This window comes from Scyliorhinus canicula, chromosome 31 (assembly GCF_902713615.1).
Source record: "Scyliorhinus canicula chromosome 31, sScyCan1.1, whole genome shotgun sequence".
NCBI lineage: Eukaryota > Metazoa > Chordata > Chondrichthyes > Carcharhiniformes > Scyliorhinidae > Scyliorhinus > Scyliorhinus canicula.
In genome coordinates this window covers 4,382,552-4,507,900 of record NC_052176.1, presented here as the reverse complement: position 1 = coordinate 4,507,900, position 125,349 = coordinate 4,382,552, and the positions used below count along the sequence as shown (strand labels likewise).

At 51.4% G+C, this 125,349-nt stretch overlaps 2 protein-coding genes across 2 annotated transcripts; both read right to left on the bottom strand.

Annotated features, from left to right (window-relative positions):
* Positions 1–4,005: 4,005 nt before the first annotated feature.
* Positions 4,006–15,698, bottom strand: polr2g (RNA polymerase II subunit G). The gene is made up of 6 exons (XM_038787331.1): positions 15,500–15,698; positions 13,024–13,133; positions 10,509–10,668; positions 8,996–9,046; positions 7,498–7,563; positions 4,006–4,116 (listed from the first exon to the last, which is right to left on the bottom strand). The coding sequence occupies exons 1-6, from the start codon at positions 15,509–15,511 to the stop codon at positions 4,006–4,008; spliced, it is 510 nt and encodes a 169-aa protein (XP_038643259.1). The 5' UTR covers positions 15,512–15,698.
* An 11,408-nt stretch (positions 15,699–27,106) lies between these two features.
* Positions 27,107–111,118, bottom strand: LOC119958807 (neuroblast differentiation-associated protein AHNAK-like). Its single transcript, XM_038787309.1, is given in 8 exon segments — positions 27,107–40,615; positions 40,617–43,807; positions 43,810–49,438; positions 49,440–49,994; positions 55,499–55,689; positions 56,600–56,753; positions 61,565–61,673; positions 110,975–111,118. Coding segments are annotated over 6 exon segments (21,750 nt in total). The 5' UTR covers positions 61,565–61,673; positions 110,975–111,118; the 3' UTR covers positions 27,107–28,585.
* Between the last annotated feature and the right edge of the window lie 14,231 nt (positions 111,119–125,349).

Here is a 125,349-nt window from a genome sequence, read left to right as displayed (position 1 = left end):
TGCGTGCGTTGTCTATGTGTTGTGTGTGCGTGCGTGTTGTCTATGTTGTGTGTGTGTGCGTTGTGTGTGCGTGCGTTGTCTATGTGTTGTGCGTGCGTTGTCTATGTGTTGTGTGTGCGTTGTCTATGTGCTGTGTGTGCGTGCGTTGTCTATGTGTTGTGTGTGCGTTGTCTATGTGTTGTGTGTGCGTTCGTTGTCTATGTGTTGTGTGTGCGTGCGTTGTCTATGTGTTGTGTGTACGTGCGTTGTCTATGTGTTGTGTGTACGTGCGTTGTCTATGTGTTGTGTGTGCGTGCGTTGTCTATGTGTTGTGTGTGCGTTCGTTGTCTATGTGTTGTGTGTGCGTGCGTTGTCTATGTGTTGTGTGTACATGCGTTGTCTATGTGTTGTGTGTGCGTGCGTTTGTCTATGTGCTGTGTGTGCGTTGTCTATGTGTTGTGTGTGCGTGCGTTGTCTGTGTTGTGTGTGCGTGCGTTGTCTATGTGTTGTGAGTGCGTGCGTTGTCTATGTGTTGTGTGTGCGTGCGTGTTGTCTATGTGTTGTGTGTGCGTGCGTTGTCTATGTGTTGTGTGTGCGTTCGTTGTCTCTGTGTTGTGTGTGCATTGTCTATGTGTTGTGTGTGCATTGTCTATGTGTTGTGTGTGCATTGTCTATGTGTTGTGTGCGCGTGCGTTTGTCTATGTGTTGTGTGTGCGTGCGTGTTGTCTATGTGTTGTGTGTGCGTGCGTTGTCTATGTGTTGTGTGTGCGTTCGTTGTCTATGTGTTGTGCGTGCGTGCGTTGTCTATGTGTTGTGTGTGCGTGCGTTGTCTATGTGTTGTGTGTGCGTGCGTTGTCTATGTGTTGTGTGTGCATTGTCTATGTGTTGTGTGTGCGTGCGTTGTCTATGTGTTGTGTGCGTGCGTTGTCTATGTGTTGTGTGTGCGTGTGTTGTCTATGTGTTGTGTGTGCATTGCTATGTGTTGTGTGTGCGTGCGTTGTCTATGTGTTGTGTGCGTGCGTTGTCTATGTGTTGTGTGTGCGTGCGTTGTCTATGTGTTGTGTGTGCGTGCGTTGTCTATGTGTTGTGTGTACATGCGTTGTCTATGTGTTGTGTGTGCGTGCGTTTGTCTATGTGCTGTGTGTGCGTTGTCTATGTGTTGTGTGTGCGTGCGTTGTCTGTGTTGTGTGTGCGTGCGTTGTCTATGTGTTGTGAGTGTGTGCATTGTCTATGTGTTGTGTGCGCGTGCGTTTGTCTATGTGTTGTGTGTGCGTGCGTGTTGTCTATGTGTTGTGTGTGCGTGCGTTGTCTATGTGTTGTGTGTGCGTTCGTTGTCTCTGTGTTGTGTGTGCATTGTCTATGTGTTGTGTGTGCATTGTCTATGTGTTGTGTGCGCGTGCGTTTGTCTATGTGTTGTGTGTGCGTGCGTGTTGTCTATGTGTTGTGTGTGCGTGCGTGTTGTCTATGTGTTGTGTGTGCGTGCGTTGTCTATGTGTTGTGTGTGCGTTCGTTGTCTCTGTGTTGTGTGTGCATTGTCTCTGTGTTGTGTGTGCATTGTCTATGTGTTGTGTGTGCATTGTCTATGTGTTGTGCGTGCGTGCGTTGTCTATGTGTTGTGTGTGCGTGCGTTGTCTATGTGTTGTGTGTGCGTGTGTTGTCTATGTGTTGTGTGTGCATTGTCTATGTGTTGTGTGTGCGTGCGTTGTCTATGTGTTGTGTGCGTGCGTTGTCTATGTGTTGTGTGTGCGTGTGTTGTCTATGTGTTGTGTGTGCATTGCTATGTGTTGTGTGTGCGTGCGTTGTCTATGTGTTGTGTGCGTGCGTTGTCTATGTGTTGTGTGTGCGTGCGTTGTCTATGTGTTGTGTGTGCGTGCGTTGTCTATGTGTTGTGTGTACATGCGTTGTCTATGTGCTGTGTGTGCGTTGTCTATGTGTTGTGTGTGCGTGCGTTGTCTGTGTTGTGTGTGCGTGCGTTGTCTATGTGTTGTGAGTGTGTGCATTGTCTATGTGTTGTGTGCGCGTGCGTTTGTCTATGTGTTGTGTGTGCGTGCGTGTTGTCTATGTGTTGTGTGTGCGTGCGTTGTCTATGTGTTGTGTGTGCGTTCGTTGTCTCTGTGTTGTGTGTGCATTGTCTATGTGTTGTGTGTGCATTGTCTATGTGTTGTGTGCGCGTGCGTTTGTCTATGTGTTGTGTGTGCGTGCGTGTTGTCTATGTGTTGTGTGTGCGTGCGTTGTCTATGTGTTGTGTGTGCGTTCGTTGTCTATGTGTTGTGCGTGCGTGCGTTGTCTATGTGTTGTGCGTGCGTGCGTTGTCTATGTGTTGTGTGTGCGTGCGTTGTCTATGTGTTGTGTGTGCGTGTGTTGTCTATGTGTTGTGTGTGCATTGTCTATGTGTTGTGTGTGCGTGCGTTGTCTATGTGTTGTGTGCGTGCGTTGTCTATGTGTTGTGTGTGCGTGTGTTGTCTATGTGTTGTGTGTGCATTGCTATGTGTTGTGTGTGCGTGCGTTGTCTATGTGTTGTGTGCGTGCGTTGTCTATGTGTTGTGTGTGCGTGCGTTGTCTATGTGTTGTGTGTGCGTGTGTTGTCTGTGTTGTGTGTGCGTGTGTTATCTATGTGTTGTGTGTGCATTGTCTATGTGTTGTGTGTGCGTGCGTTGTCTATGTGTTGTGTGCGTGCGTTGTCTATGTGTTGTGTGTGCGTGCGTTGTCTATGTGTTGTGTGTGCGTATGTTGTCTATGTGTTGTGTGTGCGTGTGTTGTCTATGTGTTGTGTGTGCGTTGTCTATGTGTTGTGTGTATGTGCATTGTCTATGTGCTGTGTGTGCGTGCGTTGTCTATGTGTTGTGTGCGTTGTCTATGTGTTGTGTGTGTGTGCGTTTGTCTATGTGTTGTGTGTGCGTTGTCTATGTGTTGTGTGTGCGTGCGTTTGTCTATGTGTTGTGTGTGCGTTGTCTATGTGTTGTGTGCGTTCGTTGTCTGTGTTGTGTGTGCGTTGTCTATGTGTTGTGTGCGTTGTCTATGTGTTGTGTGCGTTCGTTGTCTGTGCGTTGTCTATGTGTTGTGTGTGCGTGTTGTCTATGTGTTGTGTGTGCGTGCGTTGTCTATGTGTTGTGTGTGCGTGCGTTGTCTATGTGTTGTGTGTGCGTTGTCTATGTGCTGTGTGTGCGTTGTCTATGTGTTGTGTGTGCATGCATTGTATGTGTTGTGAGTGCGTGCGTTGTCTATGTGTTGTGAGTGCGTGCGTTGTCTATGTGTTGTGTGTGCGTGCGTTGTCTATGTGTTGTGTGTGCGTGCGTTGTCTATGTGTTGTGTGTGCGTGCGTTGTCTATGTGCTGTGTGTGCGTGCGTTGTCTATGTGTTGTGTGTGCGTGCGTTGTCTATGTGTTGTGTGTGCGTGCATGTTGTCTATGTCTTGTGTGTGCGTTGTCTATGTGTTGTGTGCGCGTGCGTTTGTCTATGAGTTGTGCGTGCGTGCGTTGTCTATGTGTTGTGTGTGCGTGCATGTTGTCTATGTGTTGTGTGTGCGTGCGTTGTCTATGTCTTGTGTGTGCGTTGTCTATGTGTTGTGTGTGCATCCGTTTGTCTATGTGTTGTGTGCGCGCGCGTTGTCTATGTGTTGTGTGTGCGTGCGTTGTCTATGTCTTGTGTGTGCATTGTCTATGTGTTGTGTGTGCGTGCGTTGTCTATGTGTTGTGTGTGCGTGCGTTTGTCTATGTGTTGTGTGTGCGTGCGTTGTCTATGTGTTGTGTGTGCGTGCGTTGTCTATGTCTTGTGTGTGCATTGTCTATGTGTTGTGTGTGCGTGCGTTGTCTATGTGTTGTGTGTGCATGCATGTTGTGTGTGTGTCGGTGTGCACGCACACGGGCATCTCGGTGCATCGATAGAGTCATTGATGGAATGAAAATAATTTCCAAACCCCCTCGGGGCTGACCAGGAATAAAATACTCCGGGAATATCCCTCAATGACCCCCCGGCGGCTGCTCGATACGCAGTCCAGGCTCTCGTCACCGGGTACGCGGGCAGCCATTATACAATAATTCGCGAAACATCGGGCTGTGTACTCACAATGTCGTTTTTATCCACCCTGGTCCCTACGACCTTCAGTCGAATTTCATCGTCTTGTTGGATAACAATGTCCTGGAGACAGAACCACAGGAGTTGGGAAGACCCACGGTTACGGTCAGGGTTTGGCAGCTGTGCCGAACACCGGCAGCGCTTCGAACACAATGAGGTGACCCACAGGGCACGGCACCGAGGCACAGTAGGAGACATCAGGTCACATAGCCACACGCTGGGCCACAAGAGTCGGGTTTTTAAGGAGCGTCCTAAAATATCGGAGCAGGATGGAGAGGTTTGGGAAGAGATTTCCAGGGACTGGGCGCCTAGTCAGCTGAAGGCACGGCTGTCAATGGTGGCTTAATTATAACTGGAGATGCACAGGAGGCCGGAATTGGAGGGAATGCAGAGTTCCCGGAGGGTTGTGGGAGACTGGAGATTACAGAGATAGGGAGGGTTGTAGGGCGGGAGGAGGTTACAGAGATAGGGAGGGTTGTAGGGGCCTGGAGGAGGTTACAGAGATAGGGAGGGGTGTAGGGGCTGGAGGAGGTTACAGAGATAGGGAGGGTTGTAGGGCGGGAGGAGGTTACAGAGATAGGGAGGGTTGTAGGGGCCTGGAGGAGGTTACAGAGATAGGGAGGGTTGTAGGGGCTGGAGGAGGTTACAGAGATAGGGAGGGATGTAGGGACTGGAGGAGGTTACAGAGACAGGGTGGGTTGGAGGAGGTTACAGAGATAGGGAGGGGGTGTAGGGGCTGGAGGAGGTTACAGAGATAGGGAAGGTTGTCGGGGCTGGAGGAGGTTACAGAGATAGGGAGTGATGTAGGGGCTGGTGGAGGTTACAGAGATGGGAGGGTTGTCGGGGCTGGAGGAGGTTAGAGATAGGGAGGATTGTCGGGGCTGGAGGAGGTTACAGAAATAGGGAGGGTTGTTGGGACTGGAGGAGGTTACAGAGATAGGGAGGGTTGTCGGGGCTGGAGAAGGTTACAGAGATAGGGAGGGTTGTAGGGGCTGGAGGAGGTTACAGGGATAGGGAGGGTTGTAGGGACTGGAGGAGGTTACAGAGATAGGGAGGGTTGTAGGGGCTGGAGGAGGTTACAGAGATAGGGAGGGTTGTAGGGGCTGGAGGAGGTTACAGAGATATGGAGGGCTGGAGGAGATTACAGAGATAGGGAGGGTTATGGGGCTGGAGGAGGTTACATAGATAGGGAGGAGGTTACAGAGATAGGGAGGGTTGTAGGGACTGGACGAGGTTACAGAGATAGGGAGGGTTGTAGGGACTGGAGGAGGTTACAGAGATAGAGAGGGTTGTCGAGGTTGGAGGTGAATACACAGATAGGGAGGGTTTTAGGGGCTGGAGGAGGTTACAGAGATAGGGAGGGTTCTAGGGGCTGGAGGAGGTTACAGAGATAGGGAGGGCTGGAGGAGATTACAGAGATAGGGAGGGTTGTCGAGGCTGGAGGTGAATACACAGATAGGGAGGGTTGTAGGGACTGGGAAGCCTACGGAAAGATTTGAAGGCATGGATGTGAATTTTAAAATCATGATGTTGCTTGACTGGGAGGCAAGTAGATCAGTGAACACGGAGCAGGACGTGCTGCGAATGATGACCTCCAGTTTACGGAGTGTAGAATATGGGCAAGCAGCCGGGAGAGGGTTGGAATAGTCGAATTTAGAATTAAAGACAGGGACGAGGATTCTCGCTCCCCCCTCGGATGATGAGCTAACTGTGGATAAGATGTTACATGCTCTGAACCCACCACGGGAGCCTGGGATCTACCAGGAGTCCCCACATCAGGGTGGCAGGCCACAAGACCGCAGTAGAGAGTCTTCAAAGGGGCCTCAATTGGTCTGCGCCTCTCTAGGGTTTAGTACAGCAGCTCAGATCATTATCAAGTGTGAATGGTTTCTGGAGGAGGAACAGGTTATAGATGACTGGCAAGGTCCCGGAGGTATACATATGTTAATATATCGTCGGGTGAGTTGGGGGGGGGGGGGGGGGGGGAGAGAGAAAGGGCAGACGGCCGACAACACAGAAGGCATAATCAAAGCACAACAAAGGCATAAACCCGAGGATCCAGGAGAAACAGTGACCACCTCGCAGCCTCGGACAGCGGACAGGCCAGTTTCCAGCCACCAAACAGGCCTTGGAGTCGAGGCAGTGCAGAAAACCTTCGTCACAGTAGTTTTAAAATATCTCCCCCGGACCAGGAAAACGCCGGTTCCCAGATTTGAGTACCATCCCTGTAACGGGAGTTTCAGGGAACAGGGAAGCGTTCAGGTAACCTCGATATGTTTGGTAACAAGGGATACATTCAATAGAAACGGTGCGTTTAGTAATTCATACATCCTAACCGTGTGAGAGTGGATTTGTCTTGTTTGCGTATATTTGTCTTTTCTTCAATAAATAGTATTTAATAATTGTTGCACGACGACTGGGCAATTTGTTCTCACTCGCCTAACGTCCGCATGGACTTGTTTAGTGGCGAATCGGGTGACTGGTCACCGAGGAGGTGGGAACCCAGGATAATTTCTCCCTTTCCTTGCTGGAGGCCTCCTGCAGGGTCTCTAATGGACTTTGGGCGGGGGAGGGGGAATAAACTTCAACCTGCAATCACATATTTTTGTTTTTAAATTTAGTGTACCCAATTAATTTCTTTTTTCCAATTAAAGGGCAATTTAGCGTGGCCAATCCACCTACCCTGCACATCTTTGGGTTGTGGGGGTGAGACCCATGCAGACACGGGGAGAATGTGCAAACTCCACACGGACAGTGACCCAGAGCCGGGATCGAACCCGGGACCTCGGCGCCGTGAGGCAGCAGGGGCTAACCCACTGCGCCACCCTGCCGCCCTACCATGCCACCTTGTTGATTCACCTGAGCAAGGAGCTGCGCTCCGAAAGCTCGTGTTTGAAACAAGCCTGTTGGACTTTAACCTGGCGTTGTAAGACTTCTTACTGTGCTCACCCCAGTCCAACGCCGGCATCTCCACACCTTGTTGATTGGTTAAGTATCTTGAGCACCTATAAAGAGGGGACTGCCTTTCGTGACCGGTGGGCACCGCGGGGAATGGCCCGCATCATCAATGATCTCCTGGAAATGATATTCTGGATTAGTTAGTTAAGTTTCCTTTTGACGTTTTTTTGTTCCAGTGCCTTACCCCTTCTCAATTTTGTGTCAATTTATTGATATTGTTGAAGATCGTTAAAAGAGAATGAAGAGGGCGCTAATTGGTTGATTAGTTTATATTGGCCATCCGGTGCAGAAGGGGAGGATAATTACTTGGTTGCTCAAAAGCGTACGGGAGCGAACGAGCTGAGAGACTGGGTTAGCGCACAGAGGGCAGACGGAGGTAATGTTGCATTCTGTAACCAAACCAGTTCCCATCCAGATTCACGGTTCACAAGCTGGCTGGGCAGCCATTTCTCAACGGGAAGCACAACTCATCCGGCGCAAACGTACCTCATCGCTGGTCTTGTAACAGGGAGGGTTTGAATTGGGATCAAACTCCATTTCTGACGGAATTGACTGTAAGGAGAGAGAAGAGGGCGACAGATTTAGCGGCAGACGCGGCAATTGTACTCTTTCCCCCCCCCCCCCCCCCCCCCCAGTGGCCCGACCCGCGAGGAATCGCAGTCCGCAGGAGCGAGCAGCCGCCTGCAAGCTTCAGCTTCGTCGTGAGGCCCCAGCGGGCTATCAGACTGCGGACGCCGTCACAACGCCCGTCTGGCACAGGGCCACATGGGATTTTCGTAGCGGATGTCCCCAACAAACCTACCCTTTCCCTGGCAGACATGAGCGAGGGAAGGGGGCTCATGCCCGCATGTCTGCAGTGACTCCTGCCCACCCCAGTATCTTCCTGCCGTTATTATCGAGGTGCACGTGTCAAGAACTTACAGCCAGTCGATCCCAGGAGCTCCGAGCCGAACTCAAACGGTCACCCGACCCTGCGGGGGAAGACTATGCACTCTCTACTGATGTTTAAATATCGCCCACCCTCCCTGACAATCGTCCCTCAGTCAACATTGCTGCCGACCAGTGGCCGCTGCCTCTGAAAATAAATGAACTCCCAAAGATGCAGGCATTGCTGGAGAGCTCAGCATTTAGAATAGAATCACTACAGTGCAGAAGGCGGCCATACGGTCCATCTACCCTCTGAAAGGGCACCCAGCCGAGGGTCAGGCCCCCGTCCTATCCCCGTTACCCCCCACCTAACCTAACATTTTGGACACCAAGGGGAAATTGATTACGGCCAATCCACCTACCGCTTGAAGGGGTTTTGCTACACCAGAGACCACTTTGGAGGGTAGTTAAAGAGTGGGTAACATGCGGGGAACCGCGGTCACACAGGGGGGGGGGGGATTTCTTTCCTTGAGCGAAGGACTCAGTGAACAGTTTGAGGACAATTAGACAGCCTTACATTAAGTATCCCCTCTCTCCCAACCAACTTTTTAATGTTTCAGGGTTCCCCCCGCCCTAAGAAAATGAACTGAATTTGCATTGTCAAACTGCGAAGAAGGGATTCTAATCCCGGCTCTCTGGATTTCTGCATCAGCCATCGCTGGATAAGAGGAACGATCCTTTCAAATTGTCAAATTGGGCAGCACGGTAGCATGGTGGATAGCACAATCGCTTCACAGCTCCAGGGTCCCAGGTTCGATTCCCGGCTTGGGCCACTGTCTGTGTGGAGTCTGCACATCCTCCCCGTGTGTGCGTGGGTTTCCTCCGGGTGCTCCGGTTTCCTCCCACAGTCCAAAGATGTGCGGGTTAGGGTGGGTTGGCCGTGATAAATTGCCCTTAGTGTCCAAAATTGCCCTTAGTGATGGGTGGGGTTACTGGGTTACGGGGATAGGGTGGAGGTGTTGACCTTGGGTAGGGCGCTCTTTCCAAGAGCCGGTGCAGACTCGATGGGCCGAATGGCCTCCTTCTGCACTGTAAATTCTATGAAAAAAAAACTCACGTGTCTGGAGATGAAGCAGGACATGGGCCCGATTTCTGTGAAAAGTCCGACCTGTGGTACGAGAATAAGAACCCAGTCAGACTGACAGGAACCCTGGACAGCGACCGAGTTGCTGAATAAAGAGACAGTTACAGAGCGAGGGACCTGCTGTCGGAGGATGTCAGCTAACCAGGGCTCGATACGGTTAGTGAGTAATCCTTCCACTGCTCGACGGTGGACACTCCACAGTTCATTCAACTGAATCTCTGAAAGATTCTGCCAGGACCGACAAAGGAATAACTGTATTTAGAAAGAAGGATTATTCCCTCTGTAAACGTGGAAGGGGAAGGGAAGAATTGGGGATATACACAAGTGGATGGGGGAGCAAGGAGGTGAGCAGATGGGGACGATCAGGGAGAAATGGGGAGTCGGGAGGGGAGATCAATTGGGGAGTATGAGTATGGAGTGAGGCACTGCGAAGGGTAAAGGGAACCTCCTCTTGTGCGAGGATGAGCCGGATACAGTTTAAGGTGGTGCGCAGGGTGCATATGACCCGGGTGAGAATGAGTGGATTCTTTCAGGGGGTAGCAGATGAGTGTGAGAGGTGTGGGCGGGGGGGCCAGCGAATAACGCGCACATGTTTTGTGGTTGTGAAAAATTGGGAAGATTCTGGGCGGGAGTGTTCGCGGTCTTAGCCAGGATAGTGGAGGAGGGAGTGGACCCGGACCCTTTGGTGGGGCGATATTTGGGGTTTCAGAGAAGCCGGAGCTCACGGAGAGGAGGAAGGCCGATGTCGTGGCCTCCGCTGGAGTGGCGGTCGGCATCGCCACCGGGGTGTAAGCCACAGCCTCAGGATGACCCAGGATCAGGATGGGACCGCTCAAGGACAGCTCCTCCGGCAATGCAGCAGCTCCTCGGCACTGCAGAGGATGCTGCTGAGCTTGGTCCCTGGCGTGGGGTTGGAACCCGCCACTTTCTGACCGAGGGGCAGAATTGCCGGCAACGCCGAGCTCAGATTTTAACGGTGAAACCGCAAAAAAAAAGGCCCCGTGCCAACTCGAGGGCAAGAAAAGACCGCCAAAGTGACTTGGCCAAATACGTCCTCCCACTCCAGCCATTAATCAACCTCCTCCTGCCCCTCCGGCCAATCAATTAACCCCCTCCCCCGGTCAATTAACCTCGCCCTCCCGGGTCAATTATCCTCTCCCCCACCCCCCACCCCATTATTTCCCCCCATTAACCTCCACCACCGACCAATTAACCCACTCCTCCCCCCCAGCCAATTAACCGCCCCCCGGATAATTCACCTCCCCCATCCCCCCCCCCCATCCCCCCCCCCCCTCCCCATCCTCCCCCCCCCCCCCCCCCCCCCCCCCCCCCCCTCCCCATCCTCCCCCCCCCCTCCCCCATCCGGTCATTTAGCTTTCCAGAAGTGTAAGAGCAAACAGAAGAGGGAGAAAAAGCTTCACTGAAAGGCTTGATCTGACTCCACGCTGGGATTCTGGGGAGTGAGTCTCCCCGGACGTCCAGTTACCTTGTTGACCTGAGTGACCACAGCGTCGACCACCTCCCCTTTGAAGGGCCGGAAGACTATGGCCTTGTACTTGACGGGGTAGAGTACAAATCCCCGGCCTGGCTGGATCACCCCGGCTCCGATGTTGTCTATGGTGGTGACAGCGATGACAAACCCGTACCTGTGGAGAGACCACATTGAACAGCAAGGCTGCAGTTTACAGCGGCAGACACTCCAGAGCAGCACACAGGCCCGTATGAGACACAGGGCAGTGGGGTGGGGGGTGCACCGGGTCAGAGTATGGAGCTCCCCGGCGTTTTCGGGATAAAATGCGCGGGTCTGCCTCGATGCTTGGCGGCCAGCAAATCGATTTAAGTGCCGCCCCAACCCAAAAAAAGGTGGCCGGAAATGGTTTCAAGATGGCCGACGGAGGTTGCGGATCAGGCTTTGCCCCCCCCCCCCCAACCAACCAAAGTATCGAGGCACCGGTCACGCCCGACAAATCTGCAACGGGGGAGGGGGGGGGCAGAGAAAACTCTACAAGGTCACTCTAAAAGCCCCCGTAAATAAACACAACATCCCCACTGATACGGAGGAAATCGCTTGCCCCAGAACGCACAATGTGGATTAGAGTAATCCGCGCAGTGGTTAGCACTGCTGCCTCACGGCGCCAGGGACCCGGGTTCGATTCCGGCCTCGGGTGACTGTCTGTGCGGGCGGAGTCTGCACGTTCTCCCCCCGTGTCTGAGTGGGTTTCCTCCGGGCGCTCCGGTTTCCTCCCGCAGTCCAAAGATGTGCCGGTTAGGCGGGGTAACGGGGATAGGGCGGGGGTAGGCCCAGGCCGGGTGCTCTTTCGGAGGGCCGGTGCAGACCCGACGGGCCAAGTGGCCTGTAGGAATTCTGCGAGGGCGCCAGCCGCCTCGAGCGGCACCGGGTGGAGCATGTGGCGGCCAAGCGCAGGCAGCGGAAAGAACGCGCAGAATCCAGAGCGTCTCACCCACCCGCCACTTCAATCCCCATCTGTGGCAGACTGCCGCTCCAGGATTGGTTATACTCCCCCCCCCCCCCCCCCCCCCCCCGCCCCCGCCATCCTCGACCCGCAGGCACTGTCAAAGATGAAGGAGGAGTAATCCAGAGGCCCAAGCTAATGTTGTGGGGACATAGGTTCAAATCCCACCACTATTCGGGCGTTGGAATTTAAATTCAATTAATAAAATCTGGAATGATTAAGCCAGGTTCATTCATGGTGACCGAGAAACTATCATCGATTGTCGTGTAAAAAAAAAAAACATCTTGTTCACTCATGTCCCCTTTTGGCAAAGGGGGAAATCTGCCGTCCGTACCCCGGTCTGGCCTACACGTAACTCCAAATCCCCCCCCAACACACACACACACAGCAATGTGGTCGACTTTTAATCCCCCCCCCCGCTGAAATGGGCCGAGCGGGACACTCAGTCCGAGGGGATGGACTACAAATGCTTGTCCAGCGACGCCCATCTCCCACGAAAATCGGCGGGCGGCGCGTGGCGCAGTGGTTAGCACTACTGCCTACGGCGCTGAGTACCCAGGGTTTGAATCCCGGCTCTGGGTCACTGTCCGTGTGGAGTTTGCACATTCTCCCCGTGGGTTTCACCCCCCACAACCCAAAGATGTGCCGGGTAGGTGGATCGGTCGCGCTAAATTGCCCCTCAATTGGAAAAAAAATAAGAATAATTGGGCACACTAAATTTAAAAACTCCCGTAAAATCTTTTTCTTTTGAAGTCTAAAGTTCTGCCGCCCTGTATCCGGAAAGAATATATTTTGAGAACCGGTTCGCAAGTTCCACATTCTCCCCACTCTCTGGGGATAGAACATAGAGCATAGAACAGTACAGCACAGAACAGGCCCTTCAGCCCTCAATGTTGTGCCGAGCCATGATCACCCTACTCAAACCCACGTATCCACCCTATACCCGTAACCCAACAACACCCCCTTAACCTTACTTTCATTAGGACACTACGGGCAATTTATCATGGCCAATCCACCTAACCCGCACATCTTTGGACTGTGGGAGGAAACCGGAGCACCCGGAGGAAACCCACGCACACAGGGGGAGGACGTGCAGACTCCACACAGACAGTGACCCAGCCGGGAATCGAACCTGGGACCCTGGAGCTGTGAAGCATTTATGCTAACCACCATGCTACCCCCAAATAGGGCTGGGGACTGTGCTATTTCGAAGCCCTCCAGTCTGTGCTCTTCCCCAAGAGAGGAGACAATCTCTCGGTATCCACGCTCACGAAAAACCTTTCAGGATCTTAAAGATCTCCACCTCCTCAGCCCTGAGTCAGCCAGAGGTGGGAGTCCTACCCAGAGCCGATGCTCGGGCAACAAAATGGACAATAGATTTCTGCCGTGCCTGCAATAGGCTCCAAGAATGGCGAGGGTGCGTGTGGGGTGTGATCGCTGTGGACAGCGCAACCGGATAAAAGACGGCACATTTTTGTACACCGGAAGCGTACAGACTCGAGGTTCATGACTGCGTACGTCACTCACTTCCCAGTGCAGGTTCCCTCGACCTCAGTGAACAGCTTCTGCTTGACGGTGTTGAGCAGATTCGGACCAAAATACCGAGGGTGCAGCAGGATCTCGTGCTCCAAAGAAATCTGAAAAGATGAGAGGGGCACCCAAATATTTAAAAGTGTCACGGGTACACATGACCGGAATTTCACAGGATTCAACCGTTCCGAGTTCCCCAAAGCCTATCGATTGCGGTCGTGAATATACTTGGGGTAGTGGAGGAGACGGTCTGCGAGGGGGTAGGGGACAGGGGAGATTAATTGGCTAAGGGATGACGGAGCCAGGTCAAAAAGGAGGTGGCGCTACGTGGGGCGGCACAGTCACACGATGGTTAGCACTGTTGCTTCACAGCGCCAGGGACCCGGGTTCGATTCCCGGCGTGGGTCACTGTCTGTGCGGAGTCTGCACATTCTCCCCGTGTCATAAGAGCAGAATTAGGCCACTCGGCCCATCGAGTCTGCTCCTCCATTCAATCATGGTTGATATTTCCTCCGGTTTCCTCCCACGAAGTCCCGAAAGACGTGCTGTTAGGTGAATCGGACATTCTGAATTCTCCGTGTACCCGAACAGGCGACAAGGGGATTTTCACAGTAACGTCATTGCGCCGTTCATACATCAGAGAACTTACAGTGCAGAAGGAGGCCATTCGGCCCATCGAGTCTGCACCAGCCCTTGTAAGTGCACCCCACTTAAGCTTACACCTCCACCCTAACCCCGCAACCCAACTTAACCTTTTTTGAATGCCAAGGGCAATTTAGCACGGCCAATCCACCTAACCTGCACATCTTTGGACATTAAAGGGGCAATTTAGCACGGCCAATCAACCTAACCTGCACATCTTTGGACATTAAGGGGCAATTTAGCATGGCCAATCCACCCAACCTGCACATCTTTGGACACTAAGGGACAATTTAGCACGGCTAATCCACCTAACCTGCACATCTTTGGACACGAAGGGCAATTTAGCACGGCCAATCCACCTAACCTGCACATCTTTGGGCTGTGGGAGGAAACCGGAGCATCCGGAGGAAACCCACGCAGACACGGGGAGAGCGTGCAGACTCCGCATAGACAGCGACCCAAGCCAGGAATCGAACCCGGGACCCTGGAGCTGTGAAGCAACTGTGCTAACCACTGTGCTGCCCTGTTAATGCAAGCCTACTTGTGACACTAATAAAGATTATTATTATTAGGACAGCACGGTAGCATTGTGGATAGCACAATCGCTTCACAGCTCCAGGGACCCAGGTTCGATTCCAGCTTGGGTCACTGTCTGTGCGGAGTCTGCACATCCTCCCCGTGTGTGCGTGGGTTTCCTCCGAGCGCTCCGGTTTCCTCCCACAGTCACAAAGATGTGCAGGTTAGGTGGATTGGCCGCGATAAATTGCCCTTAGTGTCCAAAATTGCCCTTAGTGTTGGGTGGGGTTACTGGGTTATGGGGATAGGGTCGGGTGCTCTTTCCAAAAGCCGGTGCAGACTCGATGGGCTGAATGGCCTCCTTCTGCACTGTAAATCCTATGAAAAAACAAATGGGAGATGGGTCTAGATAAGGCAGATGGAATATAATGCAGGAAAATGTGAAATCGTGCACCTTGGTAAGAAGAATAAAGAAGCTGAATATTATTTAAATGGAGGGAGATGGCAGAAAGCACCGAGGGATTTAGGGGTCGCCGTGCGTAAATCACCAAAGCGGCACGCGGCGGATTGACGTTTCAGGCCGACGATCCATCACCAGGAATTTTGAAACCTCTACGCTGGACGTAAAAGTTCCACGGCCGCCATTCAGGCCCCCATCCTGGAGCCAACGCCCGGATAGGTCGGGACGGCTGCCCGTCAGATGAAACCTCCGCCTGGATAGGTTGAGCCGGCTGCCAGTCAACTGACACCACTGCCCACGGCCACCCGGATAGGTCCAGACAGTTGCCAATCAAGTATTATCACCGCCCAGATTGGCCAAGACCAGTGTCAATCAAGTATTATCACTGCCCACCACCGCCTGGATTGGTCGAGACCGCTGCCAATCAGGTAGCATCACAGCCCAACATCACCCGGATTGGTCGAGATACCTGCCAATCAAGTATTATCACCGCCCACCGCCACCCAGATTGGGCGAGACCAGTGCCAATCAAGTATCACCGCCACACGGTTTGGCTGAGACCAGTTGCAATCAAGTATTATCGCCGCCCAGATTGGACGAGACCGCTTCCAATCAGGTCGCACCACCGTCCAACGCCGCCCTGATTGGTTGAAATGCCTATCAGTCAACTGACATCGCCGCCCACCAGCTGCCCGGATTGGTCGGGATGGCTGCCCATCAAACGACATGGCTGCCCAGCAGCGCCGGGATTGGTCGGGACAGCTGTCAGTCAGCCGACGTCACCGCCCACCTCGCGGTCGGCCGCGCGTAAAACAAAAGACGACTTTCTTTTAAAAACGTCGAACAAAAGCTTACGTGATAGAACATGGCGGCGGCGACGCGATCTCAGTCTCCTCCGTTCGGTCGGGGCGGGGTAACCAGAAGCAGTGCAGCCGTCCGGGAAAAGCGCGAGTGCGGGAGCCCAGCCGGTAACCAAACGTCGGGCCGCCCAAGAGGCCTGGGGCGGATGGGCGACGTCATGGCGTCCGATGGTGACGTCATCGCGTCCGATGGGCGACAGCATACCGCCCCACGCGCGTCCCCTCCAGCCCCGCCCCCGCGCACGTCGCCCCGCCCCCTCCCAGCACGTGATGCGGCTGCCCCGCCCTCCCCGCCAACGGCCGTCCGCCTGACGGCCGCGGCCGCCATTTTGTTCCCTCAGCCAAAAGTTCGACGCCCGCCAGGGAGGAGAGCTCTTCTCCCCCCCCCCTCCTCTCTTTCCCCCCCCCCTGCATAAAAGAGCCCCCTCTTGGCTTACCTGTGGTGGTCTGATGCCATCAGGCTGGTTATGGGGCGGTTATGAGTCGGCCACGTTGGCGGTGTGGGGCGCGAGCGGGGTTGACGTCGCACAGGCCGGGGCCAGGACGGAGGATTTCGCCCCCCCCCCCCAACACCTCGCACTTACTCTCCCAAAAGCACCGGCGACGCCACGATCGAGCAAGACGGGTGTCGCAGGAACGCCGGAATCAGCGGGGAATTCGACATCCCCCCCCCCCACGAGGGCAGAGCGACGTCGACTGCACACGCGTGGCTGTAAAAGCTCCCTTGGCCCGCAAGCGGCCCGCCACCTGAGCCGCGAAGTCCTCCGTCCGCCCGCCGTGCAAGCCGGCCTGACTTCATCGAACGACAAACCGACCATGAGCCGGCCGCTGCATCATTCCGGATCTCATTCGACGAATTTAAATTCCGCCGGCCGCCGGGCCGGGATTCGAGCCCGATTCCGCCCCCTCAAGATTTTTTAAATTTTGTTTTTATAAATTTAGTGTACCCCATTCATTTTTTCCAATTAAGGGGCAATTTAGCGTGGCCAATCCTCCTAGCCCGGACATCTTGTGGGGGCGAAACCCACGCAAACACGGGGTGGATGTGCAAACTCCACACAGACAGTGACCCAGGGCCGAGATTCGAACCTGCGACCTCGGCGCCGTGAGGCAACAGGGCTAACCCACTGCACCACCGTGCTGCCCCCCCCCCTCCTGATTTTTAAAAGAATTGAATTTATGTTCCGCTCATGTGGGGTTTGGACTCGGGTCCCTCAGGGTATTGGGCGAGGCCCCGAAATTACTCGTTCGGTGGAATTACCGTCTCCCCCTGTCGAGTGAGATAAGATCCTTGGCCGGCGAAGGAGTCAGAAGTTATAGAACAGTACAGCACAGAACAGGCCCTTCGGCCCTCGATGTTGTGCCGAGCTTTGTCCGAAACCAAGATCAAGTTATCCCACTCCCTGTCATTTTGGCGTGCTCATTGTGCCTATCCAATAACCGCTTGAAAGTTCCTGAAGTGTCCGACTCCACTATCACAGCAGGCAGTCCATTCCACACCCTAACCACTCTCTGAGTAAAGAGCCTACCTCGGACATCCCTCCTATATCTCCCACCCTGAACCTGAAAGTTATGCCCCCTTGTAACAGCTACATCCACCCGAGGAAATAGTCTCTGAACGTCCACTCTATCTACCCCCCTCATCATCTTATAAACCTCCATTAAGTCGCCTCTCATCCTCCTTCACTCCAATTAGAAAAGCCCTCGCTCCTCCAACCTTTCCTCATAAGACCTACCCTCCAATCCAGGCAGCATCCTGGTAAATCTCCTTTGCACCCTTTCCAATGCTTCCACATCCTTCCTATAATGAGGTGACCAGAACTGCACACAATACTCCAAATGTGGTCTCACCAGGGTCCTGTACAGTTGCAGCATAACCCCACGGCTCTTAAACTCAAGCCCCCCTGTTAATAAAACGCTAACACACTATAGGCCTTCTTCACAGCTCTATCCGCTTGAGTGGCAACCTTCAGAGATCTGTGGACATGAACCCCAAGATCTCTCTGTTCCTCCACATTCATCAGAACCCTGCCGTTGACCCTGTAATCCGCATTCAAATTTGTCCCACCAGATCGGCCATGATCCTATCGGATGGCGGGGCAAGTCGAGTGGTGCTCCCTAATTCGTGGGGTGGACGAGCGAAACACAATGAACGTTTGAGTCCAATATAACTCGAGGTCAGAAGACGATCTGGAAAGTTCCTCTCTGATAATCAAAACCAGTCCAGGAGACCGTGTGGAGCAGGCTCTTGATAATCCAGTATTTCACCAACCTTTTAATGAGACGGAATCCGTAAGAATCACTGCCATCCATGAGTTGGAGGGTGCATCCAGGGTGTTAGGGAGGGAATTCTAGGATGACCCAGCAGCGACAAACATCCAAATCAGGATGGTGTGGGGCTTAGAAAGGGACATTGAAATGATAATGATGTTACCAGCGCCCCCACCCCCTCCCCGGTTAACCCACTGCCCTTCTTGTGGGTTTGGATGGTCCTGTCAAAGAAGTCCAGACGAGTTTCAGCAGTGCATCCTGTAAATAGCACACAGCGGCCTTGATGCATTGGTGGTGGGAGGAGTGAATGTTTAAGGTGGTGGATGGGCTGCTGATGGAGCGGAGCCCCCGCACGGGGGCATCATTTCAGAGGCCAGGGCTCTCCGGCATGCACAGCGAGACCTTGAGGCCGCAGTTGCAGGCAATACCTTGACCAAAGGTGGCCCTTTTACAATCAAATGCTGATTTTTGTGGCTTTCTCTTTGATACTGCAGTGATGGAGACTCTCGGGGAGATGGTGCCTGGATTTGTCCCTACCTGCATTATTGCTTATCAGGAGGAGAATGTAAAGGAGGCGCCTGGCCCACCAGAGGAACGAGTCGAACCTCCAAGACCAAGGGGCAGGAGGTCCTCCTCCAGGCATAGAGGATGATCCTCAGGGAGCTGTCATTTGTAGGCGCCAAGCTAGACCCCAGATACATAGACGTTGGATGCGTTATCTACAGATGAGCAAATACCAGAGTTGCCAATGCTTGTGCATGTCAAGGGATTTGGTCACTTACATTTGCTGGATTTGGTGCCAAGGGGAATGGGAGAAGGCCCATTGCCGGTGTCAAAGCACTGGAATTTGCTGGGATTTCTGGGTTTCCAGATGTGCAGAATGCCATCGGCTACACCCACGTGGCTATACACGCTCCCTGGTAACAAGCAGTCCAGCAACTCAAAACGCAGTGGCTCTTCCGGTCCACTGCAGCGCTGCGCCTGGATGGGCTGTTAGAGCTGTCGGCAAATCAGATGAGGACTTCCTTCAAAGTGTGGCTGGATGCCCTGCCCGCTGCCAACCATTTGACTCTGTAATGCAGACTGTCAAGACACCCGTGAGCTAGGCAGCAGCGGTTAAAGCAAGCCCAAATGTTCCAGAATGGCAGTCCTGTTTTTAAACAAAAACGACTTTTAACTGTTTACAGAATTCAGCAGCGTCAGTGTTTTTTTTCCAGAATCGATGCATCACTTTAGTGTCGTATTGGCAGTACTGAAGGATATCGAGTGGCTCTGAAGGGAGTCACAAGACACTTCTGATCTCTGAGCTTGGCCCACCCGGTGACACTGCGTCTCCACAGTCCTGGCTTCCTTTCCCAATTAACACCCCAACCAAAATTCGTCCATTGCACCCCCAACCTACATTCAACTCCAGACAGTTCTTCACCCCCCCCCCCCCCCTCCCCCCCCCCCCTCCCCCCGGCAGCATCCCTTCAGTGCAGAAGGAGGCCATTCGGCCCATTGAGCCTGACAGAGCGCTCCACCACAAGCTCACTCCCCACAACCTAACCTGCACATCTTTGGACACTAAGGGGAAATTTAGCAGAGCAAATCCACCTCACCCGCACATCTTTGGACCGTGGGAGGTAACCGCAGCCCCCGGAGGAAACCCACGCAGACATGGTGGGGGTGGGGGGGGAATGTTGCAAACCCCGCACTGATGTCACGGGGATTAGCTACCTGCCTCGTGACTCTCTCTTCCCTCCGCCTTTTGGATGCTGTGTTTCAGTGGAATCATCTCGAAACAACATGGATGAGTCAGAGTCACTTGACCCCGTGCTTCAAATTGAATCAGCCTTCGTAATTGAGTTAAGCACTGTGTTTCCGTACCTCGTGCCGCATCACTGTTCAATGTTGCATCGAATGGGACTAATTTAACATGTCAGATATAATTCTTTTAAACATTGCAGTTTCCCCAGGCAGACCAGGGAGGCTCCAAGACTGAGCTCGGATTTTTTTGCTGAGTTAGGCCGCCTCACCGGGACCAACAACCGACTGGACTCTCCGTGTCACCGGCTGGAAACGTGGAAGCATGTGGATATCAGGCAAGGATGGTGATGCCAACAGCAGTTGAATATCCTTAATTATCACGCATAGCCTCGGTATCCATGAGCGTCATTATCCCAGCACTGTCCTCCTTAGATTTACAAATTGTGCCAGGGCACTGGAAGGTAACAAATGAATCTTTGTTCCAAGATAAGGTTATGCCAATTAACAATAGACGAGTTAGTCTAATACTGTATTAGTCGAGGGGAAATTCTTAGGCTTCATCGTTCAAGATCGAATTAGAGAATGTTTGAAATGTGAGGGATAACTTAGGATACATTTATTGGGAGCATTTGAAGAAGTGGTCACGTGGGTCGATGCTGTGGATATAGAATGTGTGGACCTTCAGAAGGCATTTGTTACGTTGCCTCACAGGGGGGTTTCTGGGGATGTCCATTCGGCTGGAGCCGTGTCCACTGGTGGCCATTTCTGGCGAGCTGGACTTGCCCGTGCTGCGGGCGGGGGGGGGGGCGAAGGCGGAAGTCTCGGCCTTCGCTTCGCTAATAGCCCGGAGGCGAAGTCTTGCCTGGGTGAAGGCTCCGACCTAGTTCGGGGGGAGCCTGATGGAGTTTCTGTATCTTTTTTTTTAAATTTAGAGTACCCAATTATTTTTTCCAATTAAGGGGCAATTTAGTGTGGCCAATCCACATACCCTGCACATCTTTTGGGTTGTGGGGGTGAAACCCACGCAGGCACGGGGAGAATGTGCAAACTCCACACGGACAGTGACCCAGGGCCGGGATTCGAACCCGGGTCCTCAGCGCCGTAGGCAGCAATGCTAACCACTGTGCCACCGTGCTGCCCCGAGTTTCTGTATCTTGAGGAGATCAAGGATGCCATGAGGGGCTCCGTGGGCGGATTTTACTCACGGTGGCAGCTGTTCATTGCCTCATTGCTTTTCACACGGTGTTGGTTACCGTCAGCTGTTGGGTTGTGGGGGGGGGGGGGGGGTTGGTCAGTCTATTAGGGTCTTCTAAGTTGGGTGGGAGCCTTGTGGGGGTGATAGTTTTGGTATAAAACTGGGTTGTGTTGTGTTGGGGTTGCTTTTGTAATGTTGAAAACTTTGTTCACAGAATAATACAGTGTAGAAGAGGCCGTTCGGCCCATCGAGGTGCATGGAAAACACCCCGCCTGCCTATCTAATCCCATTTGCCAGCAACTGGCCCATAGCCTTGTTTGAATAGAAATATTTTAAAAACTAAATATAAACGGTAATATAATCAACACTTGGGAGAAGCACTGAGGGTGCAGAATGCACTCTGGGTGGGGGGGACTTCAATGTCCATCAGCAAGAGTGTCTCAGTAACACCACCACAAACCAAGCTGGCCGGCCCCTAAAGGACAATAGCTGCTAGAGTGGGACTGCGGCAGGTGGTGAGGGAACCAACAAGAGGGAAAAACATAGGTGGCCTAATCCTCACCAACCTCCCTGCCGCAGGTGCCCACAGACCTTGTGGAGACAAAATCCCACCTCCACACGAAATAACTCGCCATTGCGCTGTGCGGCACTACCACCGTGCTAAGTGGGATAGACTTTGAAAAGATCTGGCAACTCAAGACAGAGGATCCATGAGGTGCTGTGGGCCATCAGCAGCAGCAGAAATTGTGCTTAACCACAATCTATAACCTCGAGGCCTGGTGTGACCCCACTGTACCATCATGGCAATGCCAGCTGGAAGGGGCATGCCAGGGTATGGGGGGGGCAGGGACGCCCTGACATTGAGTTGGGGCTTGAGGAGGGTTCAGGGGTCACGTCGGGGGCTTGCGAGATCAGGACACCATTTTAAAATGGCGACCGACGAGTGGGGCTCCTCATTGCAGGAAGCGGAGCTAAGTGTGGCCTTGGCCATGCGTTCCACCCTGAGGCCCCGTATCTAACCGGAGCCACGTTAGATAGTGTGTTTCTCAGTACTGTGAGTGTCAGGACGCACGTGTCTAAACATGCTTGCTATGGGACATGGTTCCCTTTGGTTCGATTGTGCCACACGATTTAATGCCATTCTCCTGCCTTTCCCCCCTACCCCTGCAAATTGTTTCTATTCAAGTACTCATCTGATGCCCTCTTCAAAGCCTCGATTGAAGCTTCCTCCACCACACCTCCAGACAGTGCATTCCAGATCCAAACCACTCACTGTGAGAAAAGGTTTTTTTAATCACATCAATTTTTGCAAATGATCTTAAATCTATATCCCTCTGGATCCTTTTTACGAGCGGGAAGGGTTTCTCCCTGTCTACTCTGTCCAGCCCCCTCATGATTTTGAACAGATCGAATCTCCTCATAGCTTTCACTCCGAGGGGAACAGTCCCAACCCTCCCCAATCTATCCTCACAGCTGAAGTTTCTCATCCCTGGCACCATTCTTGTAAACCTCTTCTGCGCTCTCTCCAATGCATTCACATCCTCCCTGTAGTGTGGCACCTGGAACGGCGCACAATTGTCCAGCTGCCTTGTATAAGTTAACACAGAGGCCATGGAGAGCGGAGTGGGACTAATTCTGGAGTGCTCCGGTGAATAGATGCCACTGACATGATGTAATGGGGCCACGTGGTCCCTCTACTGTAAATTGCACTGGCCTTTAAGTCAACGGGAACTCAGATTTCTGTAACCCATTCGTATAGCATGTTGAGAAAATGGGTACCTCATGTGTGAAAGGGAAGCCAGTACCTGCCTTGTTGATTTAGCCTAAAACTTTCGAGTGTGTTGTGTTGCTGGAGCATGCAGTGATGACTGGAAGATTGCAGGAGCATGTGCCAACCAGATGAGATTCCTCTCTGCAGACGTGGCCATAAAGAATCTCCCTCGTCTATAGAACTGCTGCCTTACTTTTAGATGTGCTCTCTTGTGGTCGCTATCGTTTTTCTTTTGTCATGTAACCTTGAATCAGCCTCCGTGAACATTTAGCATGGAAATCTTGTGTGTAGTTCCCTGTAACGGGGTCGTTCCAAGTTATGGCCAACACATGGTGAAATGCAGAGGTTTTGCCGGCTCTTAACTTTCATGACCTTTTTTCTTAAAACTTAAGAGCACCCAATTCTTTTTTTTTTTCCCCAATCAAGGGGCAATTTAGCGTGGCCAATCCGCCTAACCCTGCACAACCTTTTGGGTTGTGGGGGTGAGACCCACGCAGACACGGGGGGGGGGGGGGGGGGGGGAGTGTGCAAACTCCACACGGACAGTGACCCGGGGGCCGGGATTGAATCCGGATCCTCAGCGCCGTGGGGCGGCAACGCTGACCCCCTGTGCCACCCGTTCCGCCCCTTACTTTGTTGACCTCCTGCCTGTAATAATAAAAGTAATTATATTCATCAGTACCACCGGTTGGTTGGTTTGAAGGTGAATTTCTGCGGGTGTCATCGCACCCTGCTGTCCCAAAACGCGTGCGTCGCGTACACTTTGGGAGCCCAGCCATGGTGCCGCCCCCCTCCTGCCAACTTCACTATCAACCTTTTGAGTTCCCTCGATGGGTCAGTGGGTAAACGTGTTTCCTGGTGGGGATGTGGTTCTGAGCCAAGGAAACCAGGGAAGATCTTAGATTCATGCTAAGGAAGCAGATCTTGATTTGGCTTCCATGAGATCAAAAGAAAAACCATCCCAGTGTTCCTTGCTCCTTATTCAGTGATCGTTTTTGGTCATTGTGTGGACGGTGTATGAGGGCCATTTGATTTGGCCAAGGAGCCCTTCCCAAAGGCCCTCAGTGCTGTCCAGAATCACTTGTCAAGCAGTGTCATTTGGCAAGTCATGAAAGGGCAGCTGGCCCCTTCCAAGAAAATGCTCCGCTCCACTTTTTTTATTCATTCATGGCATTGCTGGCTGGGCCAGCATTCATTGCCCATCGCTACCCGCCCTTGAGAAGGTGGTGGAAATGGGCCTCTGTAGTCTTGTCCTCCCTCAAATGGATAAAACTCCTTTCGAGGTTTATTACTTCCAGTGCACCTGAAGGCCTGTATTTTCGTACTTCTTTTTGCGACTTCTGAACCATGCATCAGTCCAAACCCCATTCCTAATACAGGGGGGTTTGAGGGGGGGGTTCAAGATTTGCAAACATTGATGCAGTGCGGCGGGAAAAGTGTAGGTGCGGAGGCGAGCTGGTTAGAAGGCCCACTTTTATTCTCAGAGACTGCAACCCAGCTTCCAATATTGTTCTAAATTCTCCCCCTCCCCCCATCATACTCCCCATGCCCCCTCTTAGCCCCCCACCTCTCATGTCCCCCATACTCCCTGTGTCTCCAATGCCCCTTCAATATCCCTTTTAAAAAAAAATTTAGATACCCAATTAATTTTTTTGAATCAAAGGACAATTTAGTGTGGTCAATCCACCTACCCTGCACATCTTTGGGTTGTGGGGGCAAAACCCACGCAAACTCAGGGAGAATGTGCAAACTCAACGCAGACAGTGACCCAGAGCCAGGATCGAACCTGGGACCTTGGCGCCATGAGGCTGCAGGGCTAACCCACTGCGCCACCGTGCTTCCCTCAATATCCCTTTCATATTGCATCTGCATCCTCCTTCGCCATTCACCCAGTATTCACAATGGGCAGACCTCAAGATGTCTTTGAAATACACATGAAAAAAAACTCAATTATTTTAACAGAGGACAGCATGATGGCACACTGCTGCCTCACAGCGTCAGGGACTCCGGTTCAATTCCGGCCTCGGGTGACTGTGTAGAGTTAGCATGTTTTTCCACTGTCTGCGTGGGTTTCCGCCGGGTGTTCCAGTTTCCACCCATAGTCCAAAGATGTGCAGGTTAGGTGGATTGGCCGTGATAAGTTTCCCCTTAGTGTCCAAAGATGTGCAGGTTAGGTGGATTGGCCGTGCTAAATTGTCCCTTAGTGTGCAAAGATGTGCAGGTTAGGTGGATTGGCCGTGCTACATTGTCCCTTAGTGTCCAAAGATGTGCAGGTTAGGTGGATTGGCCATGCTAAATTGCCCCTTAGTGTCCAATGATGTGCAGGTTAGGTGGATTGGCCGTGCTAAATTGACCCTTAGTGTCCAAAGATGTGCAGGTTAGGTGGGGTTATGGGGTTACAAGGATAGGACGAGGGAGTGGGCCTAAGTAGGATGCTCTTTCAGAGGATCGGTGCAATCTCGATGGGCCGAATGGCCTCCTTCTGCACTGTTCTGATCGAGCTGATATTCAACCACACTTCGCCCTTTAAAAAAACTCATTCATATAAGCCAAAGAAAATCCTCCAGTGGTCACTCATTTTTATACCACATCAAAGACAGAGAATTGTTTAAACAGTCAACTGTGAGCACAGCCGCTGAGGTAAATGGTTCTGAAGCTTTAGAAGCTCAGACAAGTGTTCATAATGGACTTATCTGTAATAATAAACCTGGAAATACTGGGGAGTCAATTGAAACTGAAAACCTAATGGTTTTCTAAGCTACTCCAGATGCCCTGTCAATCAAAGCAGTCCAGCAGCAGGTAATTGCTTTTTATTCCCAAAGTGAATGGAGTTTAGAAGGATGAGGGGGGAATCTCATTGAAACTTACAGAACACTAATCGAGTGAACACGGAGAGGATGTTTCCACTGGTAGGAGAAATTAGAACCCGAGGACACAGCCTCAGACTGAAGGGGAAATCCTTTAAAACAGAGATGAGGAGGAATTTCTTCAGCCAGAGGGTGTTGAATCTGTGGACCCTTTGCCGCAGAAGGCTGCGGAGTCCAAGTCCCACAAGTGTCTTTAAGACAGAGATGGATAGGTTCTTGATCAATAAGGGGATCAGGGGTTATGGGGAGAAGGCAGGAGAATGGGGATGAGAAAAATATCAGCCGTGATTGAACGGCGGAGCACACTCAATGGGCTGAATGGCCTAATTCTGCTATGTCTTATGAACACTATTGAAGCTTTTCTTTTCACTTTGAAAGGACTCTGCATTTATATTACTTAAGATTATTACACTAGACACACCAAGCAGCGGTTTTATTAGTTTTAAATGCATTGGAGCATTTTTTGAAACGGTAAAAGTTCTCTCATGCATCTCAACACTTACACAAAACTGTTTTTTCAGGACAGAGCCCTAATGATAAATCACAACATTGAACAATATCTCAAATTGTCAAAAGTGTTTACCTCCTGCCTATCAGAATGTCTCTGCAGGCTTCTTCCAGTCATCAAGAACTCCCCAAAGAGGCTGGTTTCTCGAGGGCTTGCAAAACTCGCATCAGCGCGCAGAAAATAGCAGGGGCGGGAGAAAAATTCTAATTTCCTATCGGGCTCACAATGGCAACCCTCGCCTCGGACGGGACATGTGGGGTTACGCCCCAAGGCTTTCCCGGCCCGCCGAAAGGCCACACGAGAGATTTATTTTTTTTGCTGTCAAATTGAAAGATTTCAGAATTTGCAAACCCTTTCCTGTCTCCCAGCGGAATCAAGCCTGAAAGTTGAAATGGTGCGAATGAGGGTGGGGACTAGTTTGGTAGCCCTTTTTCCCGTGGGGTGAAACATTTAGGCGGGAACGGTTGGGTCGTACTTCTTGTGTCCACTCCATGTGATAGAGATGACATTCGCTGCTTGAACTTGTTATGTACAGCGGAAATTACCCTGCGGGACCTTTATCCAAAAAGATAAACATCCCGCAGTTCCAACTTTTTGCGACCTCCACGGGGAAGGCGTCCATCCCTCTTATGTGAATGGCCACCTAGAGGTTTTGGATATGATTAATTACAGGGGCCATACCGGATGGCAGAAGTTTGACAATGCCCTGCTTCTGGTAGCAGGTTCCAGAAATCTCAGGGGCCTAGGTGTTGGAAGGCTGATTGCCCACAGAGGGACCACTGACAGACCCAATGCTCCCCTCGTTCAAACTTCCACCAGAACTCACGGACTCGTGTCCTGGGCCAAGCGTAAATTACCCCAGTCCCATTTCCTATCGCACAAATCAAAGGTTCAGCTTTCCACGGTAGTACACTGGTTAGCACTGCTGCTTCGCAGCGCCAGGGACCCCGGGTTCGATTACCGGGATTGGGTCGCTGTCTGTGCAGAGTCTGCATGTTCTCCCCCGTGTCAGCGTGGGTTTCCTCCGGGTTCCTCCCACAAGACGTGCTTGTTGGGTGAATTGGACGTTCTGAATTCTCCCTCCCGTGTACCCGAACAGGCGCAGGAGTGTGGCGACGAGGGGATTTTCACAGTAACTTCATTGCAGCGTTAATGTAAGCCTACTTGTGACACTAATAAAGATTAATATTATTATTTGGATAAGAAAATACGGAGAATATAGAGACAAGACCAGTCTTTGATTCAGGGTAATGAACAATTTATTTGATTTTTACAAGGTACACACTTGCCTTACATTCCCATTGTCTACTGTTTGCAGTCAAAGTGCAGACAGAATTATAAAGAAAAGTTCTATTAACAACACTTTTGAGTGGAACAAAAAAAAATAGTAAGGAAAACCAAGCAAAGTCACAATTTTCTTTTGTAATTTGTAAAAAAATAAAGGAAAGTGTTTGCTATGTTACTGGGAGTATTGGTGCTACCTGTGGATTTGAGACAAGGCGGGACGTTGCCGCAGCGCTCTCGTATTCGGCCTGGGCAATGCTCGTAAACCGAACACCGCAGGCTCCTTCGTTGGGCCGCCCGTACTTGCGGGCGGCAGACCTATGTTCTAAGACCAGCCAATCAATCCTGAAATCTCTGCACGAGGCGCTGCGTTTATTGACCAAGCCGGACTGCCGGGAAGGAAGGGGAACGGCGGGGAGAAAGCCGGAGGGGGGGGGGGGGGGGGGGGGGAACGCAAGATGGGAGTATTCGAAGTGCAACAAATTTGGATGTTGTAATTTTTAAGTGTTTCATACATTTTAACACTCGCGCTCCACTCCAAACGACGTAGTTGAGCATCGAGCGATTCCCCCGGGGACTTGACTTTTTCGTGGCTTTGGCAGAAAGGAGACGGGGGTAATAGATTACAGCAGCAGCACCACGAGAGAAGGAGTGGGTGGGGAGGGGGGCGGGGTGTATGACAGTAGAGAGGAAGGTGGCATTAACATTCACAGTGGAAACACGCCCTGACTAGATCCAGAGACAACAGTAACACTTTTCACAGAGCAGAAGAATTTAAGCTATCTACAATAGATTTATTTATTTTATTTGGTCTCTTAATTTACCGGGGAAAGGAAATTGGCCAAACCCCTTTGCTGGCTATAAGGCTCCAAACCGCTGGACGAATTGAGCCTGTTCTGGCCATTGCCAGATTGCATAGTTAGAATGGCATCTATCTATTTGTCTAACAGACAGCTTAAATTCTTCCTCTCCAACTGGCTTTGCGTCGGTCTTGCTCAAATCATTAATCAGTAAAACCTCTCATAGATTAGCTGCAATTCCATTGAATAAAATAAGCTGGAGAGCGCACCAGTGATTACATGTTTTAACACCACCATTTTACCAGTATATGAAAATAACAAACCATTAGATAGAAAATATAACAAAATAGTTTTTTTTCTCCTGCTAGTAGGCTATTGCTTTCAGCTCGTAGTAATAGAACTTTAGTTTTATTGTATTAGCTGGTACAGAAGTGTTCTGAACTATCTGCAGGTCAGATCTGGCTATGGTTCAATCCTTGCATTGTAAAAAAAAACAATGGCTCAACAGTTTTAAATACTCCATCCTATTTTTGACCTGCCAACGTGATAGGCTTTAGACCTTCATGCCGTGGCTTTTATCAGCTACAAGTAATGCAGTTAATTTCTATTTACAAGGACTCGTCTCTATTTACAGAATTATTCTTTGTTTTTGTTGATGTTCAGTTCCACCTTGGGAAGGCGGAATCCCGCTCTCGACCCACTCTCGTTGCTAGACGAGGAAGACAGGCGGGACTTTTTGGAAACGAGAGACATTCCGCTGCCCTCTCCTGCTGCCTCGCCCTCACCCAGGGTCACCTCGTAGGAGCCCTTAGACTTGGCCCCGAAGCCCCCGAACGTTCCAAATTTCAGCTTCGACTTTTTGCCCTTGGCCCCCGCCGCCCCTTCCCCAAGTTCGATCCTGCCCTTCGGGGAGGTCGGCGAAAGTTCATGCTCGTCGCTCAGAGACGACGACCTATGGCGCTCTGACTTCTTGCCCCTGAATAACGAGAAATCCAGCGTGCCCGACTTCCCTTTCGGGGAGGCGCTTACATCCAGGCCACGACCTTTCCCAGATGCTGCCACCTCTGCACCCTCCATCTCAATGTCACTGAATCCCAGGCTACCCTTTGAGCCCTTCACATCAATCTTTGGTCCAGACACACTGAATTCACCCTCTGCCCCTTCAACATTACTCTTCCCTTTCGACTTGGAAAAATTAAATTTGGGAATTTTAATTTTGCCCTTCTTCACCTTGACCCCTGAACTTTCCACCTCACCTTCTGGCAGGTTGACACTTGCTTGCGGCCCTTTAATACCGACACTCGCACCTTGTGTGCTTGAAGCATTTAGCTGACCTGAAGCACTGGCTCCCGTTGTCATTTCTGGCCCTTCTAAACGCGGCCCCTTTATTTGAAATTGAGAATGTTTGAATTTAGGTATTAACATTTTATCAAATGGAATATCGAGGTCTGCGATTGTTGCTTTAATATCTGCACTGGCGTCAGGAGCTTTGACGCCAAGCTCTGGACCCCTCGCGTCACCTTTGAAACCGGAGATACCAACACCTCCTTTTATCGTAGGGCCTTTTGCATCAAACTTCACATCTGGTGCACCGAAGTTCATATCTCCCTTCATGTCTCCCTCAAACCTTGGTTCAGAAAATCCTAAGTTAGCTTTTGGCACATTGAAATCAACGCTGGGACCCTTTCCTTTTAAACCACCAAAGTTGATGTCTGGCATATCCATTTTCATATCTGGACCTTTAACGTCTACTTTCGGGCATTTTATGTCAGCGTCTATCTTTGGGCCAGAAAGATCAGCAGCCAGATTTCCTTCCAGTTTAGGTCCCTTTGCACTAAGGTTGAAATCAGGTGCAGAGACCCCTCCTATCTTCTGTCCTGCAAGCTTTATCTGAGGCATCTTTAGCTTACCCCCTCCACCTTTAATGTCAATATCTGCGGCACCAACATCTATATTAGGACCCTTGACATTCACATCTGGTCCTCTAAAGTCTCCTTTGATATCTGGGCCGGAAAAATTGACATCACCTTTTAGTTGTGGATTCCTCAAATCTATGTCCAATTTAGGTGCCGAGATGCCAACTGATGGCATTGCATTCTTGGGGCCTTTGAATTTACCACCTGCGTTTATGTCCATGTCAGGAGCCTCAAGATTTGCATCAAAACCCACTGTCTTAAGATCACCTCCTATCTTTGCAGTCTGCATGCCGAGATTCAGATCAGAACCTTGCAGTTTAGAACCAGAAACATTCATTTCAGGCATCTTAAAATCCAACTTTGGTCCCTTCACATCTACTTGAGGTGCTTTGATGTCACCCCTTAGATCAAAGTCAGGTGAACTGACTTTGGGTCCTGAGACTTTCAATGACGGCATCTCAAAACCTGACCCTTTAACTTTAGCATCGTGTCCGTCAATGTTTACGCCGGGCGCACCAATTTTGATATCTGCTGACGGTACGTTAAAGTCAGCATCTAGCTTTGGTCCAGAAAGATCTGCCTTTGGAAGGCTGACATTAACATCCATATCTGGCCCTGTTGTTTTGTGATCTATCCCAAAGCTCGGTAATTTCAGTTTGGGCATTTTGAACTTCCCTCCTACACCTGCGCCTGACGTATCTAGGTTTACACTTGGCCCTTTGATATCACATTCCATTGTTGGGTCAGATACACTAATGTCACCTTTAAGACTTGGTCCTTGCAAATGTAGATCTGGAGCAGAGACCTTGGGTTGAAGATCAATACTGGGTGCATTAATGTGAACTCCGGGCCCTTTAATTCCACCCTCTAATTTGGGTGCGCCCAGTTCGACGTCCACATCTGAACCTTTGAATTTCGGTCCCGAAATATTGAACTTTGGCTTCTTCATTTTCATTTTGAATTTGTCTTCTGGTTTATCAATGTCCACATTAGGAGCATCAACGTCAAAATCTATTTCTGGTCTCTTTATGTCGACCGTCGGTCCTGTTACATCTCCCGATAGGTCACCTTTCAGGTTTGTGCCCTTTAGATTAACATCTAAATTTGGTCCAGATGTTTTTGGCGACTTGATGTTCACTGAAGGCAATTTTAATTTTGTCCCTTTGGCTTTGAAACCAGGTCCTTCCAAGTCAACGTCCGTGTTGACATCTAGGCCTGGTGCTTTGATATCAACATGTGGACCTTTTATGCCTGCAGTTGAAACATCGATATCAGGCGCTTGTAGATCTCCTTCAATCTTTGGACCATGTATATCGCCTTTGATTTTTGGCGATGCCAAGTCAAATTCAACATCTGGAAACGACAGCTTCATTTTTCCAAATCGTGGTTTCTTTACCTTTGCTGGCTTGACGTTTAATTGTCCATCAGATGATCCAAGGCTTACATTTAGATCTGGGGGCTTGATATCTGCATCTGGCTTGGCTAAATCAAGGTCACCCTTTGGAGTGGTCACCCTCACATCTCCTGCAGGTTTCTTTGATTTGATATTAAATTTAGGCATTTTAAACTTGCCCTTTTTCCCTTTGGTGCTAATGTTCAGGTCCGGTGAATCAACATTCAAATCTACGTCAGCACCAGATATGTCCAGAGACGGAGCATTTATGTCTCCTTGTGGTCCTTTACTTCCAAATCCAAATTTTGGTTTCTTAATTTTGGGCATTTTCAGATGCGCCCCGTGACCATCTGCGTCCATTTCGGGCCCACGGACATCGATACCTAAACTTGGAGATTTAACACCGGCAGAACCTTCCAGTTTGGGGCCTTTCATGTCAAAACTCATGTCTGGGGAAGATATATTGGGAGCTGAAATGTCCAAAGAAGGCAATGAAAACTTGTGCCCACTCCCTTTTGCGTCAGGGCCTTCAATCTTCATGTCAGGTCCCTCAATGTCTACTTTGGGGCCTTTAATATCAAAATCCGGGCCTTTTACGTCACCCTCCACATTAATGTCAGCAGCGATACCACCACTTGTCAGGTCAGGACCTTTAAGCCCAAGATCAAAATTCGGAGGTTTCATTTTTGGTAATGAGATATTGAAGCCTGGCATTTGAAATCCTGGGCCTTTAACTTTACCATCAGCATCCACATCTACATCGGGAACCTCAACTCCACCTTTTATCTTTTGTCCAGATAGATTGACATCTGTATCAGGAAGGGTGGCACTAATGTCCAGATCAGGTCCTTCTAATTTAGATCCACCCATTTTGAAAGTGGGTACTTTAATTTTTGGCATGCGGAACTGTCCATGCGTACCCTCCAAGTCAACATCTGGAGTTTGCAGACCAATCTGTGGACCTTTAATTTCTCCCTCTATATTTGGCGAAGAGACACCAATGTTCTGATCACCCTTAATTTTGGGGCCCTGGAAATTCAAATCAAAGTCAGGAGCTTTAATATGTGGAAAACCTATTGAAGGCATGGAAACCTTAGGACCACTTCCTTCAACACCAGGTCCCTCAATATCTACTTTGGGCCCTTTAATGTTCAAATTTTGGCCTTTGATGTCATGCCCCATATGAATACCAGGAACATCAACATCCCCTGTCAGTTTTGGACCTTTCAGCTCCAGATCAAAATCAGGTTTGGTAATCTTTGGACCAGTGAAACTGATTCCAGGTTTTTTAAATTTCGGGCGATTTAGATCACCCTCCAGACTAACATCAGGGACATTAACATCCCCCGACACTTTTGGACCTTTGAACTCCAATCCAAAATCAGCCTTTGGTATTGTCGGTCCAGCGATATTGATTTTTGGCATTTTAAATTTACGGCCACTAATCTTACCAGAACCGCTGTCAACATCTAGATCTACATCAGGTACATCAACATCACCTTCTATCTGTGGTCCAGTTAGTTTGACATCTCCCTCAGGAAAATTGGCATCAATGTCTAGATCTGGTCCTTCTAATGTACCTCCCCCCATTCCGAAGCTGGGCATTTTGAATTTGGGCAGATGAAACTTCCCACTGGGGCCTTTAATGTCAGCTTCAGGAACATCAACATCTACTTTGGGGCCTTTGATTTCACCCTCTATGTTTGCAGAAGGAAGACCAATTTCATGGTCACCTTTGAAATTTGGGCCTTTAAGATTCAAATCAAACTCTGGACCATGTATGCTGGGCATTTTTACAGAAGGCATTGCAAACTTTAGGCCGCTTCCTTTAACATCAGGTCCCTGAATATCAACTTTGGGACCTTTAATATTCACATTTGGGCCTTTGAGATCACCCTCCAGATTAAGATCAGGAATGTCAACATCTCCGCTCACTTTTGGACCTTTAAGATGGACATCCAATTCAGGTTTTTTGATCTTGGGTCCTGAAATGTTGAACTGCGGCATTTTAAATTTAGAGCCTTTGGTCTTACCAGAACCTCCAACATCTAGATCTACATCGGGGACATCAACACCGCCTTCTATCTGTGGTCCAGTTAGTTTGACATCTCCCTCAGGAAGATTGGCATCAATATTTAGATCTGGCCCTTCTAATTTACCTCCACCCATTCCAAATCTGGGCATACTGAATTTGGGAAAATGAAACTTCCCACTGGGGCCTTTAATGTCAGCGTCAGGAACTCGAACATCTACCTTGGGGCCTTTCATCTCACCCTGTATATTTGCAGAAGGCAGACCAACATCATGGCCACCTTTCACTTCGGGGCCTTTAAGATGCAAATCAAAGTCAGGAGTCTTTATTTTTGGCACACTTATGGAAGGCATTGAAACCTTGAACCCGCTTCCTTTGGCATTGGGTCCCTGGATATTCACATCTGGGCCTTTGAGATCACCCTCCAAATCAATGTCAGGGACAGCAACATCACCGCTCATTTTTGGACCTTTGAACTCTACGTCAAATTCAGGTTTTTTGATTTTGGGTCCTGAAATATTAAATTGTGGCATTGTAAATCTTGGACCCTTGATTTTGCCTCCTTCAATATCTAGATCTACATCAGGTACATCAACACCGCCTTCTATCTGTGGTCCAGTTAGTTTGACATCGCCCTCAGGAAGATTGGCATCAATGTCTAGATCTGGTCCTTCTAATTTACCTCCACCCATTCCGAATCTGGGCATTTTGAATTTGGGCAGTCGAAATTTCCCACTGGGGCCTTTAATGTCAGCTTCAGGAACATCAACATCTATCTTGGGGCCTTTGATTTCACCCTCTATATTGGTAGAAGGAAAACCAATTTCATGGTCACCTTTGAATTTTGGGCCTTTAAGATCCAAATCAAACTTTGGAATATTTACACTGGGCATTTTTACAGAAGGCGTTGCAAACTTCAGGCCACTGCCTTTGACATCAGGTCCCTGAATATCAACTTTGGGACCTTTAATATTCACATTTGGGCCTTTGAGATCACCCTCCAGATTAAGATCAGGAATGTCAACATCTCCGCTCATTTTTGGACCTTTCAGATGGACATCCAATTCAGGTTTTTTCATCCTGGGTCCTGAAATGTTGAAGTGCGGCATTTTAAAATTAGGACCTTTGATCTTTCCAGAACCTCCAACATCTAGATCTACATCGGGAACATCAACACCGCCTTCTATCTGTGGTCCAGTTAGTTTGACATCTCCCTCAGGAAGATTGGCATCAATGTCTAGATCTGGTCCTTCTAATTTACCTCCACCCATTCCAAATCTGGGCATACTGAATTTGGGCAGATGGAACTTCCCACTGGGGCCTTTAATGTCAGCCTCAGGAACATCAACATCTAGCTTGGGGCCTTTGATTTCACCCTCTATGTTTGCAGAAGGCAGACCAATTTCATGGTCACCTTTGAATTTTGGGCCTTTAAGATCCAAATCAAACTCTGGAACATGTATGCTGGGCATTTTTAGAGACGGCATTGCAAACTTCAGGCCGCTTCCTTTGACATCAGGTCCCTCGATATCAACTTTGGGACCTTTAATATTCACATTTGGGCCTTTGAGATCACCCTCCAGATTAACATCTGGGACGTCAACATCTCCGCTCATTTTTGGACCTTTCAGATGGACATCCAATTCAGGTTTTTTGATCCTGGGTCCTGAAATGTTGAAGTGCGGCATTTTAAAATTAGGACCTTTGATCTTACCAGATCCTCCGACATCTAGATCTACATCGGGAACATCAACACCGCCTTCTATCTGTGGTCCAGTTAGTTTGACATCTCCCTGAGGAAGACTGGCATCAATGTCTAGATCTGGTCCTTCTAATTTACCTCCACCCATTCCAAATCTGGGCATACTGAATTTGGGCAGATGGAACTTCCCACTGGGGCCTTTAATGTCAGCCTCAGGAATATCAACATCTACCTTGGGGCCTTTGATCTCACCCTCTATATTTGCAGAAGGAAAACCAATTTCATGTTCAGTTTTCAATTTTGGGCCTTTAAGATTCAAATCAAACTCTGGACCATGTAGGCTGGGCATTTTTAGAGACGGCATTGCAAACTTCAGGCCGCTTCCTTTGACATCAGGTCCCTCAATATCAACTTTGGGACCTTTAATATTCACATTTGGGCCTTTGAGATCACCCTCCAGATTAACATCTGGGATGTCAACATCTCCGCTCATTTTTGGACCTTTCAGATGGACATCCAATTCAGGTTTTTTGATCCTGGGTCCTGAAATGTTGAAGTGCGGCATTTTAAAATTAGGACCTTTGATCTTACCAGATCCTCCGACATCTAGATCTACATCGGGAACATCAACACCGCCTTCTATCTGTGGTCCAGTTAGTTTGACATCTCCCTCAGGAAGATTGGCGTCAATGTCTAGATCTGGTCCTTCTAATTTACCTCCACCCATTCCAAATCTGGGCATACTGAATTTGGGCAGATGGAACTTCCCACTGGGGCCTTTAATGTCAGCCTCAGGAATATCAACATCTAGCTTGGGTCCTTTGATTTCACCCTCTATGTTTGCAGAAGGAAAACCAATTTCATGTTCAGCTTTCAATTTTGGGCCTTTAAGATTCAAATCAAACTCTGGACCATGAATGCTGGGCATTTTTAGAGACGGCATTGCAAACTTCAGGCCGCTTCCTTTGACATCAGGTCCCTCAATATCAACTTTGGGACCTTTAATATTCACATTTGGGCCTTTGAGATCACCCTCCAGATTAACATCTGGGACGTCAACATCTCCGCTCATTTTTGGACCTTTCAGATGGACATCCAATTCAGGTTTTTTCATCCTGGGTCCTGAAATGTTGAACTGCGGCATTTTAAAATTAGGACCTTTGATCTTTCCAGAACCTCCGACATCTAGATCTACATCGGGAACATCAACACCGCCTTCTATCTGTGGTCCAGTTAGTTTGACATCTCCCTGAGGAAGACTGGCATCAATGTCTAGATCTGGTCCTTCTAATGTACCTCCACCCATTCCAAACCTAGGCATACTGAATTTGGGCAGATGGAACTTCCCACTGGGGCCTTTAATGTCAGCCTCAGGAATATCAACATCTAGCTTGGGGCCTTTGATCTCACCCTCTATATTTGCAGAAGGCAGACCAATTTCATGGTCACCTTTGAATTTTGGGCCTTTAAGATCCAAATCAAACTCTGGAACATGTATGCTGGGCATTTTTAGAGACGGCATTGCAAACTTCAGGCCGCTTCCTTTGACATCAGGTCCCTCGATATCAACTTTGGGACCTTTAATATTCACATTTGGGCCTTTGAGATCACCCTCTAGATTAACATCTGGGACGTCAACATCTCCGCTCATTTTTGGACCTTTCAGATGGACATCCAATTCAGGTTTTTTGATCCTGGGTCCTGAAATGTTGAAGTGCGGCATTTTAAAATTAGGACCTTTGATCTTACCAGATCCTCCAACGTCTAGATCTACATCGGGAACATCAACACCGCCTTCTATCTGTGGTCCAGTTAGTTTGACATCTCCCTGAGGAAGACTGGCATCAATGTCTAGATCTGGTCCTTCTAATTTACCTCCACCCATTCCAAATCTGGGCATACTGAATTTGGGCAGATGGAACTTCCCACTGGGGCCTTTAATGTCAGCCTCAGGAATATCAACATCTAGCTTGGGTCCTTTGATTTCCCCCTCTATATTTGCAGAAGGAAAATCAATTTCATGTTCAGCTTTCAATTTTGGGCCTTTAAGATTCAAATCAAACTCTGGACCATGTAGGCTGGGCATTTTTACAGACGGCATTGAAAACTTCAGGCCGCTTCCTTTGACATCAGGTCCCTCAATATCAACTTTGGGACCTTTAATATTCACATTTGGGCCTTTGAGATCACCCTCCAGATTAACATCTGGGACGTCAACATCTCCGCTCATTTTTGGACCTTTCAGATGGACATCCAATTCAGGCATTTTCATCCTGGGGCCGGAAATGTTGAAGTGCGGCATTTTAAAATTAGGGCCTTTGATCTTACCAGATCCTCCGACATCTAGATCTACATCGGGTAAATCAACACCGCCTTCTATCTGTGGTCCAGTTAGTTTGACATCTCCCTCAGGAAGATTGGCATCAATGTCTAGACCTGGTCCTTCTAATGTACCTCCCCCCATTCCAAATTTGGGCATACTGAATTTGGGGAGTCGAAACTTCCCACTGGGGCCTTTAATGTCAGCCTCAGGAACATCAACATCTATTTTGGGGCCTTTGATTTCACCCTCTATGTTTGCAGAAGGCAGACCAATTTCATGGTCACCTTTGAATTTTGGGCCTTTCAGATTCAAATCAAACTCTGGACCATGTATGCTGGGCATTTTTACAGAAGGCATTGCAAACTTTAGGCCGCTTCCTTTGACATCAGGTCCCTCGATATCAACTTTGGGACCTTTAATATTCACATCTGGGCCTTTGAGATCACCCTCCAGATTAACATCTGGGACATCAACATCTCCCCTCATTTTTGGACCTTTCAGATGGACATCCAATTCAGGTTTTCTCATCCTGGGTCCCGAAATGTTGAAGTGCGGCATTTTAAAATTTGGGCCTTTGATCTTACCAGATCCACCAACATCTAGATCTACATCGGGAACATCAACACCGCCTTCTATCTGTGGTCCAGTTAGTTTGACATCTCCCTCAGGAAGATTGGCATCAATGTCTAGATCTGGTCCTTCTAATTTACCTTTTCCCATTCCAAATCTGGGCATTTTGAACTTTGGAAAACGAAACTTCCCACTAGGGCCTTTAATGTCTGCCTCAGGAACATCAACATCTACCTTGGGGCCTTTGATCTCACCCTGTATATTTGCAGAAGGCAGACCAACATCATGGGCACCTTTCACTTCGGGGCCTTTAAGATGCAAATCAAAGTCAGGAGTTTTTATTTTTGGCACACTTATGGAAGGCATTGAAATCTTGAACCCGCTTCCTTTGGCATTGGGTCCCTGGATATTCACATCTGGGCCTTTGAGGTCACCCTCCAGATCAATGTCAGGGACAGCAACATCTCCGCTCATTTTTGGACCTTTGAAATCTACATCAAATTCAGGTTTTTTGATCGTGGGTCCAGAAATATTAAATTGTGGCATTTTAAATTTTGGACCCCTGACTTTACCTCCTTCAATATCTAGATCTACATCGGGTACATCAACTCCGCCTTCTATCTGTGGACCAGTTAGTTTGACATCTCCCTCAGGAAGATTGGCATCAATGTCTAGACCTGGTCCTTGTAATGTACCTCCCCCCATTCCGAAGCTGGGCATTTTGAATTTGGGCAGTCGAAACTTCCCACTGGGGCCTTTAATGTCAGCCTCAGGAACATCAACATCTACTTTGGGGCCTTTGATTTCACCCTCTATATTTGCAGAAGGCAGACCAATTTCATGGTCACCTTTCAATTTTGGGCCTTTAAAATTCAAATCAAACTCTGGAATCTTTACACTGGGCATTTTTACAGATGGCATTGCAAACTTCAGGCCACTGCCGTTGACATCAGGTCCCTCGATATCAACTTTGGGACCTTTAATATTCACATTTGGGCCTTTGAGATCACCCTCCAGATTAAGATCAGGAATGTCAACATCTCCGCTCATTTTTGGACCTTTCAGATGGACATCCAATTCAGGTTTTTTCATCCTGGGTCCTGAAATGTTGAAGTGCGGCATTTTAAAATTAGGACCTTTGATCTTTCCAGAACCTCCAACATCTAGATCTACATCGGGAACATCAACACCGCCTTCTATCTGTGGTCCAGTTAGTTTGACATCTCCCTCAGGAAGATTGGCATCAATGTCTAGATCTGGTCCTTCTAATTTACCTCCACCCATTCCAAATCTAGGCATACTGAATTTGGGCAGATGAAACTTCCCACTGGGGCCTTTAATGTCTGCCTCAGGAATATCAACATCAAGTTTGGGGCCTTTGAGATCACCCTCCAGGTTAACATCTGGGACATCAACATCTCCGCTGACCTTTGGACCTTTGAGATGCACATCCAAGTCAGGTTTTTTCATCCTGGGGCCTGAAATGTTGAAGTGCGGCATTTTAAAATTAGGGCCTTTGATCTTACCAGACCCTCCAACATCTAGATCTACATCGGGAATGTCAACACCGCCTTCTATCTGTGGTCCAGTTATTTTGACATCTCCCTCAGGAAGATTGGCATCAATGTCTAGATCTGGTCCTTCTAATTTACCTCCACCCATTCCAAATCTAGGCATACTGAATTTGGGCAGATGAAACTTCCCACTGGGGCCTTTAATGTCAGCCTCAGGAACATCAACATCTAGCTTGGGTCCTTTGATTTCACCCTCTATGTTTGCAGAAGGCAGACCAATTTCATGGTCACCTTTCAATTTTGGGCCTTTAAGATCCAAATCAAACTCTGGAATCTTTACACTGGGCATTTTTACAGATGGCATTGCAAACTTCAGGCCGCTTCCTTTGACATCAGGTCCCTGAATATCAACTTTGGGACCTTTAATATTCATATCTGGGCCTTTGAGATCACTCTCCAAATCAATGTCAGGGACAGCAACATCTCCGCTCATTTTTGGACCTTTCAACTCTACATCAAATTCAGGTTTTTTGATTCTGGGTCCTGAAATGTTGAAGTGCGGCATTTTAAAATTAGGACCTTTGATCTTTCCAGAACCTCCAACATCTAGATCTACATCGGGAACATCAACACCGCCTTCTATCTGTGGTCCAGTTAGTTTGACATCTCCCTCAGGAAGATTGGCATCAATGTCTAGATCTGGTCCTTCTAATTTACCTCCACCCATTCCAAATCTGGGCATACTGAATTTGGGCAGATGGAACTTCCCACTGGGGCCTTTAATGTCTGCCTCAGGAACATCAACATCTAGCTTGGGTCCTTTGATCTCACCCTCTATGTTTGCAGAAGGCAGACCAATTTCATGGTCACCTTTGAATTTTGGGCCTTTAAGATCCAAATCAAACTCTGGAACATGTATGCTGGGCATTTTTAGAGACGGCATTGCAAACTTCAGGCCGCTTCCTTTGACATCAGGTCCCTCGATATCAACTTTGGGACCTTTAATATTCACATTTGGGCCTTTGAGATCACCCTCCAGATTAACATCTGGGACGTCAACATCTCCGCTCATTTTTGGACCTTTCAGATGGACATCCAATTCAGGTTTTTTGATACTGGGTCCTGAAATGTTGAAGTGCGGCATTTTAAAATTAGGACCTTTGATCTTACCAGATCCTCCGACATCTAGATCTACATCAGGAACATCAACACCCGCCTTCTATCTGTGGTCCAGTTAGTTTGACATCTCCCTGAGGAAGACTGGCATCAATGTCTAGATCTGGTCCTTCTAATTTACCTCCACCCATTCCGAATTTGGGCATTTTGAATTTGGGAAGTCGAAACTTCCCACTGGGGCTTTTAATGTCAGCCTCAGGAACATCAACATCTATCTTGGGGCCTTTGATTTCACCCTCTATATTTGCAGAAGGAAAACCAATTTCATGGTCACCTTTCAATTTTGGGCCTTTCAGATTCAAATCAAACTCTGGACCATGTATGCTGGGCATTTTTACAGAAGGCATTTCAAACTTCAGGCCGCTTCCTTTGACATCAGGTCCCTTAATATCAACTTTGGGACCTTTAATATTCACGTCTGGGCCTTCGAGATTACCCTCCAAGTTAACATCTGGGACATCAACATCTCCGCTGACTTTTGGACCTTTGAGATGGACATCCAATTCAGGCATTTTCATCCTGGGGCCTGAAATGTTGAAGTGCGGCATTTTAAAATTAGGGCCTTTGATCTTACCCGATCCTCCAACATCTAGATCTACATCGGGAATGTCAACACCGCCTTCTAGCTGTGGTCCAGTTAGTTTGACATCTCCCTCAGGAAGATTGGCATCAATGTCTAGATCTGGTCCTTCTAATTTACCTCCACCCATTCCAAACCTAGGCATACTGAATTTGGGCAGATGAAACTTCCCACTGGGGCCTTTAATGTCTGCCTCAGAAACATCAACATCTACCTTGGGGCCTTTGATTTCACCCTCTATGTTTGCAGAAGGCAGACCAATTTCATGGTCACCTTTCAATTTTGGGCCTTTAAAATTCAAATCAAACTCTGGAATCTTTACACTGGGCATTTTTACAGACGGCATTGCAAACTTCAGGCCACTGCCTTTGACATCAGGTCCTTCGATATCAACTTTGGGACCTTTAATATTCACATCTGGGCCTTTGAGATCACCCTCCAGATCAATGTCAGGGACAGCAACATCTCCGCTCATTTTTGGACCTTTCAACTCCACATCAAATTCAGGTTTTTTGATTCTGGGTCCTGAAATGTTGAACTGCGGCATTTTAAAATTAGGGCCTTTGATCTTACCAGAACCTCCAACATCTAGATCTACATCGGGAACATCAACACCGCCTTCTATCTGTGGTCCAGTTAGTTTGACATCTCCCTGAGGAAGACTGGCATTAATGTCTAGATCTGGTCCTTCTAATTTACCTCCACCCATTCCGAATTTGGGCATTTTGAATTTGGGAAGCCGAAACTTCCCACTGGGGCCTTTAATGTCAGCCTCAGGAACATCAACATCTATCTTGGGGCCTTTGATTTCACCCTCTATATTTGCAGAAGGAAATCCAATTTCATGGTCACCTTTCAATTTTGGGCCTTTCAGATTCAAATCAAACTCTGGACCATGTATGCTGGGCATTTTTACAGAAGGCATTTCAAACTTCAGGCCGCTTCCTTTGACATCAGGTCCCTTAATATCAACTTTGGGACCTTTAATATTCACGTCTGGGCCTTCGAGATTACCCTCCAAGTTAACATCTGGGACATCAACATCTCCGCTCACTTTTGGACCTTTGAGATGGACATCCAATTCAGGCATTTTCATCCTGGGGCCTGAAATGTTGAAGTGCGGCATTTTAAAATTAGGACCTTTGATCTTACCCGATCCTCCAACATCTAGATCTACATCGGGAATGTCAACACCGCCTTCTATCTGTGGTCCAGTTAGTTTGACATCTCCCTCAGGAAGATTGGCATCAATGTCTAGATCTGGTCCTTCTAATTTACCTCCACCCATTCCAAACCTAGGCATACTGAATTTGGGCAGATGAAACTTCCCACTGGGGCCTTTAATGTCTGCCTCAGAAACATCAACATCTACCTTGGGGCCTTTGATTTCACCCTCTATGTTTGCAGACGGCAGACCAATTTCATGGTCACCTTTCAATTTTGGGCCTTTAAAATTCAAATCAAACTCTGGAATCTTTACACTGGGCATTTTTACAGACGGCATTGCAAACTTCAGGCCACTGCCTTTGACATCAGGTCCCTCGATATCAACTTTGGGACCTTTAATATTCACATCTGGGCCTTTGAGATCACCCTCCAGATCAATGTCAGGGACAGCAACATCTCCGCTCATTTTTGGACCTTTCAACTCCACATCAAATTCAGGTTTTTTGATTCTGGGTCCTGAAATGTTGAACTGCGGCATTTTAAAATTAGGGCCTTTGATCTTACCAGAACCTCCAACATCTAGATCTACATCGGGAACATCAACACCGCCTTCTATCTGTGGTCCAGTTAGTTTGACATCTCCCTCAGGAAGATTGGCATCAATGTCTAGATCTGGCCCTTCTAATTTACCTCCACCCATTCCAAATCTAGGCATACTGAATTTGGGCAGATGAAACTTCCCACTGGGGCCTTTAATGTCAGCCTCAGGAACATCAACATCTACCTTGGGGCCTTTGATTTCACCCTCTATGTTTGCAGAAGGCAGACCAATTTCATGGTCACCTTTCAATTTTGGGCCTTTAAGATCCAAATCAAACTCTGGACCATGTATGCTGGGCATTTTTACAGACGGCATTGCAAACTTCAGGCCACTGCCTTTGACATCAGGTCCCTTAATATCAACTTTGGGACCTTTAATATTCACATTTGGGCCTTTGAGATCACCCTCCAGATTAACATCTGGGATGTCAACATCTCCGCTCACTTTTGGACCTTTGAGATGGACATCCAATTCAGGCATTTTCATCCTGGGTCCTGAAATGTTGAACTGCGGCATTTTAAAATTAGGGCCTTTGACCTTACCAGATCCTCCAACATCTAGATCTACATCGGGAATGTCAACACCGCCTTCTATCTGTGGTCCAGTTAGTTTGACATCTCCCTCAGGAAGACTGGCATCAATGTCTAGATCTGGTCCTTCTAATTTACCTCCACCCATTCCAAATCTGGGCATTTTAAATTTGGGCAGATGAAACTTCCCACTGGGGCCTTTAATGTCAGCCTCAGGAACATCAACATCTACCTTGGGGCCTTTGATTTCACCCTCTATGTTTGCAGAAGGAAAACCAATTTCATGGTCACCTTTCAATTTTGGGCCTTTAAAATTCAAATCAAAATCTGGAATATTTACACTGGGCATTTTACAGACGGCATTGCAAACTTCAGGCCACTGCCTTTGACATCAGGTCCCTCGATATCAACTTTGGGACCTTTAATATTCACATCTGGGCCTTTGAGATCACCCTCCAGATTAACATCTGGTACGTCAACATCTCCCCTCACTTTTGGACCTTTGAGATGGACATCCAATTCAGGTTTTCTCATCCTGGGTCCTGAAATGTTGAATTGCGGCATTTTCAAATTAGGGCCTTTGATCTTACCCGATCCTCCAATATCTAGATCTACATCGGATACGTCAACAGCGCCTTCTATCTGTGGTCCAGTTAGTTTGACATCTCCCTCAGGAAGATTGGCATCAATGTCTAGATCTGGTCCTTCTAATTTACCTCCACCTATTCCAAATCTGGGCATACTGAATTTGGGCAGGTGGAACTTCCCACTGGGGCCTTTAATGTCAGCCTCAGGAACATCAACATCTACCTTGGGGCCTTTGATTTCACCCTGTATATTTGCAGAAGGAAAACCAATTTCATGTTCAGCTTTCAATTTTGGGCCTTTTAAATTCAAATCAAACTCTGGACCATGTATGCTGGGCATTTTTACAGAAGGTATTGCAAACTTCAGGCCGCTTCCTTTGACATCAGGTCCCTCAATATCAACTTTGGGACCTTTAATATTCACATCTGGGCCCTTGAGATCACCCTCCAGGTTAATATCTGGAACGTCAACATCTCCGCTCATTTTTGGACCTTTGAGATGGACATCCAATTCAGGTTTTTTGATCCTGGGTCCTGAAATGTTGAGGTGCGGCATTTTAAAATTAGGACCTTTGATCTTACCAGATCCTCCAATATCTAGATCTACATCGGGAACATCAACAGCGCCTTCTATCTGTGGTCCAGTTAGTTTGACATCTCCCTGAGGAAGACTGGCATCAATGTCTAGATCTGGTCCTTCTAATTTACCTCCACCCATTCCAAATCTGGGCATACTGAATTTGGGGAGTCGAAACTTCCCACTAGGGCCTTTAATGTCAGCCTCAGGAACTTGAACATCTACTTTGGGGCCTTTGATTTCACCCTCTATATTTGCAGAAGGAAAACCAATTTCATGGTCACCTTTCAATTTTGGGCCTTTAATATTCGAATCAAACTCTGGACCATGTATGCTGGGCATTTTTACAGACGGCATTACAAACTTCAGGCCGCTTCCTTTGACATCAGGTCCCTTGATATCAACTTTGGGACCTTTAATATTCATGTCTGGGCCTTTGAGATCACCCTCCAGATTAACGTCAGGAACGTCAACATCTCCGCTCACTTTTGGACCTTTGAGATGCACATCCAAGTCAGGTGTTTTGATCTTGGGTCCTGAAATGTTTAATTGTGGCATTTGAAATTTAGGGCCTTTGATCTTACCAGAACCTCCAATATCTAGATCTACATCGGGGACATCAACACCGCCTTCTATCTGTGGTCCAGTTAGTTTGACATCTCCCTCAGGAAGATTGGCATCAATGTCTAGATCTGGTCCTTCTAATTTACCTCCACCCATTCCAAATCTGGGCATACTGAATTTGGGCAGATGAAACTTCCCACTGGGGCCTTTAATGTCAGCCTCAGGAACTTGAACATCTACCTTGGGGCCTTTGATCTCACCCTGTATATTTGCAGAAGGCAGACCAATATCATGGCCACCTTTCACTTCGGGACCTTTAAGATGCAAATCAAAGTCAGGGGTTTTTATTTTTGGCACACTTATGGAAGGCATTGAAATCTTGAACCCGCCTCCTTTGGCATTGGGTCCCTGGATATTCACATCTGGGCCTTTGAGATCACCCTCCAGATCAATGTCAGGGACAGCAACATCACCGCTCATTTTTGGACCTTTGAACTCTACGTCAAATTCAGGTTTTTTGATCTTGGTTCCTGAAATATTAAATTGTGGCAGTTTAGATTTAGGACCCTTGATTTTGCCTCCTTCAATGTCTAGATCTACATCGGGTACATCAACAGCGCCTTCTATCTGTGGTCCAGTTAGTTTGACATCTCCCTCAGGAAGATTGGCATCAATGTCTAAACCTGGTCCTTGTAATGTACCTCCCCCCATTCCGAAGCTGGGCACTTTGAATTTGGGCAGTCGAAACTTCCCACTGGGGCCTTTAATGTCAGCCTCAGGAACATCAACATCTACCTTGGGGCCTTTGATCTCACCCTGTATATTTGCAGAAGGCAGACCAACATCATGGCCACCTTTCACTTCGGGGCCTTTAAGATGCAAATCAAAGTCAGGAGTCTTTATTTTTGGTATTCCTATGGAAGGCATTGAAACCTTGAACCCGCTTCCTTTGGCATTGGGTCCCTGGATATTCACATCTGGGCCTTTGAGATCACCCTCCAGATCAATGTCAGGGACAGCAACATCACCGCTCATTTTTGGACCTTTGAAATCTACGTCAAATTCAGGTTTTTTGATTCTGGGTCCTGAAATCTTAAATTGTGGCATTTTAAATTTTGGATCCTTAATTTTGCCTCCTTCAATATCTAAATCTACATCAGGAACATCAACAGCGCCTTCTATCTGTGGTCCAGTTAGTTTGACATCTCCCTCAGGAAGATTAGCATCAATGTCTAGATCTGGTCCTTCTAATGTACCTCCCCCAATTCCGAAGCTGGGCATTTTGAATTTGGGCAGTCGAAACTTCCCACTGGGGCCTTTAATGTCAGCTTCAGGAACATCAACATCTACTTTGGGGCCTTTGATTTCACCCTCTATATTTGCAGAAGGCAGACCAATTTCATGGTCACCTTTCAATTTTGGGCCTTTAATATTCGAATCAAACTCTGGACCATGTATGCTGGGCATTTTTACAGACGGCATTACAAACTTCAGGCCGCTTCCTTTGACATCAGGTCCCTTGATATCAACTTTGGGGCGTTTAATATTCATGTCTGGGCCTTTGAGATCACCCTCCAGGTTAACGTCAGGAACGTCAACATCTCCGCTCACTTTTGGACCTTTGAGATGGACATCCAAGTCAGGTGTTTTGATCGTGGGTCCTGAAATGTTTAATTGTGGCATTTGAAATTTAGGATCTTTGATCTTACCAGAACCTCCAATATCTAGATCTACATCGGGGACATCAACAACGCCTTCTATCTGTGGTCCAGTTAGTTTGACATCTCCCTCCGGAAGATTGGCATCAATGTCTAGATCTGGTCCTTCTAATTTACCTCCACCCATTCCAAATCTGGGCATACTGAATTTGGGCAGATGAAACTTCCCACTGGGGCCTTTAATGTCAGCGTCAGGAACATCAACATCTACCTTGGGGCCCTTGATCTCACCCTGTATATTTGCAGAAGGCAGACCAACATCATGACCACCTTTCACTTCCGGGCCCTTAAGATGCAAATCAAAGTCTGGAGTCTTTATTTTTGGCACACTTATGGAAGGCATTGAAATCTTGAACCCGCTTCCTTTGGCATTGGGTCCCTGGATATTCACATCTGGGCCTTTGAGATCACCCTCCAGATCAATGTCAGGGACAGCAACATCACCGCTCATTTTTGGACCTTTGAAATCTACATCAAATTCAGGTTTTTTGATTGTGGGTCCTGAAATATTAAATTGTGGCAGTTTAGATTTAGGACCCTTGATTTTGCCTCCTTCAATGTCTAGATCTACATCGGGTACATCAACACCACCTTCTATCTGTGGTCCAGTTAGTTTGACATCTCCCTCAGGAAGATTAGCATCAATGTCTAGACCTGGTCCTTCTAATGTACCTCCCCCCATTCCGAAGCTGGGCACTTTGAATTTGGGCAGTCGAAACTTCCCACTGGGGCCTTTAATGTCAGCCTCAGGAACATCAACATCTACCTTGGGGCCTTTGATTTCACCCTCTAAATTTGCAGAAGGAAAACCAATTTCATGGTCACCTTTCAATTTTGGGCCTTTCAGATTTGAATCAAACTCTGGACCATGTATGCTGGGCATTTTTACAGACGGCATTACAAACTTCAGGCCGCTTCCTTTGACATCAGGTCCCTTGATATCAACTTTGGGACCTTTAATATTCATGTCTGGGCCTTTGAGAGCACCCTCCAGATTAACGTCAGGAACGTCAACATCTCCGCTCACTTTTGGACCTTTGAGATGGACATCCAAGTCAGGTGTTTTGATCTTGGGTCCTGAAATGTTTAATTGTGGCATTTGAAATTTAGGGTCTTTGATCTTACCAGAACCTCCAATATCTAGATCTACATCAGGTACACGAACACCGCCTTCTATCTGTGGTCCAGTTACTTTGACATCTCCCTCAGGAAGATTGGCATCAATGTCTAGACCTGGTCCTTCTAATTTACCTCCACCCATTCCAAATCTGGGCATACTGAATTTGGGCAGATGGAACTTCCCACTGGGGCCTTTAATGTCTGCCTCAGGAACATCAACATCTACCTTGGGGCCTTTGATTTCACCCTCTATACTTGCAGAAGGAAGACCAATTTCATGGTCACCTTTCAATTTCGAATGTAACTCTGGAACTTGTATGCTGGGCAGCTTCATAGAAGGCATTGCAAACTTCAGGCCGCTTCCTGTGACATCTGGTCCCTCAAAATCAACTTTGGGACCTTTAATATTCATATCTGGGCCTTTGAGGTCACCCTCCAGGTTAAGATCAGGAACGTGAACATCTCTGATCACTGTTGGACCTTTGAGATGCACACTGTCTGGATCTTTCCCTTCTAATGTACCTCCACCCATTCCGAAGCTGTGCATTTTGAATTTGGGAGTTTGGATCATTCCACTGGGACCTTTAATATCAGCCTCAGGAACATCAACATTAACCTTGGACCCTTTGATGTTTCCCTCTACATTTGAAAAAGGACGATCACTACCATGGTCAGGTTTCACGTCTTGGCCTCTAAGATTCAAATCAACGCTTGGAACATTTACGTTGGGCATAGTTATGGAAGGCATTGAAAATTTCATTGTGCTTCCTTTGGCACCAGGTACTTCAGGGAGTTTGGGTCGTTTAACATTCACACTAAGGCCTTGAAGATCACCCCCTAGGTTGACATCAGGGACGGCCACATCTCGAGTAAAGTTGGGACCTTTGAGATCTAAATCAAATTCAGAGCTTCTGATTGCGGGACCCGAGATATTGAATTTTGGACCTTTGATGCCACTGTGCAGATTGATGTCAGGTGCGTCAATATCATGTTCCACTGTTGGACATTTCTGCTGCCGATCAATATCAGGTGTTGCTATCCTGGGTGTGGATATATGGAATCCTTGCGTTTTGACTTCAGGACCTTTTATTTCGCTGACGAACCCTCCTGCCGCAGGGATTTGAACGCCGCCGACTACTTTTGGTCCAGACAGCTTAATGTCTGCCTCAGGAAATTTAGTACTGATGCCCAGATCTGCTCCATCGACTATTGTGCACTTTTTCGTCACTTTGGCATTGGGAATTTCCTTTGCATCTGAAGCTGAAACATTGAAGTTTGCTGCCTTCATTTTGACATTTAGTCTCCCATCTTGTGCGTTGAATCCTGAACCATCAAGGTGCATTTTCGACGTTTGAACATCAATCTTTGGACCTTTGAAATCACCACGATATCCAGATATATTAAGATCAGCGTCAGTCTTAGGGGAAGAGATGACTGTTTTTTGCTCCACTTGTACTGATATCAACAACTTGACCTTTGACAGTTGTCTTTGGGACCGTGATATCGATGTCCGAAGTTTGCACTGCTCTTCCCCCTCCTGCTATCTTCATCTGCGGCATGTGGAAAGTAGCCTGGCCATGCTCTGTGTCTGGCCCGGCTACATCTACAACTTTCGTCTTCACAATGTGCATTGTGTGCGTCGTGCGCTTGCCTTCTCCCATTCGAAATTTCAGCCCTTCCGCGCCGGGGAGATTAAGATCTACATCCATCTCCGGCGTTTCCAGTTGTGGCCCTGACCGCTCAATGGTGACTTGCTCATACCTTGGAACTTTTATTTTAAATTCTGGATTCTGGATGTCCATGTCTGTCACGCCCGTCGGACCATGAGTATGAATTGTACGCGTAATAACCTTTCTGGTGATATGTACATTGGAAAACCTGTCACCTTGATCTGACGCTTCCGCACCATCCTCTGACTTCAGACGGGGCTTGATTTTGGTTCTGAAAATCCTCTGGTAGTCTTCGTCATCTCCACTCTAGAAGAGTTATCAAAATTCTGGTTGTCACATCCAGCTTTTTAAAAAATATATTTTTATTCTCTTTTTTTCACATTTTCTCCCAAATTTACACCCAACAAAAAGCAATAATCAGGAACGAATGTAATCAATCCCCATATCAATAACAACAATCCCATCCTCCCACCAAACCCCCAAACCTTAGCCCGCATGTTAACATAAAGAAATGACGAATCAGGAATCACCCATAGTCACCATTAACACATACAGTCCCTCTCCCCCCAACCCTCCCAGCCCCCCCCCCCCCCCCCCCCCCCCCGATGTGATCCAATTCTCGAAAATTCATAATGAATAACACTCATGAATTGCAGAACCCCTCCATCCTTCCCCTCAGTTCAAATAGTTCAAATTTGACCTTTTCAAGCGTCAAGAATTCCAGCAGGTCCCCCCGCCACGCCAGGGCACAGGGTGGAGAGGTTGATCTCCACCTGAACAGGATCCGCCTTCGGGCGATCAACGAGGCGAAGGCTACAACATCTGCCTCCGCGCCCGTTTCCAACCCCGGCTGGTCCGACACCCCGAGTATGGCCTCCCGAGGGCCCGGGTCCAGTTTCACGCGCACCACTTTAGAGATTACCCGAAAAACCTCCTTCCAGTAATCCTCCAGCGTCACATCCAGCTTTGTGCTTATTTTGTTTTTATTTAAGACAAATTGTCAGACCTCCGTCTAGAACAGTAAAGTCCCAGTTTCAGGCCTGTGCTGAGCTAGCCAATCTCAGCTGGTGTGGCAGTATGAGAGCTGGGAAGGGAATAAACTATAAACTAGTATACCTACTCTGAACCTGGTGCTGTGAGGATCAAGCTGATCTCTGATGCCCACCCTCACCCACGGTTGGAACACCTACCAATACAGACACTCTCGCTTCACCCACCTCCTCCAGTATGTCCCATCCCACCCTCTCTGGCTCTAGTGTCTGGGTGGGTTCTCTCTACTCACCTTCCCTTCTTCACCCCTCGACCCTAAAGCCCCTCAGAGCTAATTTTGCCGTACGCCCCTCCACCTTGCCCAGCCCACATTTGAAAGTTTTTAAAACTGATGAGAAGAGGGTGTAGATTGCTGGCAAGTGGAACCTGGTTGAGGCAATTGTGCTAAGAATTACACTAACAACCAAGTTACGATTATCAGTCCGTCCTGGGCGGCACGGTGGCACAGTGGTTAGCACTGCTGCCTCACAGCGCCAGGGAGCCGGGTTCGAATCCCGGCTTGGGTCACTGTCTGTGCGGAGTCTGCACGTTCTTCCCATGACTGCGTGGGTTTCATCCGGGTGCTCCGGTTTCCTCCCACGAGTCCCAAAAGATGCGCTTGTTCAGTGAATTGGACATTCTGAATTCTCCCTCCGTGTACCCGGACAGGCGGCGGAATGTGGCGACGAGGGGATTTTCACAGTAACTTCATTGCAGTGTCAATAAGTCCATAACGCATAGGAGCAGAATTAGGCCACTCGGCCCATCGGGTCTACTCCATTCAATCACAGCTGATATTTTTCTCATCCCCATTCTCCTGCCTTCTCCCCATAACCCCTGATCCCCTTACTGATCAAGAACCTATCTATCTCTGTCGTAAAGACACTCAGTGATTTGGCCTCCACAGCCTTCTGCGGCAGAGTTACACAGATTCACCACCCTCTGGCTGAAGAAATTCCTCCTCATCTCTGTTTTAAAGGATCGCCCTATGTCAGCCGATTATTATTATTCGAAGGGTGGCACAGTGGTGCAGTGGTTAGCACTGCTGGCTCATGGCGCCGAGGACCCGGGTTCAATCCTGGCCCCGGTCATTGTCCGTGTGGGGTTTGCAGATTCTCCCCGTGTCTGCGTGGGTCTCACCCCACAACCGAAAAGATGTGCAGGGTAGGTGGATCGGCCACGCTAAATTGCCCCTTAATTGGAAAAGAAAATAATTGGATACTCTAATTCAGAATGTCCAAGTTATTATTCGGCCCATCGAGTCTGAACCACGCCCCCCCGCCCTATCCCCGGATCCCCACCTAACCTGCACATCCTTGGGTACTAAGGGACAATTTAGCATGGCCAATCCACCTAACCTGCACATTTTTGGACACTGAGGGACAATTTAGCACGGCCAATCCACCTAACCTGCACATCCTTGGGTACTAAGGGACAATTTAGCATGGCCAATCCACCTAACCTGCACATCCTTGGGTACTAAGGGACAATTTAGCATGGCCAATCCACCTAACCTGCACATCTTTGGACACTGAGGGACAATTTAGCACGGCCAATCCACCTAACCTGCACATCTTTGGACACTGAGGGACAATTTAGCACGGCCAATCCACCTAACCTGCACATCTTTGGGTACGAAGGGACAATTTAGCACGGCCAATCCACCTAACCTGCACATCTTTGGACTTTGGGAGAAAACCGGAGCACCCGGAGGAATATAATATAATAATAATCTTTATTGTCACTTGAAGGCTTACATTTTATTTTAATACCTTTAGAGTACCCAATTCATTTTTTCCAATTAAGGGGCAATTTAGTGTGGCCAATCCATCTACCCTGCACATCTTTTGCGTTGTGGGGCGAAACCCAATCAAATACAGGGAGAATGTGCAAACTCCACACAAGACAGTGACCCAGAGCCAGGATCGAACCTGGGACCTCGGCGCCCTGAGCCAAGTAAGCTTACATTAACACTGCAATGAAGTTACTGTGAAAAGTCCCTAGTTGCTACACTCCGGTGCCTGTTTGGGTACACTGAGAGAGAATTCAGAATGTCCAGTTCACCTAACAAGCACGTCTTTCAGGACTCGTGGGAGGAAGCCGGAGCGCCCGGAGGAAACCCACGCAGACACGAGGGAGAACGTGCAGTCGCCGCACAGAGTGACCCAAGGCCGGGAATCGAACCTGGGACCTTGGTGCTGTGGTGAAGCATCAGTGCTAACCACTGTGCCACCGTGCTGCCCAAACCCACGCAAACACGGGGAGAATGGGCAAACTCCACACAGACAGTCACCCGAGGCTGGAATCGAACCCGGGTCCCTGGCGCGGTGAGGCAGTGGCTCTAACTGCCGTGCCGCCCATGTAAAGAGTGCTAACTGCTTACCCATGATGGTGCAGTAGCTTCACTAGAAGAACACGCAATTTCAGTGTGATAATTTTGTATCACCAATTTCCATTTTAAATGTGGATATTGAAATGGGTAATAAAAAAAAGAGGGAGCGCAGCAAAGGTTCGCCAGACTGGTTCTTGGGATGGGCAGGATTGTCCTATGAGGCGAGATTGGGTCGACTAGGCCCCTATTCACTGGAATTTTGAAGAATGAAGGGGGCTCGAATTGAAACAAATAAAATTCTGACAAGGCTGGACCGAATGGACAGAGGGATAATATTTCCCTTTGGCTGGAGGGGTCTAGAACAAAGGGTCACCGTCTCAGGATACGGGGGTCGGCCTTTTAGGAGACTGAGATGAGGAGAAATTTCTTCACTCGGGGAAGGAGTCGGCCATTTTGGGGACTGAGATGAGGAGAAATTTCACTTGGGGAAGGAGTCGGCCATTTTGGGGACTGAGATGAGAAGAAATTTCTTCACTCAGGGAAGGAGTCGGCCATTTTGGGGACTGAGATGAGAAGTTTCTTCACTCAGGGAAGGAGTCGGCCATTTTGGGGACTGAGATGAGAAGAAATTTCTTCACTCGGGGAAGGCGTCGGCCATTTTGGGGCCCGAGATCGAGATGAGGAGAGGTTGCTTCACTCGGGGAAGGCGTCGGCCATTTTGGGGCCCGAGATCGAGATGAGGAGAGGTTGCTTCACTGGGAAGGAGCCGGCCATTTTGGTGACTGAGATGAGGAGAAATTTCTTCACCTGGGGAAGGAGTCGGCCATTTTGGGGGCTGAGACGAGAAATGTCTTCACCCAGAGGGTGGTGAACCTGTGGGATTCTCTACCACAGAGGATCGTGGAGGCCAAGTTACTGGATATATTTAAGAAGGGAATAGATAGATTTCTGGACTCTAAAGGTGTTAAGAGGTATGGGGAGAGCGCGGGAGTGTGGAGTTGAGATAGACGATCAGCCATGATCATGGGGAATGGTGGAGCAGGCTTGAAGGGCCGAGTGGCCTACTCCTATTTTTTATGTAAAAGGTGTTGTGAGTGGTGCACGGATGTTAGCGAAGCGGCAAAAGCAAAGCAAAACAAGTCGGGAATTTTTTTTAAATATAAATTTAGAGTACCCAATTATTTTTTCCAATTAAGGGGCAATTTAGCGCGGCCAATCCACCTACCCTGCACATCTTTGGGTTGTGGGGGTGAAACCCACGCAGACACGGGAGAATGTGCAAACTTCACACGGACAGTGACCCAGAGCCAGGATCGAACCTGGGACCTCGGCGCCGTGAGGCAGCAATGCTATCCACTGCGCCACCATGCTGTCCACAAGTCGGGAATGTTGTTGTCACAAGGAGCGATGTAAAAAAAGATGTGTTACAATGAATACCGTTGACTTACAACTCCATCACCTGTGGCAGCATCATTGTAAGGCGAAAGCGGAGATGCAACCACCCTTGTGAGCATCGAGACCCACCAGAAGAGATGCATTTCACCAGTGCCTCTAGAGGGCAGCATTTGTAGCAGAGGAAGGAGAAAGTCCTGGCCTCTCCCCTGTTACTGGAGACCACAGCGATTTTTACGAAGAGGATTTTTCACGCCATAGACTGCATCCTTCCATTTATTTTATTTTGTGTGCCCTGCAATTTCTCTCTCCTCTCCTCCATCCCCCCCCCCCCCCCCCCCCCCCCGCCCCTTCTCCCGGAGGTGTTGTCCACCTGGCAGCACACTAAAAGAGGCCCATCATTATGTTCGGCCGACCGTGGGCGAACAACACTATCCAACTGGTGGGCAGCAACCCAGCAGAGCCCGGACCCCTCCACGCGCTCCCCACCTTACTCATTTCGTTCGGGAGAGTCGGAAACCCATGGACAACGTTTCCTTCGTTGATCCAAGGCACTGAGGCCAACCAGGGCGCCCCTCGCACTGTCCAAAAAGCAGAGCTACCTGTTCAGCACAGGCCCACTCTGTAAGCCTACGAGATGTGTGACCTTTATTTAACAGTTCCACCCCACTCTCTCACCAGCTATATCAAGCAGCATGAAAATAAAGCTGCCAAATGCTGCTTTCAAAATCTAGGGCTGGATTCCCCCCACCCCCCAACAAAACCCAGCGGGCTTTCCGGCACTGGCGGCAGCTCGTCCCTGGCCGGTCACGCCGAAGGCAATGGAGTTTTCCATGGCCCGACAGCCGCACGCCGATGGGGAACCCGCTGACAGTGACACCAGGCCTCCACGCTGTGCCATGCGATGTAAACCCACAAAACCAGGAGCTTGCCGACATTCCAAACCTGCTCCCTTGACGTAGCCGCGCCGCATAAAAGTAGCGTCATCCCACAACTCTGAATTGCAAAAAAAAAAAAATCATCTTAATATGACTTTACTTAAGGCGGCCACACGCACCAGCACAGCCTCTGGACTCGTAGCCTCCATCCATTCCGGGTTCCAGGAATAACTCCCCCCGGGAGAAAGCTTTTCTCCCTTCCGGTGTAGCTTGAGTCCGACGGTGTGTCGATCCACGGTCTGCAGTATTTTCTGCGCTTCTTCATACCCCATCTCATCAAAGTAGATCGTTGCACTCACAATCTGGTCACCTTGGAGGCGGGGTGGTGGAGAGGGTCGGAAAAAAAGAGAGGGCATCAGAGCCAGAAACTGCAAAGGATCATCTTTGTGAGAGCGGCATTTAGTGCGATCCTGCGATTGCACAAGAATGATTCCTTGTGGTGAGGTGGTATTTTTACTCGTCCCTGCCCCGTTAGCTGCCAGGGAGAATGGCGATGCAGGAAGAATATCTGGCCAGAATCAGGGAACGCGACTCGCTGGCGAGAAACTTAATTTAAATACTTTTCTAAAATAAATTAAGAGTACCCAATTATTTTGTTTTCCCCAATTAAAGAGGGAATTTAGCGTGGCCAACCCACCTACCCTGCGCATCTTTGTGTTGTGGGAGTGAGACCCATGCAGACAATGTGTGCAAACTCCAAATGGACAGTGACACAGTGCCGGGATCGAACCCGGGTCCTCGGCACCGTGAGGCAGCAGTGCTAACCACTGTGCCGCCTTAATAATTAAATTTACTGATACAGATTACATAGAGGTTGATGTGTAAAGTAATCGTATAACAATACATACCTTTGTCCTGGGGCCTGAAACTGACTAACAAGCGTTCCCTGACAGTACTACAATTGTACTCCAAGTGACCTCAGCGTGCATTTACTCATCGATAATTAGAGTTTGAGGAAGAGTGGGAGAGATGTTACAAACCAAATTGCTTTCCCTGATAGTACTGCAATTACACTCTGACTGACCTCAGCGCACATTAACTGAACAATAATTAGACTTGGCAGCTTTGAAGCGACATAACTGCTGTAGTGAAATAACACAGTCTAAAATGTAGCCTAAACAGTTCTGTCGCTGTTTAAGAATTAGACCATTAGTTCAGTGTTCTACCCCAGCCTTGAACGAGGGCAAGGAAAATCATCAATTAGAAAGCAGCACCAATACCTTCCTTCATCACTCCACTCTTTCCTGCTGGAGAATTCTGCACCACATCCTTGATGAAGATCCCCTCGTCGTCACCACTAATACTGAATCCATGTGCAGCCGCTCCCGTCCAGTTTGGGAGCAGCACATCGAGATCATCCTCCTTTTTAGCCATCTGCCAAAATCAAAGAAAAAGCAAAGTATTGGCCAAGCTGCGGGAAAAGGGCTAACTGGAAGGTCAGAGGTGTATCATAGGGCGGCACGATGGACACAGTGGGTTAGCACGGCTGCCTCACAGCGCCAGGGACCTCGGTTCGATTCCGACCTTGGGTGACTGGCTGTGTGGAGTTTGCATCTTCTCCCCCGTGTCTGCGTTGGTTTCCTCCGGGTGCTCCGGTTTCCTCGCACAATCCACAGATCATATCATAGCATCCTTACAGTGCAGAAGACGGCCATTCGGCCCATCAATTCTGCACCAGCCCTCTGAAAGAGCACTCCACCCAAGCGCACTTCCCCGCCCTATCCCTATAACCCCTTAACCCAGTGTTCTTCAAAGTCGGGGGCAGGACCCACAGGTGGGTCACGGGCGGGTGTCGGGTGGGTCGCGGAGCCGTTGTCCGCAGCACTCCTGATCGCGCTAATCCCCGCGCTGCAGCCGACTTCAGAACGGCGGCTGCAAGCGGGCGCGAACATGTTAAAAAAAAAATTGCCCGCATTGCGCATGCGCGCACGATGATCGGCGCGCATGCGCAGTGCGGCCTCTATTTTTTTAAACAGTTGCAGCTTTTTGTTTTACAAGTTCTGTCGTGGTTTTTATTCATTTTTTCATTTATTTTATTCATTTAATTTCTATTTTTATTCATTCTATTTTTTCTTATAAGTTCGGGGAGGTTTAATTCATTTTTTCATTTATTTTTTTAGTTTTTTTTACAAGTTCGGGGGGGGGTTTTATTTGATAAAATTTTACAGGAAACAAATTCTGAACTTTGGACAGATGGGAGACTCCATATTTCCGACACGGGAAGGCTTCACCTTCATCCAACAGGTTCCATTGGAGGAGCGTGTACGAGGGCCAAAGGGACACAAAACCATTTCCTCCATTTTTGTCAGCAGCAAACAAGGTAAGAGAAAATGGTGGGTCGCGAAGGTCGGCCGGGTTGGGTTGCAAAGGTCGGTCGGGTTGGGTCCCGAAGGTTGGCCGGTTGGTAAAAATGGGTCCCCGGAAAAAAAGTTTGAAGAACATTGCCTTAACTAATCTGCACATCTTTGGACACTAAGGGGCAATTTAGCACGGCCAATCCACCTAACCTGCACATCCATGAACACTAAGAGACAATTTATCACGGCCTATCCACCTAACCTGCACATCTTTGGACACTAAGGGATAATTTAGCACGGCCAATTCACCTAACCTGCACATCTTTGGACACTAAGGGGCAATTTAGCTGGGCCAATCCACCTAACCTGCACATCTATGGACACTAAGGGACAATTTATCACGGCCTATCCACCTAACCTGCACATCTTTGGACACTAAGGGGCAATTTAGCACGGCCAATCCACCTAACCTGCACATCTTTGGACACCAAGGGGCAATTTAGCATGGCCAATCCACCTAACCTGCACATCTTTGGACACTAAGGGGCAATTTAGCATGGCCAATCCACCTAACCTGCACATCTTTGGACACTAAGGGGCAATTTAGCACGCCCAATCCACCTAACCTGCACATCTTTGGACACTAAGGGGCAATTTAGCACGGCCAATCCACCTAACCTGCACATCTTTGGACACTAAGGGGCAATTTAGCACGGCCAATCCACCTAACCTGCACATCTTTGGACTGTGGGAGAAAACTGGAGCACCTGGAGATGTGCAGGTTAAATTAATTGCCCTTTAGTGTCCAAAACGGTGAGGTGGGGTGACAGGGATAGGGCGGGGGAGTGGGCCTAGGTAGGGTGCTCTTTTGGAGGATCGGTGCTGACTCGATGGGCCTCCTTCCGGGTGATCATCAGGGTGCCTGAATCCTTAACAACAATATTACCACTAGATCATAGATCATAGTGTACATAGGTTAAGTCAAGGAAGTCATGATTTATAAACTATAGTGTTGTAACCCCCACAAGGACCAGTGGGAAACCATTATTGATCTCCCCATGGGGCTCGCAGAGTAGGAGCTTCCCAGGTATGATGGACTTGTCATATGGGGAGCGGTTGAGGACACTGGGTCTGTACTCGATGCGAGTTTAGAAGGATGAGGGGGGAGTCCCCGGCACGGTGGGCAAATGCGCTGTCCGGTGTGTTACCAAGTCACATAGACCAGCAAAAACTCGGATTCCAACTCCCTGAGCTACGTTAGCCATCAGGGTGCATCCAAAATGGCCTTTTGTTTAGCCTTCGCGCTGTTGAACTAGATGGAGGAGGGGCTGGAGGGTCCACACCTGATTGCCGCGCAAGCTGAAGCTGCACAATTGTTGACGTTGGACAGGGGGACAGATATTGGGCTTCGGGGCGATGCCTTCCACAGTTGAAAAAGCCTGCCACCGCCCAGTCCCGATGCTCAAACGAGGAGACTGACAACTTGGGCAGAGTGCCAGCCGATTGTTCAACAACACCGAAGCAACACTCGGCAACTTGAACACGGATAAATTAAAGCACGATGAGTCTGCAATGTAAATATGGACATGGGAATTTGTAAAGGCGGGAAAATTCCAGCCAATACAAAGTGCGCATTTGTCGATGGGAATTGCAGGTATTAGATTATCATAGTGCAGAAGGAGGCCATTCGGCCCATCGAGTCTGCACTGGCCCTTGGAAAGAGCACCCTACCTAAGCCCACACCTCCACCCTATCCCAGTAACCCCACCTAATCTTTTTAGACACATAGACATAGAACATACAGTGCAGGAGGCCATTCGGCCCATCGGGTCTGCACCGACCCATTTAAGCCCTCACCTCCACCCTATCCCTGTAACCCAATAACCCCTCCTAACCTTTTTGGTTACTAAGGGCAATTTAGCATGGCCAATCCACCTAACCTGCACGTCTTTGGACTGTGGGAGGAAACTGGAGCACCCGGAGGAAACCCGCGCAGACGTGGGGAGAACGTGCAGACTCCGCACAGGCAGTGACACAGTGAGGAATCAAACCTGGGACCCTGGCGCTGTGAAGCCACAGTGCTACCCACTTGTGCTACCGTGCTGCCCTTCGTTATACGAGCGATCATAGAATTTACAGTGCAGAAGGAGGACATTCGGCCCAGTGAGTCTGCACCGACTCTTGGTGACGTAGTGGCATTGTCAGTGGGCTAGCAAAACAGACTGATGCACTCTGGGGACCTGGGCTGGAATTCCGCCATGGCAGGTGGCGAAATCTGAATTCAGTAAAAATCTGGAATTGAAAAAAGGTTCAATGATGACCCCGTGAAACCGCCATCGATTATCGTTAAACGAAAGCCCCCATCTGGTTCGCTAATGTCCTTTAAGGGCAGGAAATCTGCCGTCTTTGCCTGGTCTGTGAGTCCGGACCCTCCTGCCAACAGCAACATGGCTGACCCTTAACCATCCCCTCAAGGGGCAATTCGGGATGGGCCATAATTGGTGGCACATCCTGCGACGCCCATGAACGAATAAAGGAAAAAGAGGCCGAAAGATTTAAAACGGAAGCGGTGCAACGACACCACCGTCGGAAGGGCGTGATTACAGCGTGACAGGTTACAACAGGACGTTCCAGTGGCAAAGTTACGCAGAGGAATGCGAAGAAGGTGAAGGTGACAACAGGGAAGGCCTTGTAGACGACACGTAAACCCTGGCATCGGGCAGAATCTCTTACCTGCCCCCAGTGCCGCGTGTTTTGCCGCAGCCTGCCATTGGCCAGCGGCAGGACCTTCCGGTGTATTCCGTTGATCGCAACTGGGGATCTCCGGGGAAAATCCCACCCATTAACTTTTAATATATGATAACGGTACCATTCTCTCATTTTGAGGTGGGTTTGTTATACCTTTTAATGCTACTTTTTGCACCAGCAATTCCCCAGCAACAAAAAATACTCTTTAATCGGCTTCAGGATGCTTCTGAACTCTAACCGTCTTGGAAATGACCAATTCAAAATTAGTAGACTTGGGTTTCGTAAAAGGGCAGATCATCCGTAGCAGAATAGAACTACTTCACACGGAGTGACGCTCCTGTTCAAATTCAGCTGGGGATCATATGACTTGACTGCAACCAGTGCCATGGGAGCTCTGGTATTTATGAAATAAGCGGCGACTATCAATTGCAATGTGTTCACAAACTGTGCCTCCGGAGTTTGAGGCGTGAAATGATCAGAAAGGACTGTCAAGGGAGTGTTCCTTGAGGAAAGGTTTTTGTCTTATCAAATGGCTTCAGTGATGTCATTTGTGTGGGTGGAGCTGGGCTGTGGCTCTGAGATTTTTTTACTTTCGCTTTGAGTTTGAGCTGATTTAAACTGCAAAGGTTGAAAGAAGTGCCTTTCTCTATCTTCATTTTAAAAACAGTTCCGGACTGCTTGGTAGCTTAAAAGAGATAATTGCTCTCTGCAAGGAATTCAAATCTGCTGTTTGAAATGGGGAACAGAGTATCAGTAACATGACTTATGCCAGTAAGAGTGCCGTGTGCTGGGCCACGCCTTTGAAAAGGGGTTTCTGGTTTTACTTGGATCTTGTTATTGAATTGGAACAGTTAAGGGGGAATTCATTAAGCGTTATACATAGATTACTGTAGCTGTGTGGGGTCTCTAAGTTTGTAAGTGATAACAATTCTTGCTGTGTGTGTTTATACAAATGTTAACTAAATTCTTAGAGTAAAGGTTTTTTTTGATTAAAAGCGCCGAAGAATAACACCTGAAAGGCGTTATTGTGCCTACCTTGTGCCCATCGTAGTCAAATTCAATACAGAGTTATAGGTCAGGTGAACACCATAATATACTTTGGAAATATTCCAACCCTTGCCCATAACAGGACATACATACCTTTGTGCAGTCTCTCCGGCTCTGGAAGTATGAAACTAAATCGCTGCCGTTTCTTTGGCTGGTACAAGGTCTGTTGCTTCACTTTTGTGCTTGCTCCGGGCTCACAACACTGGAAGAGAGGAGCAACAGCAACAGTCAGAAGGTTTAATTGAAGCCCCCACACATACACAAACCATGCGCAAATCTGAATGATGGATTGCCATAAAAACGCAACTGGTTTAAGGAAAGGGAAAGACTGCCCCGCTTACCCCGTCTAAGACCTAGGTGATTGCTACACGTGACTCCATCCCACGTGCTCCGCGTTGTCTCTATCCTCTCTGGAATGGCCCAAGCAAGCCACTTGAGAAGACCCATCACAAATGACTCGGGACAGATCCTGAGTATCAAAAGAGGGTTTTACACTGTACGTACCTTGGAACGGTCTATCCGAAATGGTACTTAACTCTCTGACTTGCAAGAGCAAGGCCCCAACTGAGCTGTCCCAGCACCACAAGGCAGCAAGCACCAACAGTGCAGGATCTCAGCTCTTGATTTTTGTCAGATTAATGTCAACCGACTACAGTTGGCCTCGATAGGCCGGGTCAAGGAAAGGCGAACTGAACTAACTTGTCGTACTCCTGGAATGTGAGCGTCAGGTGAGAGCGGGGTCAGACTAGGCTGCAATAATGGCCACTGTGGTTTATTGGTGGTACAACACCAATTCAAACTGTTTGGGGAGACACGATGGCACAGTGGTTAGCACCGCTGCCTCACAGCACCAGGGACGCGGGTTCGATTCCGGCCTCGGGTGACTGTCTGTCTGGAGTCTCCACGTTCTCCCTGTGTCTGTGTGGGTTTCCTCCGTGTGCTCCGGATTACTCCCGCGGCCCAAAGATTTGCGGGTTAGGTGGATTGACCGTGATAAATTGTCCCTTAGTGTCCAAACTTGTGCGGGTTAGGTGCATTGGCCACGCTAAATTGTCCCTTAGTGTCCAAAGATGTGGAGGTTAGGTGGATTGGCCGTGCTAAATTGTTACCTTATTGTCCAAAGATGTGCAGGTTAGGTGGATTAGCCGTGCTAAATTGCCCCTTAGTGTCCAAAGATGTGCCGGTTAGGTGGATTAGCCGTGCTAAATTGCCCCTTAGTGTCCAAAGATGTGCAGGTTAGGTGGATTGGCCGTGCTAAATTGTCCCTTAGTGTCCAAAGATGTGGAGGTTAGGTGGATTGGCCGTGCTAAATTGTCCCTTAGTGTCCAAAGATGTACAGGTTAGGTGCATTGGCCGTGCTAAATTGTCCCTTATTGGCCAAAGATGTGCAGGTTAGGTGGATTGGCCGTGCTAAATTGTCCCGCAGTGTCCAAAAATGTGCAGGTTAGGCGGGGGAGTGGGCCTAGGAAGGGTGCTCTTTCAGAGGGTTGGTGCAGATTTAATGGACCGAATGGCCTCCTTCCGCACAGTAGGAACTCTGAGGAATGCACCGCCTGAGAGTGTGGTCAAGGAAGACTTAATCGTGGCTCGCAAAACAGAAAGGGTTGGATAATTATCTGAAGAGAACAGAAATATTGCAGGGCTGCCGGGAAAATGGCAGGGCGCAGGACTTGCTGAGTTACAGTGCCAGAAAGTGGCATTGTCACTTTAGGCAAACCAGCATCCTTCTGTACGGCAACCCTGTCTGTGATAGTCGCTTCCATGGGCTTCCTCATGATGAAACGCCAGTCAAGGCGGGGCACGGTACGAAGACTGAGGAAGTATTCCTCAGCAGGTATCAGCACCTTCAGAAGAAGGAAATACTTGCTATAGACATTGGGAGTTTCCCTGGACTCCTCCAGCCACTCTCGTGAGAGATTTGCGAAACCCTTGCAGGATCCTCAGCCCCAGGATGCCTGGAATGGCTGGCCTCGTTTTCCCCCACGTTCAAACATCCTTCACTTTCATGAGTACAAAAGTTCAAAAAGAATCGAGCAGAACAATCTGCCTTGGAAACAGAATTTTTTTTTTTCTTTTGCGCCGGTTATATTCTGTGTTTTGACAGCTGCGAAGGAAGTGCAGCGTTCAAAGGGTCAAATCCAGTCCTATCCAGCGATTATCCAAGGATGCCTCCTCCCCGATACACGGCGTGCTGGGATCAATCTCGCACTGGCTGCCAACACGAAGCCAACAACTGCACTTCGAATGTGACAAAGCTCTGTTTTAATCTGATTGCATCCTCTCTGGCTATCACCAACAAAAACCCCCAAAAATCAATCTTTCAACAGCTCGTGAGTTTGCAACGCCCCCGACAAAGTCACTGGGTTGAGGCCTGGAGCTGCCTTTTTCCTGCCTCTCTCACTCCTATCTTCCAGCCTGGGGGGGGGGGGGTCTTTCCTTGGTGAAAGAACCCACATGCTCAGTACCAAAGAATTTCTTGCTCATTTAGTTAACTCCACCAGGATCTACAATAGTAAGCGTGTGTCCCTTGTTTGTTTGCAAACAGTCTGTGTCGTGTGAGGAAACTACAAGCGAACCGAAAGAATCTTTAAAAAAAGGCTTTGGTCCCTCATGGACAGCACGGTAGCACAATGGTTGGCACAGTTGCTTCACAGCCCCAGGATCCCAGGTTCAAGTCACGGCTTGGATCGCTGTCTGTGCGGAGTCTGCATGTTCTCCCCCCGTGTCTGCGTGGGTTTCCTCCGAGTGCTCCGGTTTCCCCCCCCCACAGTCCAAAGATGTGCAGGTTAGGTGGATTGGCCGTGCTGAATTGCCCCTTAGTGTCCAAAAAATGGAGTGGGGTTACTGGGTTATGGGTGTGGGCTTGGATAGGGCGCTCTTTCCAAGGGCCGGTGCAGACACGATGGGCCGTATGGCCTCCTGCGCTGTAGGCTTTGAAAGCAGACCAGCAGCGCGGGTTCAATTCCCGTACCCGAACAGGCGCCGGAATGTGGCGACTAGGGGGCTTTTCACAGTAACTTCTTTGAAGCCGACTCGTGACAATAAAGCGATTTCTTGTCAATTCACTGCCCAGATGGAACTCATTCATCTAAACCCAAGTGTTCCTAGCCATCAGCTTGGCTTGGCTTAGATTCCTCCCATCAGCCAAACAACTTGCCCACTATCTTGGTCCACATGAAGGATTGGGTTTGAGGTATCGGAGGGCTTCATGTGAAAGTGTATCTCGCCACGACATCGGAAGAGAAATCATAAAAAGCCTTGAAACTGTTTGAGAATTTTTCATTTCAAGAACCAAATTCCAGCCTGCACCAAAGTACATAAAAACGGTTTAGACGGGCGGCAGGGTGGCGCAGTGGTTAGCACTGCTGCCTCATAGAACATAGAACAGTACAGCACAGAACAGGCCCTTCGGCCCTCGTTGTGCCGAACAATGATCACCCTACTTAAACCCACGTAACCCGTATACCCATAACCCAACAATCCCCCCATTAGCCTTACACTACGGGCAATTTAGCATGGCCAATCCACCTAACCCGCACATCTTTGGACTGTGGGAGGAAACCGGAGCACCCGGAGGAAACCCACGCACACACGGGGAGGACGTGCAGACTCCACACAGACAGTGACCCAGCCGGGAATCGAACCTGGGACCCTGGAGCTGTGAAGCATTGATGCTAACCACCATGCTACCGTGAGGCCCCATGGCGCCGAGGACCCGGGTTCGATCCCGGCTCCGGGTCACTGTCCGGTGTGGAGTTTGCACATTCTCCCGCGTCTGCGTGGGTCTCACCCCCACAACCCAAAGATTTGTTTAGTTAATTGAAGAGTACCCAATTACGTTTTGCAAATCAAGGGTCAATTGAGCCTGGCCAATCCACCTACCCTGCCCACAACCCAAATATATGCAGGGTAGTTGGATTGGCCAGGCTAAATCGGCCCTTAATTGAAAACATTTTTTAAAAATGGTTTCGTCCCTGAGATGCCCAAAATCCTGCATCCAACGATTTGGGGAATTGTACAAGATTGATTTTTATTCATTCCGAATGGGAGAGATCATAATATTTTTTATTGTCACAAGTAGGCTTACATTAACACTGCAATGACGTTACTGTGAAAATCCCCTCGTCGCCACATTCTGGCGCCTGTTCGAGGGAGAATTCAGAATGTCCAATTCACCTAACAAGCACGTCTTTCGGGACTTGTGGGAGGAAACCTGGGCACCCGGAGGAAACCCACGCAGACACGGGGGGAGAACGTGCAGACTCTGCACAGACAGTGACCCAAGCCCGGGAATCGAACCAGGGACACTGCAGCTGTGAAGCAACCATCACCTGAGTCAGTATATCTTCCTGCTCGTCTTGTCAGTGGTGACTCAGTGGTAGCACTCTCATCTCTCAAACAGAGAACCGTGCGCTCAAACGCCATAGAGGAGACTTGAGCCTGCAAACTAATCTGATGATTCCACGCAAGACTGAGGGAATGCTGCATTGTCGGAGTGACTGTCTTTCAGAAGAGGCATCGCTCAGGTGAAAGAAAAAGATCCCCCACTGACAAATAAATATCACTTATTGTAACAAGTAGGCTTCAATGAAGTTACTGTGAAAAGCCCCCAGTCGCCACATTCCGGCGCCTGTTCGGGGAGGCCGGTACGGGAATTGAACCCACGCTGCTGCCTTGTTCTGCATTACAAGCCAGCTGTTTAGCTCACTGTGCTAAACCAGCCTCTATCCCTGTCAGGGTATTCAAACAGCAGGAAGTTTCCGTTGGTGTCTAGACCAATATTCCTCCCTCAATAAATGGCACCAAAAGCAGATTTAATGGGTCATTCATCTCAATTGTTGCTAATGGGATTGGGCTGTGTTGTATTTATCTGCCATGTTTGACGACAGAAGACTTCTGAAGATTGGTTGCGAAGCACTTTGAGATGCCGAGAAAGGCGTGAATAAATGCTGGGTTAATACAAGCTCTTTATTCTACCATCTTTGCTTGTCCAGCTTTGTCAGCAACCCACCTGCTACAGTAGGATTTCCATAGGATGGCAAAACCACCCCAAACCACATTCCTACAGGGCGACACAATCCTGAGAGGGCTTTAGTCATACATCAGTAACAATGAACTACAGTATCTCAATTGAGCATTAAAGCTGTAGCAGCTGTTATGTGTTTAGTTCCTTCCCCAACAAGGACACGACAGGCTGCCCCTCCCTCGTGACTGACGGGTACAAAAACCATAGAATCGTAGAATTCACAGTGCAGAAGGAGGCCATTCGGCCCATCGAGTCAGCAGCAGACCTTGGAAAGAGCGCCCTACCTAAGCCCACACCTCCACCCTATCCCAGCAACCACACCCAACCGTTTTTTTGGACACTACGGGACAATTTAGCACGGCCAATCCACCTAACCTGCACATCTTTGGACACTCAAGGGGCAATTTAGCACGGCCAATCCACCTAACCTGCACATCTTTGGACACTAAGGAGCAATTTAGCACGGCCAATCCACCTAACCTGCACATCTTTGTACTGTGGGAGGAAACCAGAGCACCCGGAGGAAACCCACGCAGACACGGGGAGAACGTGCAGACTCCGCACAGACAGTGACCCAAGCCGGGAATCGAACCTGGAGCTGTGAAGCAACTGTGCTAGCCACTGTGCTGCTGTGCACCCCCCCCCCCCGACACAGACTATCCCACAATCATACCCTGTGTAGGATGGGGGCTGGGGTGTGCAGTCTTCTCTTACATTTGAGAGGGAGGCACGACACAGACTATCCCACAATCATACGCTGTGTAGGATGGGGTGTGCTGTCTTCTCTTACATTTGGGTGCGAGAGAGGGAGGGTGGGGGAATCAGCTAGAGGGATAGAGGGAAGGCGGTGTCATAGTGGCACTGTCACTGGATTAGTAATCCGGAGACTCAGCCAAATGATCAGCGGACGTGGGTTCGAATCCCACTGTGGCGGCTGGCGGAACTTAACTTCAATGAATCTGGAAGTTTTTTTTAAAAACCTGTCCAAACCATTGTGGAATTTCACCCTTCCTGGCTCACTTGTATCCTTTAAGGAAGGAAATCTGCCATCTTTACCCAGTCTGGACTCCCAGACCCCACAGCTATGTGATTGATGCTCAACCACAAGAGATCAGTCAACAAGGAGTGAAACCAGATGGACCACCCAACATTAACGTCGACACCAGACGACAATGGCACCCCCAACCCTCCGCACCCTGCAACGTTCTCCTCGCTGGCACATGGGGGGGGGCATGTGCCCAAGTCGGGAGAGCTGTCTCACAGACGAGCAACCGCCTGGCACGGTCACCCTTACCGAATCACACTTCACATACAATGTGTCGGGCACCACCATCACCTTCCTTGGATATGTCCTATCCTTCCGGTGTGGTGCGGGGGGGTGTGGAGAGGGCAATCCGCCAAAGGTGACAGCATAGCGGTGTACAATCCGGACCTCATGAAGTCTGATGGCATCATGTCAAACATGCGCAAGGAGGGCAGCACGGAGGCGCAGTGGGTTAGCCCTGTAGCCTCACGGCGCCGAGGTCCCAGGTTCGATCCCGGCTCTGGGTCACTGTCTGTGTGGAGTTTGCACATTCTCCCCGTGTTTGTGTGGGTTTCGCCCCCACAACCCAAAGATATGCAGGGTACATGGACTGAGCGTACTAAATTGCCCCTTAATTGCAAAAAAAATTAATTGGGTACTCTAAATTTTAAAAAGACATGCGCAAGGATACATCCTGCTGATTTACCCTCGCACCTCCACCCCCACCCCCTCAGCCAATGAATCACTCCTCCATGTTGGCCGCCAGCTGGAAGAAGCACTAATGGTGGCAAGAGGGGGGCAGCACTGTGGCGCAGTGGGTTAGCACTGCTGCCTCACGGCGCCGAGGTCCCAGGTTCGATCCCGGCCCCGGGTCACTGTCCGTGTGGAGTTTGCACATTCTCTCCGTGTCTGCGTGGGTTTCGCCCCCACAACCCAAAATATGTGCAGGGGAGGTGGATTGGCCACGCTAAAATTGCCCCTTAATTGGGAAAAATGAATTGGGTACTCTAAATTTATTTTTAAAAAGGCTAACAGTGGCAAGGACACAGCGGGTGTGCTGGGAGGGGGACTTTAATGTTCGTCACCGAGAGTGGCTTGGTAGCGCTACCACTGACCGAGTTGGCTGAATCCTAAAGGGACTTAGCTGTGAAGCCAGCTTTGCAGAAGGTGGTGAGGAAACCCATGAGAGGGAAAAACCTACTTGACCGCGGCCTCGCCAATCCGCTCATTGCAGATGCATGTGCCCACGATACTATTGGCAGCAGTGGAACACCGCGCAGCCATTGTGGAGACAAAGTCCCACCTTCACATTGAGGATACCCTCCTTCTGTCGTCTGACACGACACACCGTGCTAAATGGGATGGATTTCCAAGAGATTCCGCAAGTCAAAACTGGGTATCCATGAGGCACAATTGGCAACAGCAGAGCTATATAAAACCACAATCTATAAACCTCATGGCCCGGCCTCTTCCCCCACTCCACCATTGCCATCAAGCCAGGGGATCAACCCCGGTTCAATGCAGAGTGCAGGCGGGCATGCAAGGGCAGCACCAAGCATACCTAAAAATAAGGCGCCAGCCTGGTGAAGCTACACCACAGGACCGTTTGCATGGCAGACAGCAGAAGGAGCAATTGATAGACAGAGCCAAGAGATCCCACAACCAACAGATCGGATCTAAACTGCAGATCTGCCACATCCAGCCATGAACAATAAAGGAGGAGTCAAGCATGTCAGTGCGAAAGACAAGGCTGAAGCATTTGCAACCATTTTTATCCAGAAGTGCCGTGGCCAATCTACCTACCCTGCACATCTTTAGGTTGTGTGGGGGGTGAAACCCACGCAGACACGGGGGAGAATGTGCAAACTCCACACGGACAGTGACCCAGGGCCGGGATTCGAATCCAGGTCCTCAGCTCTGTAGTCCCAGTGCTAACCACTGCGCCACGTGCCGTCTCTGGAAAACCTCCCAGATATGTCCTGTCTACAAAAAAAAACAGGAAAAAAAATCCAGCCCAGCCAATTGCCCCATCAGTCCACATTCGGATGATTAGCAAAGTGACAGAAGGTGTCTCCGACAGCACTATCAAGCGGCCCGTACTCAGCCATACCTGTTCACTGACCGTGAGTTTGGATTCCGCCAGGGTCCTTTAGGCTAAATCGCCGGCTCTGAAAGTAGGCCAGCAGCACGGTTCCATTCCCGTAACAGCCTCCCCGAACAGGCGCCGGAATGTGGCAACTAGGGGCTTTTCACAGTAACTTCATTTGAAGCCTACTCGTGACAAGCGATTTTCATTTTTTCATTTCAACCTTGGTCTATACCCGGTCAAAAGAGCAGAAGCCAAGAGGTGAGGTGAGAATGACTGCCCCTGATAACCAAGGCAGCATTTGACCGAGTGTGGCTTCAGGTACCCCTGGCAAAAACTGGAGTCAATGGGAATCGAGGAGGGGGGGGGGGGTGAATTCTCCAATGGTTGGAGTCATACCCACCGCCAAGGAAGATGGTTGTGGTTGTCGGAGGTCAATCGTCTCTACCCGGGACATCACTACAGAAGTTCCTCAGGGTGGCATCTTAGCTGTAAGCTACATCATCAATGATCTTCCCTCCACTATAAGGTCAAGATGTTCACTGATGACCGCACAATGTTCAGCACCATAATACACCTCAGATACTGAAGCAATCAATTTCCATATGCAGCAAGACCTGGGCATTATTTAGTGTAGCTAGTTACATTCACGCCACACACGTGCCAGGCAATGACCATCTGCAACAAGAGAAAATTCTAACCATCTTTCCTTGCCATTCCAATGGCATTACATCCCAGGGGTTACCACTGACCAGAAACCGAACTGGACCCAGCCGTATAAATACTGCGGCTACCAGAGCAGGTCAGAGGCTGGGAATCCTGCGGAGTGTAACTCACCTCCTGACCCCCCCCTCCCCCCCCCCCCCCCCCCCCCCCCCCAAAGCCCGCCCACCATCTACAAGGACACAAGTCAGGAGTCTGAGGGAATGGGCAGCAAGGTGGCGCAGTGGGTTAGCCCTGCTGCCTCACGGCGCCGAGGTCCCAGGTTCGATCCCGGCTCTGGGTCACTGTCCGTGTGGAGTTTGCACATTCTCCCCGTGTCTAAGTGGGTTTCGCCCCCACAACCCAAGAAGATGTGAAGATTAGATGGATTGGCCACTCTAAATTGCCCCTTAGAACATAGAACAGTACAGCACAGAACAGGCCCTTCGGCCCTCGATGTTGTGCCGAGCAATGATCACCCTACTTAAACCCACGTAACCCGTATACCCATAACCCAACAATCCCCCCATTAACCTTACACTACGGGCAATTTAGCATGGCCAATCCACCTAACCTGCACATCTTTGGACTGTGGGAGGAAACCGGAGCACCCGGAGGAAACCCACGCACACACGGGGAGGACGTGCAGACTCCACACAGACAGTGACCCAGCCGGGAATCGAACCTGGGACCCTGGAGCTGTGAAGCATTGATGCTAACCACCTTAATTGGAAAAAATTATTGGGTACCCTAAATTTTTTTTTAAAAAGAGTGTGAGGGAATATTCTCCACTCGCCTGGATGAGCGCGGCTCCCAACGACACTCGAGAAGCTCGACACCATCCAGGACAAAGCAGCCCTGCTCGATCGACACGCTAACCACAAACATTCGCTCCCTCCACCCCCGACGTACAGCGGCAGCCGTGCGCACCGTCTACAAGATGCACCGCAGCCACTCGCTCCTTCGACAGCACCTTCCAAACCCGCCACCTAGAAGGACGAGGGCAGCAGCAGACGCACGGGGAACACCCCCGCCTGCAAGTCCCCCCCCTCCCTCCGAGCCGCTCGCCATCCCGACTCGGAAATATATCAGCCGTTCCTTCACTGTGGTTGGGGTCAAAATCATTGAACTCCCTCCCCAATCATTCAAGATGGCGGCTCACCCACCACCTTTTCAAGGGACAATTAGGGGTGGGCAATAAATTTTGGCCCAGCCAGCAATACCCACAGCCCTGAAAATAATTTTTAAATAACCGCTGATCACTGATCCTGTGTTGTCCTGGAGGACGTTATTTTGTGTAGGTTTTGAATGTTGACGGATCAAGCAGCAGAATATTTAGATATAAAGAACAAGAATAATTTTTTTAAAATAAATTTAGGTTACCCAATTATTCTTTTCCAATTAAGGGGCAATTTAGCGTGACCAATCCACCTACGCTGCACATCTTTGGGGGTGAAACCCACGCAGACACGGGGAGAACGGGCAAACTCCACACAGACAGTGACCCAGAGCCGGGATCGAACCCGGGTCCTCAGTGCCGTGAGGCAGCTGTGCTAACCACTAGGCCACCGTGCTGTCCATCAAGAACAAGAATGGCCACCTGGCTGAGCGGGGAGCGTAAACAAGAGTGGAAATCTCAGGAACGCTAAGTCCTCTCAGAACCTAATACGGATTTGTTGCCTCTTGCTGATATTAAACTGCATTGTTTGTGCAAGGCGGGCGTGGGTTGACGAAGGCGCTACTGTACACACAGGGTATGGCCGCCGCCTCAAAAGAAACATTGGTTGCTACTGAGTGACGACTGACTCAGGTAAAAAATAAATCTCTGAGTGATCAAAGATAAAGGAGCCTGGAATTTGGAGATAGCCCTGTGTCAACAGGGTGTACAAAGCAAAACAAATACAACAGCAAAATGAATGAAATCGGGAACAATGGCGTGGTCTCCGGGATTACTCTGGCCCGGTCGTCTCTTCCCACGCGTAGTTTGACTTACTGAGCCGTGCAGGCCAGAAGGACCCCAGGTTTGAAGTTCCACCTCTTTGGTGTGGGGAAGGGGGTGTGTGTTGGTAGGTGGGGGGGTGGGGGGGATCGAAGCTTTTCAGACAAACACAAAGAGAATGGAGCAGGAGACTTCCTCTCGGCCCATTGGGCCCGCTCAGCCATTCCGTGTGATCGTGGCCGGTCCTCTATCTCAACGCCACGCTCCCGCGCTCTCCCCATACCCCTTGACAGCAATCTTATCTATTTCTTTCTTAAATACGTTCAGTGACTTGGGCCAAGATTCTCCGCAGGTGGCCCCGGGGGGTTTCCCGATGGCGTGGGGTTGCCCCACAATGGGAAACCCCATTGACCGGCTGGCGTAACGGAGAATCCCGCCGGCCAGTCGAGGCAGAAATGAGGCGCGGCGGGGTAGAGAATTCCACCGCTTCACCAGCCTCTGAGTGAAGAAACTTTTCCACCGCTCAGCCCAAAATGGCCTACTCCCTGATGTACCATCAATTGGACACGAGTCGAGATGAAGATCCGAACATTAGGCTTTAATCGACTAGTTGTGTGCCCGGCAGTCGACTTACAGAGAAAGGCCGACTGCCGGGTCCTACGGGTTCTTATACCCTGCCTCGTAGGCGGGACTACTTGCCTCCCGACCAATTGGTGAGCAGTCACATGACTACTCTCAACCAACCAGCCGAGAGGCACATGACCGGCCTGAGCCAATGGGCAGCGAGTGTTCTGCACCAATGGCAGATAGGTACCGTAAACCTCCTAGTCATACCACCACACTCCCCATATCCTGTTCTCGACCTCCTTGTTCTGGACCTTCCAGCCAGGGAACCTTCATCCCTGCGCCCACTCTGTCCAGACCCATCAGAATTTTATACATTTCAATGAGATCCCCTCCATGGACAGCAGGGTGGCGCAGTGGGTTAGCCCTGTTGCCTCACGGCGCTGAGGTCCCGGGTTCGATCCCAGCTCTGGGTCACTGTCTGTGTGGAGTTTACACATTCTCCCCGTGTCTGCGTGTGGGTCTCAACTCCCCCCCCCCCCCCACATCCCAAACAGATGTGCAGGGTAGGCGGATTGGCCACGCTAAAATTGCCCTTAATTGGGGGGGGGGGGGGGGGGGAGAAAAAAAACCTGGACCTCTGACCCTGCTTTATCTAAAGATTGCCCTCGGCCTTGACCCCCAGGACTGTTTTCAACGTTTGATGAGGTATACAACAGGCAGCTCGAGCCAGTTTTCTCCCATGGGGGTGAGGGGGGGTCCGATCTTCTGACGCGCACTTTCCGCCAGGAAATGCCGAAAAAAACCACGTAGCGCAGTTGATATTCTCTTCTCTCCCTCACACGTTGAGTCAGCTACCACAGGCATGTACCCGCGACCCCACCCTGACTGAGATCACCTCACCCAGTCATCTTGGCAGGATTCGAACCTGGGTTCCCGGCGTGCATATATATATATATTTTTTTTTTTTAAATTCTTATTTGATCAGGAGTGAACACTCATCCTCAGTTGACAAAGGCCCACCTGCCCGGGCCTGCACAGTCAGTATGAGACGTGGATCGGTATGCGAGTCTAATAATCCCTTGTGATGTCGTCACCTCTATTCCAACACCGCCCAGAGCCACTTACCCAAACCCTGTACTGTCTGCGGGGAAATACTGTCAAGCCGTCTTCAAAAGCAAGACTTCCCGCCATGCCCGAAGCCAACACTCCCAAGGAAGCAGAAGGAGGTCACCCGGGCCCGTCGAGTCCGAACCGGCCCTCCGATAGAGCACCCTTTCCTAGGCCCTAACCTTTGGACGCGAAGGAGTCAATTTTGGCACGGCCAATCCACCTCACCTGCTCGTCTTTCGACTGTGGGTGGAAACCGGAGCACCCGGAGGAAATCCCCACGCAGACACGGGGGGGGGGGGGGGGGGTTGCAAACTCCACGCAGACAGTCACCCGAGGCCGGAATCGAACCAGGGTTCCTGGCAATGTGAGGCAGCAGTGCTAATCGGCGTGCCGCCCTAGCATCCAGTAACGCCACACGGAACATCGATTGCACAACAGGATGGTGGGGTGAAATGGTGTTTAATAAGCCGATCGGGATAGAGACCCAAAAATGGCTGGTACCCACTTAAAACCTCTGGCAGGTAGCCATTCCTTACCGATGTGCTGTATGTCCTGTACTGTACCACGCTGGGAATAGGTTTACACCAGTGGTTCCCAACGTGGGCCTCACGGTAGCATGGTGGTTAGCATCAATGCTTCACAGCTCCAGGGTCCCAGGTTCGATTCCCGCTGGGTCACTGTCTGTGTGGAGTCTGCACGTCCTCCCCCTGTGTGAGTGGGTTTCCTCCGGGTGCTCCGGTTTCCTCCCACAGTCCAAAGATGTGCGGGTTAGGTGGATTGGCCATGTTAAATTGCCCGTAGTGTAAGGTTAATGGGGGGATTGTTGGGTTACGGGTTACGTGGGTTTAAGTAGGGTGATCATTGCTCGGCACAACATCGAGGGCCGAAGGGCCTGTTCTGTGCTGTACTGTTCTATGTGGGGCATACGCCCCACAGGGGGGCAATTTGATTTTTAAGGGGGGCAATTGAGCGCGACTGAGGAGGTCTGGGTCCAAATTTACAAATTTTTTTTTTGGGATTTTCCATCAGGTAAACATATGTAGTTTATGTTTCAGATGTTATTTTGAGTAAATAATTTTTTGGGGGTCAAAAAGGTCTTTATTGTGTAGTTATTACATAATCACTGCGCTATCGCTCTTCATGCAGAAAAAGCTTCCATTCAAATTAGTTTGTGTTGTATAACATTTCAGTTCTCTATTATATGTTTTGAAACTTTATTTGCTGTTTTCGTATGAGACAATCCACAAATATTTCAATATTCTAATATAGAAATTTTCTCTCCCTTTATTACCTGTGAATAATCTTTTATTATCATATTTATCATTATTATTATTTTAATACCACTTAATGTTTTTTTCTTTTTTTTTTACAATTTTTTAGTAATTTCTTGCTCAGAACTTTAACTGTCTTTTGTTTATTTCATTTTTCTTTTTCATGGCTGCCATGTTCTTTTGAAGCTTGTTTAAACCAAGGTATTGGCGTTTTAAGTTTCTTCAGCTGAAACGCAGTTTACTTTTCAATCACCACCGGGGGTGGGGGGGGGGGGGGGGGGGGGGGGGGGGGGGTGGGGGGCATCAGGATTTTAGAGGTGATTAGGTGGGGCATGGCCAAAAAAAAGGTTGGGAACCACTGGTTTACACACTCAGGCTGTCCGGCAATATCAACAGGAAAACTGTGTTGATTGCATCAAGGTCTCATTGAGAGGTTCCTCTAATTGTTTAATAGCTGGCTGTATAAACCTTTAAAGCAATCACTGCAAACAACACAATGATTGCTTTATTGCACAATCACGCTGGCCCAGATGAACATAGAACATAGAACAGTACAGCACAGAACAGGCCCTTCGGCCCTCGATGTTGTGCCGAGCAATGATCACCCTACTCAAACCCACGTATCCACCCTATACCCGTAACCCAACAACCCCCCCCCCCCCCCCCCCTTACTTTTTAGGACACTACAGGCAATTTAGCATGGCCAATCCACCTAACCCGCACATCTTTGGACTGTGGGAGGAAACCGGAGCACCCGGAGGAAACCCACGCACACACGGGGAGGACGTGCAGACTCCGCACAGACAGCGACCCAGCCGGGAATCGAACCTGGGACCCTGGAGCTGTGAAGCATTTATGCTAACCACCATGCTACCGTGCTGCCGTGTTTCGGTGATTTAACTGTCAGGGCTTCAATGCGCTTTTACACTGAGGGCCTCGAGGAATACCATCACAGCTCTACAGTCCGTCTCGCCACATTGTGAGCGGCTCTGGCCTTTGTCGTCCGCACACCTTCCACCTCGCGAGATACGCCTTATGGTCCACCTACAGATGGTCTTTTGTCTCTCGCCCAGGGGCTCAGGGGCCTATCCCCCGTCGGGGCGAACAAACATTGTCTGGCCTCTGCTTGGCACCAGTGCTGTAACTATCCTCAGTGCGGCTAAGTGATGAGGAGGAAATTTGCCCAGAGTTCCAATTCCAGACATTTATACAACTTAACCCTCTCTCCGACCTTTCCAGCCACTCATGATCGGAGGGTTGGAGATTGGGCTCAACTCTTCAGATGGACGGATCGGTAATGACAACTGGGACATGGTGGCAGGAGGCAAGAGGAGCGGCTGAAACTCTCCCCTCTCTTGGGCCTTGGCCCTTCATCGGGGTTTCTCCTCTCCTACCCCACTCTCCCTCCCCTGCAGGTCCTGACCCTTGCCACCGGCAGTCCCACCAGCCCCAGGGAACTTGAAGCAAGAGGCTGCTTCATCGCCGAGCATCGCAGACGGACCCGATACCATTCGGGGTACGAGAATATCGGAGCAGGAGCAAGGCCCTTCAGCCCTTCGAGCCTGCTCCGCCGTTCAATAATAATAATCTTTATTAGTGTCGCAAGCAGGCTTACATTAACACTGCAATGAAGTGACTGTGAAAATCCCCTCGTCGCCACATTCCAGCGCCTGTTCGGGTCACAGAGGGAGAATTCAGAATGTCCAATTCACCCAACGTCCGTCTTTCAGGACTTGTGGGAGGAAACCGGAGCCCCCGGAGGAAACCCACGCAGACACGGGGGGAGAACGTGCAGACTCCGCACAGGCAGTGACCCGAGCCGGGAATCGAACCCGGGGCCCCTGGCGCCGTGAAGCAACAGTGCTAACCACTGTGTTACCGCACCGTCCCAGATTACAGTTGATCTGTTTGCGGTCTCAACTCCACTTTCCTCTCTGCCGCCTGCCCCCCGCCATTACCTTCATCTCCCTTGTCTATCAAATGTGTCTAATTCTGAGCCTCGAATACATCCAACGACCAACCTCCCCTGCTGTTTGAGGAAGACATTTCCACAGACTAACTAACGTCCCGTCGAGAAAAATAACTTTGGCTGATCTGCGTCCGAAATGGCGGACTGCCTGTGCTCAAACCCCGTTCCCTGGTTCGCAAGTGAAAACACCCTCCCGTATCTCCCCTATTAAACCTCCTCAGGGTCATAGATGTTTCAACACCGCTCTCATTCTTCTCAGCCCCAATGGGTATAAACTCAATCTGCTCAACCTTTCCTGATGAAATAGGCCCGGCAATTCCTTTAGGCTCTCACCGAAAGCCTTTTCCCACCTCCCCAACACTCACACACACACACACACATAGACTTAGGTCCTCTATCAGTGCAGTTCAACACTACGCAGGACCATACGCTCGCTAAAGTTTCCTTAGGTATGTGACCGCTCTCCAAGGATTGGCCATGATAAAATTGTACCCCGAGTGTCCAGGGATGTGCAGGTGAAACGAAAACGAAATGAAAATCGCTTATTGTCACGAGTAAGCTTCAATGAAGTTACTGTGAAAAGCCCCTAGTCGCCACATTCCGGCGCCTGTCCGGGGAGGCTGGTACAGGAATCGAACCGTGCTGCTGGCCTGCCTTGGTCTGCTTTAAAAGCCAGCGATTTAGCCCAGTGAGCTAAACCAGCCCCAGATAGGTTAGGTGGGCTGTGGGGATAGGGTGGGGGAGTGGGCCGAGTTAGAGTGCTCCTTCAGAGGGCCGGTGCGGGCATGACGGGCTGAATGGCCTCCTCCTGCACTGCCACCGTACGGCCACGTCCATCAACCGTACTCCTCTCCCGCTCCCTCCGCTCACCTTTTATTCCGCTGCAATCTCGCCCACCCCCCACCCCCCCGCAGATGCTCGCAAGGGACATCGATCAAGACACGTGGTAACACTCACCCTGACACTCTGAAACACCCACGGCCCTCACGATTCTGCCTCCTTCCGCCTCAATAAATCTGCCCCGCCTCAGCTCAACACCTGCTGAAACCCTCATCCATTCCTTCGTCGCCCCACGTGTGACTATTCCAACGCGTGCCAGACTAGCTCCCATCTTCCATCCTTCACAAACCTAAACTCGACCAAAACCCTGATATCCTAACTCACACAAACCCGCCCCCCATTCGTTCATCACCCCCCCCCCCCCGCTGCACTCGCTGACCTACGCTGGCACCCCCTTTTCGCAACATTAACATTTCTCACCATTGTTATCAAATCCTGCCGCGTCCTCTCGACTCTCCCTCCCCACCTTTGTAAAATCCTCCCTCTGTCTGCGTGGGTTTCGCCCCCACAACCCCGTGGATTGGCCACGGTATACCGCCCCTTAACTGGTTAAAACAAAATTGGGTACTCGAAATTTAAAAAGATATCTGCTTTCTACGCCCCCCCACCCACCCAATTCTGGCCTCTTGCACATTCGCGATTTTATTTCCTTTAAGTCGTTCGGTAAAATTAAAAAAAAATTTTTAAATAAATTTTGAGTAGCCAATTATTTTTTCCAATTAAGGGGCAATTTAGAGTGGCCAATCCACCTACCCTGCACATCTTTGGGTTGTGGGGGTGAAACCCACGCAGACACGGGGAATGTGCAAACTATGCACGGACAGTGACCCAGGGCGGGGATTTGAACCCGGGTCCTCAGCGCCTAACTACTGCGCTAACTACTGTGCCACCGTGCTGCCCGTTCGTTTGGTAAAATTGACATCTTTAGTCAGTCGTTGTGCCCCCTTGCCTTAATACCGCAGTGCACAGTTCAGTTGCAATCTTTGTCTGAAAACGCAGCTGTGAATTGCCTTAAACTCTTTGCATATATGCAAGTCAGGTGTGCCCCATATCAGAGATCTTACAGCACTGGTTTTACATAACAAAAGCCGTTGCTTCGGATTTGAGGGGTTAAAAGCGACTTTCAAACCAGTTTCTCGACCCTCGTGACAAGAGTGTGTTGGATCTAATTAAAAAGCAGATGGTCTGTGACGTCACACAAGAGCATTGTGTATGTTACGAGAGGCTTATTAACCGCATGACCCCCAAGGCGATGTCTTGAGTTTTTAAAAGTAGGGATTCGGGAACAAAACATCCACAGAGACAGGGAGAGGAAACTTCGGAGCAGGAACAGAGCAAAGCAGATACAGAATGTGATGTAATGTAAAGTCGCCGTCGCCCCAGATGACCATAGGCTGCTTTCCCTTTTGAGGCCGGGGGGTGGGGGGGAGAGAGCTGCCTGGTTGGTTAACCCGAGGGTCACCACACCTCAAGCGAGGGGTGAGGTCGAGAAGGCGGGGCATCCACGAATTACCTCAGCCGGCACGGGGATTGAACCCTTGAGGTCGAGAAGGCGGGGCCTCCACAAATTACCTCAGCCGGCTCGGGGGATGGAGCCCTCGAGGTTGAGAAGGCGGGGCCTCCACGAATTACCTCAGCCGGCACGGGGATTGAACCCTCGAGGTCGAGAAGGCGGGGCCTCCACAAATTACCTCAGCCGGTACGGGGACTGAGGGCGAGAAGGCGGGGCCTCCACGAATTACCTCAGCCGGCACGGGGACTGAGGGCGAGAAGGCGGGGCCTCCACGAATTACCTCAGCCGGCACGGGGACTGAGGGCGAGAAGGCGGGGCCTCCACGAATTACCTCAGCCGGCACGGGGATGGAGCCCTCGAGGTTGAGAAGGCGTGGCATCCACGAATTACTTCAGCCTTACGGGGACTGAGCCCTCGAGGGAGAGAAGGCGGGGCCTCCACGGATTACCTCAGCCGGTACGGGGACTGAGGGCAAGAAGGCAGGGCCTCCATGAATTACCTCAGCCGGCACGGGAATGGAGCCCTCGAGGGAGAGAAGGCGGGGCCTCCACGGATTACCTCAGCCGGTACGGGGACTGAGGGCAAGAAGGCAGGGCCTCCATGAATTACCTCAGCCGGCACGAGGATGGAGCCCTTGCTAATGACCTCGCTCTGCACCACGAACCAACCGTCCAGCCAACTAAGCTAATAGTGAGAGAGAGAGAGAGATATAAACAAATTGCAGAAAAACTGACAGTTGAGATACATGGATAAAGAGAGAAAGCGTCATAACGTCGCCCCCAACCTCCCCAGTGAGGCCCCCACTGGGAAACCATCATCGTGGAGTACGAGCTTCCCAGGTAGGGGCGGAGGCCCACCCAGCTGACCTTGTCAGAACCGAGCACGGAAGCCGGCCCGTGCAGGGACCGCCATGTCCCAACGCGGACGGTGATTGTAGAGTCGCTGCACGCGGGCAGATCACTCTTGAAAGTAAAATACATCTCGTCCTCCCTGCGGCCGGCCTCCTCGGCCGTGTGTGGAAACGAGAATTCAATCCGACCATTCAACGATATGGCACGATGGAGGGAGGGAGAAACAAGCAGAGAGCGAGAGAAAGATAGAGGGAGAGGCGTTCCGATGGAGGGGAGGGGAGGAACCGAGAGGGCAAAGCATGGAGGAGCAGGAAGGGGGAGCGAGAGGGGAGGACACCGTAAGATTGAACTGTTGGAAGAGCTGCGGGTCAGCAAAGATGGGAGCGAGAGCAGGCGAGGGAGAGGGAAGGAAGCCAGGCCTGGCTGAAACGGAGCAGTTTCCTGGCCCTAAACACACAGCGGGCTGACAAAACAACCTCCTCTTTGAAGACAGCCACGGCCTGATGGAACCCATGCGCTCCTTTTGATGAATCATCTGAATTGGCTGCAGCGTCTCATTATCCCGATTAATCTCATTCCGTTTCACGTGTCCAGGAAAAAATGCCCACATTAGCTTCTCTTTGGCCAAACTGTCAGATCTGTTTCACGCATCAACTCTGGAAAAGTCAGCCGGACAACAACAGGCTTAACCAGATACAACCCTCTTTTGTTGACTGCTAATTCGTCGAGTTTAATTTGTTTTATTCTGCCCCACACATTTTTTAAAATTCCTGAGCAGGATATGCATCAGCTGCAGCCGCGGGTCCAGTAACGTTTGGCACACGACAGACTCCCAATGAACAGAGAACATACAGTGCAGAAGGAGTCCATTCGGCCCATCGAGTCTGCACCGACCCACTTAATCCCTCACTTCCACCCCATCCCCGTAACCCAATAACCCCTCCAACCTTTTTCTTTGGCCACTAAGGGGTAATTTATCGCGGCCAATCCACCTAACCTGCACGTCTTTGGACTGTGGGAGGAAACCGGAGCAGCCGGAGGAAACCCACGCAGACACGGGGAGAACGTGCAGACTCCGGACACAGACAGTGACCCAAGCCGGGAATCGAACCTGGGACCCTGGAGCTGTGAAGCCACAGTGCTATCCTCAGGGGCTGGTTTAGCACGGGGCTAAATCGCTGGCTTTGAAAGCAGACCAAGGCAGGCCAGCAGCACGGTTCAATTCCCGTACCAGCCTCCCCGAACAGGCGCCAGAATGTGGCGACTAGGAGGCTTTTCACAGTAACTTCATTTGAAGCCTATTTGTGACAATAAGCGATTTTCATTTTCATTTTTCACTTGCTGTCCTTTTTTGTTTTCCTCCAGAGCTTCCTCCCCTCCTGTTCCCCCAGAAAATGAAAGCTCCCCATCCCCTGCCCAACCCCCTCCAGTACTCCGCCCAAAGTGACCACCCTTCTCCAGCGCCCCCAGGGAATGAGGGTCGTCGGACTATTCAGCCATGGGGGGCACCCCACCCTCGGTGTGAGACTCCCACATGGTGGCAGCTCATTGAAGAGCTACCCCCCCCCGCCTTTTTAAAATATAATTTATCAAATATTTTTTAATTTTTAATTTATAATTTTTTTAAAGATAAATTTAGAATGCCCAATTATTTTTTCCAATTAAGGGGCAATTTAGCGTGGCCAATCCACCTACCCTGAGCATCTTTTGGGTTGTGGGGGCGAAACCCACGCAGACACGGGGAGAATGTGCAAACTGCACACGGACAGTGACCCAGAATCGAACCTGGGACCTCGGCGCCGTGAGGGAGCAGTGCTAACCACTGCGCCGCCGTGCTGCCCCCCGCCTTAATCAATTCGCTTCGCCGTGCACTTCAGCTATTCGCCCGTTTCCTTTTAGGTTAGAAATCCGGGGATTCTGCGTCTGCTGCCGTTTCTGAATCGCCTTCCTATCATCACTCTGTCTGAAACGAAACTTCTTCCTCCGTGTTCTAGAAGATTTATGTTGGGTTCTTAAGTCCCCTCCCCCCCCTCGATTTTCCCCTCGCTACCTTGGCAAAGTTCATTTACTCATGAATTCCCTTCAGCACACCTCCTCTTAACCTGCCTTCTTGCAATGGCAAGAGCGACCCCGGCTTCATTAGTCTCAGGCCAGCGAGAGCCGCAGGCGCCAGCCGCAGCGGCAGCGTGCAACGACGACGACAACCCTGCTGTTGTTAGGGGCGGCACGTGGCGCGGTGGTCAGCACTGGGACTACGGCGCCGAGAACCCTGGTTCGAATCCCGGCCCTGGGTCTCTGTCCGTGCGGAGTTTGCACGTTCTCCCCGTGTCTGCGTGGGTTTCACCCCCACAACCCAAAGATGGGCAGGTTAGGTGAATTGGCCACGCTAAATTGCCCCTTAATTGGAAAAAAAATTGAGTGCTCTAAATTTACTTTTAAAAAAAAGAAAAATAAACTCTGCTGTTGTTTCCTCTACAATTTGGTATTCTTCCGAATGTGTCCTGATGAGTCTAAGATGAAAAGCTTCGACGGCATGTGTCCTTTTTCAGCAATACCAGCAAACGGCTATTTGCAGGTGTCATTTTTTAACAAATGCACCTTTTTGGCAAGGTCCCTTCAAGGACGGCCGGTTGGGCTGCACGCGGATCAAGTTATCCTGATTTGATAATTTCACGGTAAACCAATTTCTGGCAAATTTCCTCCAAAAACAGGGTCAGCTCCGGGATTAGCCTATTAGCCAGCGGTCTGAAACACCTCTAAATTGCCCCAATCACCTTCACATTGGGCTTGTTTACGATACTGTTCCGGATGATTTGATTTCCCCCCGCAACGTCCACTTTCGATCGCGGCACGTCCCCAGTTGAAAACTGACAGGGGTGGGGGGGGGGGGGAGGGAGGTTTGGGCAGAATGTAGTTAGGATCTGATTATGCCTCAGCATTGCAATGTTCCTCCCTCCTCTTTCTCTCTCTCTCTCTGCCTCCTATGTAAACAGCAAGGGCAGTCGGAGCGGCTTCTCAGGAAATGAGCAAATCTGCACCCTGCTCTCACTCCATTCCCTGCTGCATTCCACAGATTCTTGGGCCTGTCTGCAGGATGCCCCTGGGCAGATGGTGTGGGGGCTGGGATAGGGGCTGGCGGTGGGTGGGGGAGGTGGGTGGTTGGTCTCGGCCTCGTACACTGCACAGATAAAACATAGCTCAAACACTTTCCTCGTACCTGTCCCCTGGCTTCGGGTCCTCAAACACCGCGCATTTAACAATCGCTTTATTGTCACAAGTCGGCTTCAATGAAGTTACTGTGAAAAGCCCCTAGTCGCCACATTCCGGCGCCTGTTCGGGGAGGCTGGTACGGGAATTGAACCCGCGCTGCTGCCTTATTCTGCATTGCAAGGCAGCGATTTAGCCCAGTGTGCTAAACCAGCTCCTACTCAACTCTTGCGTTTAAATCCCTTTATGACCTCACCCCCCCCCCCTCCCCCCCAAATTCTGCAGCCTCCTCTAACCCAACGTAAAAAGAATCCCTCCCCCCACCCCGGAAACCCATCAGTCCCTCTGATTCCGCCCTCTGACCATGTCTCGGCAATTGGAAAGGGGGCAAAGGAGATTTACCGGGATGCTGCCTGGATTGGAGGGTAGGTCTTATGAGGAAAGGTTGAGGGAGCTCGGGCTTTTCTAATTGGAGCGGAGGAGGATGAGAGGTGACTTATTAGAGGTGTATAACATGATGAGAGGGATAGATAGAGTGGACGTTCAGCGACTATTTCATAGAACATAGAACAGTACAGCACAGAACAGGCCCTTCGGCCCTCAATGTTGTGCCGAGCCATGATCACCCTACTCAAACCCACGTATCCACCCTATACCCGTAACCCAACAACCCCCCCTTAACCTTACTTTTATTAGGACACTACAGGCAATTTAGCATGGCCAATCCACCTAACCCGCACATCTTTGGACTGTGGGAGGAAACCGGAGCACCCGGAGGAAACCCACGCACACAGGGGGAGGACGTGCAGACTCCACACAGACAGTGACCCAGCCGGGAATCGAACCTGGGACCCTGGAGCTGTGAAGCATTTATGCTAACCACCATGCTACCCTGCTGCCCCTAATTTCCTCGGGTGGATGTAGCTGTTACAAGGGGGCATAACTATGAGGTTCATGGTGGAAGATATAGGAGGGATGTCCGAGGTAGGTTCTTTACTCAGAGAGTGGTTGGGGCGTGGAACGCACTCCCAGCTATGGTAGTGGAGTCGGACACTTTAGGAACTTTCAAGCGGTTATCGGATAGGCAGGTGGAGTGCACTAGAATGAGTGGGAGTAGGTTAATTTGATCTTAGTTGCAGACGAGCTCGGCACAACATCGTGGGCCGAAGGGCCTGTACTGTGCTGTACAGTTCTATGTTCTATAATCGTGCCCTCAGCCACCTCAACTCCACACTCCGCTATTCCCCTGCGCCGATCCCCTGCAGATTTTAGCTTGTCCTTAATGTCTTGCCTCTTTTTTAAAAATATAAATTTAGAGTACCCGATTAATTTTTTTTTCCAATTAAGGGTCAATTTTTTATTTTTTATTTTTTTAAATTTTATAAATTTAGAGTATCCAATTATTTTTTTCCAATTAAGGGGCAATTTAGCGTGGCCAATCCACCTACTCTGCATATCTTTGGGTTGTGGGGGTGAAACCCACGCAGGCACGGGGAGAATGTGCAAACTCCACACGGACAGTGACCCAGGGCCGGGATTTGAACCCGGGTCCTCAGCGCCGTGAGGCAGCAATGCTAACAACTGTGCCACCGTGCTGCCCTTTAAGGGTTAATTTTAGCGTGGCCAATCCACCTAACCCTGCACACCTTTGGGTTGCGGGGGCGAAACCCACGCAGACACGGGGAGAATGTGCAAACTCCACACACGGACGGTGACCCAGAGCCGGGATCGAAGCCGGGACCTCGGCGCCGTGAAGCCGCAGTGCTAACCACTGTGCCACCATGCCACTCGCATGACTTGCCTCTATAACCATAAGGCATAGGAGCAGAATTAGGCCACTCGGCCCATCGAGTCTGCTCCGCCATTCAATCATGGCTGATATTTTCTATGGGGAGTGGTTTTGGTTATTCCTCCGAAAGCGCCCTCCATTGGCCCGGCCTACATTTTTCTGCCTTCGCGAAGCAGCCTGAGGCCTCTTTCCACATCATAGCAAGACAAGTTGTTGAGTTGGGTACACACTGCGGTATTTATTAGGCTGTTCAAGCAGGCAGGTAATAAATCGATTCGGGGCATGACCAAGTTGACGGGAAATGCTACAACCTTTGTGAAAACACACTGCCACTTGTCAGTCAGGCCTCACAACATTGGCCACTGGGAACCCAAGATCTGATCGGTTTTGACCGGTCCGCAGGGCCAATTCAGTCAGTCTCACAGGTCACACCTTCGCCCTCCTGCAGGTCACAGATGCGGTGCTGGGCAATCAGAGGCGGATTTACAGCTCATGGGGCCATGTGTTCAGCTTTTATTACACGCTCCTCCCCACCCCATTGAGTCTGCACCGACCCACATAAGCCCTCACTTCCATCCTATCCCCGTAACCCCTCCGAACCTTTTTGGTCACTAAGGGCAATTTATCACGGCCAATCCACCTAACCTGCACGTCTTTGGACTGTGGGAGGAAACCGGAGCACTCGGAGGAAACCCACGCAGACACGGGGAGAACGTGCAGACTCCGCACAGACAGTGACCCAGCGGGGAATCGAACCCGGGACCCTGGCGCTGTGAAGCCACTTCTGCTCCCGTGCCATACCATGCAGGAGCTCTAAGTAAATATGTTGGACTAAATAATTTCACAATGTTCTATCACATTGTTTAAATCGCTGGCTTTGAAAGCAGACCAAGGCAGGCCAGCAGCGCGAGTTCAATTCCCGTACCAGCCTCCCCGAACAGGCGCCGGAATGTGGCGACTAGGGGCTTTTCACAGTAACTTCATTGAAGCCTACTCGTGACAATAAGCCATTTTCATTTCATTTTCATATCATTTTCCTACCTATTAATCAGTTGAGTCACTAAACGTCAGTAAAACAATGCTTTTTGTGTGAAAAACATTAGTGCCAGTTGGCATTTTATTGCGAACCACAAGTCTATTGAATCATTAGTCTTTCGCAGAGCTCAAAATTCAGTATGCAACAGGTTAATTCGAGCCGATTGAAACATCAATCCCTGAGCTTTACTCACAAGGTATGGAACATGGTTAACTGGAGTTAAGATACAGATCAGTCATAATGACAGAACAAATCCAAGGATCTGAGTGGCCGCCACTTGTTCCTGCGTTCTTATCAAGATATTAATTAATGGCCCTCATCAAATGTGTGAAAGCATGCATGCGTCAAGGCCTTTCTCCGGTCAATTCAAACTGGTCCAGATCTCACAGAATGATTAGCCAGGGAAACTTACGGTTCGCATTGCACCTCTCCGATTTCCTACAGCGTTCAAATTGGCAGGTCCTGCAACCTGATCAATCTTGGGTGCCTCAAACCAAGCCGAAGCCATTCATGCATTTACATCCAAGGAGTCAATACCCAAAGCACTTTCATCTGCTGCTGTATTCACTCGCGAAAATGAATAACAAACATACATAGAACAGTACAGCACAGAACAGGCCCTTCGGCCCTCGATGTTGTGCCGAGCAATGATCACCCTACTCAAACCCACGTATCCACCCTATACCCGTAACCCAACAACTCCCCCCCTTAACCTTACTTTTTAGGACACTACGGGCAATTTAGCATGGCCAATCCACCTAACTCGCACATCTTTGGACTGTGGGAGGAAACCGGAGCACCCGGAGGAAACCCACGCACACACGGGGAGGATGTGCAGACTCCGCACAGACATATTTACATTTCAGCCATAGCCCACTCCTCAATCCTAACCGACGTGATAACTCTTGCAAAGGACCTTTTCCGTGCATGTTCTGTCCACAAACAGTTCTTATAAAGCTTTACCATTGTTCAGTGCATTCTTTGGCATTCATTTGTGTGTTTCGTTAACTTCAGCCGTATCCTGTATCTATACATGAAATGAAACGAAAATCGCTTATTGTCACGAGTCGGCTTCAAATGAAGTTACTGTGAAAAGCCCCTAGTCGCCACATTCCGGTGCCTGTTCATGCGCAATGTTTTATACTTTGCGAAATATTTATATTCGAGGCTACTTTATGACGATCTGTGTTCGCAACTTTATTTTTCTTCTAGCATTGTGGGGACAGCACGGTAGCATTGTGGATAGCACAATTGCTTCACAGCTCCGGGGTCCCAGGTTCGATTCCGGCTTGGGTCACTGTCTGTGCGGAGTCTGCACATCCTCCCCGTGTGTGCGTGGGTTTCCTCCGGGTGCTCCGGTTTCCTCCCACAGTCCAAAGATGTGCGGGTTAGGTGGATTGGCCGCGATAAATTGCCCTTAGTGTCCAAAATTGCCCTTAGTGTTGGGTGGGGTTACTGGGTTATGGGGATAGGGTGGAGGTGTTGACCTTGGGTAGGGTGCTCTTTCCAAGAGCCGGTGCAGACTCGATGGGCCGAATGGCCTCCTTCTGCACTGTAAATTCTATGACAAAAAGAGGCAGACCCCAATCTCCATTTTTGAAACCTTTCTTTCGACCTGAAATTTCAAACCGCTTCTTCTGGCAGGAACAGCAAGCTGCCTGCGACAGTCATTTTCTCAACCACGTGAAGTTACGACGATACGATCTCTATCTTATATTTAAATTTCGAGTGCTCAATTATTTTTTCCAATTGCGAGGCAGTTTAGCACGGCTGATCCACCTAACCCTGCACATCTTTGGGTTGTGGGTGGGGGGGGGGGGGGGGGGGCTGTGTGAGACCCACACAGACACGGGGAGGTTGTGCAACCTCCACACGAACAGGGCAGCACGCGGCGCACAGTGGTTAGCACTGGGACTGCGGCGCTGAGGACCCGGGTTCGAATCCCGGCCCTGGGTCACTGTCCGTCTGGAGTTTGCACAGTCTCCCCGTGTCTGCGTGGGTTTCGCCCCCCACAACTTAAAAGGACCTGGTTCAGCTCAGTGAGTTAGCTGGTTTGTAATGCAGAATAAGGCCAGCAGCGCGGGTTCAGATTCCCGTACCAGCTTACCCGAACAGGCGCTGGAATGTGGCGACTAGGGGCTTTTCACAGTAACTTCCTACTTGTGACAATAAAAGATTACACTATGTGTAATCATGGTGGTTAGCATAAATGCTTCACAGCTCCAGGGTCCCAGGTTCAGTTCCCGGCTGGGTCACTGTCTGTGTGGAGTCTGCACGTCCTCCCCGTGTGTGCGTGGGTTTCCTCCGGGTGCTCCGGTTTCCTCCCACAGTCCAAAGATGTGCGGGTTAGGTGGATTGGCCATGCTAAATTGCCCGTAGTGTCCTAATAAAAGTAAGGTTAAGGGGGGTATTGTTGGGTTACGGGTATAGGGTGGATACGTGGGTTTGAGTAGGGTGATCATTGTTCGGCACAACATTGAGGGCCGAAGGGCCTGTTCTGTGCTGTACTGTTCTATGTTCTATGTTCTATGTGCTGGTTAGGTGGATTGGCCACGCTAAATTGCCCCTTAATTGGAAAAAAAAAACAATTGGGTACTCTAAATTTATTTTTAAAATACTCCACACGGAGAGTGACCCGGGCCCGATATCGAACCTGGGTCCTTGGCGCCGTGAGGCAGCAGTGCTAACCACTGTGCCACCCCGATACGGGGACTATTTTAAAAAAAATTATAGAGTACCCAATTAATTATTTCCAATTAAGGGGCAATTTAGCGTGGCTAATCCTTGCACATCTTTGGGTTGTGGGGAAACCTACGCAAACACGGGGAGAATGTGCAAACTCCACACGGACAGTGACCCAGAGCCGGGATCGAACCTGGGACCTCGGCGCCGTGAGGCAGCAGGGCTAACCACTGTGCCACCGTGCTGCCCTGATATGGTGACTATTGATGTGAATTCGAACATGGAATGTTCCCTCCCCCCAGAAACGTTGTCAGGAACAGACGACATTGCACGTTTCCTATAAAAATAGGTTTTATAAAAATAGAGAAGTACGGGAAATAGGACGACATGGATTGTCCTTTCCGAGAGGTGAGCAGCGAGGATGATGGGCCACATAGTTTCCATGTCTGCTGTGAAATTCCACCGGTCCCACATGGAAATCGGGGATCAACTGAGGAATATTGCAACTGATTAGATCCATCACTTCCCAACGTGTTGAAGGAGGAAGAAATCTTGCCCGCACCAACGACTATCTTTCTCCTGCCGCGCTATCTATTGAAAAGGGTAACACACCCATTCCCCCTCCCTTGCCTCCCCCCATTCGCATCCATCGCCAATATTATCTATTGTGGTTCTGCTTCAAATAGGATAAATTAAGTGACTGACAAAACCTCAGCCTCTATCGAAACCTCTGTATGCCTAGAGAATTTGGCTTGAGGTAACCAAAGTCTTGTTCCTTATAAAATATTTACTCGGTTGGGAAGCCTGGAGAAGTTGCAGCCCTGACTCTGAGATTCTATCAGACTGGCCGTTGCCTCGTTTGGTTCCTGCTTGCGATAGCGCAACAGAAGAAAGGACACTGATCGCAAAGCAGGCGGCGTTGTTCCTTCTGAGGGAACACAGGCTTAAAGTGAGTGGCCTTGGCTCAGTGCTGGGGCGGAGGGTTTACCCGCCGAATGTGCTTCTCGTAAGAATCCCTACAGTGCAGAAGGAGGCCATTCGGCCCCTCAAGTCTGCACCCACCCTCTGGAAGAGCACCCTACCTAGGCCCACTCCCTCACCCTCTCCCCACAACCCAGTAACCCCGCCTAATCTTTTTTCAGCACGGCCAAATCTACCGGACCTGCGCATCTTTGGACTGCGGGAGGAAACCGGAGCACCCGGAGGAAACCCACGCACACATGGGGGGGGAGAACGTGCAGACTCCGCACAGACAATGACCCAAGCCGGGAATCGAGGGGGGGTTACGGGGGTAGGGTGGAGTCGTGGGCTTAAGTAAGGCCGGTGCAGACTCGATGGGCCGAATGGAATCCTATGATTCCATGGTTGACTTGTAAATTCTGGAAGGGATTCCAAAGTGGTCCAGTCCCCGATTGGCTATCATAGAATTTACAGTGCAGAAGGAGGCCACTCGGCCCATCGAGTCTGCACCGGCTCTTGGAAAGAGCACCCTACCCGAGGTCAACACCTCCACCCTATCCCCATAACCCAGTAACCCCACCCAACACTAAGGGCAATTTTGGACACTAAGGGCAATTTATCACAGCCAATCCACCCTAACCCGCACATCTTTGGACTGCGGGAGGAAACCGGAGCACCCGGAGGAAACCCACGCACACACGGGGAGAACGTGCAGACTCCGCACAGACAGTGACCCAAGCCGGGAATCGAACCCGGGACCCTGGAGCTGTGAAGCAATTGTGCTATCCACAATGCTACCCTATGTGAGACCGTTCATCACATTGGGGGGCGCCCCCCCGTTGTTTGGAGGCCCCGTGCCTGTGTTTCGTTGCAAACCCGACGCCGTGAGCAGCCGTTCGGTGGCCATTAAGTGTCACGTCCCACCGCCAGAGGGGGCGAGGTATATACAGCGAGCTGGTGCGACCACATGGGGGCCAAAGGAGCGCGTCCCCAGCCCAAAGCCGCAGGGCAGTTAATTCTCGGACAAGTTGGGTGGGGTTACTGGGTTATGGGGTGGAGGTGTTGACCTTGGGTAGGGTGCTCTTTCCAAGAGCCGGTGCAGACTCGATGGGCCGAATGGCCTCCTTCTGCACTGTAAATTCTATGATAATCTATGAAGTAAAAACAAATCACATCGGTCCAGCTTACTTTAACATGGAGTCCCTTCTGCCCCCCCCCCCCCCCCCCCCCCCCCTAGATTGAGTCTGGTCTGTCAGCGCGAGTCACAGCTCGGTCTGCTCTGAATTCACATCAGGCAGACACTCTCTGACTTGGCTCCCATATGGATGATCAGAGGGGGGGGGGGGGGGGGGGGGGGGGTGACAATGAATACCAGAACCTCACCACAGCAAGAGGAAGCCAAAACTAGAGCGGGGGCAGTTGGAGCTAACACAATTATTTTTCCTTCAATCTTTTTCACTCCCTTGATCGGACCTGGCTCTGTCTGTCGTGACGCGTGGAACTGGAATCTTCCAGCCCCTCTGCGCAAGTTGGGGGGGGGGGGGCAATCGAATTCAATGATCCGCCCCCCCCCCCCCCCACACTCTCCGGCAATATAACCCCAGAGAGAGAGAGAAGGAAAAAACAACCTTCTCCTCCTCAGCTTGCTCGGAATTACACGTTCCGTCTCTGCCAGTTTCCTAAAACTCCCTGTGAAGGGAGGGCGATCTCCACTCCTCCAGCTAACGTCAACAGGCCCCGAAGCGATGAAGGCCAAGAAAAATAACACAGCTCCTTTCAGTTCAGCCGATCCACAGACTCCCCTTGACCTACATACAGCTCGAGGCAGGGGCAGCGGCTTGTTTACTGCGTCTTTCCGCTTTTTTTAAAAAAAAAAACCCCCACTTCATCCAAATCGAGACCCGGGGCTGAGCAATGGACCAAATTCTATCACTGAAAGAATATATCTGCGTGCGTCTCCTTCGTGCAGGCGCCCATTCTTGCCCAGCTTCCGTTGGCCTCATCGCAGGTTGTGGGGTCGTTCTAACATTTGCCGTCCGTTGGGAGCTTCCTGTGCGTGTATTGGCTCCCGACCTGGCAAACGTGACGGCGCTTCGAAAGAATCTCGTTGGCTGGACTCCGGGGGCCACCTGGGGGGGGGGGGGGGGGGCAGCTCAGATTCCAGGCTAGCTGACCTCTGCCTCTCTGATCTTGACCTCCGGGAGCTTGGTGTCGTACGTACGGGGCGCGCTATATGAAAGAAGCGGTTTAAGCTGACTGCGGCTCGAGCGGTGCTAAGGGAGCCAAGGTTTGACCCAACACTGCGTAGGAAAACTTCCAGCTCCCAAAGATTACAAATCTTGGAAGGTGAGGAGTTTGGGCAGGAGGGGTTAAACAATCAGGCCTGGGCACGCGCCCCCCCCCCCCCCCCCCCCCCGCCGCCCACCAACACTTCATCGATCACGGTTGCGCGTCACACGTATAGACAGGCTGAAGAGAGGGGGGGGGGTAGCCGGCGTCTCCTTGGAACACAGCACGAGAGAGAGGCCCAACTCAGGGAGAAAGAGGCTGAAAGCCACTTGCTCTGCCTCAGTACGGATGGCCAGAGGCGAACGTGCCAACACCCACAAGCAGCAGCAGCCGAAAGGTGCTTTGCGTCCCCGCATGTCTTATCAAAGACTTAATGAGTCTGAGCAGCGAAGGATCCGGCCCCCACCAGAAGTGGGGGCAGGTTAGAAAGACGGCAGGGCACTCCTCATGGCCCTCCAGCGAACCGCTGGCTGCAGAGTAGGTCAGGGGTTCAAGCGAGGACGAAGCAATGAGATATCAACCTCCCCCCATGTTGGTGGAACAGACACTGAGATATCAACCTCCCCCCATGTTGGTGGAACAGACACTGAGATATCAACCTCCCTCCATGTTGGTGGAACAGACACAAACAGTTTCTACTGAAGTACATCCCTGGAATGAAGAGCTTGTCGAATGAGGAACGGTTGAGGACTCTGGGTCTGTACTCGTTGGGAGTTTAGACGGATGAGGGGGGGGATCTTATTGAAACTTACAGGACACTGTGAGGCCTGGGATAGAGTGGACGTGGAGAGGATGTTTCCACTTGTAGGAAAAACTAGAACCAGAGGACACAATCTCAGACTGAAGGGACGATCCTTTAAAACAGAGATGAGGGGGAATTTCTTCAGCCAGAGGGTGGTGAATCTGTGGAACTCTTTGCCGCAGAAGGCTGTGGAGGCCAAATCACTGAGTGTCTTTAAGACAGAGATAGATAGGTTATTGATCAATAAGGGGATCAGAGGGCAGCACGGTGGCCTAGTGGTTAGCACAACCGCCTCACGGCGCTGAGGTCCCAGGTTCGATCCCGGCTCTGGGTCACTGTCCGTGCGGAGTTTGCACATTCTCCCCGTGTCTGCGTGGGTTTCGCCCCCACAACCCAAAAATGTGCAGAGTAGGTGGATTGGCCATGCTAAATTGCCCCTTAATTGGAAAAAATAATTGGCTAATCTAAATTTATAAAAAAAAAAAAAAAAATAAGGGGATCAGGGGGTTATGGGGAGAAGGCAGGAGAATGGGGATGAGAAAAATATCAGCCATGATTGAATGACGGAGCGGACTCGATGGGCCGAGTGGCCTAATTCTGCTCCTATGTAGTAAGGTCTTATAAGGTATAGCCAGTGGGAGGTACGAGAGGGTGCCCGACCTAAAGGATAGAGTCAACGCCTTCAGACGAGTTCATTCACAGTAGCTGTGGTCAATATCCCAGATTTCCCTTCCTCATTCCGTTTCGGAATCATCCACCGTCTCAATCAACTCAGTGAGGCCAATAATTATTTGCTCAGGTTTCTCTTTCGATCGTACAAATCCTCCCTTTCACAATTGATGTCTCGACACACCTCCCTGCCAAAGTAATGCTTCAGTAGATTTCAGGTAACCTGCCCAGGTGGACGCCCAGCACTGAAGCCACAGGCCCCAACCCAGTCAAGCAGGGCAAGTGCAGGCAGTGCTCCTGCCCCAGGATGATCTTCATCACCCCTCCCCCCCACACAGTCACTGCCTGAAGGGTTAGAAACCTCAGGTGCAAGCCATCCACTGTCTCAATTAGAAACGCGTGTGGGTTATAAACAAAAGAAACTGCCCCCCCCCCCCCCCCCCTCCCTTCCATAGCTCGACAGCTTCATCCAGCTGAGCTGGCGAGACCCGGAAGGTCACAGCCCCATTCCCCGATCCTTGGTCAGCTTCCCCGAGCTCCCCTAGGACTAAACGCTCGGGTGCCGACGCTGTCTGCGGTGCTCGAGTGGGCTGGCAAGAGGACAGGTTCCAGTTGGTGAGCTCGTGCCAATCGCCGCGCAGTCATCTCTGGGTGAGGTCAGGATTGCGACGCCCCACAGAGGAGAACATCCTGCTGTTTTGCTGAGGTTGCATCTCCCCTCCCGCTCACCGTATTTTTGGGGGAATCTACTAGCCACTGATGATGCCGGTGAATTACCTGTTCTGTATATAATGGGCGGGATTTCCCATTGCCCGGCGCCGATATGGTAATCGCCGATCGGGCGGAGAATCCCTTTTGACGCCGAAATCGGGGGGGGGGGGGGCCTGTTTTCAGATGCTCCGCCCCCTCCAAAGCGGCCTCACCGGTGAGCACGCCGCGCGCCGTTGGGGCGCCCTCAGGACGTCACCTGAAGGCCCTCCCTTGATGCTCCTCCTCCCCCCCCCCCCCCCCGATGGGCCGCCTTCCCGGCAGCGCAGGACACGTGCGCTCTGAAGTTCCGTCAACCTTGCGTGGCGGCTGCGGACACCACGGTCAGCGGAGGGGAGCCGTTCCGCTGGCCGGTGGGGGGGGGGGGGGGGTGGACTTTGGCGGGGGGCTGGGGGGGGGGGGGGGGGCACTGGTGGGGAGTGGTCCGGGGGTGGTGAGAGGGAGGGGTACGGGGGGGGTCACTATCTGGCAGACCAGGTCCGGGCGCGGCCGCCGCCCTATCGTACGGAACGACCGCTGCAGGTCTTCGCCGTGCACACATGCGCGGCCACGGCAATTCTCGGGCCGTTTATGTCGGGAACGATGGGAGTTTTACATGGAGCGGCTGCGAGCCCCCCCCCCCCCCACCGGTGGAGCATCAGTGCGGGGGGGGTGACCTTCCTCATTGTAAAACGCGACACTTCCTCCGGACATCGCCTCAAAACCAGCGGATCCAGCCCAATGCCCCTCAGCGTCTTGACCGTACCGCCCTCCATTCTCCTACACTTGTGCCTGCGTGTACTTTAAGGCCCAACCCCCCCTACGGACAGGCAAACCTCAATTATCTGCAAGCTAACAGTACTCCAGGAATAGCATCCGTCGTTGAGATAATAGCTGTAGCAGCTATGTGACATATAGAGAGGCATTGTTCTAATTTTATCCCCTGTCCTTTCCTGAAAGTCCCTGATCCCTAGTCGTTTAGTAGTTCACAACTTCGTTACTGGAAAGAGACAGACAGTTGAAGTTTTCTGCCCTGCACTCATCAGGACACATCCGCAAATATACCAATTGCAACGGGAACTTGCAGAAAAAGAGACATACAGTACTGCCAAAACTTTTCACCCCGCACTATCCTCTCACCCAGTATAAATTGTTGTTAGGTTCCCTTTACAATTGGCATTCTTGCGATCCTGCCCTGGTAGGTGCGTGACGGAAAACTTCCGCAGCATGCCTCTTTTTCAGCAATACTCACATACGTTCTGACTCTCCTGTTCGGGTCAAGAACTTCAACTAATGGGGCACAATTTCCGCTTTGGCAGAGTGCATCACCCACCGATGGAGGGTCATGGCAGCGAGCGATGTTTGCGTCACGCATCCATCTTCCAGACATGGCGATCGAGAGCAAGAACTATCCCCGATTTCAACACCCGTCATTGGATATTTGCTGGGGGGGGTGGCACTGGGAAAGGATGAGTTTTGCCGGGGCAAGGGGGCAGTCCTTAAGCAACCGGCAGTGCTAACCACTGTGCCACCGTGCTGCCCCACGCTGGCTCCTCTCGATGGAGCCATTGGGAATGTGCTGGGCGGCACGGCGGTTAGCACTGCTGCCTCGCGGCGCCGAGGACCCCGGGTTCGATCCCGGCTCTGGGTCACTGTCCGTGTGGAGTTTGCACATTCTCCCCTTATCTGCGTGGGTCTCGCCCCCCCCCACAACCCCAAAAGATGCGCGGGGTAGGTGGATTGGCCACGTTAAATTGTCCCCTTAATTGGACAAGAAGAGAGTTGGGTACTCTAATCAAAAAAGGGTCGTGCTAGCTCTTTCAGCGGACCGCAGATAGTAACACTTGAAATCATGGGACTATTTGGGGGCCTCACGGTAGCATGGTGGTTAGCATCAATGCTTCACAGCTCCAGGGTCCCAGGTTCGATTCCCGGCTGGGTCACTGTCTGTGTGGAGTCTGCACGTCCTCCCCGTGTGTGCGTGGGTTTCCTCCAGGTGCCCCGGTTTCCTCCCACAGTCCAAAGATGTGCAGGTTAGGTGGATTGGCCATGCTAAATTGCCCGTAGTGTAAGGTTAATGGGGGGATTGTTGGGTTACGGGTATACGGGTTACGTGGGTTTAAGTAGGGTGATCATTGTTCGGCACAACATCGAGGGCCGAAGGGCCTGTTCTGTGCTGTACTGTTCTATTCTATTCTATCGTGTAAAATAGAAACCCTGCCTGAAGGTGTGTTAACAACCCCTGTGTGAAGCATCTGATCAAGCATCTAGACCATAAGACATAGGAGCAGAATTAGGCCACTCGGCCCATCGAGTCTGCTCCGCCATTCAATCATGGCTGATATTTTTCTCCTGCCTTTTCTCCCCGTAACCCCTGATCCCCTTATTAATCAAGAACCTAATAAGACCATAAGACAGAGGAGCAGAATTGTGTGGATCGTGAACACAACCAGCAGGGCCATTTTGGGCCGAATGGCCTCTCTGTGCTGTAAAAGCTTCGCAATACTGTATTTAATACCAGTATTCAGCAGACTGGCAGAGTTTGCAAATGGTTTTGCCAGGTCCCAGTTGCTTATATTATTTTTCGAAAGGATTGTACATCATACAAGTTAGGTTATCAATGAATTAGATCGATTATTTTGCAGAATTGTCATAACATGCTCTTGCAGGGTTGATGTTTAATAACCCCCGCGCCTAATCTTTGTCCGACTCTCTTAAATTGCATGTACCCCAGGGCAGCACGGTGGCCTAGTGGTTAGCACAACCGCCTCACGGCGCTGAGGTCCCAGGTTCGATCCCGGCTCTGGGTCACTGTCCGTGTGGAGTTTGCACGTTCTCCCCCGTGTCTGCGTGGGTTTCGCCCCCACAACCCAAAAATGTGCAGAGTAGGTGGATTGGCCGCGCTAAATTGCCCCTTAATTGGAAAAAATAATTGGCTAATCTAAATTTAAAAAAAAAAAAAATTGCATGTACCCTGCACCCCGTCCCCTCTCAGAGGCTCCGTGAGCATTCAAGGCATCCGAGTTCCTCCTGAAGAGAATCTATGCAGCCAGGCCACTGTCGCCATTTTGTGATCAGCGCTAACAGTCAGAAAATGAATCCGTTTGTCTGTCTACGTCGGCGTTTATTGAAGGGAGGAATGTTGGCTGGCAAATTAAGACCAGGACAACTCCCCGGCTGCTCCCGCAATAGCAACGCGAGATCCTTCCAACGCTCGGCCAATCTGTCAGAGAGTCGGGGAGGGGGGGGAGGGAGGCCTTGGTTTAAGGCTTCGGGCCTACACCCGTGGGATCAAGTACTTCAGAGAAACAGATGTAATTTCTTCCACCTCTCAGTCGTAAATGGAACGACTCTCACAGCAGGAACACTGTTTTGACATTAACGGCAAACGGCTAACGAACTCAACAAGCTCAAGCAGCAAGCCACGCCCTTCTTTCTAGCTCCCTCTCATTATTTTGACAGACCATTCCTGACACTTTCTTCCCCAACCACCTTGCCCCCGTCACCACAGCCCAGTCTCTGCAGTTAAGCTCTGTTCTCTCGGGTAGTTTCGGCATATAACCCCCCCCCCCCCCCCCCCCCCCCCTCTTCTCCGTACCCTCCCCGTTCCCGGATTGGCACGCCCTTACGCTAAGTACCCATTATCTAGTGGATGGTGGATGCTCGGGAGCTGTTGAACCACGGAGGGCGTCACAAAACCCAAAAAGGTTGGGTGGGGTTACTGGGTTACGGGATGGGGTAGAAGCGTGGGCTTGGGTAGGGTATTCTTTCCAAGGGCTGGTGCAGACTCGATGGGCCGAATGGCCTCCTGCTGCACTGTAAATTGTATGTATGTATTGTATGATTCTCGCTCCTGAATACCACACAGTGGGTCCCCTGCTGAAAATTATGCGGTTGAAGAGAGGCTTGGGGGAGGGGGTGATGCTACCTGTGGGTTCGATAGCCGTGATGGGGGGGGGGGGGGGGGTGACACATGAATGATGGCACATGTACTGGAGGTCAGCTGCGATGGGTTCCACCGGCTTACTGTGAAAACCCCCTCGTCGCCACATTCCGGCGCCTGTTCGGGTACACAGAGGGAGAATTCAGAATGTCCAATTCACCCAACAGCACGACTTTCGGGACTTGTGGGAGGAAACCGGAGCACCCGGAGGAAACCCACGCAGACACGGGGGGAGAACGTGCAGACTCCGCACGGACAGTGACCCAAGCCCGGGAATCGAACCCGGGGCCCCTGGCGCTGTGAAGCAACAGTGCTAACCACTGTACTACCGCGCTGCCCATCGGAGCCACTGTGTGTCCACAGGAGTTACGTTGAATATTTACAAGAATCCAGCAGGAACCAGGGCCAAACCAAAGCATTTGGTAAAGGCAACATGGAAATGTGAAATGAAAACAGAAAGGGCTGGAAATGCTTCAACTGGTCTCGTCTGCGGAGAGAGGAACTGTTCACGTTTCGAGTCAAGAATGAAGAACTGTTAAGGTCGTGCACCGGGCCCACATGACGGCGGCCCGGATGAGCAGATTCTTCGGGCTGGAGGACGTGTGCTAGATGCGCCGGAGGGCCGGCTAACCACGTACACATGTTCTGGTCGTGCCCTAAACTCAGGGGGTATCGGCAGGGATTCGCAGATGTCATGTCCCGGGTATTGAAAACTGGGGTGGTAATGAGCCCGGAGATGGCAATCTTTGGGGTTTCGGAGGACCCGGGAGTCCAGGAAGAGAGGGAGGCCGACGTTCTGACCTTTGCTTCCCTGGTAGCCCGGCGACGAATACCGTTAGCATGGAGGGACTCAAAGCCCCCGAGGGCTGAGGTATGGCTATCGGACACGGCGAGCTTTCTTGGCCTAGAGAAAGTCAAGTTCGCCTTGAGAGGTTCGCTAGTAGGGTTCGCCCGGAGGTGGCAGCCATTTATTGACTTCTTCACAGAGGAGTAAGCGTCAGCGGGAGGGGGGAGCTAGGGTAGAGTAGAGTAGAGTAGGGGGATATTGAGGCAGGTTCGTGCGTGAACAGAGCCGTGGTTTGCATTATGTTTAATTTGTTATCTGTGTCTTGGCTTCTTTCTTTTTGTACTGTACAATGTCACTTTTTCTATATGCCTAAAATACCTCAGCGAAATTGTTTGTTACAAGAAAAAATGAAGAACTGAAGAAGAGTCTCGTTCAGCCAGGCGCACGTAAAATGGGAATACAGTCAAAACATCTCCCCCAGCAGCCTCCTTCACCGAGTTTCATTACTGCCGTGTATCCCGGGGGGGGTTATTGACCCTTGCTTCCAGCTCAGCAAGCCATCTGAAGTCCTTTCGCCACACGACGGAAAGGGCGCGGTCTGCAACGACTCAGCGGGTCCCATCGACAGGAGCTGCTATGATTCGCCTCAACGCCCCGCGGAACATGCCGGAGATCGAGAGGCGGAAACAGCCCTATGGGGCCCCCTGCCGAATAAGATCGCTTCCTCACTGCTGAGGCGAGGCGAGCAAGTGGCCCCCAGGCAGCTGACATCTCTGTACCCCAGCCCGAGGGGAAAGTGGACCAATACAAAATGGCTGCCACATCTTGGAGGCGCCGCCATTTTGTCATGCAGGCAAGAAAGCTGTAACCGCAGCTTGCTCTAAACCCAATTCGATCGAGTTTCTTCCCATTTCAGATCTACACGTCATAATATCCACTCATGTATATAATGGAGTGCAGACAGGCAGTGATTGACATACAGGACGACCAGTAAGCACACAACACAGTGCAGCCAATCACCAGACAGGACACGACCACTATAAAGCCAGAGGGCACTAGGTTTCCCGCTCTCTCTGGATCCAGCCACTGAGACAGTCAGAGTCCACGAGCTAGTCAGTGCAAACACCATGCGGTAGCTAGTAAGTCTGGTCAGGCTAATACAAGGTCTCCAGTCAGTTCAGTATAGTGTCGACCCACAGCTGAACATGTTTATCAGCTCTATCGTTGAATAAAACAGTGTTGGATTTTCTCCAGTGTTAGACGTCTGCTTCTAGCTTCCCTGCATCGAGTGCAGTCCACATCGAACCAGCCTGCCTAACACATCACTCACACACATCCAGTTTCCATTTCGTGGGAACTTCATGTGAAGTGCCGGCCCGCTCTTCCCCTCGATCCTTGAAAACAAAAATGCGGAAGTCGCTACAGATAGGAAAGGCCACACGAACTCCCAGGACTGTTTGTGTTAACCTCTCGTGTAGATCCCACTGTTTCAAATACTGAACGCAGGTTATCCACGTGCGCGTAAACCAAGTGGTTGAAAGATAACAATATCGGCAAACATTACCCCCCCCCCCCCGCAACACCACCCCCACAACTTAACGGGCCCCAGAGGCAAAATTTCACCAGAAACTGGCAAAAAATATTTACAATGTTTCCCACAGTCAGGGCTCCAAAAATAGTCTCAGGCGATGTCCTCTTTTTAAAACAAAACACAACTTTTTTTCATCGATGTTAGTTAGTTGGTTAATTCCGAGAATTAAACTAACAGATTCTAAAAGGGAAAACGGGCGGGCGAATCTGAGTTTTGTAGTTTCTGTTTGTCGTTTCTTAACTCACTTCGCACCCCACGGCGATACAAATGCTGTCGCGTTCCCAAATCTCCTTCGTAATAGATCCTCTATTAGGGCAGCACGGTAGCATTGTGGATAGCACAATTGCTTCACAGCTCCAGGGTCCCAGGTTCGATTCCGGCTTGGGTCACTAACTGTGCGGAGTCTGCACATCCTCCCCGCGTCTGCGTTGGTTTCCTCCGGGTGCTCCGGTTTCCTCCCACGGTCCAAAGATGTGCAGGTTAGGGTGGATTGGCCGTGATAAATTGCCCCTTAGTGTCCAAAATTGTCCTTAGTGTTGGGCGGGGTTACTGGGTTATGGGGATAGGGTGGAGGTGTTGACTTTGGGTGCTCTTTCCAAGAGCCAGTGCAGACTCGATGGGCCGAATGGCCTCCTTCTGCACTGTAAATTCTATGATAACCTCGGGCGGCCGCTGGCGCAGTGGTTAGCATCGCGGCCTCACGGCGCCGAGGACCCAGGTTCGATCCAGACCCCGGGTCACTGTCCGTGTGGAGTTTGCACATTCTCCCCCGTGCCTGCGTGGGTCTCGCCCCCACACGACCCAAAACGATGAGCAGGGTTAGGTGTGGAATGGCCACGCTAAATTGCCTCTCAACCGGGAAAAAAAAATAATTGGGTGCTCTAAATTTAAGAAGAAGTTAATAGATCTTCTCGCTGGACCCAATGTACTTTCTTTGAAGACAGCTCCGTCCCAGATCGCAGAGGTGTCTCAATGCGCTTCTCGCTCGACTGATTAACTCGGAACGGTTGCCCCTTTTCACAAAGCAAGATTGGCAACAACAAGAGCTTGCCTGCAATGTGGGAATATGACCCGAGGCACTTCACAGGAGCAGCAACGGAGGTGTGAGGGCAGCTTAAAAAGCTTCCTCGAAGATTAGCGGCCTCTTAACCTGTTGGGCGAGGGATGCACGGCGGGGTGGTCACCTTTTTCGAAAAGCGCCACACACGACCTTGAACGTCCGCTCGAACAGGAGACCAACTTCAAAACATTGCTCAGAAAACAAACAACCCCCGACAACGAAATCCGCACTCCCGACACGAGAGACACACATTCCACCACTTGGGGGGGGGGGGGGGGGGGGGGGGGAAATGAAAATCGCTTGTCACGAGTCGGCTTCAATGAAGTTGCTGTGAAAAGCCCCTAGTCGCCACATTCCGGCGCCTGTCCGGGGAGGCTGGTACGGGAATCGAACCGTGCTGCAGGCCTGCTTTCAAAGCCAGCGATTTAGCCCAGTGAGCTAAACCAGCCACTTGTCGCATCTTTGGTCTACCCGCTTACTTGAAAATTATCACCGGCTAAACAATTCAGCCTCGACTGCCCGGCTAGGTTTAAATTTACCCCCTTGCCCAAGATATATCATTTTCCCCCCTGCACACATCACACTGATGTCAATGTCTCAAACTTCCCCTGCATCTATTGGTCTTCGCCTCTCAGTAGCCATGTAGCTACCAGTGTTCCTGCGTGTCTGCGTTTCGGAGCTTGCATGCCACCCAATAAATGTGTTGTGTTGCGACCCTCAAAGTCGGGTATGCGCCGACTCTCCGTAGTGGCCTGGCCCGCGATCGGGGCCCACCAAACGGCGGGCCGGCCTCTCTGTCGGGGGGGGGGGTCTCCTTTCCTCCACGCCGGCTCCTGTAGCCCTGCGCCATTTGGCGTCGGGGCCGGCGCGGGGAAGATGACCACTGCGCATGCTCGGACCCCGCGGGCCACTCCAGCGCCCTGCTACCCCACTGTGGCCCGGAGAATCGGGTCTCAGAACGGGGCACCGACGCCGGAGTGAAACACTCACGTTTTTACGACGGCGTTGGGACTTAGCCGCCCGGTGGGAGAACCCCGCCCCCCTGTTCCTCAGTAACCGTGGGCAGAATTCGCCCATTTTGGTGCCTGCCCCTGCCGACCAGAATAGCAGGATCCCGCGCCGGAGATTTAGCACTTGGGACCCCGTCAATTACGCACGTGCGAGTTCGCTCCGACTCCCCCTGGCGGGCAGGCAGCCGATCTGTCCGCCCGCCTTCAGCCGACTGTTTCAAAGGCCCTGCCGCCATATTTAAAGACCAGAGCAACGTCCCTCGTATCGTTCTCTCCACCCACCTGTCTTCACCAGGCCGCACAGGGTGTCAGCAACCGAGGGGGAAAAGGCAACTCCAAGACGTCTGTTCCTGCTTTCCACCACCCGTCCCTGAACCCATCACCCTGCAAGACACCCATACCCCACTTGGACCCACCGTACCTGGAGTCTTTATTCATCCCCTTCCAGTTAACGGTGTGGTGTCCCTTTGACCCTCCTTGATTTGTTTTTAAATTCAGACGACCTATTTAATTTTTCTTCCAATCAATCCACCTCGCCCTGCACATCTTTGTGGGTTGTGGGGAGCGAAACCCACGCAGACACGGGGAGAATGTGCAAACTCCACACGGACAGTGACCCAGAGCCGGGATCGAACGCGGGTCCTCGGCGCCGTGAGGCAGCAGTGCTAACCCACTGTGTCGCCCTTTGATCCCCATGTTCGTGAGCTTTTGATACAGCTTTATCGGGGTCCAGCATCCCTCCCCTCAATCTTCCCTCTGCCTCCCACTGGACATCATTTTCTAAAATGTATTTTATTACAAAGATGAATCATACATCAAATAAACACACCGGGATTCTTCCTGGTGATCAGCTCTACAGTCTGTACACATGTTTCACCCCCCCCCCCTACGACGAACAGCCCCTCAAACACGATCACAAACATCCCCCACCTTTCCTCAACCCCCCCTGCAGAGCCCCTTAACCCATACTTTATCTTCTCCAACCGCAGGAAGTCGTGCAGGTCACCCAACCGAGCCGCTACCCCGGTGGCGATGCCGACCGCCACTCCAGCAAAATTTGCCGCCCTGCAATCAGAGAGGCGAAGGCCACGCCATCGGCCTTCCCTCCTCTCCGTGAGCTCCCCGGCTACTGCGAAACCCCAAATATCGCCCCACCAATGGGTCCACTTCCTCCTCCAATTGGGCGGCCGGCTGCTTTAATGAGCATGCGCGATATGCAAATTCATGCAAATCGCATTCGTGCCACCTGCCCGGGGGCAAGGTGGCCCGCCCTTGAGAGATGTGGAACCTGATTTCAACGCCAGCTATCCGGCTCCTGTCAGATTCACACACCCACTCGTCACCAAACCCGCCACAGGATAGTTGGGAAAAATTAGTATCCTTGGAATGCATACAGTGCTGAAGGAGGTGCCATTCGGCCCATCAGGTCTGCACCGGCCCTTTGAAAAGGAATCCTATATCCCCCGCCCTATCCCCGTAACCCCACCTAACCTGCACATCTTTGGACACTAAGGGACAATTTAGCACGGCCAATCCACCTAACCTGCACATCTTTGGACAGTAAGGGACAATTTAGCACGGCCAATCCACCTAACCTGCACAACTTTGGACACTAAGGGACAATTTAGCACGGCCAATCCACCTAACCTGCACAATTTTGGACACTAAGGGACAATTTAGCACGGCCAATCCACCTAACCTGCACATCTTTGGACACTAAGGGGCAATTTAGCACGGCCAACCCACCTAACCTGCACATCTTTGGACACTAAGGGACAATTTAGCACGGCCAATCCACCTAACCTGCACAACTTTGGACACTAAGGGACAATTTAGCACGGCCAATCCACCTAACCTGCACAATTTTGAACACTAAGGGACAATTTAGCACGGCCAATCCACCTAACCTGCACATCTTTGGGCACTAAGGGACAATTTAGCATGGCCAATCCACCTAACCTGCACATCTTTGGACACTAGGGGGCAATTCAGCATTTGTTTTTCTGCCTCTGTACATAATACAGGCAGTGCCCTATTGAGCCTCCACCAACACCCCGACTCCCTCCCTCCCCACCACCCTCCTTTCCCCTCTCCCCTCCCCCCTCACCCCCATTTCCTTTCCCTTCTGTTGGTACAGAGGCAAGGGTATCTGGTCTCTCCAGCGCAAATTTACTGCCTGTACCGTTTATTTTTTGTACGACTGTGTTGTGAACTGTTTAAACAATCAGAGTATTCCCCCCCCCCTCCCCGTATGTTGGTACTGATGGGAGGGTACCCTATTTCTCCAACACAAACTTAGTGTTTGTACCATTTGGCCTTGTGTATGTTTTTTTAACTGTTTTAATAAAAAGATACGGTCGATCGTTTGGACGCTAAGGGGCAATTTAGCGCAGCAAATCCACCTAACCAGCAGCACAGTAGCACAGGTGGCTTCATAGCGCCAGGGTCCCAGGTTCGATTCCCCGCTGGGTCACTGTCCGTGCGGAGTCTGCACGTCCTCCCCGTGTGTGCGTGGGTTTCCTCCGGGTGCTCCGGTTTCCTCCCACAGTCCAAAGACGTGCAGGTTAGGTGGATTGGCCATGCTAAATTGCCCCTTAGTGTCCAAAGATGTGCAGGTTAGGTGGATTGGCCATGCTAAATTACCCCTTAGTGTCCAAAGATGTGCTGTTAGGGTGGATTGGCCACGATAAATTGCCCAAAAAGGTTAGGAGGGGTTATTGGGTTACGGGGATCGGGTGGAGGTGAGGGCTTAAGTGGGCCGGTGCAGACTCGATGGGCCGAATGGCCTCCTTCTGCACTGTATGTTCTATGATCTTTGGGCTATGGGAGGAAACCGGAGCGCCCGGAGGGAAACCCAGGCAGACACGGGGAGAACGTGCAAACTCCGCACAGTCACCCGAGGTCGGAATCGAGCCTGGGTCCTTGGCGCCGTGAGGCAGCCACCCAATTGCCTTACTACGTTCCTTAGTGAGCGCATGTCTGTGTCTATTTTGCATTATCTGTGTGCGTTTTCTCAGACCTTCGCCGAGGGGCCACTCCTCGTGAACGTCTTGAACTCTCTACCTCAAACGGCAGAGTCTTCGAATATTTTTTAATGCTGAGCTAGATGGATTCCCGATACACAAGGGGGGGGTGAAAGGTTATCGGTGGGGGCGCGGGTTGGCAGGAATATGGAGTTGGGGTTTACAATCTGATCAGCCGCGATCTCACTGAACGGCGGAGCAGGCTCTCGAGGGGCCGAGTGGCCTCCCTCCTGCTCTTAATTCACACGTTCGCCTGTCTCAATGTTTCTCGATAACTCTGCCTCGCTACGTTCCTTAGTCCTGCCCGTATATCGGTGCCGATGTTCCTCACTGTGTGTGTGTGTGAGCCTGCATTGTAAAATCCCTGCTTGTTGCTTATTCACTCTCGCCGACAATGAATAAGCTTGCACCCCCGACATTACCCTCAGCGGACAGGGAAGTGGGCCGCCATCCCATTGTACACTCAAAAAATGCACGGAAACAATGGGCGAGGCCAGAAACCTAAACCGCAGAAACATTTCTCAAAAATTCCTGGAATGGATCAGCCTTGAGCCAGGGGACTGCAAATACCAAAAGCTCAGAGATGTTAACACTGCAGAGCATGGCTGCCGGTGAAGGGAGGAGGTGGTGTCTGATACCTCTGGGTTTCACCACATAGACAAGGGGCGGCGCGGTAGCACAGTGGTCAGCACTGTTGCCTCACAGCGCCAGGGTCCCGGGGTTCGATTCCCGGCTTGGGTCTGTGCGGAGTCTGCACGTTCTCCCCCCGTGTCTGCGTGGGTTTCCTCCGGGCGCTCCGGTTTCCTCCCACAGTCCCGAAAGACGTGCTTGTTGGGTGAATTGGACATTCTGAATTCTCCCTCCGTGTACCCGAACAGGCGCCGGAATGTGGCGACGAGGGGATTTTCACAGTAACTTCATTGCAGTGTTAATGTAAGCCTACTTGTGGCAATCAGAAAAGATTATTATTGGATTATTATGTGATTTGGCACGCCGAAGTTCTCGATATATCTCTTTTCCGACATTTTTCATCCGGGCACCCTTCCCGGATAACACTTTCTTATTTCCCACGACCACGTTGTTAATGGCAACCACCTGTGCAAACTCGACGCGCTGCCATTTGCCCACTTCAGATAGAGTATAGGCAGCTGGCGCCATCACTGGCAGGAGGGTGTAATTACAGCATGACGGGTTGGGGCTGGGGGGGGGGGGGGGGGGGGGGGGGGCGGGGGGGGTAGGTGGAGGAGCGAGGGATACGCGGGTTCAATGCAGATGGAGGCCACTCGGCCTACCGCGTCGGTCCCGGCTCTCTCCGAATGAGCAACTCGCGCGTGTCATTCCCCTCCCCCCCCCCCCCCCCGCCGCACCGCCCCTCCCGTAATCCCGCATATTCCTCCTTTTTTAGCTCAGCCGAATCTCCCTTTTCGAAAGCCCCCATGAGACTGTCAAATACAAGAGCAGAGTTAGGCCATTCGGCCCTTCGAGTTTAACCCCCCCCCCCCACCCCACCCCGACCGAAACTGCCTCCACCACACAGCGGGGCGGAATGTTCCAGACCGTCAAGCTGCACTCAGCCCCTGGGTCATGGAAATGCGACGGAACGACAGTGACCCAGACATCCTAACGGGTGGCGTCACGGGCTGACGCAGCCGCGCCTCCGCCTTCCGGGTCCCGGAGAATTCAGATGAAACACGACAGGAGCTGAGCCAAATTCACACCCTGGCGTCCCCTCGAGCCCCAACAAGAGAGAGAGAGAGTCGGCCAAAGTCGTTTCCCCTGACTCAGCCTGGAACCTGTGCGCAATCTGCTCCCGGTAAAAACGGCTGCATGCAAAAGGTCTCGCCAATCACACCGCAGAAATCTCACCGCGTCCCCTTTCCACAGCAACAGGACGTGCAACGTTCCCTTCCCAAAATGACAACCGTTGACTCCACCCCCCCCCCCCCCCCCCCCCCCCCCCCCACCACCACCACCACCCCATCCCAACACTATCGAACAATTTGGCAATTCTGTCTGCGTATTTGCAGACAGCTCTGCGTTTCTCTTTCCGTACCCCTCCCACCCTCCCCCCGGCCACTCTTCCCCCGCTCCTCCTCACCAGAGGGCGCGGTCCGCCGAGCTCTCTTCCAGCCGCTTTCTCCCCCCCCCCCCCAAGTCAACCTTTGCCGAGGGGGCCACTCCGCGTCTGAAACAGTCAGGCGGCAGTTCGACCAAGAGGGGCATCACGGCCCAGCCTATTGCTGCCTTCAACTGAACAAACCCGCACTGGGACCTGGCAGCAGAGGAGTGGGGGGGGGGGGGGGGGAAGGGGAGTTAGGGATATGACCTCCCCCCCCCCCCTCTACACCCCCCACCCCCCCCCCGTGCCTCCACGCCACTCTGCCATCCCTAGCCCGCTGGTAGATGAACCCGTGACGCCTCCTACAGTCGCAATCCCTGTTGTACAACGTCTAACTCATTACAGACTAGGGTGGGGTTGGGAACTGAGATCATAGCGTTCTTGCGCATCTCACCACTACATGGGTGGGGGAGGATCGGGGTGGGGAGGGGGGGGGCTATTGCAAATGCGCTTTGAACACCACACCCCTTTCAAACACAATTCAACTGGACATTTGCCCAGCCCCCCTGGTGGCTCGCAACCCGCCCGTTTCCAGCCAGAAATGTCGACAGGGTTCAGTCAACTGTTGGGAGTTGCCCCCGTTCCGGATGCCGAAACCACCAAAGAAGGTGCCCGCTCTACGAGTGCCAACAAGCCGGTGCCACCCTCCGGAGTTCTGCAAGATCGCCCCCCCAAAAGCTCACTTGCGTTTCGTTGCCCGATAGACTGCGAGAGGGTGGGGGAGGTGGTAAATCTGATCGTAACTTTTACAGAGAAACAAGACTTCACTCTCCAAAGAACCGACTCGCCAACCAAGACGTAGCGATGTAACACATCAATCCTCTCCCCGCCCTGCTCAAAACCTGCCACACAGAGAGAGGCGAAACTCCAAAAAAACTTTCGCAAACCCTTGTTGAAAACAATAACCACATCCCGATCGGATGGGATTCACACCCTCCCCTCCTGCAGTCAGAATAAAAACACACCAGGCGGATTATACAATCCCTTTTTTGCACCTTTTATGTATGCACTAGTCAAAGAAAAAAAACCCTGGAGGGTAAGATGCAGAGTGACACGCCTTTAACACGTTCGGGGGCAGCTTCTGCCGTTCCTCCTGACAAACACGTTGGTGTAAACCTTTGCGGGGAGGGGGTGGGGGAACATTCGTTTACCTATTCGACAACTGATCCAAAAAACACAGGGCAGCCGGCGGAAGAGTTTTGGCGTCTTGCCCAGGGGCTCGGAGAACCCCCCTCTGTGCATACTCTGCCCCGATTGTGTGTGTGTGTGGTGGTGGAGGGGGGGGGGGGGGGGGGGCTGGTTTAGCACACTGGGCTAAATCGCTGGCTTTGAAAGCAGGCCAGCAGCACGGTTCGATTCCCGTAACAGCCTCCCCGAACAGGCGCTGGAATGTGGCGACTGGGGGGCTTTTCACAGTAACTTCATTTGAAGCCGACATGCGCGATTTTCATTTCGAGGTGGAACGCAAGGACTGAGAGAGGACAAGGCGGCCAACAACGTGCTGCGACGAACAAACCACCCTTTTGCCAACGTTGTTTCGCCAAGACCCAAATTTCATCCACGCCCCCCTACCCCACCCACTCACAGAGCCGGCTGCAAAAAGAAATAAAACCCAAAGCTCCCCCCCCCCCAGAAAAAAAATGTAACTGGAATTCCTGAAACACAAAAACAACTGTAGCAATTCATTTGACTTAATGAGTATTACCAGCACTTTGTGCATGTGTCTGTGTGTGTGGGTGGGGGAGCCTTCTGTGGGGTACTTGCATTTTGCAGGCCAACTCCACTGAAAGGAGGTGAGGTGGGGGTTGGGGGGGGGGGGGGGAACTGGATGGAGACCATTTGAAAACTTCGAAACAAACCCCTTTCGAACTTTTACTTCTTCGCTCCCACTCATCTCTTCTGGGGGGAGAGAGAGAGAGAAGTGCTGGGTGGGAGGACGAGAAAGCTCACCCCAGATTTACAAACTGCATTCAATGTGATCTGGCTCAGAATCAAAAACGCTCTCCTGCGATTACTATTTGCAAACTTTGGAGGATTTGACACACACACAAACACAGAAAACGACAACAACGACGAAAAAAATAACAATCCCTCAGAATCTCACCAGTTCAATTCGTTCAATCTTCACCCCACCCACACCTTGGGATTTCTGACACCACTTCTATCTCTGGCACAGATTTAAAGTCACTCTGATCTCTCTCTCTCTCTACTCCCTCTCCTTCCCTCTGTGTCTCCTTCCCTTCATCCTATGTGAAATCCTGGTGGTTGCCTTTTTTCCTGCCCCTACCCCTCTCCTCTCTCTCTCTCTCTCTCTCTGTCTCCACACACACCAAAAAAACAGTTCTGCTTTAAGTTACACAGCCTTTCTCACCAGTCAGGAATACCAAGGTTTTTTAGACCCTTGGCTGTCTGCCCAGAGGCTGGCTGGCTGGGAGGGGAGGCAGAGGCGTCTTATTGCAACACCCCCCCCCCCCCCCCCCCCCCCACTCCCCCCAAAAAACTCCTTTTCCACAAGTTCATGCAGAAACTTCAAAGAGGGGTGGAGGGGGGGGGGGGGGGAGTGGAGAGAGAAACCCCCATTAAAACTTGTCAACAACATTCTTCCAGCAACCCCCCACACCCTCCAACTTTTTTTTAAATTCCAACATCTCAAAACTAAATCTCCAAGTCCCCTAAAAAAAAAAATTGGACTTTTAGAAAAGACTGCAAACTTTGTCCAGGACAGGGGGAGGGTGGGTACAGCTCACTTTTGTTAATTTCGTCCACACCCTTCGGGCAGAAACTTATTTGCAAAGAAAAAACAACTTTTCAAACTTTCTGGCAACTTTGCAAGGAGAGGGAGCCAGTCCCTGATTCCAAACTATTTCTCTCTTATCTCGTTGCTCTTGGGAGGAGAATGAGGATTTCTTAAGCAGATTGTTTGCTAAACGAATCTCTTTTACAGATTTTACCTGGTGGCAGCGATTTCTCCGCTAAAGCCCCTGGCGTCTCATGGTGCCAGGGCACCCAGTGCTTGTGTGGCACAGCCCTTTGCTGAATGTAGCACTCTATTGTAGCTCCAGCCTCCCCAGTAAGCTCGATCATAAAGCTCGAAGTGTTACAGGGCTGGGCTCTTGTACCACGGGCTGGGGTGTGTCCTGGAGGGGTGGAGACTCGCTCCGTTCCCTATAGGAGTGGAAAGAGGGGAGGGAAGCCTGACTGACATCAAGGGGATGTGTCAGAGCCCAGTCATGTGGCCTGGCAAAACCCACCATCTGCCAATGCTTGCTGCAAAACACAGACAGAGAGGGAGAGAGAGAGTACCCAGGTCAGACCCGGAGGGGCACAGTGCAGGCCTGGCATATCTACCCGGACTGATGGGCACAGTGCAGCCTCGGGCGGTTGGCACAGTGCAGCCTCGGGCTGATAGGCTCAGTGCAGCCTCGGGCGGTTGGCACAGTGCAGCCTCGGGCGGTTGGCACAGTGCAGCCTCGGGCTGATGGGCTCAGTGCAGCCCCGGGCGGTTGGCACAGTGCAGCCTCGGGCTGATGGGCTCAGTGCAGCCCCGGGATGATGGGCACAGTGCAGCCCCGGGCGGTTGGCACAGTGCAGCCGCGGGCTGATGGGCTCAGTGCAGCCCCGGGATGATGGGCACAGTGCAGCCTCGGGCGGTTGGCACAGTGCAGCCTCGGGCTGATGGGCTCAGTGCAGCCTTGGGCTGATGGGCTCAGTGCAGCCTCGGGCTGATGGGCTCAGTGCAGCCTCGGGCGGTTGGCACAGTGCAGCCTCGGGCTGATGGGCTCAGTGCAGCCTCGGGCTGATGGGCTCAGTGCAGCCTCGGGCTGATGGGCTCAGTGCAGCCTCGGGCGGTTGGCACAGTGCAGCCTCGGGCGGTTGGCACAGTGCAGCCTCGGGCTGATGGGCTCAGTGCAGCCTCGGGCTGATGGGCTCAGTGCAGCCTCGGGCTGATGGGCTCAGTGCAGCCTCGGGCTGATGGCCTCAGTGCAGCCTCGGGCGGTTGGCACAGTGCAGCCTCGGGCTGATGGGCTCAGTGCAGCCTCGGGCTGATGGGCTCAGTGCAGCCTCGGGCGGTTGGCACAGTGCAGCCTCGGGCTGATGGGCTCAGTGCAGCCTCGGGCTGATGGGCTCAGTGCAGCCCCGGGCGGATGGGCCCAGTGCAGCCTCGGGCGGTTGGCACAGTGCAGCCTCGGGCGGTTGGCACAGTGCAGCCCCGGGCGGTTGGCACAGTGCAGCCTCGGGCTGATGGGCTCAGTGCAGCCCCGGGCTGATGGGCTCAGTGCAGCCCCGGGTGGTTGGCACAGTGCAGCCTCGGGCTGATGGGCTCAGTGCAGCCCCGGGCTGATGGGCTCAGTGCAGCCTCGGGCGGTTGGCACAGTGCAGCCTCGGGCTGATGGGCTCAGTGTAGCCTCGGGCGGTTGGCACAGTGCAGCCTCGGGCTGATGGGCTCAGTGTAGCCTCGGGCTGATGGGCTCAGTGCAGCCTCGGGCTGATGGGCTCAGTGCAGCCTCGGGCTGATGGGCTCTGTGCAGCCTCGGGCTGATGGGCTCAGTGCAGCCTCGGGCTGATGGGCTCAGTGCAGCCTCGGGCTAATGGGCTCAGTGTAGCCTCAGGCTGATGGGCTCAGTGCAGCCTTGGGCTGATGGGCTCAGTGCAGCCTCGGGCTGATGGGCTCAGTGCAGCCTCGGGCTGATGGGTTCAGTGCAGCCTCGGGCTGATGGGCTCAGTGCAGCCTCGGGCGGTTGGCACAGTGCAGCCTCGGGCTGATGGGCTCAGTGCAGCCCCGGGCTGATGGGCTCAGTGCAGCCTCGGGCTGATGGGCTCAGTGCAGCCTCAGGCTGATGGGCTCAGTGCAGCCTCGGGCTGATGGGCTCAGTGCAGCCCCGGGCGGTTGGCACAGTGCAGCCCCGGGCTGATGGGCTCAGTGCAGCCTCGGGCTGATGGGCTCAGTGCTGCCCCGAGCTGATGGGCTCAGTGCAGCCTCGGGCTGATGGGCTCAGTGCAGCCTCGGGCTGTTGGGCTCAGTGCAGCCACGGGCTGATGGGCTCAGTGCAGCCCCGAGCTGATGGGCTCAGTGCAGCCCCGGGCTGATGGGCTCAGTGCAGCCTCGGGCTGATGGGCTCAGTGCAGCCTCGGGCTGATGGGCTCAGTGCAGCCTCGGGCTGATGGGCTCAGTGCAGCCCCGGGCAGACGGGCTCAGTGCAGCCTCGGGCGGTTGGCACAGTGCAGCCTCGGGCTGATGGGCTCAGTGCAGCCTCGGGCTGATGGGCTCAGTGCAGCCTCGGGCTGATGGGCTCAGTGCAGCCTCGGGCTGATGGGCTCAGTGCAGCCTCGGGCTGATGGGCTCAGTGCAGCCTCGGGCTGTTGGGCTCAGTGCAGCCTTAGGCTGATGGGCTCAGTGCAGCCTCGGGCTGATGGGCTCAGTGCAGCCTCGGGCTGTTGGGCTCAGTGCAGCCTCGGGCTGATGGGCTCAGTGCAGCCTCGGGCTGATGGGCTCAGTGCAGCCTCGGGCTGATGGGCTCAGTGCAGCCTCGGGCTGATGGGCTCAGTGCAGCTCGGGCTGATGGGCTCAGTGCAGCCTCGGGCTGTTGGCACAGTGCAGCCCCGGGCTGATGGGCTCAGTGCAGCCTCGGGCTGATGGGCTCAGTGCAGCCTCAGGCTGATGGGCTCAGTGCAGCCTCGGGCTAATGGGCTCAGTGCAGCCTCGGGCTGATGGGCTCAGTGCAGCCTCGGGCTGATGGGCTCAGTGTAGCCCCGGGCTGATGGGCTCAGTGCAGCCCCGGGCTGATGGGCTCAGTGCAGCCTCGGGCTGATGGGCTCAGTGCAGCCTCGGGCTGATGGGCTCAGTGCAGCCTCGGCCTGATGGGCTCAGTGCAGCCTCGGGCTGATGGGCTCAGTGCAGCCTCAGGCTGATGGGCTCAGTGCAGCCCCGGGCGGTTGGCACAGTGCAGCCTCGGGCGGTTGGCACAGTGCAGCCTCGGGCGGTTGGCACAGTGCAGCCTCGGGCTGATGGGCACAGTGCAGCCTCGGGCTGATGGGCTCAGTGCAGCTTCGGGCGGTTGGCACAGTGCAGCCTCGGGCGGTTGGCACAGTGCAGCCTCGTGCTGATGGGCTCAGTGCAGCCTCAGGCTGATGGGCTCAGTGTAGCCTCGGGCTGATGGGCTCAGTGCAGCCTCGGGCTGATGGGCTCAGTGCAGCCTCAGGCTGATGGGCTCAGTGTAGCCTCGGGCTGATGGGCTCAGTGCAGCCTCGGACTGATGGGCTCAGTGCAGCCTCGGGCTGATGGGCTCAGTGCAGCCTCGGGCTGATGGGCTCAGTGCAGCCTCGGGCTGATGGGCTCAGTGCAGCCTCGGGCTGATGGGCTCAGTGCAGCCTCGGGCTGATGGGCACAGTGCAGCCTCGGGCTGATGGGCTCAGTGCAGCCCCGGGCGGTTGGCACAGTGCAGCCTCGGACTGATGGGCTCAGTGCAGCCTCGGGCTGATGGGCTCAGTGCAGCCTCGGGCTGATGGGCTCAGTGAAGCCTCGGGCTGATGGGCTCAGTGCAGTCTCGGGCTGATGGGCTCAGTGCAGCCTCGGGCTGATGGGCTCAGTGCAGCCTCGGGCTGATGGGCTCAGTGCAGCCTCGGGCTGATGGGCTCAGTGCAGCCCCGGGCGGTTGGCACAGTGCAGCCTCGGACTGATGGGCTCAGTGCAGCCTCGGGCTGATGGGCTCAGTGCAGCCTCGGGCTGATGGGCTCAGTGCAGCCTCGGGCTGATGGGCTCAGTGCAGTCTCGGGCTGATGGGCTCAGTGCAGCCTCGGGCTGATGGGCTCAGTGCAACCTCTGGCTGCTGGGCTCAGTGCAGCCTCGGGCTGATGGGCTCAGTGCAGCCTCGGGCTGATGGGCTCAGTGCAGCCCCGGGCTGATGGGCTCAGTGCAGCCTCGGGCTGATGGGCTCAGTGCAGCCTCGGGCTGATGGGCTCAGTGCAGCCTCGGGCTGATGGGCTCAGTGCAGCCCCGGGCTGATGGGCTCAGTGCAGCCCCGGGCTGATGGGCTCAGTGCAGCCCCGGGCTGATGGGCTCAGTGCAGCCTCGGGCTGATGGGCTCAGTGCAGCCTCGGGCTGATGGGCTCAGTGCAGCCCCGGGCGGTTGGCACAGTGCAGCCCCGGGCTGATGGGCTCAGTGCAGCCCCGGGCGGTTGGCACAGTGCAGCCTCGGGCGGATGGGCTCAGTGCAGCCTTGGGCTGATGGGCTCAGTGCAGCCTCGGGCTGATGGGCTCAGTGCAGCCTCGGGCTGATGGGCTCAGTGCAGCCTCAGGCTGATGGGCTCAGTGCAGCCTCGGGCTGATGGGCTCAGTGCAGCCCCGGGCGGTTGGCACAGTGCAGCCCCGGGCGGTTGGCACAGTGCAGCCTCGGACTGATGGGCTCAGTGCAGCCTTGGGCTGATGGGCTCAGTGCAGCCTCGGGCTGATGGGCTCAGTGCAGCCTTAGGCTGATGGGCTCAGTGCAGCCCCGGGCGGTTGGCACAGTGCAGCCTCGGGCTGATGGGCACAGTGCAGCCTCGGGCTGATGGGCTCAGTGCAGCCTCGGGCGGTTGGCACAGTGCAGCCTCAGGCTGATGGGCTCAGTGCAGCTCGGGCTGATGGGCTCAGTGCAGCCTCGGGCTGATGGGCTCAGTGCAGCCTCGGGCTGATGGGCTCAGTGCAGCCTCGGGCTGATGGGCTCAGTGCAGCCTCGTGCTGATGGGCTCAGTGCAGCCTCGGGCTGATGGGCTCAGTGCAGCCTCGGGCTGATGGGCTCAGTGCAGCCTCGGGCTGATGGGCTCAGTGCAGCCTCGGGCTGATGGGCTCAGTGCAGCCTCGGGCTGATGGGCTCAGTGCAGCCTCGGGCTGATGGGCTCAGTGCAGCATCGAGCCTGACCTATCTACCAGGGCAGATAACACAGTACAGTAATGGTCCTGCCATATGAACCAGGACAGATTGGCACAGTTCAGCCTGGTTACCGGTGTTTACCAGGACAGATTGGCAAAGTGCAACTGGTTCTGGGTTGGAGTTTAGAAGGATGAGGGGGGATTTTATTGATACTTACAGGATACTGCGATGCCTGGATAGAGTGGACGTGCAGAGGATGTTTCCACTTGTAGGAAAAATTAGAACCAGAGGGCACAATCTCAGACTGAAGGGACGATCCTTTAAAACAGAGATGGGGAGGGATTTCTTCAGCCAGAGGGTGGTGAATCTGTGGAACTCTTTGCCGCAGAAGGCTGTGGAGGCCAAATCACTGAGTATCTTTAAGACAGAGATAGATAGGTTCTTGATTAATAAGGGGATCGGGGGTTATGGGGAGAAGGCAGGAGAATGGGGATGAGAAAAATATCAGCCATGATTGAATGGCGGAGCAGACCCGATGGGCCAAGTGGCCTTTAGGGCAGCACGGTAGCATGGTGGTTAGCATAAATGCTTCACAGCTCCAGGGTCCCAGGTTCGATTCCCAGCTGGGTCACTGTCTGTGCGGAGTCTGCACATCCTCCCCGTGTGTGCGTGGGTTTCCTCCGGGTGCTCCGGTTTCCTCCCACAGTCCAAAGATGTGTGGGTTAGGTGGATTGGCCGTGATAAATTGCCCTTAGTGTCCTAATAGTAAGGTTAAGGGGGGGTTGTTGGGTTACGGGTATAGGGTGGATACGTGGGTTTGAGTAGGGTGATCATTTCTCGGCACAACATCGAGGGCCGAAGGGCCTGTTCTGTGCTGTACTGTTCTATGTTCTATTCTGCTCCCATGTCTGATGGTCTCCCAGGACAGATTGGCACAGTGTAGCCTGGGCCCACCCACGCTTGTCGGTAACTGCAAAGCACATTTGCACGCCCTGAGGTCACATCACCGGGCAGCCGAAGGAGCAAAACCCTCGAGGGGGAAAAAAAAACTTGAAGAAGACGAGTGAAAATCAGGGGGGGGCGGAACTGGGGCCAGGTACAGTCAATTGGGACCAGTAATAAAATTGCAAGGAATGTGAGACGCACAAATGTCTGCGGAGGATAAATAAAATGAACACTTGAATGGCTAAAACATCAAAAAGAGGCGGAAAGAGAGGCTTGATGTGAAGAGATGGTTTCCTGTATGCTGCTGCCACTCTGCTCCACACAGCCTTCAGGCCAGCGTTGAAGGGCTGTCAGACTACGTGAGGCTTCAATTGGGAATAAATTAGACACGTTCCAGTTCCAGCTAACCTTGCCCAGTTAATATCTTGAAGAGACGCGCAAACAGACAGGCTGTCATCAGGGCAGGAGAGTAGATTACATTGAACGTCAAGAATGGCCTGGGACTTAATTGGGGATTCCACAGAAGGGTCCTGGTGTTGCTCAGGCTCCTCATCATTGTTCAAGTGGACATTCAGCAAAGAACATACAGCGCAGAAGGAGGCCATTCGGCCCATCGAGTCTGCGCCGGCCCACTTAAGCCCTCACTTCCACCCTAGACCCGTCACGCAATAACCCTACCTGACCTTTTTTTTTGGACACCGAGGGCAATTTATCATGGCCCATCCACCGGTTCGATTCCCACCTTGGGTCACTGTCTGTGCGGAGTCTGCACGTTCTCCCCGTGTCTGCGTGGGTTTCCTCCGGGCGCTCCGGTATCCTCCCACAGTCCAAAGATGTGCAGGTTAGGTGGATTGGCCGTTTCTAAATTGCCCCTTAGTGTCCAAAGATGTGCTGGGTTAGGTGGATTGGTCGTGCTAAATTGCCCCTTAGTGTCCAAAGATGGGCAGGCTAGGTGGATTGGCTGTGCTAAATTGTCCCTTAGTGTCCAAAGATGTGCAGGTTAGGTGGATTGGCCGTGCTAAATTGTCCCTTAGTGTCCAAAGATGTGCAGGTTGGGTGGATTGGCCGTGCTAAATTGCCCCTTAGTGTCCAAGATGTGCAGGTTAGGTGGATTGGCCGTGCTAAATTGTCCCTTAGTGTCCAAAGATGTGCAGGTTGGGTGGATTGGCCGTGCTAAATTGCCCCTTAGTGTCCAAAGATGTGCAGGTTGGGTGGATTGGCCGTGCTAAATTGTCCCTTAGTGTCCAAAGATGGGCAGGTTAGGTGGATTGGCCGAGCTAAATTGCCCCTTAGTGCCCAAAGATGTGCAGGTTAGGTGGATTGGCCGTGCTAAATTGTCCCTTAGTGTCCAAAGATGTGCAGGTTGGGTGGATTGGCCGCGCTAAATTGCCCCTTAGTGTCCAAAGATGTGCAGGTTAGGTGGATTGGCCGTGCTAAATTGCCCCTTAGTGTCCAAAGATGTGCAGGTTGGGTGGATTAGCTGTGCTAAATTGTCCCTTAGTGTCCAAAGATGTGCAGGTTGGGTGGTTTGGCCGTGCTAAATTGCCCTTAGTGTCCAAAGATGTGCAGGTTGGGTGGATTGGCCGTGCTAAATTGCCCCTTAGTGTCCAAAGATGTGCAGGTTGGGTGGATTGGCCGTGCTAAATTGTCCCTTAGTGTCCAAAGATGTGCAGGTTAGGTGGATTGGCCGAGTTAAATTGCCCCTTAGTGCCCAAAGATGTGCAGGTTAGGTGGATTGGCTGCGCTAAATTGCCCCTTAGCGTCCAAAGATGTGCAGGTTAGGTGGATTGGCCATGCTAAATTGTCCCTTAGTGTCCAAAGATGTACAGGTTAGGTGGATTGGCCGTGATAAATTGCCCCTTAGTACCCTGCAACCTTGCTAATAAGACTGGCTGCAACAGTCTGTCGCAAACGCTGTGCAGAACACGGACGACGTCAAGACAGATGGGTAAGGCCTAGCGCTCTCGAGATTTCCCACTCTCCATTTCCCCATGTGCCTCGGCTGTTCGCTGAGCCCTGGATTCGGAGTGAATCAAGGGCAGCACGGTGGCGCAGCGGGTTAGCCCTGCTGCCTCACGGTGCCGAGGTCAGGCGCCGAGGTCCCAGGTTCGATTCTGGGTCACTGCCCGTGTGGAGTTTGCACATCCTCCCCGTGTCTGCGTGGATTTCGCCCCCAGAAAACGTGCAGGGCAGCTGGATCGGCCACGCTAAATCGCCCCTTAATTGGAACAAATGAATTGGGCACTCTTAAGTTTATTCAGAAAAAAAGAAGTGACCAGCAAGCCAGGGAACTGAAGGATTACATCTGGAGTGTAGTGTTCGGTGGCCAGTAATATTTCTCAATAACTATTGCTTCCCTTCCCTGCGCTATTGAAGGCCACACACAATCTCGTCAGCAACAACAACCTTGGGGGATGAGACCTACTTTTACTTTACCTGAAATCTCCGGAAGGCATTTGAGAAGTTCCACATGTGAGGCTTTTTTTTAACCGAGGTGCAATGAAGTGCGAATGAACCAGGTTGCAAATCTGCCTGGCAATGGAGGGGTGACGAATGGATTTCACCAGCTAGGAATTGTCCAGCTCGGCATCAACTAGAGGTTGAACCTAGTGGGACCCTCTGACTGCATTCTCCACACTGGGCAACGCACTGACTAATCGAGGTCAGGCCAGCTTAACAATAGGATGAAGCCAGCCACAACCAGAACCACAACATGGTGCTTCCTGACGCTGCAGGGAATAGTAACTGTGACTATTACAATTCCGCAAGGATCTGTTTCAGGTCCTTGGCCATTGAAACCTCCGTAGGTACCAGGGGGAGGCTGCCGCCTGCATTGTTACAGGTTTCAGTGATGGCACCAAGGTCTAGGTCAAGGTCAAGGTCCAGGCAACTCACCAAGGCTCCTTCGACAGCACCTTCCAAACCCGCCACCTCTACTGTCTAGAAGGACGAGGGCAGCAGCAGACGCACGGGGAGCGCCCCCGCCTGCAAGTTCCCCCCCCCTCCGAGCCGCTCGCCCATCCCGAATCGGGAATATATCGGCCGTTCCTTCACTGTCAAAATCCAGGAAGTCCCTCCCTAACAACACAGTGGGTGTACCTACGCCACATAGACTTTCTCAAAATGTGTTCATGGGGCGTGGGCACGCTGGCTGGGCCAGCGTCTATTGCCCGTCCCTGAGGGCAGTTCACAGTCAACCACGGGGCGGCACGGTGGCACAGTGGTTAGCACTGCTGCCTACGGCACTGAGGACCCGGGTTCGATCCCGGCTCTGGGTCACTGTCCGCGTGGAGTTAGCACGTTCTCCCCGTGTCCGCGTGGGTTTCACCCCCACACGACCCAAAGTTTTTTTTAAAAATTTAGAATACCCAATTCATTTTTTCCAATTAAGGGGCAATTTAGCGCGGCCGATTCATCTACCCTGCACATCTTTGGGTTGAGGGAGCGAAACCCACGCAGACACGGGGAGAATGTGCAAACTCCACACGGACAGTGACCCAGAGCCGGGATCGAACCTGGGACCTCGGCACCGTGAGGCTGCAGGGCTAACCCACTGCGCCACCCTGCTGCCCTTCCACAACCCAAAGATGTGCAATTTAGCACGGCCATTAGCACTGCTGCCTCATGGCGCTGAGGACCCGGGTTCGAATCCCGATCCCGGCTCTGGGTCACCGTCCGTGTGGAGTTTGCACATTCCCCCCCCCCCCCCCCCCGCCGAGTCTGCGTGGGTTTCGCCCCCCACACAACCGAAGATGTGCAGGGTTAGGTGGATTGGCCGCGCTAAATTGCCCCTTAATCGGTAAAAAATAATAGGGTACTCTAAATTTAGATTTAGAAAAAGAGCCAACCAGATCGCTGTGTGGGGTCTGGAGTCACGTGTAGGCCAGACCGGGTAAAGACGGCAGATTTCATTCCCTGCAGGACACGAGCGAACCAGATGGGTTTTTACGCTGATCGACGCGATTGGACAACTGTCGAATTGCAGATTTTCCATCAAATTCAAATTTCACCGTCTGCGGTGACGGGATTTGAACCGGGGTCTCCAGAGCATTACCCTGGGTCTCTGGTTTATTAGTCCAGCCACAATACCACTGCCTCCCCTGCGGCAAAGACAGCTCGCCACCATCTTCTCAGGGGGCAAGTAGGGATGGGCAATAAATGCAGGCCTTACCAGTGATGGCCATGAATGAACACATTAAAGAAACAAATGAGAGCATCAAGACGTAACGAGGACTGGGACCAATTATGTTGTGAATAAGCAAGACGGATTGTAGCGATAACCATGACTCATTATACAGGGGCTCGGGCATCTAACAACAAAGCCGATATTCCCAGAGTCAAAAATGTTGAAGAAAACCAAATGTGGTCCAACTATTGACCCATTGGAAAGAGGAAGGTCACATTCAATGTCTAACATTTGCCGTACCAGCTGTTGGATAGATTCGGAGGGAATCGACAATTGGGCGATGACTCGGGCAGCACGGTGGCCTAGTGGTTAGCACAACCGCCTCACGGCGCTGAGGTCCCAGGTTCGATCCCGGCTCTGGGTCACTGTCTGTGTGGAGTTTGCACGTTCTCCCCGTGTCTGCGTGGGTTTCGCCCCCACAGCCCAAAAATGTGCAAAGTAGGTGGATTGGCCACGCTAAATTGCCCCTTAATTGGAAAAAAAAATTGGCTAATCTAAATTTATAAAAAAAAAAAAAAAAATTGGGCGATGACTCTGAGCTAAGGAGACAATTGTCAGCCGGGGTCCTGATGAGCGGCTTTAGCTGGACAGTTGCTAACTGGGCAGCACGGCGACACAGTGGTTAGCACTGTCGCTTCAGAGCTCCAGGGTCTCAGGTTCGATTCCCGGCTCGGGTCACTGTCTGTGTGGGAGTCTGCACATTCTCCCCGTGTCTGCGTGGGTTTCCTCCGGGCGCTCCGGTTTCCTCCCACAGTCCAAAGATGTGCAGGTTAGGGCGGATTGGCTGTGCTAAATTGTCCCTTAGTGTCCAAAAGGGTTGGATGGGGTTACTGGGTTACGGGGATGGGGTGGAGGTGTGGGCTTAAGTGGGGTGCTCTTTCCAAAGGCCGGTACAGACTCGATGGGCCGAATGGCCTCCTTCCGCACTGTAAATTCTACGATTATGGAGAGTGGAGGGAGCTCGGATGCAATGCCCGTCCTCCACAGCCTGGCGAAACAGCTTGGCATCACCCACCGCCTGCATCTGAACATGGCCACCTGAGTAAGGGACTAGTTTCCAAGGATTTATGGACCCCTCGACTGTCTCTCCAGCCATTCCAGTTGGGATCAGGCAATGGAGAGGGCTTGTATTTAAAAAGGCAACTGTCACAACCTCAGGAGATCCTGAAATGTTCCACACCCGGTGAAGCGCTTTCAAAAAGTGGCCTCAGCCGCGATGTGGGAAGATGCAATCATCAATTTGGACGCAGCGAGCTCCACAACCAAGGAACCTGGCTTCAGCGACTGTTGGCCAGGTTCACCTCCCCCCCCCCCGCTCGACTATCAATGGGGCCCCTGGCGACCTTTCACCTTTGCCTGAGAGGGTGGGCGGGGCTTTGGTTTTCTTTGTCAAAGCGAGGAACCTCCCCGGTCCGTTCGACAAGCCTGATCGGGCCTCGTTGGGGGATGGGTTGACCATATCGAAGAGCTGGCCGCTTCTCTGGTTCTGAATGGGGTCGAAGGTCACAAGGGCAGTCCAGGCAAGAAGCGCCCGACATAGGCGGCGCCGTGGGGCAGTGGGTTGAGCGCTGCTGCCTCACGGCGCCCGAGGTCCCGGGTTCGAATCCCGGCTCTGTGGTCACTGTCCGTGTGGAGTTTGCACGTTCTCCCCCGTGTCTGCGTGGGCTTCACCCCCCACAACCCACGCTAAATTTGGCCACGCTAAATTGCCCCTTCACTGGAAAAAAATGAATTGGGTACTCTAAAAAAAAAATTTTTTTTTAAAGAAGCGACCGACTTGCAAAGCTGACCAACAGAAGAGTAATTTGTGGAATGCAGATGGTCAGGATTGGGAAACGTTACGCTGATATCTCAGTGATAGCCAGCTCGATTGCCTCAGAAGTGAGGAAAGTTCACCTTTCGCAGGATTTACCATCGTTCCGTCCATCCCACAAAATTGGAAATCTGAAACTCTTTTCCCCTTGCTGCCTGGGATGGAGCGGGGGGGGGGGGGGGGGGGGGGGCAATTGAAAATCCCCCCAATTGAGGGCGTTAGATTTTAACCTCGCAAGTGTATCGAGGGATATGGAAGCAAGGCGGGTAGGCCGAATTAAGTCACAGATCGGCCACGGTCTCTAATTGGAGGCGGGGACAGTATCGAGAGGCTGAAAGGCCTTTTCCTGTTCCTAGATTTCTGTCTGAGTTCCTGTACGGGTGTTCGTGATGGTGGTCAGAGTGGGGGAAAGGACGAGTTGTAACTTTGTTGTTATCCTCTCCTGAGGGCGTGGGGGAGTCGCCCGGCTGGGCCCAGCCTTTGCTGCCCCTTCCTCATTGCCCCCTCGACCCGAGTGTCTCACTCGGGGACCACTACAGAGAGGGGCGGTTAAAAGTCGAACACGTCGTTGGCAGCACAGCAGCGCAGTGGGTTAGCTCTGCTGCCTCACGGCAACCGAGGTCCCAAGTTCGATCCCGGCTCCGGGTCACTGTGCGTGTGGAGCTTGCACATTCTCCCCGTGTCTGCGTGGGTCTCGCCCCCCCACAACCCAAAGTCATGGGCTGGTTTAGCTGAATCGCTGGCTTTGAAAGCAGACCCAGGCAGGCCAGCAGCACGATTCAATTCCCGTGCCAGCCTCCCCGAACAGGCGCCGGAATGTGGTGACTAGGGGCTTTTCACAGTAACTTCATTTGAAGCCTACTCGTGACAATAAGCCATTTTCATTTTTCATTTTCAGATATGCAGGATACAAAAGAACAAAGAACAAAGAAAATTACAGCACAGGAACAGGCCCTTCGGCCCTCCCAGCCTGCGCCGATCCTGATCCTTTATCTAAACCTGTCTCCTATTTTCCAAGGATCTACTTCCCTCTGTTCCCCGCCTGTTCATATATCTGTCCAGATGCATCTTAAATGATGCTATCGTGCCCGCCTCTACCACCTCCGCTGGCAAAGCGTTCCAAGCACCCACCACCCTCTGCGTAAAAAACTTTCCACGCACATCTCCCTTAAACTTTCCCCCTCTCACCTTGAAATCGTGACCCCCTTGTAACTGACACCCCCACTCTTGGAAAAAGCTTGTCGCTATCCACCCTGTCCATACCTCTCATAGTGGATTGGCCACGCTAAATTGGAAAAATGAATTGGGTACACTCAATTTATTTTTAAAAGAGTCAATAACGTGACTGTGTGTGTGTGTGTGTGGGGGGGGGGGGGGGGGGGGGGGGGGTCTGGAGTCACATGTAGGCCAGATTGGGGTAAGGATGGGCAGATTTCCCCTTTCCCCCACGTTAGTGAACAAGATGGGATTATTTTTTTACAACAATCAATGATCGTTGTCACGGTCGCCGTTACCGAGACCGAGCTTTATAATTCCAGATTTAAAGAAAAAAATTAACGAATCTAAGTTTTTCCCCGGGTGGAACAAACCATTACAAGGGGACATAAATTTAAGGTGAATGGTGGAAGATATAGAGGGGATGTCAGAGGTCGGTTCTTTACCCAGAGAGCAGTGGGGGCATGGAATGCACTGCCTGTGGAAGTAGTTGAGTCGGAAACATTAGGGACCTTCAAGCGGCTATTGGACAGGTACATGGATTACGGGAGAATAATGGAGTGTAGATTAATTTGTTCTTAAGGGCAGCACGGTAACATTGTGGTTAGCACAATTGCTTCACAGCTCCAGGGTCCCAGGTTCGATTCCCGGCTTGGGTCACTGTCTGTGCGGAGTCTGCACGTTCTCCCCGTGTCTGCGTGGGTTTCCTCCGGGTGCTCCGGTTTCCTCCCACAGTCCAAAGATGTGCAGGTTAGGGTGGATTGGCCGCGATAAATTGCCCTTAGTGTCCAAAATTGCCATTGGTGTTGGGTGGGGTTACTGGGTTATGGGGATAGGGTGGAGGCGTGGGCTTGGGTAGGGTGCTCTTTCCAAGAGCCGGTGCAGACTCGATGGACCGAATGGCCTCCTTCTGCACTGTAAATTCTATGATAATCTATGATTAATCCAGGACAAAGGTTCGGCACAACATCGTGGGCCGAAGGGCCTGTCCTGTGCTGTATTTTACTCTGTGCTATGTTCTATGTTCTAAATGACACCAATTTCCATGTAAGGGAGCATTATACCAGGCCTACAGATACCCCACCACTGCACCCCCCTTCCAAACGGTCAGTTGTAAGGACACCAGCTGCTCCCTCCACCCCTCTCCGCCCAAGGGCAGGCCAACCTTCCTCTAGAACTGGGCTGAGTTGACGCAGCGCAACATCCCGGGGGAACTGAAGCCAAAGACCTCCCTGGGTCTGTGCATCGACACGTCAGGCGAGAAAGCTACCAAACCAGTCGCGGAGGGAAACTTGCGTCGACTTGTAACCATTTGCC

Excerpts from the sequence above, each read along its gene's own strand:
- polr2g (XM_038787331.1), bottom strand. Across the intron at positions 9,047-10,508 it reads TGGTCACTCAGGTCAACAAG|GTCGGACTTTTCACAGAAAT; the intron begins GTAACTGGACGT and ends CTCGTACCACAG. Across the intron at positions 4,117-7,497 it reads GTTACAAGACCAGCGATGAG|GACATTGTTATCCAACAAGA; the intron begins GTACGTTTGCGC and ends TTCTGTCTCCAG.